The 144,179-nt window shown below is 42.9% G+C and overlaps 4 protein-coding genes across 4 annotated transcripts in view; 1 reads left to right on the forward strand and 3 right to left on the reverse strand.

Annotated features, from left to right (window-relative positions):
* LOC124791346 overlaps window positions 1–1,218 on the reverse strand; it is a 4,141-nt gene extending 2,923 nt beyond the window's left edge. Inside the window, exon 1 of the mRNA XM_047257853.1 lies at window positions 764–1,218. Within this exon, the coding sequence (XP_047113809.1) occupies window positions 764–1,166 (403 nt within the window). The 5' untranslated portion in view covers window positions 1,167–1,218. The remainder of the gene's footprint in view (window positions 1–763) is intronic.
* Window positions 1,219–31,829: 30,611 nt separating this feature from the next.
* Window positions 31,830–43,336, forward strand: LOC124791362 (translation initiation factor IF-2-like). Its single transcript, XM_047257854.1, has 2 exons — window positions 31,830–32,224; window positions 43,084–43,336. The coding sequence occupies exons 1-2, from the start codon at window positions 31,870–31,872 to the stop codon at window positions 43,206–43,208; spliced, it is 480 nt and encodes a 159-aa protein (XP_047113810.1). The 5' UTR covers window positions 31,830–31,869; the 3' UTR covers window positions 43,209–43,336.
* Window positions 43,337–59,263: 15,927 nt separating this feature from the next.
* Window positions 59,264–62,578, reverse strand: LOC124794449. The gene is made up of 2 exons (XM_047258096.1): window positions 62,181–62,578; window positions 59,264–59,581 (listed from the first exon to the last, which is right to left on the reverse strand). The coding sequence occupies exons 1-2, from the start codon at window positions 62,527–62,529 to the stop codon at window positions 59,397–59,399; spliced, it is 534 nt and encodes a 177-aa protein (XP_047114052.1). The 5' UTR covers window positions 62,530–62,578; the 3' UTR covers window positions 59,264–59,396.
* Window positions 62,579–98,556: 35,978 nt separating this feature from the next.
* Window positions 98,557–102,738, reverse strand: LOC124784943. Its single transcript, XM_047254140.1, has 2 exons — window positions 102,319–102,738; window positions 98,557–98,856 (listed from the first exon to the last, which is right to left on the reverse strand). Exons 1-2 carry the CDS (start codon window positions 102,686–102,688, stop codon window positions 98,690–98,692), a joined length of 537 nt encoding a protein of 178 aa, XP_047110096.1. The 5' UTR covers window positions 102,689–102,738; the 3' UTR covers window positions 98,557–98,689.
* Between the last annotated feature and the right edge of the window lie 41,441 nt (window positions 102,739–144,179).

The following is a 144,179-nucleotide window of genomic DNA, read 5'->3' on the forward strand; positions in this document are numbered from 1 at the left end:
TTGACCACTCTAACTTTTGCTATTACTTCTTCTGCACTTTAGAAAATATAGTATTAATCGGCATGTAATCCTTTCACACAAGAGTCCCTATGTTCACTAACATAAATATCATAGAAGTTGAAAAAACAATCATGGTAATCACATTTGAATCTGCAAATAGGCCAAAGGTTTACGGAACTCACATATTTGAATCGACAAGCACGTTACGTGCAAGAATGAGGTAGTAAATCAACAGCGGACTTCTTGGAGGAACCATTCCAGAATTTTCCTTCAGTGATTTAGGGTTAGCAGAGAAAACATAGCAGAGTCCCGGTGTTCCTACTTATGGGTCTTCCGAGTCATGTCTAGTGCCTCACGTTCTCGGTTCATCGGACGAAATCATGAGATACAGTTGATTTTGATCTGTCCGTCGGCATGAACTATTTGACCATTCTTTGCCGTTCCATAATACCAAGGTATGTTTCGGCATTTCTCATTGCCGCTTCATTCAGATATCCATCCACGACGTAAGAAACCAGCACCACTACAAGCAATCATTCAACACAGTAATCCCCGTAACTTGCATACATATCTAACAAATTTTCCACAGGTGGAAACAAATCAATGCTAAACTTCCTCCGCTAACCGCGACAGGAAAGGAAGATGCCGGAATTTGCCAGAATGGGCAGTGATGATTCAGATATTCATGTACGCGCCTTCTTGCCCTATGTCCGCCCTCTCTACCAGCACTATCCAATATACAGCTGTAACTGAGTCGACGTACCTTGTTCGGTGGTAGTGGCCTCCGTCTGGGCCTCGGTCGCGGTTGTCGACTGTTCTGTAGAATTGCTGCTCTCGCTGCTCGTTTCGACGACTGGCCCGATTCCAATAGGCAGCTCGCCTCCAAAGTCACCATCGTCGCCATCCACTGTCCCAGGAACGAATTCGGGGATACCCATCTCATCATCGTCACCACCCACTGGCCCAACAGAGAATTCGAGAATACCTATCTCTGGAGCACCATCGTCGCCATCCACTGTCCCTTGTAGGATTTCGGGGATACCTATCTCTTGAGCACCACCCTCTGGCCCAAAAAAGATTGCGGGAATACCCTGAGCAGCAGCGTAAGGAGCGTGTAGCACGAGCAGACACGCGCCGAACAGAACCATTACCAAGTTGCTGCTCATTGAAGTCGCGAGTCAGTCTCCGTGTACGTATATTGTGAAGACAACTGTGAAAGTCGACGAGTTGCACACTACCTTATATAGTAAGTAAAGTTTCCTAATAATAGATATTCCACCAAACTGAAGGTCACACTAATTAGCAGTACACTCGTTGAGGAAAACAAAAACCGGAGCAACTGCGATTGTCGTTTATCTGCTGCTATTGCAGCCGAGGCTAGTGACTCAACATTCTTACTAATACTTGTAACATAGCTTATTCGAAAGAATGAGTTAATTACGAATTACGGAAATTTGCACTGTTCCGTACAATATTTGCACGTAACTCCTCTGTTACAAAGCGTGATGAGCAGTTCAAAACGATATGAAACAGAACACATAACAAAATGAGATAAAGAGTACAAAATGGTATAATCCTCCATTTTGGTGCAAGTAACATTAAGATTTATAAATTATAGAGCGCAGCAATCACTCGTCGTTTTTTGTGAGCTTTTGTAGGTTCTAATAAAACCTACAAAAAAGGACGACTAATTGCTGCGCTCTACAATTTATAAATCACGTAACAGTCGCTGAGTGCACTCACTTTCCTAATGGAAGGTAACCTGATTAGATTAAGAGTTTCTTCGAGTGAATGCACCGATCATAGAAAGTTGTTTAAATCCATATTCATTTTGTTCCTAGCTGTATACATATTAGCCAAAACTTGGCTTCCTTATTCATTTTTAAACAACATCGGTATCGATTATTTAATTTGCTGACATGCACTAAATAATATCAGACTGAAATTTTTACATGGTGTGCTTTCTTAAAGACTATTTGTGGTAGAATTGATTGTTGTCGGTTTCTATGCCTATGTCCACATTTGAATGAATTAAGATCGAAATTGCTCGGTCGCAGAAAGTAATCATAAACATACATAACACTGCCGGAAAATGATAGTATTCAAAAAATTGTACATCTACATCTACATGGATATACTGCAAATCATATTTAAGTGCCTGGCAAAGGGTTCATCGAACCACCTTCGCAATATTTCTCTATTATTCCAATCTCGCACAGCGGCCGGAAAAACGAACCTATATCTTTCCGTGCAGGTTCTGATTTACCTTAGTTTATGATGACGATCGTTTCTCCCTATGTAAGTGGGCGTCAACAAAATATTTTCGCTTTCGGAGGAGAATACTGGTCATTGAAATTTCGGGAGAAGATTCCGCCGCAACGAAAAACGCTTTTGTTTTCAATGATGTATGCGATATCATTTCAGTGACACTCTCCCCCCTATTTCGCGACAATACAAAACGTGCTGCCCTTCTTAGAACTTTCCTTATGTAGTCCGTCAATCCTATCAGGTAAGAATCCCGCACCGCGCTTCAGTTTTGTAAAAGAGGACGGACAAGCGCACTGTCTCTAAGTGCCCTGCCAATGAAACGAAGACGCATTGGTTCAAATGCCTCTGAGCACTATGGGACTTAACTGCTGGGGTTATCAGTCTCCTATAACTTAGAACTACTTAAACCTAACTTACCTAAGGACATCAATCACATCCATGCCCGTGGCAACATTCGAGCCTGCGACCGCAGCGGTCGCGCGGTTTCAGACTGTAGCGCCTAGAACCGCTCGGCCATCCCGGCCGGCAAAGACGCATTCTTTGGTTAGCCTTCCCCACAACATTTTCTATGTGTTCTTTCCAATTTAAGTTGCTCCTAATTGTAATTCCTATGTATTTAGTTGAAATCGGCTTTTAGATTTGACTATATTATGGTATAATCAAAGTATAGTTGATTCCTTTTAACGCTCATGTGGACGACCTCACACTTTTCGTTAGTTACGTCAATTGCAAATTTTTGCATCACGCAGAAGCCGCTCGGAGTGGCCGCGCGGTTAGAGGCGCCGAGTCACGGACTGGGCGGCCCCTCCCGCCGGAGGTTCGAGGTTCGAGTCCTCCCTCGGCATGGGTGTTTGTTTTGTTCTTAGCATAAGTTAGTTTAAGTAGTGTGTGAGTCTAGGGACTGATGACCTCAGTAGTTTGGTCCCTTAAGAATTCACTCACATTTGAACATTTTCCAACACACAGACATCTTTTCTAAATCGTTTTCCAATTTGTTTTGATCTTGTGATGACTTCAGTAGTCGGTGAACGACAGCATAATCTAAATGTAAACAAAGTAAGACGGCTGCTCAGTCTCCTGAATCGTTATATATAAGCAACAGAAAATGCCTGTAAGAGAGTTGCAAGAAATGTAACAAGAAATTCCATTTCTGTCTCTCTCTCTCTCTCTCTCTCTCTCTCTCTCTCTCTCCCTCTCTTTTTCTCCGTGCTGGAACGTCTGTCTGTCTGTATGTCTGTCTCTCTCTCTCGTCTGAGTCGTCAGTCTTCTGATTGGATCCCCTGCCCCTCCCCCATCGAATTCCACTCCTCAGCCGACCTTTTCCTTTTCGTCTCAGTGAGGCATTTGCACCCTACGCCCCCTCAATTATTTGTTGGATATATTCTAATCTCTGACTTTCTCTACAAATTTTGCTCTCTACAGCTCCCTCTAGTACCACGAATGTTATTCCCTGACGACTTAACAGACGTCCTACCATCCTAACCCTTTTCCTTCCCAGTGTTTTCCCTATATTCTTTTTCTCGCATATTCTGCGCAGAACCTCCTCATTCATTGCCTCGTCAACCCACATGCTTTTCAACATTATTCTGTAACATCACATCTCAAACGCTTCGATTCTCTTCCGTTCCGGTGTTCCTATAGAATGCTGTGCTCCAGACGTACATTCTCAGAACTTCATTCCTCAAATGAAGACCTACGTTTTATACAGAAGGCCCTTATTGCCAGTGTTAGTCTGCTTTTTGTGTCCTGTGTTGTGGCCACATGTACACTACTGGCCATCAAAATTGCTACACCACAAAGATGACGTGCTACAGACGCGAAATTTAACCGATAGGAAGAAGATGCTGTGATATGCAAATGATTAGATTTTCAGAGCATTCACACAAGGTTGACGCCGGTGGCGACACCTACAATGTGCTGACATGAGGAAAGTTTCCAACCGATTAATCATACACAAACAGCAGTTGACCAGCGTTGCCTGGTGAAATGTTGCTGTGATGCCTCGTGTAAGGAGGAGAAATGCGTACCATCACGTTTCCGACTTCGATAAGGGTCAGATTGTAGCCTATCGCGATTGCGGTTTATCGTATCGCGACATTGCTGCTCGCATTGGTCGAGATCCAATGACTGTAAGCAGAATATGGAATCGGTGGGTTCAGGAGGGTAATACGGAACGCCGTGCTGGATCCCAACGGCATCGTATCACTAGCAGTCGAGATGACAGGCATCTTATCCGCATGGCTGTAACGGATCGTGCAGCCACGTCTCGATCCCTGAGTCAACAGATGGGGACGTTTGCAAGACAACAACCATCTGCACGAACAGTTAGACGACGTTAGCTGCAGCATGGACTATCAGCTCGGAGATCGTGGCTGCGGTTACACTTGACGCTGCATAACAGACAGGAGCGCCTGCGATGGTGTACTCAACGCCGAACCTGGGTGCACGATTGGCAAAACTTCATCTTTCGGATGAATTCAGATTCTGTTTACAGCATCATGATGGTCGCATGCTTGTTTGGCGACATCGCGGTGAACACACATTGGAAGCGTGTATTCGTCATCGCCATACTGGTGTATGACCTGGCGTGATGGTATGGGGTGCCATTGGTTACACGTCTCAGTCACCTCTTGTTCGCATTGACGGCACTTTGCCCCTTTGAACTGTCGACGTTACATTTTAGATGTGTTACGACCCGTGACTCTACCCTTCATTCGATACCTGCGAAACCCTACATTTCAGCAGGATTATGCACGACTGCATGTTGCAGGTCCTGTACGGACCTTTCTGGATACAGAAAACGTTCGACTGCTGCCCTGGCCAGCACATTCTCCAGATCTCTCACCAATTGAAAACGTCTGGTCAATGGTGGCCGAGCAACTGGCTCGCCATAATACGCCAATCACTACTCTTGATGAACTGTGGTATCGCGTTGAAGCTGCATGGGCAGCTGTACCTGTACGCGCCATGCAAGCTCTGTTTGACTCAATGCCCAGGCGTATCAAGGCCGTTATTACGGTAAGAGGTGGTTGTTCTGGGTACTGATTTCTCAGGATCTATGCACCCAAACTGCGTGAAAATGTAATCACATGTCAATTCTAGTATAATATATTTGTCCAATGAATACCTCTTTATCATCTGCATTTCTTCTTGGTGTAGCAATTTTAATGGCCAGTTGTGTAGTAAGCGTTTCTTCAAGCAGTGGAGAATGGCAAAACAGAGGCACGCCAGCGACCGAGGGATTACGAAGTAGGCCGGCACAGATAGCCTTCCTGACAGCAGCAGTCTACCAACAGACTGACGCAAGGACTCACACAGACCGAGCGAAGCCTGGAGAGTGCTGAGTAAGGGGAAGTCAGGCCAGCACCCTAAGTTACGCTGCAGTATACTGCGGGAGTAATAACAAAAAGCTACCACCGAGGGTAAAAAACGTCCTCCTGACGGATATAAATAGTGGGGCGCAGGCAGCAACAGACAGAAGCCATTAGAAAGCAGTTCGGATCTGAGGACGGACGTGGTCCGTGTCCGGATGTTGAATATTCGTAGGTGATGATTCCAGAAGTCTGTTCCAGCTCGCAGGAGTCATCCGTTCGCCGCCAGATGTCAACTTCAGCTCTGGAGGTTGGTCCGAGCTCGGTCAGCACCATGGCTGACTAACTACAGCGAGAACTTCCAGCAGGACCGGCCACAGCGCGGTCTTGGTCACAGGCGCCGCCGGGAACGGACGCCCGGACTTCATGGCAACCCGGCCCCAAGGTGTATGGTCCATCCATGACGGACATCGCGACTGACGGCTTCCCAGCCGCCGGTGCAGCAGGCGTCGGCAGCTGACCTCACGGCGACGAGTTCATCTCAGCCACAGGGCATCCTGGCTTCAGCAGAGCACTGGCGGCCTGAGGCTCCCGAGTGCGATCAGCAGCGCGCGTTGCGCGCATTGTCGGAGGATCTACACAGCAGCAGCCGGGCGGAGGGATCCGCAGGGCTGGGCAGCGACGACGAGCGAGAAATTGTAAAGAAAGTTCAATAAATAATTGTAAAACTCCACGCCGTCTCAGCCTTTGGCGAAGCCACTGTGTCTGATGCTCACAAGTGGTGCAGAAGTCGTAACACCTCCTTGCTCCCCCCGTCATTATTTTGCTGCCTAGGTACCAGAATCCCTTAACTTCGTCTACTTCGTGATCCCAAATTTGATGTTATGTTTCTCACTGTTATCATTTCTGCAGCTTCTCACTACTCTCGTCTGTTTTCGATTTATCTCAGCCCATGTTCTGTACTCCTTAGATTGTTGATTCCATCCAACATATCATGTAATTCTTCTTTGCTTTCACTGAGGGTAGCAATGTTGTTAGCGAATCGTATCATTGATATCCTTTCACCCCGAATTTTAATCCCGCTGTTGAAACTTCGTTTCATTTCCCTCATTGCTTTAAAGACGTGTAGATTGAATAGTAGCGATGAAAGACTACATTCCTTCTTTACGCCCTTTTTAATCCTAGCACTTTTAATCTTTGCCTTCCAGTCTTATTATTCCTTCTTGGTTGTTGTACATATTTATGCTACCTCTATTTCCCTACAGCTTACCAATATTGTCCTTAGAATTGTGAACAACATGCACCATTTTGCATTATCGAACGCTTTTCCAGGTCGACAAATCCTATGGACGTCTCCTGATTTTCTTTAGTATTGCTTTCACTATCAGCCGCATGTTGCAACTGCCACTCTGGTGTCTTTAGCTTTCCTAAAGCCAAACTGTTCGTCATCTAACAAATCCTCAGTTTTCTTTTCCATTCTTCTGTATATTATTTCTGTCAACAGCCTGAATGCATGAGGAATTCAGCTACTTGTGCGATAATTCTCATGCTTGTTAGCTTTTGCACCCTTCGGAATTGTGTGACTGACTTTTTTCGGAAGTCTGATGGTATGTCGCCAGTCTCATACCTTCTACACACCAGTGTGAATAGTGGTTTTGTTGCCACATCCCCCAATGGTCTCACAAATTCCTTTTGCCTTATTTGAGCTTAAATCGTCCAAAGCTCTTTTAAATCCTGATTCAAATACTGGATTCCCTATTTCTTCGCTGTCGTCAAACGTTCCTTCTTCTATAATGTCATCAGAAAAGTTTTCTCCCTTCAGTGTATGTTCTCCATCTGTCCTCTCTCTCTTCTGCGTTTACCGTTGAGCTCTTAATATTACCGACTTTGCTTTTAATTTCACTAAAGGTTGTTTTGCCTTCTCTATAAGTTGAGTCAGTTCTTCCGATAATCATTTCTTTTTCGATTCCTTCACATTTTTCATGCAGTTATTTTGCCTTAGCTTTTATGCACTTCTTATTTATTTCATTTCCAAGTGACTTGAATTTCTGTGTACCTGAATGCCCTTGTACATTTTTGTACTTACTTCTTTCGTCTGTCAACTGAAGAATATCTTCTGTTACCCATGGTTTCATCATAATTAATTTCTTTGTACCTACGATTTTCTTTCCAACTGAACTGCCCACTGAGCTATTCATTATCGCAGTATATATAGCTTTAGAGAAATTCACGTGTGTTTCTTCATTCCTTAGTAATTCCATGTCCCACTTCCTTTCTCTGTGATTTTTCCTGACTAGTCTCTTGAACTTCAGTCCACTTTTCATCATTACTAAATTTTTGAGTCTATATCTACTCCTGCGTAAGCGTTACAATACAGTATCTAATTTCGGAAAATTTCCTGACCATTATGTAACCTAACTGAAATCTTCCCTTATCTCGGCCTTTTCCAAGTATGTCTTCTCATCTTGTGTTTCTTGAACAAGGTATTCGCCTTCACTATCTGAAATTTACTGTAGAACTCAATTAGTCCTTCTGCTCTCTCATTCCTGCTACCAAGCACATATTCTTCCGCAACCATTTCTTCTTTTCCTTCCCTACAACTGCGTTCCATTCCCCCGTGACAACTACATTTTTATCTCCCTCTACCCGTTGAATATCCTTATATACTTTCTCTGTCTCTTCATCCTCGGCTTGCAACGTCGTCATGTATACCTGGACTGTTTTTCTCGGTGTTGGTTGGTCACCGAACTGTTCACGGTAACTCATTCTCTGTGTTACTTTCCTAATCATAAGCGATCTTATTCCTGTTATGCCATTCTCTGTTGCTGTTGACATTATGTTATACTCTTGGGCTCAGATTTTTTGATCTTCTTGTCATTTCACTTCACTAACCCGCAACTATATCCAGATTGAGACTTGGAATTTCCTCATCAGGGTTTCTAGCTTCCTTACTACGTTAGCACTTCTAACATTCCACACTCTGGCCCTTTCGTTAGTTAGTCTTTTTCTCATGATCACTTCCTCTCGGCAGTCCCCTCCCGGAGATCTGAAAGAAGGTCTAGTCCGGAATCTTTTGGTAATGGTGAGGTCAACATGACTCTTTTTCAATTATGGGCCAGATTACCTGTGGATACACATTATTTGTCTTTAATGCAGTCGTTTCCATCGCCTTCTGCATCCGTATGCCGTTGATTATTGCTGGATCTTTCGCCTTTGAGGGCAGTTTCCCAACCCCATGGGCAAGAGGCTGCCCTGGACCTCCATCCGCTCCTCCGCTCTCTTTGACAAGGCTGTAGACCGACTGAGGGTGACTTCCTATGTCGGAAATCGTCGGCCGCCAAAGATGGTGATTTTTATTCAGTAGTTAAACCAAGGCAAGGTTCAAACCTGGGACCAATGACGTTTTCATTACTGATCAAAGACTCTATCACTAGACCATGTGTTATACGGATACCTCTGAGCATAGTGCCTGTGTTGGAACTCGGAACAGTTTTCTGCTGGCTTCTAAGGCCGTGGTTCGAGATGTAGGCTGCTACTCCTAGTAGGTATCCGTTAGTGGATCATGGTATTTTAAACATTCTATAAATCCTAGAATTGATATTAAGTTCGCGGATTCGTCCACACCAGTGGCCAGCCCAGTTACTACCAGCACTGAGGCGGACCCCACAACCTCAGTCGGTTGGGGGGGGGGGGGGTTAGGGGGAGAGGGTGCGTCTTTGGATGTGGCAGGCTGCGAAAGACTTCACGGAGGGCCGCATGTACGGCCTCCCCGTTGATCTGACGAACACTTTCCAGGTGCTGTCTGTGGCTGGCGGTTCCCTCAACCAGATGAAGCTTCTGAGCTTTCAAGATCCTGGCAGTCACAGAGAATGGGACTGTCGATGGAAGCTCGAACGGTGCAAGCAACTGCAGGCCGTGCCTCACGTCAGTACCAATGTTGTGCCTCGCTATGAACTGAAGGAGACTCTCAATGATTTAGAGCGGCTATCTGAAGTGGTAAAGGCTGACAGTCATCCTTATGAGATTAAAGCAGAGCTCACTATTTTCAACACACTCGGCACTCCCGAATGTGAACCTCTGGTACACAGCAGAGTGGAGGCTCTGAATCAGATTCCGATACGGTTCTGTGACCATGTAAGCTCTAAATTCCTCGACTTGCGCCATATGGTCGTGGGGTTTCGCGTTCCGCTAACAGAAAGCAGTGATACTCAAATCGTTATAGTCGCTGAAACATGGTTAAAACAGGAGATAAGTTCAGCTGTAATTTTTGCAAAGAAACAAACGGCGTTCGGAAGGGACAGGCCAATTGCAGCTTCCGATGGCGTGTTTGTTGCTATTAGATGTAGTGTATATTGTAGCGAAACTGAAGTGGATAGTTAGCATGTTTAGATGTCATTCTTGACAACCGGAACGAATAATAATTGAATATTTTTACTGACCTCCCAACTCAGCTGATACAATTGTTGTAAGGTTCAAAGCAAACTTGAGTTTAATTTCAAGCGCGTATATGACTCATAATACTATACTTGTAGTTGGTGGTGACTTCAATTTACCCTCGATACGTTGGCAAAAATACCTCTTTAAATCCGGAGGTACACGTTAAACATGATCCGAAATTGTGCAAAACGCATTATCTGAAAATTATTTCGAGTAAGTAGTTGATGATCCCACTCGCATAGTAAACGGTTGTGAAAACACACTTATCCTCTTAGCAACAAATAATTCTGATCTAATAACGAGCATAAAATCGGCTCAGGGATTTGTGAAAGGGTTGTAGAAGCGAGACTGAGCACCGTAACTCCCAAACTCAGCAAAAATAAACGAAAAACGTATATATCCAAAAACCCAGATAATAATTCCATTGAGCGTTCCTAAGAGACAACTCAGCTCCTTCGAAGTTAACAATGTAAGTGTAGGCCAGATGTGGATTAAATGCAGAGAAATAGTATCGAAAACCATTGAGAGATTTATACCAAATAAATTAACAAAAGAGGGACTTGAAGATTTCATGTCATTACGTAAACAAAACTACTATGACGTTAACTTCAGATTTCTGAAATAAATTTTGGGCTCACAGATAAGCTTAAACAGTGCATTCATTCTTGGCATTAGCTTTATGCCTCACAAATCAGAGAGGGCCGCAGGAGACTGCCTAACGCTTGTCACTTCCTTAACAGAGCCGTAAGAAGGTGGATAAGACTGAAAGAAGTAAAGACATGTAAGTCACTATCTGAGGTACGCGGCTTCGCTCAAGGAGTTGATAAGAGATTGTCTGGTAGTTGGAATAAAAGGATACACTTTAAAGTGTAAGAGGTGGAAAAAAATTATTGAAAACGTATTCTAAATATTTACAATACTTGTTAAAATATAAGAGGGATTTTTTTTATTAAAAACATATTCTAACTAGGTATGGGGTTTGCCCAGAAAGTAATGCACCGAATTTTTTTTTCTTTAACAGTTCTTTATTGAACATAGTGAGAATTACTCGCACGAAGGAAAAGTATTTTATCTACACACCCCATTTTTTCACATAATCTTCATCCCGTTCTATGGGTTTCCTCCAGAGCGAAACATGGGCGTGTTATGTTCTGTCGGTACCAATCCTTGTCCTGGTGGCGGAGCCAGTGCTTCACTTTGTGAATCACCTCCTCATCGTCCTCAAAATCTCTTCCGCGAACCCTATCCTTTAATGGGCCAATCAAGTGGAAGTTCGAGGGGCTAGGTCAGGGCTGTAGTGTGGACGGGGTAGCACCGTCCAACCCTGTTTTGCTATGTGTTCAACAGTCGTCAGACGCCTTTGGGACCGAGAGTTATCGTGTTGCAGCATAACTTCTCCTGGGTTGTTGTGGCGCTGAAGTCACCAGAAGCGCATCTTGAGTCTTGTTAATGTGTTGGCATATGCTTCTGAATTAATGGTACCACCTCTTGGCGTCACATCAATGAGAATCACACCTTCACAGTCCCAGAATACGGTGATCAAGACTTTACCGGCGGAAGCAGTTGCTTTGAATTTTTTCTTCTGTGGGGAGTGGGAATGTCGCCATTCCATCGACTGGTGTTTTGTTTCGGGCTCAAAATGGTGAACCCAGGTTTTATCACGTGTCTCAAACAGAGACAAGAAGGCCTCCCTGTCAGCTTCAAAACGTTGCAACAAATCAAGACAAACGTTTTTTCTGTGCGATTTGTGATCCACCGTTAGACTCCACGGGACCCATCTTGCACACAGCTTTCAATATCCAAGAGTGCGGATAATTGCATCCACTCTTCCTTTGCTGATTCAATGATGCAGTGCCAATTGCCGACTGGTAATGCGTCTGTCCTCGCGAATGACAACATCAGCTCGCTGCAATACGTCAGGTGTGACAGCTCTGGATGGTCTCCCCGACTGCAGCAAATGGTGGAGCTCCGTCGAATTTCCTTCTGATGACCTCACCCTCCGTCCCCAGCAACTAACTGCACTTCTTTCGACAGCAGATGCTCCATAGACTTTGCATAAGCATTTGTGAATATTCCCCACAGTTTCTTTCTCTGCAGGGAGAAAGAAAGTCAATGACTGCACGTTGCTTGTAACGTACATCACCTACAGACGCCATTTTGAAACTGTCCTGCAGCTACGCTCTCAGTTGGAAGTGACGGAAACTTGGCGCGCTCACTCAGGAAACTTCAAATAATACATAAGTGACGTTTCGCATTCGTATCATCGTTTTCGGCTGAGAAAATGTGGTGCATTACTTTCTGGGCAATGCTCAAACAGTACTTGTTTATAAACAACAATTTTCATTTCTTTATCCAGGGTATATATGAACAAACTTTTCAAATTTCCTAGTCTAGAGCAAACTACGTATAGTTGACCGTGAGAGAAGCAGAAGTCTCTGAGGTCGATGTCGCAGTATTTTTAAGTTTGTCCTACCGTGTTGGTAATTGTAAAACCGTAGGCTAATTTTACTGGAAATTTGAGTCTTTTAAACTGAATTGGCTGTTCGGTACAGATCAGTGGTATGCTGGGGATAAATAGCGTGTGTACTTTCCTGTCATAAGTTCGGCTTCGATGATGTTATTAGACAGCTATTTGACTATCAGCCTTATTCCACTACATAGTTTTGGTGAGTAGAGAATTCTGAGGAGTATGATCGGAGATCCAATTTTGAGTCCAAGGCAGTCTGATGGCATTTCTGGTACTTGTACCGAGTTTAAAAATTCTGTAGGGAAGTTCACACTTTCTTCAATGCATACCATCGTGTCGATCGATTTGTATATTCTCTTTCACCGGGAATTTTCTTTTGAATATTAAAGTTGATATCGTCAACAATATTATTTTAGGTTGCCAAAATTTCTCATTCAAGTTGCCAGTCGGGATTGATATAGTTGTATGGACAAATATGATCAATGAGTTCGGTTTCAACAGTGACTACGTTGCAGAAATCACTGTTTGCTTAATGAGGGCAGTCGTCTGCACAGTGGGATATGTGCCTTCGCCTATCTGTAAATGTTGCAGAGCAAAATGTGCTGTTGTTTCCTATTTCAATAGTTTAACTCTCATATTCTTTGTTAGTCGCAGTATTTGCATGTGTGGCCAGAGGTGTGGTGTTTTAACGCATACACTAATTTCGTCTGCTGGTGTTGACCTGGAGATAACTGGAATTGTTTGTCGAAAATCTCCTGAGAGCATGAGTGGAACACCTCCCATCCCCTCAGAGTTTCCTCACAAGTCTTGTAATGTTGTGTCCACGGCTTCGAGTGATCTTTTTATACTCCGTTGCGCATTCGTCCCATAAGATAATTTTAACTTGCTTTAGAAGTTCACCCCGTCCGGATACTCTAAGTTTTTCATACCGGGTATTGTTCTTCTTCTATATTCAACGGTAGTTGCAGGGCGGAATGGGCAGTACGTCCTTCTTCCGTAAGTGTGGCAGCAATGCCGGCTGATGCCAGTCCAAGTGCGATGTGTGTTATAGCACGTATTTCCGCCAGCAATAGATTTCTTAGAAACAGTTTCCCGATGTCGCCTGATGCGTCCAAGTAAATAATTCAGTCAGTGTTGTTGTCGATCCCGTCCATGATAACGTCGTAAATTTCCTTTAGACTGTCATTGAGGTGTGGTTCGTTGTGAGCAATGTATTGAAGTAATTCGTTGATGTTGTAGCTTTTTTTCCTTTGTAATTTTGAAGTTTAGCACACTGATAGCATCTTTTCATGGTGCTTCCATCCCAAATTGTAGGAAGGTCTGGTTGTTTATTGCTAAACATTTATCTAATAGGTGAATGAGTGTTTCATTGAAGTTGTTGTCACTGAATTCGATGGTCAGTTCAGGATGAGCTTGTCGGTTTAGTACAGTATGTCATCACTCATACTCTGTTTGGAGTCCCATAGCTGTTTCGGATTCCATTCGTTACATGTTGATGGAATTACGGCGAATGAGTCTCTCATTTTCTCATCTGAAGCTGTAAATGAGGCCTCTTGTAGTTTTAACTTCCAGTGATTGTCGTTTTCCAGTAATGGTAAGCGTTGGCATGCTTCTCTGTACGTCTGGCGTAGGTAACCGTCAACATTCTTCAGATCTTTGAAACTTGTTGGCTCCGTATTTCGTGCAGCAACAACCGGAGATAGAAACATTCGGCGTAGTTCGGATGTACGGTGTATATTCGACCTAATGTGCCGTTTTCATGATTCCTGGATGATCTTCTACTGGAATTCCTTGGTTTCGTCGTTGAAAGGTTTTTCTTGTTGTATAATAGGTAGGGACGTCGACATATAGTAATGTTTTCGCGAATGCATCCGCTTGGCATAATGTTATGTTCTGAAGTGGTCCGCTTGCGATTTTCTGGTGGTGTGTTTTGTGATGTAATCTGTCTGCCCACTCGCCAAACGTATTGCTAGATGTTGTATAGTTGGTTACGTTGCGCGTATGGGGAAAACAGAAAATCGGGCACGCTGCTTCGTTACTGTTGTTGTATTTTCCCATTTGGCACATGAGGATCCTGTCTGTTTTGTTGTTCGCTGTCTTTGGCTATTTGAAATACTGTCTTTGTTACATACTCACAGAGATATTTGATGGATTTTACTAAATTGCAGTATTTATTTCTTATCTATTTCCATTCCGCCGAATTCTCGTATCCGTATTTGCTCTGAAACTACCGTTTTGGGGTGATCGTATTCTGTATTTGAGATAGTAATCATCTCCGGTTTGTGTGTCGTCCAATTATGGTTTTGGGTATTCCTTGGACATTTTCCATCACTTATAAGTGAGGAGTTGGGGTTTAATGCTCGGAATTTTCTGTGACTCATGTTTTTCATTACTGTGTAGTACAGTTGCGGATCATCTTGTGGATTGGGAAATTCAGCTTGGATGATTTTGTCGATATCTGTGGAATGAATTCTGCCGTGTAGGCATATGAGATTATGTGAATCAGGCAGTCCTCGTTTTTGCCATTCGATTGTGTACTCCAGATTGTAACAGTTCCAAACATGTGTCTTTTGTGATGACTTCAATAAATCTCATTTGCTTTTGTAGAAAAACTTGAGCTATTATCTCGTATCGGTGCATGGGGGCTTGTCCGTATCTTGCTCTTTGATTTCTAAACATGAAGAGTTGAATGTGAATGTTATGAAGAGGTAATTTCGTCCATATTTTCGTATGTAGGTCATAGCATCTGTTCGTGCCTGAGACTTGGACTTCTTACGTATGATGAGGGTAAGATTATCATTGTTCCAATGTCGTCAGAATTTCCGTTATTTATAGTGTGACTCGAAGGTGGATGTATCCTTCCGTGCGTAGTTTCTTCTGATTCAATCTTATGTAAAGCATCCGTTCCGCTTTCGTTTTTTGCATACATATCTACCAGGAATTGTTGGAATAAACGGTGAGGGTTGAGAATGTGAGTGTATGTTTCACTGTCTCTGATCATTAAGCGGTAAGCATAGAACTCCTTGGAAATGACTTTTCTGTTTGTTTCTGCGCCTGTTTCAGGTTGGATTTGTTTTACATTAAATGATATCCGTTTTCTCCGTGCAGAAATACTAATGGGTATTGGAGGGAGTCATATTATCGGCGTTTCTTTGCAATGCGTTGTACTCCTTCTCTTCTTCGTTGTACACTTATATCATGGCTTATGTTTTCATTGTCCATAATTCCGATGACGACTTCGTCTATCTGAAGTACATTAAATCGACGTAATGTTGTCCAGGTGGTCTTTGTCGGCTCGAATTATAACGTTGTAATTACCAGAAATCATTCGGTCTAATGCTCTTTTGATTATGTGAATCAGTTGATTGTATTTGTGAAGATGTTCTGTGAATTTTGACTACTTCTCGTCTCAATACACTGATATTTGTGCATCAATCAATTTTTGTTTTTTCATTACCGATGACATGTATTTGCATAAATTTATTGTCTTTATTATGTAGTGATACGTAATGATCCCATGTTGATAGATTTGACCTCAGATGGAAAAAAACAAAATCGATTTCATCTGCATTAGTGTTGAGCGAAGTGACACCGAAAGAAGTCATTTGGAAGCTTTGTACGCTTTTATATTTCAACGAAAGAGTTTTGATTCAGGAGATTCCCCAGTCATGTAATGAAAAAATTCCTGCAGGGTGTGCTTCCAGCGGTGGTAATCGAATTATTCCATAATGGAAGAGAATCCTGGTGTCTCTCTACTGTACTTTTTGCGTTTCAAAATTGACAGATGTTAGCCATTTTTCCGATTACGAAGTGTTTGTGTTTGTTACATTCTTTCGTTGTATCGTAGTGGAATGCTTCATTCGTTAGGCTGTATGTTAATGGACCTCGTCCGCGCTTCTTGTAGGGTGATATTTTCATGGCTGGCTTGAGTTCGCAGTCTTTTATTACAAGATTGTGTCGCTATTCTTGATTCTTCAGTCCATTCATTTCGTTGTTCTTCGGTTGTTCTGCTTCTCACTGTGCTCATTGTCATTCGTTGCGAACTTAAGCATCTTTCGCGCTCTTCATCTGTTTTGCTGTTCTTTTTGTTTTCACCGTTTTGCTTCAGAACTGGCAAGATCTCCTCCTCTTTTTCGTTTGGTCATTGTCTAAAATATGAATCAAATCAATTTTTAATTAGCAAATACACTAAGCACATTTTACACACTTTCACAATTTATATCCGATTTATATTCTGTCTCTGTATCACTGTTTGTTTTTATTTACTCACCGCACTACTTTTCCGGTACCTCCTTTCGTCGCTGATAAGAAAGTAACGTTCGAACTTACGACGGGTCTTACTTTATATATCCCTACCAATGGGTAGTCCAATCAGTGGCGAATTTCAGAACATACCAAAAAGGCTTCGAATGGTCTACAATGTTCCAGAACATTCCATAACATTCGAGAGTGTCCTGCAATGTTCACAATGATCCGGGATGTTCCGGAATGTTTCCGAACATTCTAGAATCTTCCCGAATGTTCTAAACTATCCCCGAACATTCCAGAACATCCCGGATCATGGTGGAACATTCGGGAATGTTGTGAAATGCTCTCGATTATTCTCGAACATTCTGGAATGTTCTCGAATACTCTCGGATTTTCTGGAATTTTCTAGAAATTTTTAGACGGCGAAACTTCCTAGCACTAATTTCTTCAAAAGCACGCCTGTCAGGTAAAAACGGGAACCTTTTTCATGGATGTGGGTTGGAGGGCTACCATACCATATAACTCGCTTGATTGTATCGGGACTCGTTTCTGACTTTTAGCGCCACTCACGTTGTACACAAATTTTTATGATATACATTGGTTAAGTCTACCGGGCAGCGCTGCAGTGCTTACTGCTTTCATTTTACTATAATGTCTAAATATCTAGGCGATACATGTATATTACTTTCACGAAAAAAAATATTCCCTTTATGATGCTCCTGTTTTCCATTCTAAATCCTCGACTTTTCTGTATCTTTTGCATGTGTGCATGTCATTACCGATTTGCACTGACAGCGCTGCAATGCCCATAGTGTCCATATGTAATAATTACGTAATTATGGAGCTAAATACTGTCATTATTTTCTGCCTGTTAGTCAATGCCGCCGCAACGGTACCTGTAGTATGTTAAGAACTGTACTTTTCTTGTTACTCTGTATTACTCTTTTTGTCTGTACGCCTTGATCGCTTTTGCTACCATTTATATTCGATTGAATGTATCGTTTTCTTTTTAATGCTTTTTATGAAATATATGTAGCTTGTACTTTAGTACTATACTAGGCCTCATCAACGCCATCTGGTGTTGAAACTTTGTATCTTAATATGGCAACCATCCATCTTCAATCAGTCCACCTGTGATTGTTACTACTATAACATGCAACTTTTGTATTTATGTGCAGCATGATGTTTCAGGTTATGTGTCTTCTAATGGCGTATATATTTTTTGTGTGACCGATTATCTCGGCTGCGTGTTATATATAGCTGTGGAACTTAACTTGTTTCCTACATCTGATGATGACAATGTCCGAAACGCTTAATATTTGAATAATGAAGTCAGCTTGCATCCCGCCAATAATTTTTTCCTCGGCGACTTATTCAGCATTTTGCAGACTGCCCAGTCTGAGGTGACGTAAGTCAAGGTATACCTTCTAATATCATGCCGGACCTCCTTCTTCCCGGCGTAGTACAGTAATTCAAAGTGTCGTGGACACAAGAAGTCGTTGGAAGTCGCCTGCAGAAATAATGAGCCACGCTTCCTCTATAGCCGCCCGTAATTGCGAAAGTGTTGCCAGTGCAGGATTTTACACGAACTGACCTCTCCATTATGTCCAACAACTGCTCGATAGGTTTCACGCCGGGCGACCTGGGTGACCAAATCACTCGCTCGAAACGTCCAGAATGTTCTTCAGAACAACCACGAACAAGTGTGGCCCGATGACACGGCGCATTGTCCACCATAAAAATATCGTCCTTGTTTGGAAAAATGAAGTCCATTAAGTGCTCCAAATGGTTTGAAAGAAGCCGAAGATAACCGAGGACCTAGTCTATTCCACGTACACACAGCCCACACCATTATGGAGCTACCACCAGTTTCCATAGTGCCTTGGGGACAAACTGGGTGCATGGCTTCGTGGGGTATGCACTACACTCGAATCCTCCCACCAGCTGTTACCAACTGAAATCGGGACTCGTCTAACCAGGCCAGTCGTCAACGTTCCAACCGACATGGTCACGATGACAGGAGAGGCGCTGCAGACGATGTCGTGCTGTTAACAAAGACACTAGCGTCGGTCGTCTGTTGTCATAGTTTATTAACGCCACATTTCGCCGCCCTGTCCTAAGGAATACGTTCGTACGTGTTCTAGATTGATTTCTGCGGTTATTTCACGCAATGTTGTTTGTCTGTTAGCACTGACAACTCTAAGGAAACGCAGTTGTCCTCTGTCGTTAAGTGAAGGTTGTCGACCTCTGTGCTGTCTATGGTGAGATGTAAAACCTGAAATTTGTTATTCTCGGCACACTCTTGGCACTGTGGATCACGGAATATTGAATTCACTAACGATTTCCGAAATGGAATGTCCTGTGCCTCTAGCTTCAACTACCTGCTGATAACAAACAGGCCCGAACTTTCCGACTCTGTAAGCGCGGAACAGGGAATCAGTGATCATAAGTCCGTTGCAACATCCCTGAATATGGAAGTAAATAGGAATATAAAAATAGGAAGGAAGGTTTATCTGTTTAGCAAGAATAATAGAAGGCAGATTTCAGACTACCTAACAGATCAAAACGGAATTTTTTTTTTCCGACACCGACAATGTTGAGTGTTTATGGAAAAAGTTCAAAGCAATTGTAAAATGAGTTTTAGACAGGTACGTGCCGAGTAAAACTGTGAGGGACGGGAAAAACCCACCGTGGTTCAACACCAAAGTTAGGAAATTACTGCGAAAGCAAAGAGAGCTTCACTGCAAATTTAAACGCAGCCAAAACCTCTCAGACAAACAGAAGCTAAACGATCAAAGTTAGCGTAAGGAGGGCTATGCGTGAAACGTTCAGTGAATTCGAAAGCAAAATTCTATGTACCGACTTGACAGATAATCCTAGGAAGTTCTGGTCTTACGTTAAATCAGTTAGTGGATCGAAACAGCATATACAGACACTCTGGGTTGATAATGGCATTGAAACAGAGGATGACACCCGTAAATCTGAAATATTAAACACCTTTTTCCAAAGCTGTTTCACAGAGGAAGACCGCACTGCAGTTCCTTCTCTAAATCCTCGCACGTACGAAAAAATGGCTGACATCAAAATAAGTGTCCAAGGAATAGAAAAGCAACTGAAATCACTCAACAGAGGAAAGTCCACTGGACCTGACGGGATACCAATTCGATTCTACACAGAGTCCGCGAAAGAACTTGCCCCCCTCCTAACAGCCATGTACCGCAAGTCTCTAGAGGAACGGAAGGTTCCAAATGATTGGAAAAGAGCACAGGTAGTCCCAGTCTTCAAGAAGGGTTGTCGAGCAGATGCGTAAAACTATAGACCTATATCTCTGACATCGATCTGTCGTAGAATTTTAGAACATGTTTTTAGCTCGCGTATCATGTCATTTCTGAAAACCCAGAATCTACTATGTAGGAATCAACATGGATTCCGGAAACAGCGATTGTGTGAGACCTAACTCGCTTTATTTGTTCATGAGAACCAGAAAATATTAGATACAGGCTCCCAGGTAGATGCCATTTTCCTTGACTTCCGGAAGGCGTTCGATACAGTTCCGCACTGTCGCCTTATAAACAAAGTAAGAGCCTACGGAATATCAGACCAGCTGTGTGGCTGGATTGAAGAGTTTTTAGCAAACGGAACACAGCATGTTGTTCTCAATGGAGAGACGTCTACAGATGTTAAAGTAACCTCTGGCGTGCCACAGGAGAGTGTTATAGGACCATTGCTTTTCACAATATATATAAATGACCTAGTAGATAGTGTCGGAAGCTCCATGCGGCTTTTCGCGGTTGATGCTGAAGTATACAGAGAAGTTGCAGCATTATAAAACTGCAGCGAAATGCGGGAAGATCTGCAGCGGATAGGCACTTGGTGCATGGAGTGGCAACTGACCCTTAACATAGACAAATGTAATGTAATGTATTGCGAATACATAGAAAGGAGGATCCTTTATTGTATGATTATATGACAGCGGAACAAACACTGGTAGCAGTTACTTCTGTAAAGTATCAGGGAGCATGCGTACGGAACGATTTGAAGTGGAATGATCATATAAAATTAATTGTTGGTAAGGCGGGTGCAAGGTTGAGATTCATTGCGAGAGTCCTTAGAAAATGTAGTCCATCAACAAAGGAGATGGCTTACAAAACACTCGATTGACCTATACTTGAGTATTGTTCATCAGTGTGGGATCCGTACCAGGTCGGGTTGACAGAGGAGATAGAGAAGATCCAAAGAAGAGCGGCGCGTTTCGTCGCAGGGTTATTTGGTAAGGGTGGTAGCGTTACGGAGGTGTTTAGCAAACTCAAGTGGCAGACTCTTCAAGAGAGGCGCTCTGCATCGCGGTGTAGCTTGCTGTCCAGGTTTCGAGAGGGTACGTTTCTGGATGAGGTATCGAATATATTGTTTCCCCCTAATTATACCTCCCGAGGAGATCACGAATGTAAAAGTAGAGAGATTCGAGCGCGCACGGAGGCTTTCCGACAGTCTTTCATCCCGCGAAAGGGAGGTAATGACAGTGGCACGTAGAGTGCCCTCCGCCACACACCGTTGGGTGGCTTGCGGAGTATAAATGTAGATGTAGACCATTCTGTGTTCCAAGACTGTTAATTCCCGTCGTGCGGCCATAATCAAATCTGAAACATTTTTACACGAATCATCTGAGTCTGAGTACAAATGACAGCTCCGCCAATGCACTAGTCTTTTATATCTTGCCGACTTTCGTGACTCATTGTATGTATAAGAATGAATACACAAGAGAAGAGCTAAAGGGAGTATTACAGAAAGGAACAGGAACTAAATGAAGAAGGCTGGAGATATACTACGAGAAGAATTTTTCAAAGTAATGAAATGATAAGTCGAAGTAAGATCCCTGGAGAAGACATTCAGTCAGATCTACTGATATCCTTCGGAGAAGCATCAATGTGTTCAAGATGAACGAGACAGAGGAAGTTCCCTCAGATTTCAAGAAATTCTGTATTGCACAAGAGCTAAACATTGTACAAATGTCACATATTGCATTTTGAAGAAAAACTCTTTAAGTTTTTTGTACAAACATTCGATACGTGCGACACACCGATTTCTTTGGACTCCCTATGAATGTCTCTCGTACGCGCTCCACATTCACTCCACTCGCACTGGGTCGACCGCTTCTCTTTGCCAGGCACAAGCAACCCGTCATAACGAATTTGTTGTGCCAGTGGTAAGTGGCCTTCCTTGTTGGTGGCTTCTTACCGTACTTGGTTCCAAACAACTGTAGCACACTTGTTTTTGTCGAGCTCCAACACACAGAAAGCTCGCTCCGCACCTGAACTCGCCATGTTTGCGACTAGCGCTGACTATCGGCAAATTAGCGAACTACGCTGTGGCGGTGTACATGAAAAAAAAAAAAAAAAAACTTTCAACGTTTCTCTTTAGAATGACGTATGTATGGTATCTGTACAATGTTTGGTTCCTGTACAACAAATAACTGAAAGTGTTCTCGTACTTTATGTACACCCTGTACATTATGATAGCACACCTGCCATGTCATTGTATTGCCTCGACATTCTTAAACATGTTGTATAGCTAATTTGACAGAGTAGTTTAATCACATTATGATGTAACTGTGCCTGCCTGGTTTTACGGATCTGAAGATGGCAATCATGTTGCCATAACTAGTAATCCAGTAATTGTGTTAACATAGCGATCTTGGTAAATACGTGTTCACAAGAAGACTGTAGCACAAATGCACAGACCTTCTCCTCTATCGAATGATCATGTCACGTAACACTAGTTTAAGAAATCATAATTACAAAATCTGACAAGAATTATTTGCAGAAGAATGTGAAAACTGGCAGAAGCCGACGTCGGGGAAGATCAGTTTGGATCCCGGAGAATTGTTGGAACATGTAGGCAGTACTGATCCTACGACTTATCTTAGAAGAAAGGTTAAAGATAGGGAAACCTAGGTTAATTAGAGAAAGCTTTTGACGTTGATGACTGGAATCCATTATTTGGAAATATGAAGGTAGCAGGAGTAAAATACAGGGAGCGGAAAGTTGTATACAGTTTTTACAGAAACCAGACGGCAGTTATAAGCGTCGATGGACGTAAAAGGTAAGCAGTGGTTCAGAAAGGAGGGAGAGAAGGTTGTAGCCTATCCACGATGTTAATCTGTACACTGAGCAAGGGTAAAGGAAATCAAGGAAAAATTGAAAAAGAAGTTCAAATTCGGGGAGAATAAATAAAAAGTTCGGATTTTTCCGACGACAAAGGACTTGGAAGAGTAGTTGAAAGAAATGGATAGTGTCTTGAAAGGACGATGTAAGACGAAAGTTAACAATAGTGAAACAAGGGTAATGGGAATTAGATGAGGGTATGCTGAGGGAATTGAACTAGGAAATGAGACGTTAGAAGTAGTAGATGAGTTTTGCTGTTTAGGCAGTAAAATAACTGATGATGGCCGGAGAACAGAGAATATAAAATGTAGACTGGCAACAGCAAGAAAGTATCCCTAAAGAAGAGAAATTTTGTTAACATCGGATATAAATTTAAGTGTTGGGAGATCTTTTATGAAGGCATTTTGTCTGGGGCTTACCCTTCTACGGAAATGAAGCGTGGACGAAAGAATAGTAATGGTGCTACAGAATAATGCTAAACTTTACATGGGTAGAGTTAGTTAGTTAGTTACATATAGGTCGCATAGCTAAAGAGCAAATACTAAATACAATTAAGGGGAAAAGAAATGTGCGGCATAACTTGACTAAGAGAAGGGATAATTGTTGGGACACATTCTGAGATATCACCGAATCACCACTTTAGTTTTGGACTGAATCAAGTAGTGGAGGAGGGTAGGGATCAACATCGTAGAGGGAGATCTGGGTATTACTACAGTAAGCAGTTTAAAATGCATTGAAGTTCCAGCAGTTACAGGAGATTAAGAGGCTTGTACAGGATAGAGCAGCGTGGGGACCTGCATCAAAGCAGTCTTCGGGCTGAAGACCGCAAAGTAATAACAACAAAAACGCACAACTTGTCCCAATAGCAGTACACTGGGAAGAGAGGAGAGGGTTATCACAAAAGATCATTCCTATAATCCGCAGCAAAATTATAAATATTTCAGTCTGTATGATTGTAGAATACTATATATATTCAGACAAATATGAATTGTAGGAGATTTTTACTGTATTCTGTCTTACTCTTTTAAAATGTTACATGTAATTTGTACAGTAGAGATGACAAAAATTTTAAGGTTCACGCCAAATAAGAAAAATTGAATGGTAAGATAGTATATACAACAGCATGTAGATAACTGTTTGGAAAACCCATGATGTTTCTCCACTACATCTTACTTTTCGTTCCAAAGGCGTCGTCGGCATAAGGTAAACGAGTGGTACGTCTTTTTGCTGCAGTTACTGGGTTAATTCGACAGAGTAGTCTTTTCACAGATTTCTGATAGTGAAGATTAAATTTTTTCCATTCTTCTTCAGCCTTCAAGAACTGCTGTACTTATGAATACATTTATGTCGCATGTAATCGAATATCTAGTTGATACCAAAGATGTTCACTGTTGTTCACGTTGGAGCATTTAACAGACTACAGCTGTGCTGAATAGTACTGTTGATATTTTTAAAAATATCGGGAATACCATACATCGACATTTAAAAAAATATCACGGGCTCTCGATGTATCGATTAAAGTGTCCACATATCGTTACGTCGTCAGAAAAAGTATCGACGTACCTGCCTATAAAAGTATCGGATCCACATTGTAAATACACTTCCGGTTTTAGACCTGTGTATTTAAGTATTAATTTATTACTAGATGTTCTGTAAATCACCAAGCTAGCAGCCTGCCTATCCCCGTTAGAGCATGGATTGAAAGGAAAACGATGGACGTTCACGCTTGGCGATAACCACGTTTCAATTGCATCCAAGCGGTACAATAAAAGGTGTCCGATGGGTCCATCTTTCGGTTTCGTTACATATCGATTTGTCCTGAACACTTCATGTCGACCTCCCTGTTTTTTCATTTCTGCAAACACCAGCGACCTAGCAGTTGTAGTGCCAAAACTGCGTGGTGAAGTTAAACGCTACAGTTTTTGTTGGTAGCGCCCAGCGTCGCTTACGTCAACATTTTCACTCATACATCTGCATCCACCGCAACGACCAATCTTGTCAATTAGATTTCTCTTCATCGGTTGCAGCAACTGTATTTGAAGAATGTCGATGTGAAGAAATAGCACACTAGTTGTGTTAAAAACTTTTTTTTTTCTTTTTAACGCAACTGTTATGCTGTTTCCTAAAATCGGATGTCCTGTTATTCCATTCACACCGCCACCCTCACTGCAACCGGTGTTCTTCTTTAGTGCCACACATACTTGCTTCACACAGTCCAAGAGAAAGATTGGACGTGATAAAAGGTAAAAAAGTCGTAAGACTTCTTCACACAGTGAAAGTAAATCTAGTCCTCCTATAATTTCAAAATAACAACTTCAAATATTTTCCGAAGATTGTGAAACAGATATAATATAAAATATCTGCACTCGATACGCCGTACTGATATCTGTATATGTGGTTGCATAATGTCACCGTTGTATATCGACACTTAATGAGAAGAGATATCGATATATCGCTGTTTATCGACAGCCCTAGTACTGCGTTTTTACCAGGATTCCTGTGTTTATAAATCCTTTTGCATGACCAGTCCAAATAATAGGTTGTGTTTTGTTACCTCTACCCATCTGCACATAAAATTGATCCACAGTCACATTATTATCCACCCCTGCATGTAGCTCTGAACTGTAACCCTTTCACCCAGAGCATTTCTGTTTAGATCAATGTACACGGCTACTCTTTCGGAAGAATCTTAGACTAACATTAATCTGAAGACCGTATTCTATTTGTTTGATATTATCCAGCTTTTGAAGGAAGATACAATTCCAAATTACTGTCATAGTGAGGGTAGTAAGTTAATGTCTAAAATGTTTTCTTCGATGCCATCTTTTGCTGTCAGTTAACGAGAACTTCCAGCTCTGATTACGAAATAAAAAAATTCTATTATACTATTTCCATTAATTTAACTGTCACCGAGATAAGGGTAAATAGCTGATGGCATTTCATTTTCTCCGGTTATAAGCCTAGTAATAGCGTCACCTTGAAGCAACGTTTCCACAAGATTTGTATTCGTCGTCCTCAGATTCGGCGACTTAGTAGAAAACAACGACGAAAGAATTTCTCGAAACATTGCTTTAAACGATGTTGCTACTTGACTGGCACCCACAGAAGATTTCGTAAGTGAAATTCGTAGAGAAACTACGAATTGTCATAAAGCTAAAAACCGGTCGCAAGGAACTCACCATGTCAACACATATCGCTCAGAGTGGCTGATCAGGTACCGTACATTTATAAAACTTTCTTCCACTGTTACAGACACCAATGGGTTGTTTCCACCAGTTTCATTGATATCATCCATTCGTTCTTCTGGGCCAACGACCTTCTGTAGCCTTTCAAAGCTTTCTTCTATGAATCGAGATGATCCAAACAGTGCCAGGGACGAAACGCCAGAACTTTTGCGTCCCTATAATCATATTCTATTCAAAGTGGCTCACTCCTCCATGTATAGTCGCAATGTCAGAAAACGTGTTGCCACTTCGCGCTTGCAGTTACGTACACCGACTGACGTTACAAAGAAGGCGACAGGGAGATTGTTCTGGTCCTTTTATTAACAGACCGCTTTCACATAATATTTCCAATGAATTTAAGTCTTCCATTAGACTTTCCTATTCATTTCGCTTGCTCCTCTTATTTCGTTGTTGTATTGCCTCTGGCTATTTAAACGACTGCAGAAATTATCCAGTAATCTCTTAGTCGGGTTGTTTCCATTGTTCATGGGCACTGTCTTACATTTATCACCATTTACATATTATCCAACTCGTTATGCATTTGCTAACAATCACTCAGTGACGCTCCTTTCTTGTATACAAGTGAGTCATCAAGATATAATCTCAAACAACTGATTACCTTCTCTGATAAATTATTTACCTACACTATGTGCTCAAAAGTATCCGGTCACCAGGCTAAAAATGACTTAAAGTTCGTGGCGCCCTCCATCGGTAATGCTGGAAGTCGTGTTGACCCACCCTTAGCCTTGATGACAGCTTCCACTCTCGCAGGGATACGTTCAATCATGTGCTGGAAGGTTTCTAGGGGAATGGCAGCCCATTCTCCACGGAGTGCGGCACTGAGGAGAGATATCGATGTCGGTAGGTGAGGCCTGGAACGAAGTCGGCGTTCCAAAAAATCCCAAAGGTGTTCTATAGGATTCAGGTCAGGGCTCTGTGCAGGCCAGTCCATTACAGGGATGTTATTGTGGTGTAACCACTCCGCCACAGGCCGTGCATTATGAACACGTGCTCCATCGTGTTGAAAGATGCAATCGCCGACCCTGAATTGCTCTTCAAGAGTGACAAGCAAGAAGGTGCTTAAAACAAAATGTGGGCCTGTGCTGTGATAATGGCACGCTAAGCCTTCTCCATGAAAAATACGTCCACACCATAACACACCACCTCCGAATTTTACTGTTGGCACTAAACACGATGGCAGATGACGTTCATCGGGTATTTGCCATACCCACACCCTGCCATCGGATCGCCACAATGTGTATTCTGTAATTCTTCACTCCATACAACGTTTTTCCACTGTTCAACCGTCCACTTTTTACGCTCCTTATACCAAGCGAAGCGTCGTTTGGCATTTACCGGCGTTATGTGTGGCTTATGAGCAGCCGCTCGACCTTGAAAACCAAGTTTTCTTACCTCCTGCCTAACTGTCGTAGTACTTGCAGTGGATCCTGATGCAGTTTGTAATTCCTGTGTGACGGTCTGGATAGATATCTGCCTGTTACACACTAGGACCCTCTTCAACTCTCGGCGGTTTCTGTCAGTCAAGAGACGAGGTCGGCCTGTACGCTTTTGTGCTGTACGTGTCCCTTCACGTTTCCACTTCCGTATCACATCGGAAACAGTGGACCTAGGGATGTTTAGGTGTGTGGCAATCTCGCGTACAGACGTATGACACAAGTGACACGCAATCACCTAACCACGTTCGAAGTCCATGAGTTCCGCGGAGCGCCGCATTCTGCTCTCTTACGATGTCTAATGACTACTGAGGTCGCTGATATGGAGTACCTGGCAGTAGGTGGCAGCGCAATGCACCTAATATGAGAAACGTATGTTTTTGGTGGTGTCCGGATACTTTCGATCACATAGTGCATATTGTGTTTGCCCGTGGTTCATTTATGAGTCAAAAAGATGCTTCAAATGGCTCTGAGCACTATGGGACTTAACTTCTGAGGTCATCAGTCCCCTAGAACCTATAACTACTTAAATCTAACTAACCTAAGGACATCACACAGATCCATACCCGAGGCAGGATTCGAACCGGCGACCGTAGCGGTCGCGCGGTTCCAGACTGTAGCGCCTAGAACCGCTCGGCCACCCCGCCGGCAATTATGAGTCGTTGGCAACCGTATTACCTTCGCTTCTCTTGAGCGTTCGCTAAATAGTCTAAAATTCTTTGTTGTCAGTTGGAGCAGATAGCCATGACAATCACGTGTTCTGTATTCTTTGACAGCACGTTCAGTACCAAAACCTTTTTTGGCACTCTTCTGTTCACCTGTGTTTGTTGTTTACCGGATAAAGAGAGGGAGAAAAGGGAGAAGCGTTTCATGAGAGGAGTGTTTCCTGAATCTGGGTTCACTGTTCGAGAGAAGCTGTTACTCTTCAGAGTCTCTAAATTTCCGAACTTAAGTTATGCTTCGGAACTTTGCAGGGTTCAGATGCTAGATGGTTCACTCTTTTCCAGTCACGTGGTTCTGTTCGCTGCCAGAGCTAGGAAAGAATCTGTCTCCACAGAACATTCAGTGACGGGGCACTGCGCTTTCTTCGCTCTCAGTACTTTCGGTAACTTATTGTACCACTTATTTAATTCACTATCTGATGAAAAGCATTCTCGCACCTCTATGTAATGCGAATCTGGCCATGAGATAAGACGAGAGGTGGACCTGACAGTATAAAGGGGGACTTCTAAAGCTGCACAAGTTGGTTGTTGGTGATGTGGGTATGAAGTGGAAACGCGAAGGAACAATCACAGCTAAAAAAATAATAAAAATAAAAATAAAAAATACTGTACTGACAGACAGGGACCGTCAAGCACTGCGATGAGTGATTGTAAAAAATAGCGTGAAATCAGAGGAAGGAATCATTCGGGAGTTATAACGTGGTACCAGTAGACCAACTAGCACAACGACCGTGCGTCGTGTGTTAAAAAAAATGGAGTACCATGGTCGAGAGTTCCCCATAAGCCACACCTGTCTGTAGTCAGTATTAGCCGAGGTGGAGTAAAGAGCGACGGCACTGGACAGTGCATAACTTTAAGGCAAGTGATTTGGGGCTATGAATCACGCTTTACCCTTTGACATTCTGATGGAAGAGTCTGGGTTTGGCGAATGCCTGGAGATAGTTACTTTCCGTCATGTGTAGTGCCAACAGTCAAATGTTGAGGGGGCGGTGTTACGATATTGGGGTGTCTTCCGTGGTGAGGGTGTTATTCCTTTACTGTGCTCTGAAGACGATGCTAAATTCAGAAAGATATGAACACATTTTATAACAATGTATACTGCGTACAGTAGAGGAACAATTCGAAGTCGATGACTGTGTCGGAATGAAAATTCACTCTTTCATAAGTGAGCAGCTGTGAGTCAATATGTTGTTAACGTGGCACAGCAATGCCTCTGCGACGTGGTTACCGTCGTCGCTGGCGGCGCAGTGTTCCTGTGTATCGCAACTTGAAGGCGATTGATATTGACTCGGCTGGGCAGTTTAATAAACAGCAATTTATTGGAGGTCCAAATGTTTTTCGTGGACTCCATCTGAACTTTACCTGTGATGTTCAAGCAGTGTTTGGAGGTAGTACCTGGTTAACACTTGCTGTTGTATGGGGCAATCAAGCAGATTATGGTGGAGGGGGGGGGGGGCCTTGAAGCATTTCCAGATGCTAACATTTTGGGTTGGAAGACATGGAGTATTGCAGAGACTACAGGACTGTTGGCTAAACAGCCTTATGGTGCTCTTGTTCCAAGCATGCCATTTGTTTTGACTACGAGAAGGAAATGTACCGGTCAGTTCAGAGTCCCGACCTGAGCCCTACAGAACGCCTTTAGGATGCGTCAGAACGTCCACTTCGCTTCAGACCCCATCGTCCAACAGTGCTGCCTTCTCCAGTTTTGGCTGTGGAGGAAGAATGGACTGCCATTCGTCCACAGACATTCAGACACCTCGTTTAAAGTGCCCCCAGCCCAGTTCCAACCGTCGACTGATAGATGTCCGGATACTTTCGGTCAGATAGTGCATCTTCAATCTCCTATGTTCCGTAGCAGTCAGACGGCGGCACGGTAGGAGTAGCTCTGAATGCTTTTTAAAATCATCTTTCCATACTAGTACTTCTTTTGTTCAGATAACAGTGTAATTCTTATGGGTTTGGAAGAACCGTTTTGATTCATTTCCAGATTTCGTATTAGGATCTCCAGAGATGCCTTTGTATAAGGCATAATCGTGGAAACTGTTATGGGCTTCACAAGTACCCATTCACCTAGACGAACAATTCGCAGTTACGTTTTCACTGTTCATTCTAGTTTGAATGGATATTGCACAATCTCTGCATTCACAAAATTATGTGTGTGTTAACAAGTAAACAAACCTCATTTTTTGTATATGGACATGTCCGAAAGAACAGACACCATATCGATATAAGTATATAGTTCTAGCAATACCGGCCATGACCTTCCTCTTCTGTGCGGATGCACACATATTACCCGAACTCTTACGGAACTTGGTAAGAATGTCTTCCACGAGTAATGAGTGTGTTGGGTAGGGACACTACGAATGTAGTGTATGGATATATAAGATCAGAATGTGGGTCTCGCGGGAGGCGTGCGCGAGATAGTCCCTGCAGTCGCGCTATAGTATGTGCGCTCGGTGGCTCAGATGGATAGCCGGCACGGCAGCTCAGTGTGTTCGGTCAGAGGGTTGCTCGCCCTCTGTAATAAAAAAAATTGAGTAAAGGAATCAACGATCAACTTCAGCGGATGTCTTGTGATGTCCGCCCAGATCAAACGCAACGAACAATACCGAAAAAAAAGAAAAAGATGGATAGATCGTCTGCCACGTAAGCAGGAGATCCCGGGTTCGAGTCCCGGTCGAGGCACACATTTTCACCTGTCCCCGTTGATATTTATCAACGCCTGTCAGCAGCTGAAGGTATTAATATATACTTCTAATTTCATTTTTTTCAGTCTCTCATTTCACTACTTGAATCCAATGAAGCCTGCCTAGATAGCCTATTCACTGTAACAAAATATTACGTTACATGGACCAACTTAGCCACAGAATGAATATGAGCAATATTAGCCCATCTATCTGGAAAAAACTTGCAAAAGTTCGTCATGTTTGGTGCTGAGTTGTTCTTTCGTTGATTATACGCTTTGCGGAGAAACGTCGCACTGGAAAGACGAAATGGAATTTAATTTAATTTAATAACCAAATAGTAAACACTGCCGCGAACATCTTCTACCAATTAGTGGACGGTATGTTGCCTCGTCAGACTGCACAGCCATACAAAACAATGTTCGAAAGATAAAAATTTGGCAAAAAATACGGAAATGATGCGTACTTGGAAGCGAGTAATAAACAACGATGACGAAATGCTTCTTATACTTTGACTGACGACAGTTGCACTCTGAAAGTATCACACAACTGACCTTATCACAAAATGACTTCTGAATAGTGTAATGGTTATATTTATCTGTGACGATGACTTTCGCGAAAAACTGCTTCTAACCTTGAACACAGAGCTGACTGTGACTCACATCAGGTGGTTGCTTTGTAAGAAAGAGCAATTCCCGTCAGCAGTGACAATACGAGATAGAGGAAAAAGCTTGCTTACCGCTTAGCTTAGGAATTTCTGCGTCACCGCCGAAGTTGTCCTCGTGATAACGTTGCTGATTGCAATGCCTTCCTTACTACAAAAGGAACTGGTGTTCCACTGGCCTTAGTTCTATAGGTTCCAGTAGCATCGGTCTCAACCAAATACTGCCGAGATGGCATACTTTTCAACTCTGATCGCAGGTGCCTGTCTGCTGATTTTATGCTCAACTAATGCTACTGCTCAAGAGAGACAGGACGCTGAAACAGAGACAACGACTATGACTGGTGACCAAGATCAGACATCACCATTCGAGGGCAGCATTCCAGGAAGGCCAATAGATTTTGGCGGTCTTCTGCCGGGCTTGCCTATATTTGGAGGCGGCTTTGGATCACTGAGACCTGTAGGTGGCGGCATGAGGCCATGGATGCCAATAGGCGGGTCAATGAACGGAGGCGGTGTTCTTCCAGGATGGCCAACAAGCGATACCACCAGCGGCGCAGATACTGCGGAAGCAGCGACAGCGTCAAGTATGTTTTCACATCAGCAGTTCTCTTCTCATTAAGTAATCTGCCATGGAAATTATTCTTAACAGACACTCTATTTTCGTCTCTCTTCTTCTTTACCGAGTTTACCACATATTCGTGTCCTCGCCGATTCCGCGGAGAACCTCATTCCTTATCTTATTAGTTCACTTAATTTTCAACATTCTTCTGTATCACCAATTCTCGAATGCTGCGATTTCCTTCAGTTTCGGTTTTCCCACAGTCCATGTTTTACTACCATACAATGCTGTACGCCAGACCAATTTTCTTAGAAATTTGTCGGGTGGAATGGCCGTGCGGTTCTAGGCGCTACAGTCTGGAACCGAGCGACCGCTACGGTGGCAGGTTCGAATCCTGCCTCGGGCATGGATGTGTGTGATGTCCTTAGGTTAGTTAGCTTCAATTAGTTCTAAGTTGTAGGCGACTGATGACCTCAGAAGTTAAGTCGCATAGTGCTCAGAGCCATTTTTTTCTTAGAAATTTCTTCCTCAAATTAAGGCCTACGTTTCATAGCAGCGGACTGCTCTTGGCCAAGAATGCCCTTTTTGCAGTGATAGTCTGCTTTTTGTGCCCGCCTTCTGTCATGGGTTATTTTGTTGCCTAGGTGGCAGAATTCCTCTACTTCGTGATCAACCAAATGTTTCTTCGATTTACTCTCAGTCCATTTTCTGTGCTCATTATGCTGTTCATTCCATTCGACAGATCGTCACTCTCACTGAGGATAGCTATGTCGTCAGCAAATCTTATCACTGACATCCTTTCGTCTTGAATATTAATTCCAGTCCTGAACATATCTTTTATTTCCTTTATTGTTTCTTCGGTGTAGAAATTGAATGATAGGGGTAAAGGAGGACATTCTGTCTTATACCCCTTTTAATCCGAACACTTCGTACTTCATCTTCCACTCTTATTATTTCCGCTTGTTTCTTGTATGGATTGCATATAATCAATCTTTACCTATTTTCCTCGGAATTTCGAACATGTTGTACTATTTTACAGTGTTGAATGCTATTTTCGGCTCGACAAATCCTATAAACGTGTCTTGATTTTTCTCCAATCTTGATCCATTACCGACCGCAACGTCAGAACTGCCTATCTGGTGTCTTTACCTTTTCTAAAGCCCAAATGATGGTCATCCAACAGATTTTCAAATTTATTTTCCATTCTTCTGTATTATCTTGGGTGTTAAGAAACTCCTTCAGCCATATTGAGCTCTTGAGCATTTTGAGTACCTTGTAGGTACGGTAATCACAGCTGAGAAGTTATGTTGGGTATTAATGAAACGCTTCAGCTGTATTTACTTCTTTATTGTTGGATCAGTGCCGGTTTCGTGACACTTATATTAGTCTTGTCAGCAAGATGGATGCTTGGGATGTTGACTGCGCTATAATTCTCGCATTTCTCGCTTCTTGCAGTTTTCGAAATGATGACGTTTTTACGAAAGTCAGATGGTATATCGTCAGTCTCGCGCATTCTACGTACAAACGTGAATAGTCGTTCTGTTGCCACGTCTCTTACTAATTTTAGATATTCCGATTGGATGTTACCTATCGCTTCTGTCTTATTTGATTTTAAGTCTTTCAAAGCTCTGTTAAATACTGATTCTAATACTGGATTCCCTGTCTTTTCCCTATCGACTGCTACTTCTTCATCTATCATGTCATCAGACATGTCCTCTCCCTCATATAGGACGTCAATGTACTCTTTCCAAGCATCAACTCGCTCCGCTGCATTTAACATAGGAATTCCCATTGCAGTCTTAATGTTACATCCTTTGGTTTTAATTGCACTGAAGGCTGTTTTGATTTCTGTATATACTGAGTCTGTCCTTTCTTTCTACGTAAATCTAAATGCAGGTTGTCGGGGGATGCTAAGTCAAGTAAACGAAAAATGATTGTTCCAACAATTCGTCCTTTAGCTCGGTCAATTTTCAGATTATGGAAGGACCTCCCCATGTCATGATGACAAATTATTTTTTTCTTTTGCAATCCATTTTTTTTTTCATTTAGTCTGTTCGCCAGTCAGTTTCATCCATGACCTCAGAAAACTTTGGCCATAATCTTTATGGCTGTTGTAGCGAACTCCGCGCTACTTTGGATCACGTCACAAGAATTTCATCCAGAACACTGACTGCTATTTCGTTTTGTCGTAAACTGGTGTGCCCACATTTCATCCATAGTAACAAATTGATGCATATATTTTTTTTCCTTTCTTCCCTGAGATTATATTCTACAAATAAGTGCACAACAGTCCCTCATCTTTGGTCTTCAAGTATGTGAAATATCAGTGGAAACTAGCAACAGATATAGTTAATCACAGTTATAACTCGTCGTGACTTTTGGCCCACCCTGTGTAACACAGAAACTCGTTTCTGCATTTGCTTCTGTTCAACGTTAAAGGCGTCATCCATCTTGCAGTAAGTGTTATTTATTTAATGTAGTACTCTTTTTCTTCCTATCTGTATACTATCAACTACGTATGTAAGGTCCGAGAATACTAATTATTAGTATCGCTTACTTAAGATTATAATGCTCAGATAGTATTAGGAACAGACAGTTGGTTAAAAGTGAACAGCAAATCTGAAACTGGTAGCGAATAACGACGCTATCTTACATTCTGAGTAGAAAATTGGTCGCAAGGATAGGTTAGTCGTCAATGGTGGTGGCTTATTTATGTACTAGAGAACTGGATAATGCCTAGCGAGGATAGCACGGATCAGAATGCGAATTAATCTGTGCTAAGGTAAGAATCAAAAGTCAGTTAAAAATAGGCAATCGGATGCTTTTATAAGTCACCTGCGCCAGGAGCTGTAGCGGGAGAGTGCTTCATAAAAAACTTGCAGAATCTCGTCAGTAAGTTCCCTGATCCCGCTGTTGTAATGGAGGTGGCTTCAACTTGCCAGGTATAGATTGGGAGAGTCATGCTATCAAAACTGGTGTCAGGGATTAATGTGCATTATTCTGAATATGTTGTTCGTTTCCCAGCAGATAACTTACTTATGAAGGTAGCGTCTGTGGCCTCCTAGCAAAACACACATCTGTTAACGAAGAAGATAGTATGAGCGATCTTTCGGCTGTGTGTAGCATACTATGATAACGGGTATTTCAAGAAATGTTAAGACAGGCAAGAAACTATTTTTTCTTAGCAAGTGTGAAAGGTGAGAAATTGAAGAGTATCTGAGTGATTAACGTGAAATATTCAGCATTGAGGGTGAAGATGTGGAGCACAAATGGAAAAAATTAAAAATCATGTTTCAAGCTTTAGACAAGTATTTTCCGCGCAAGATCTTAAGGGATAAGAAAAACTCACTGTGGCTTAATAGACGTGTCAGAAACTGCTATGTAAACAAAGACAGCTTCATCGCAGATTTAAGAGAAGTCAGTACCTAGTTAGAAACAAAAACTGAACGAAGTGCAAATGAACGTAAGGAGAGCGAAGCCGGCCGAAGTGGCCGAGCGGTTCTAGGCGCTACAGTCTGGAACCGCACGACCGCTGGGGTCGCAGGTTCAAATCCTGCCTCGGGCATGGATGTGTGTGATGTCCGTAGGTTAGTGAGGTTTAAGTAGTTCTAAGTTTTAGTCTCAGAAGTTAAGTCCCATAGCGCACAGAGCCATTTGAACCATTTTTGGAGAGCGATGAGAGAAGCGTTCCATGAGTCTGGAAGCAAAATTTTGTCAAAGGATCTTACTAAAAACCCTCAGTGGCTTTTGTCTTACGAAAAATCAGTAATCGGTTCGAAATAATCTATTCAGTTACTTGGTGACCATAATGCCAACGAAAAGGGAAATGACAGAAAGACGGAATTTCGTCTTCCGAAATGGTTTGACCGCGGAAAGTAGTAATTCGATCACTCCTTTCAATCGTCGTACAAACTTCGAAATGGCAGATTGGCGATAACTGATCATAGAAAAACGACTACGATCGATTTTTAGTGAAAAGGCATCAGGACTAAATGAGATACCCGGAAGATTTCACTGAGATTATACGAAAGAAGTTGCTCCTCTGCTTCCAGCAGTTTATCGTACGTCGTTGGAGCAAGAAAGGGTACCTAGCCACTGCAAAAACTGCGGGCAATTCCCATTTCTAAGAAGAATCGTAGTTATAGATCTGTTTCGTTGACGTTAATCTGTTGTAGAATTATGGAACATGTTCTGTGCTCACGTATGACGACGTTTTTTGGAAGACGAGGATCTCCTCTGTAAATACCAACATGGATTCCGCAAACAGAGGTCATGCGAAACAGTTCGCTCTGTTCTTCCACAGCGCTGTAATCGTCGCTACCAGGTTGATGCATTGTCCTCGACTTCAGGAAGGCATTTATCATCCTGCACTGCCGATTAGTGAAGAAAATACGACCTTACCGACTTTTGGACGTGATTTACGACTGGATTCAAGACTTCCTGACTCAACATGTCACTCTTAACGCCCCAAGATCGACAGATGTAATTTCGGGAGCACTACCAGGAAGTGTAATGAGACTGTTACTATTTACGGTGTATTTAAATGATCTAGAAGAATGCTTCGGAAGCTAAGGCTATTCACGGACGATGCGGTTATCTGCAAGAATGCAACAACGCCAGAAGACAGTAAAGATTTGCAGAAGGACCCACTGAGAATTGATTAGCGGGACGGGGACTGGCAGCTGGCCCTAAACTTAAATAAATGTAACATACTGCGCATACATAGGAATAGAAATCGACTACCGTATAGCTATACTATTAATGACAAATTGCAGGAAACAGTAACTATTGTAAGTATTGTAAACTATCTAGGAGTATCTACCCGGATCGGCCTTAAGTTGAATGACCACATAAAACAACTATTAAGAAAGGCAGATGAGAGACGGAGATTCATTGGGAAATCTTAAGGAAATGTAGCTCATCCACGAAAGTAATGGTTTACAAGGTGCTTGTTCGACCGATTCTTGTGTATTGTTTGTCAATCAGGCACCCTTACCAGGTAGGACTGATGGAGAAGTAGAGAAGATCCAACGAAGTCCGGCGCGTTTTGGCAGGGGATCGTCTAGTCCAGGCGAGAGCGTTGCAGATGTGCTCAACAAACTCCATTAGGAGATACTAAAAGAGAGACGTTTTGCATCACGGAGAGGTTTAGCGTTGAAATTTAGAGAGTACTGTCCAAAAAGATTCGGACAGCATATTACTTCCATGGCCATGACTCTAAAGCACTATGGGACTTAACCTCTGAGGTCATCCCTAGACTTAGAACTACTTAAACCTAACTAACCTAAGGACATCACACACGTCCATGTCCGAGGCAGGATTCGAACCTGCGACCGTAGCAGCAGCGCGGTTCCGGACTGAAGCGCCTAGAACCGTTAGGCTACAGAGATTGACGTATTACTTCCACCCACATACTTCTCGCTACATGACTACAAAGAGGAAAATTCGAGACATTACAATACAGAAATTTTTTGTTCCCACGAACCATTAGTGAATGGAACTGGGAAAGGAGGGTCAGTTAGTGGTACCAGAAGTGCCCTTCGACAGCCACAGTCAAGTGGCTTCCAGATTACTGATGTAGATGAACACATGGTCCGCTTTCGTCTGTGGTTGCTGGTTTGGGATGTTCTTTCACATGGATCACCTTCGAAAGAAGTATGACCACTCTTGATTCGAGCTTCCCATATCGTAACTGTTGAAAATGGTGCAGCAGGCTCTTTGGGACCTTGTATTCCGTTGTCAACTTTGGACGAGTTCCGAGGGAATGAGGCATCCACTAAAAAATATTTTATGATTGGAGGGTATTTTCCTTTATCAATTTAAATAAAACATACGTAACATAACTGTATCTGCAAAATTATTAAAAAATTCTCAACGTCCAAGTGACATAAGGCTTTGGTTTGGTTTCTGTACAAAATGTGTAGACATGTACTGTTTTTAGGCTTTTTCGGAAGTAGTGTCTTCGTCTTTAGTGGAAACTCCACAGTACTTCGACGAGCCAGTTCCTACATTTACCACGGCAAACTCCAACTCCACGCGCAAGAAATTATCTAAATTGTTCCAACGTAACACAAGAAAAACTTAATTTTTGTGAATGGTGTATCTACGCCTGCCCAAGAAATTTTCTGTAATACAGCATAATTACAAGCAACTAATTTAAGATACTTTCAGAATTACTAGATTCAGAAACTTTATCTGTTATAAGGAAACGGTAGTGAACTGTACTTATTTTTCACGAATATCGCGTTATAACTTTTTACGCATTTTTACGAAAGTAAAAAGGATGAACATCGTAATTACAACTTAGTGCTTCGCAATGCATGAAACAACAGATAACAATTTCCTTCATCTATCAATATATACAGTCTGTTGACTTGTAGTCTCTGATTCAGAGTTATACATATTTTAACTCTTACCTTTGTGTGATACATGAGGCGTAACAACATTACGTACATATCGTGACACTTTCTCCGTAACGCAAACCCAGACGGTATTGCTCTAGTATCAGCTTTGCAAATGTGTTGTCCTACTCATCATCATTTCATCCCCATCGACGCGCAAGTCGCCGAAGTGGCTTCAAATCGAAAGACTTGCACCAGGCGAGCGGTCTACCCGACGGGAGGCCCTCGTCACACGCCATTATTATTACCGGTCCACAAGTTGACCAATGTGGCGTCGACTGAAATAAGACTTGCACTCGGTGGCAGAAGTTCCCCGTATGGGGCTTCCCGGCCAACAATGCCAAATGCTCTTTTCATTTTTTCATTACTCCAAAGGTTTCACGACTGACATATAACAACGTTGCGCGCTTAAGTAGAGAGAAATGTATGATTAAACGATTGCAAAATTGTAGCTGGCAGCTACCATATCCATTAAATTTTGGGAGCATGCGTAAAGAATGACTTACAGCGAAACGATTACATAAAACTAGTCGCAGATAAGGATCCCCAGGAGACGTAGTTCGCCCACAATCCTAGTCGACCAGTACTTGAATATTGCTCGCCAATCTGGAATCAGTGCTAGATAGGATTGATGCAGGAAATAGAGAAGATCCAAAGAAGAGCGGCGTGTTTCATTACAGGCTCATTTTGTAAGTGCGGAAGCGTCAAGGAGATACTTGGCGAACGCCAGCGGTAGACACTGCAGAGGAGGCGTTCTGCATGATTGGATGGTTTATTATTAAAAGACAGTAGATTGCTGGAAGAGTCAGCCAACATAATACGTCTTCCTACGTACACCTCGCGAATGATGACTGAAGTAAAATCAGAGAGATTCGAGCTCATACAGAGGCTTTCCAACAATCGTTCTCGTCACGAACCACTCGTGACTGGAACAGTAATGAAGAGAAGTGACGGTGGTGCAAATAGTACGCCCCGCCACACTCCACAATGCGGCTTGATGAACACAGTTGTAAAAGCAGGTTTAGATCCCATTATCAAAAATAGCGAATACCAATTTTCGTCATGCATCACGATCAGGAACACAGAACAACACAAAGAATTAGTTATAGACCAAATTCTTCGTTTGTCAGACTCCACATAATAAGTCCTACGATTTGCTAGCTAGCTTGGTCAGACATAGATTCCGAAATTGGATACTGGATTTTAAGATGTACCCAGGAGCAGATGTAGAATCTGATCACAATTTAGTAATGATGAAGAGCAGACTGAACTTTAAGAAAATCGTACAGTAGAATAGGTGTGGAAGAAAATTGGTTACTGAAGTATTGGACAAGTATGAGACGCAATTGAAGCTCGGTAACGATGTAGATACTGCGGGAAGGAGTTCCAAGCTCGACAGTTCGGTTGAAGAGAAGTGAACATTCCTAATCAGACCAATCACGGGAATCGGAGAAACAAACATAGATACTAGGTAGGTGACTGAGAAGAAACCTTGGGTAACAGAAGAAATAAAAAATAGATGGACGAAAGATGGAAAACAATACAGGGATAGGAAAAGATCATACAGCAGTATAAATCGTTAAGGAATGAAATAGAAAGGAAGCACAGGGAGGCAAAGGCGAAATGGCTGCAGGAAAGATCTGAAGAAATAGTAAAAGAAATGATCATCGGAAGGACTGACTTAGCATGCAGAAAAGTCAAAAAAACCTCATGTGAACTTAAAATCAAGAACGGCACCGTTAAAAGAGAAATGAGAGCTCAACTGTTAAATGCAGAGGAGAGAGCAGATAGGTGGATAGCGTGCAAATAAAACCTGCATGAGGGCAAGGAATCAGAATTTAATAGAGCTTTTGAAGACTTACACTCAAAAAAGGCAGAATGGATAGATAGCAGATGACATTTCTAAAATCATGGGGGTAAGTGACAACCAAACCGCTTCATTCTGGAATCGCGAGACCGCTAAGGTCGCAGGTTCGAATCCTGCCTCGGGTAAGGGTGTGTGTGATGTCCTTAGGTTATTTAGGTTTAAGTAGTTCTAAGTTCTAGGGGACTGATAACCTCAGATGTTAAGTCCCATAGTGATCCGAGCCATTTGGCAACCAAACGACTATTGATGTTGGTGTATAGAAACTATGGGACTGGCGACGTACCGTCGGACTTCCGTAAAAATATCATCCATACAATTCCGAAGATAGCAATGGCAGGTAAATGCGAGAACTACCGCATAATCAGCTTAACAGCTCATGCATCCAAGCTGCTGACAAGGAGAATATACAGAAGGCTGTAAAACTGAAGATATACCAAATGTTTTGGCCTTAGGAAAGGTGAAGGCACCAGAGAAGCTGTTGTGACGATAAGTTCGATAATGGAAGCAGACTGGAGAAAAATAAAGACACGTTCTTAGGATTTGTAGACATGGAAAAATAGCCTTCGACAATGTTAAATAGTGCAAGATGCTCTAAATTCTGACAAAGATAGATGTAAAATACTGGAGAAGACGATAATATACAATGCGTACAAGAAGTAAGAGAGAAAAATAAGACTCCAAAATCAAGAAAGAAGGATAAGAGAGGGACAGTCCTTCACCCCTACTGTTGAATCTATACATCAAATAACCAATGACGGAAATAAAAGAAAGATTCAAGGTGGGATTGAAATTCAGGGTGAAAGGATTTCAATGATAAGATTCGCTGTTTGCTTTCCTAGCGTCGCCTAAGGTAAAGAAAAATTATAAGACATATTGAATGGAATGAACCGTCTAATGAGTACAGAATATGGACTGAAAGTAAACTGAAGAAAGACGATGGTAATGAGAAGTAGCACAAATGAGAATAGCGAGAAACTTAATATCAAAATTGGTAATCTCGAAGTAGACGAAATTAAGGAATTCTGCTATCATAGAAGCAAAATATCCCATGAACGGACGGAGCAAGGAGGATCTAAAATGCAGACTAGCAAAGAGAAGTGTCTAGTATCAAATGTAGATCTTAATTTGAGAAGGAAATTTCTGAGAATGAGCACTTGCATTACAGCATTATATGGTAGTGAATCTCGGACTGGCAGAAAATACCTGTTTTTCCGCAGAATCGGCGAAGGAAGGAATATGTGAAGATCACTGACAAAAAAAGGGGCAGGATGATGGGACATGGGTTAAAACATCAGGGAATAACCCCAGGACAGATAGTGGCTGTCAGGGATTTTTCGTTGATGGGAAAAATGGAAGAGGGTGCACTCATATGTGTGATGCCAATTGAGGAGCTGTTTAAGTGAGAGCGGCTAGAAAGTCTGGGAAGTTGACTGTGGTTTGCATAGGTGTGTGCTGATCTTATGCCTATCTATACCGCATCCGAATGATGACACTGGCAGACGATGACACGGCAGTCGGTCGGCATTGAAGGGGTCGAAAGGGCCTTGGCTTTTTTAGGTACGCCGAAGGACGGATGAGGCGGGTTTGCAGCAAAACAATTTGACGTTTAGTCATCATCGTTTGGAAACGTGTCAAAGTGAAGGCTATTAGAGATGTAACATTACCTGACATTTTATAGCATTACCTGACATTTTTCGGCGGAATGATTGAATGAGGCCTTGCAGTATAAACAATATCAGAATAACTGCAAGTGATATAGAACCTGAATCAGGATGTATGACTGGAGATGTGAACTTTGATCATACCGAATTCAGATTTATACATAAAACTTCCTGACAGACTTAAATTGTGCGCCTTTCCGGGACTCGGATCAGGAACATTGCCTTTCACGGGTAATATTCTTACCTTCTGAGCACCCAGGCACGACTGTGTCGGAGTCCGTACTCGCAGCCTTATTTCAGCAATAAGTGTCTCTTACACACCAAATTTTACAGAAGTGCTCCTCCATACCTCGTCGGGCTAGCACTCCTGGAAAAGTGGGTGTTGCTTAGAAACGACTTATTCACAGTCTACAGGATTGTTTCCAGAACGAATTCGCTCTACAGAAGTACGAAGGTTGTTAAGTCGTTCAAAACAGTGCCCATTTAGTCCCAGAGTAAAAGTTTCATTCTAGAAACAGTCCGCTAGTCTGTGGCGAAGACATTTCTGCACAGCATCCTTTGTGCTAGGAGTGCTGGTGCCGCAAGGTATGCAGATGAACTTCTGTGAAATTTGGAATGTAGGAGACAGATACTGCGGATGTAAAGCTGCGTGGGTGGGTCTTGAGTCGTTCTCGAGTTAGAGCTCACTGGTACAGCACTCACCCAAGAATGGCAAACGTCTCACCTTCATGTCCCGGTGCAGCATACAACTTTAATTTCTCAGAAAGGTTCAAAATATCGCACAGCCCGCTTCAGAGTGAAAACTTCACTCCGTATGAATATGCCTTGTACGTCATATATCTGCGCTACGGGACTTCCCTGTGTTTCACGATATAATCTTAGTGATCAGGAAGTTACTGCAGAGGGAAATGCATACGTCCTATAGTAAATTTACTTGTCCGTCAACTTGTTCCAGGCTCCCGAACAGGCGAAACTCGACATGCTGGCTCCAGACACAGGGAGAGCTCTCCGACAGCGGCCCGCGGCAGAGCAGCCAAAAGCCGGAAGTCCGTCAGGCGCGCCAGGGGGCGCAGAGGGTGAGCCACTGCACTGCATTGGGAGCAACTGGTCGAGCGAAATGGTCTGGAAGATGGCTCAGTGTAACCACGTTTACACTTTTGCTTACGATATTTAAATAAAGGATTGCGTACTTCTTTCAGCCATCTAAATTTGTTGAATGCACCCTTTATTGACTTCCAGGAAAATAGAACTTTCGTATTTGACAGATAAATTATACTCCATTCCATGTCAGGGGACCTTTTCGCAGTAATCCTTCATCACTTTCGTTCCCCATTTCCTAATGCTCGGTTCGGGGTCGTCGTCTCCAACTCTTCCTTCTTAGATCGTTTAAGAACATTCTTTCTCCAACAGCCCTCTTCGCCTAGGGTTCTTGTATTCTGAATAATGTGAAATCTTCTTTACCCTCACTGAAGAGCTAAAGAAACGTAACCTGCCTAATATCGTGTAGGGCCCCCGCGCACACGCAGAAGTGCCGTAACACGATGTGGCATGGACTCGACTTAAGTCTGAGGTAGTGCTATAGGGAAGTGACACCATGTATCCTGCAGGGCTGTTCATAAATCCTAAAGAGTACGAGGGGACGGAGATCACTTCTGAACAGCACGTTACAAGGCATCCCATATATGCTCAGTAAGGAACTTAGAAGAGTGTTCCTGGAGCCACTCTGTAACAGTTCTGGACGTGTGGGGTGTCACATTGTCCTACTGGAATTGCCCAAGTCTGTCGGAATGCACAATGGACATGAGTGGATGCTTACGTACGTGTCATCGATCAGAGTCGTATCTAGATGTATCAGGGGTCCCATACCACACCAACTGCACACGCCCCACGCCAGTAAAGAGTCTCCAATAGCTGACATGCAGCGTCCATGGATTCATGAGGTTGTCTCCATACCCGTACGCGTTCATTCGCTCGATACAATCTGAAACGAGACTCGTCCGACCGGACAACATGTTTTCAGTCATCAAGAGTCTAATGTCGGTGTTGACGGGCCCAAGCGAGGCGTAAAGTTTTGTGTCGTGCATTCATCAAGGGTACACGAGCAGGCTTTCGGCTGTTTTGATCATATAGGGAGCAGCATCTGAAATAAACAAAAACATTTTCATCTACAAGAGATTCTGGAAATATTTTCCCAATATCCTCATTCAAAAATCTGGCGATCGCAGACTGATTTACTTTTTCAAGTTCTTTGCAAGCCGCTAAATAAGAAGAATAAGGCTCTTCTTTTAAAGCACTAACAATTAAATTTGCAATGTAACGGCCACAAGTGTCTGTAGTTTCGTCCCAGGTAATGCTGTCCATGAGTTCATTGCGTATTTCTTCCAGAACATTTACGTAAATTGTCGGTATGTAATTTTTACGCAATGTTGATTCATCTGGTATATTTTGATTCAAGCAATATTTGTGAGGGAAGCCTTTGAGGGTAAGGTTTGTAAGTTTGTGAAGAAGAATATTGCTTGCAATGATAGCTGCACATAAATCGACGTTAAACCTACTTTTTTGGTTGCCTTTGGACAAATCCCTGCTATTGTAACTTGCTGTTGTCAGAAGTTGTTGTCGTGGTCTTTTCTTCTGTAGTCCTGCATTATGAAGACTTGTCTTGACATGCTGGTCTATTTGAAACTTTTTTGCACGAAACGTTTTTCTCGCAAACTCGACAATATAAAACAATTCGGTCATATTAAATGTTCCAGGATGGTCAGCTATGCACGAAACGACGTTTTCTTTTTCGGGCGGCAAGGCGCACAACATGTAGCACACTGCACGTCGTAAACTCGTTCAACTGTGTACTAGTAAATAGAAGGCTAAACTGAAACAGTGGACGTGCGGCTACAAGCTTGCGTAGTTTAATTTAATTGTTGCCGACGGGTTCGGTATGACAGCGGAGGGGATTTACCGGGGGCGCGGGCATCTAAATTATTTCATCTAAATCATCTAAATTCTTAAAATATTGTCAAAATAGAGCGAAAATGCGCATCTCCATTAGTTACAGTTAAAATATGCAATAACCGGTGAAAGACAGCCAAATATGTAAATGCATATGCAACATGCAAATGCATATAATCTAACCTCTAACCATTACCCTCGAAAGTAGTTTCGATTGCTGGTCCTCCTCCAGTTGGTACCGTCTGAATCAAGCCGTGATCTTCGTACGACACTCGTGGTGAGGAAAGCACAGTGATATCTTCCTCCTGAGCGACAGATCACCGTGCCTGTAAGACTACCAGACATGCGCCAATGATAAACGTTACCAGGATGCTGTTCATTGCTGTCAAGAGTCAGACTCAGTATACGTATCTCTGGAAGACAACTGTGATAGTGAAGACGAAGGAATGGCCACTCGGTTGTATAGGAAGTAAATGTTCCTGTTTAGAGAGGTAGTCATGAAGCTAAAACTGAGAATAATTAGCAGTTTCGTGTTTGTGGAAAGCACACATCTGCCCAGCTGCAACTGTCGTTTATCTACCGCTATTGCAGCCGAGTCTAGCGACTCACCTTCTTTTAATGAGAAAATGTAACCTGTTTGGTAGAACAGCTTTATTACGAACAACGGAAATTGGCACTGTACTAGACAGGTTTAAAAGCAAAATTTTTGTACGAAATTCCACTGTTATAAAACGGGATGAGCGGTATAAAATGATTTGAAATGATATGCAGAATACAAAATGAGGCATGCATTTCAAAACTTTACAACATTTAATTTTACTCTAGGTTAGGTTAATAGGTTCTTCATGTAGGTACTACAATCAGAAGCGTATTTAAATTAACGATCATTTTCCATCAAACTGCATGTGTTAACCAAAACTTGCGATTATAACTCATTTTTGAACAACGTTGTCTTTAATTATTCAAACTGTTGACGTGCACAAGATATGTTTGCACAAAATATTATCAGATCATAATGATTGCATAGTATGGTTTCCTGTAGGAGTGATGGCTGTTAATTCTGGAGCATCCGTGTACACTGGACAAGACTATTAGTTGTACAAATGTCTGTTAGGCTCTGTTGTTTATCTCCATGTGCATATTTAAATGAATTAAAATCGAAATCGCCCAACCGCGGTCGATAATCAAAGTCATAAACAGCCTCAGAGAAAAAAAATATTTTCGAAAAATTGTAGGAGCGTTGCAGCTCTTGTCTGTGATTAACCTTGTAAGAAATGTAACGAGGACCGCCATGTTTTTCTCTCTCTCCATTTTCATGTTGTTATTGTTTTATTTTAATCCTTTTGAAACATCGCTGTTTCATCTTCAGCATAAAGCACTAATATTGATGCGACGTATGGTCAGAATAGTATTCCGCTGTCCGCTAATGTCAGTGCCTTTAAACTCTCTGCATGTAATTAATAGTATAAATATATCTTAAAATCGTAATTCATCACTCTGTCTGGGATTCACATATAAAAAGATCAAAAGGTCACATTTACTCAGGATGTACGAGATCTGCAGTAATAGCACTTGGGAAGCAAGACATGACCGCATCTCCATCAGTAGGCACGAAGATAGCGGGGAATTTGAAACTGGAAGAAAAGACTAGCATCCTGAGTCCACATTACAGAGTACATCAAATGTATTCGCAGTTGCGAATGTTGGAATCTTTAGCTGTATAATGGAATGATGAAAATGAAAATTTGTAACTGACCGGGTCTCGAACGTAGATTTCCCGCTTCACGGCCAATGGAATCTTCCATATGTCGTCCTCACTGCGTCACAACCTGTACTTAAGAGCACACATTGTGTAATTCCCGCGCAGGGGACAACATTTTTAATTGAAAGTTGCTGCCTCCTATCGGCGGATAAATGCGATACTGCAGCACCCGTGTTGATTAGAAGAACGAATAAATCACTAAAAGGAACACGTGTTAATTTCCACATGAGAGGGTAACGTTTTATTTTAATTACGTACGTTTACGTTCCAGGTTACAAACCTTGCTCAGTATGACGACCATCTACATCCACGACAGCCAGAAACGCTGTAGAATACCATTCACAATTATTGTTCACAGATCTTTTCGAACGGTGGACTACGGAACGTTCTGCTTTCGTGACACAGCCTGTGCACTGCGTAAAACTGCACAATGCTTCCAGGATTCTCAGCCATGGCAACAGAAACTCATTCAACAGTTTATATCGCAATTTGCCGTCGCGCTCTCTCAGGCGGATTTCTTCGTAGCATAGCGCAATGCGCAGATGAGTCACATGTGGACGCAGACAGGCCCAGCGATGCCTCACACAGAGCATCCCAGAGTGTCCCTGAGAGCTACAACTCCAAAATTTTCTTGTTTTTCGGAAAGATCAATGTGTAGTTTTTGTTTATTTAAAATAGGCGAGGAATAAGGAAACGTAGTTGTAATGATATTTTAATCAATTTCTGTAATAATGCATCACATCACCAACAAGTTTAAACTTGCTACAATTAAGAGCAGTTTTGAGCCACACTGACTCATTTATTTTGCGATGATTCCTGGTCCTCACGATCAACGGCGTTGTAGACGTGAAAAACGATCTCCCCATGTCTCTGTTGTACACCTCACTAATCTGAAAGATCCGATAAGCAATAATTTCTCAACTATTGAGAGAGTCAAGGCCTTCTACAATGGTTACATTAGGACAACGTACTATAGTCCCAGTAACCCAGCCATTACAAATATTGATTGGCATCATTGTTATCAAAAGTAAAATTCATTATGCATCCACTGAGAGCGATGCAATGTCCCTTCGGAGATGGATACATGTCCGAACAAACACTGAATCGTGCTTCTGAACAATACAAACACTGCAATACCGTAGAGTAGAGGGTCGTTATAATCAATATTTCGCTAGATGATGGGCTGACCCCATGAAAAACGAGTGATCGTAGTACAATGAAACTTTGTGGAAACATTTCTAAGGACTTGTGGAAGAGAACTTTCGAATCATGTTCTTCAACACTGGTGCGGAAAGAGGACCTTTCCGTATTGCTTTAAAGAGACGATACTCGCGGAGGGCAACAGTACTGTTACTGTTGTTTTGATAAAAGAGCTTTACGAGTAAAGCCCTACTCACCTTGTTCATACCCATGTTGACTGCAATTGTAATGCACACTGCGTCTCAGTACCGTTACCGGCGCCTAACAGGATGTCATGACATTAACACTACCTACAATGCAAATCCTGCAGTACTCACCGTGAATATCATTCCTATAAAACCGGGTACCCATGTGATAAATCGTTTTTCGTCTACACTTGCTCAAGCAGCAAAACTTTAATTATACAGAGGTTACTAAATTCATGGGATTCCTCCTAAGAATTTGTAGGATCTCCTTTTTCCACCCTCAGTTCGTACCATCGGCTCTTATCAACTGAAATCGTGACTCAACTGACCTAGTTACGGTTTTGCAATTGTGTAGGGTCTAACTGAAATGATCATGAGCCGAGAAGAGGCGCTGCAGGCGGTGCGTTGTTAGCAAAGGCACGCGCGTTGGTTGTATGCTGGCGAAGCCCAATACGCCAGACTTCGCCGCACCTTCGAAACGGACGTATTGGTCGTACGTCCCACATTAATTTCTGCAATTTTTCAAGCAGTGTTGCTTGTCTATTAACACTGACAACTCTACGCATACATCACTGCTCCCGGTCGTTAAGTGTCGGCCCTCGGTCACTGCGTTGTCCGTGGTGAGAAGCAATGCCACACTGTGGTATCCTCGGCACAGTCTTCACACTGTGGATCTCGAAACACTGAACTCTCTATTGATTTACGAAATGGAATGTCGAAAGCGTCCATCATTATTTGGGAACATGGCTGTAAATGCTCTCCAAATAGACGAACATCCAGTCCATTTCATGTAAACGCAGCCTACAACACTGTGGAGACCCAAAGAGCTTGCACAGGTACGATTTGTCACCAGTAGGTTCGAACAACACGTAAGTGTTAACTGAGATGCTTCGGGAACTCGAATAGGAATCCCTTGAGGGAAGGCGATGTTCCTTTCGAGAAGCATTATTGAGAAAAGTTAGAGAAGTGGCATTTGAAGCTGACATCGTAATGATTCTACTGCCTCTAAGATACATTACGCCTAAGGACCACGAAGATAAGGTACGATAAATTAGGGCTCATACGGAGGCACACAGACAGTCGTTTCTCCCTCTCTCTATTTGCGAGTGGAACGGAAAAGGAAAAGACAAGTAGTGGCACAGAGTACCCCGGCCACGCACCGTACGGAGTATCTATGCACAGTCGTGGACAAAACGAGCGAGATCCCTCGCCTTTTCGTTATGCTGATCCGCAGAGCTTTAGAGTCTGCTACACAGCATAACAGGCAAGGTGACAAAGTGCTACCAACATTATGCACAGGCGTGAAATTGACAAACTATCTGAACTTTTAAATAATTACTATTAAAAACAGTCTTGATCACAATTTATTTTATAAGGTGACCGGTTTCGACCACTGCTGTGGTCATCTTCAGACCATTGAGTGGAAACCCCTTTCTGGAGAATCCAACAGAAAGGGGTTTCCACTCAATGGTCTGAAGATGACCACAGCAGTGGTCGAAACCGGTCACCTTATAAAATAAATTGTGATCAAGACTGTTTTTAATAGTAATTATTTACAATTTTATTGATCACTGCTGTTCCCATAATGCATTCAAAAGTAATATCTGAACTTTGTCAGACTGTTTTCAATCATGTGTAAGACTATATTAATTCTGATTAGTGTGTTAAACACAACACGTAAATATATGATATAAATGAAAGAAGAAACGCTAATTACTATGAGCTGTACTAATAAAAATGAAATTCAGCTTATCGAAATAAAATAACTGTTTTAGTATGACAAAGTACCCCATATCGTTACGAATTAGCAAAATATTATGTGCATTCGGCCGCGAAACTGTCTATGTTAACGTTCAGACCAGTCATACTGGATTACCGTTGCTGGCCTACCGTGAAAGTGTGCAAATTTAGCAATACGTGAAGATTCATAACGGAATTCAGTTAAATATCATTGAGTGCCACACTTAAGTCAATTCAATTATTGACAGAAGTGGAAAAAGTAGGCAGTAACCGGTATAAAATTTTACAAGTGTTTCATATGTACATCCACAGGCCGCCAGTACAGAATAAAGGTAGCAATAAAACGTAGTGGGGCGCGAGAATTTCTTAAAATTGCTTTACTGATCGTCTACCTACCTCCATCGAGATTAGAACCGAAAACAAACCAGACCGCCCTTGCAGTAGCAAACACATTTCACTACGCTAGCAGACAACTCAGGCAAACAGCCCTCTATTACTACCCCAGACATGAATAAGCCGGCAATTTCGCAAATAAAATGGGAAAATGATATGCAGTTTCTGTTGCGTAGAGCTTTGTGGACTCAAAAACATGAATTTTCTACCTTATTGTCACCGCTCATGTGACAATAATTCGGGATGTTTATGGAAATAACGAAATACTGTTATTAGCGAGTAAATTTAGTATGATAATTCTGCACCACTCCAGGAAATAAACGGCTACATGGCTGCCAAACGTATTCTACAATGTTTCGAATTCTGCATTACACTCGCCACAGCCAGAAAACGTTCATTAGCCGAAGTGTTTCTTTAGCTGGCTAGCAATGGAAATGCTCTCACTTCTAAAACACGGTGGCATTAATACTGGTATCTGAATTACCACGTGTATAGGCAAATGGATTTTATTTGCATTCATGTAAACGTGATTTGGATCGAAAGCTTACGTACGATTAATATGCTGATGTATCGACTCCAACTAGGACATTTCGAATAACGAGTAGGGGGAATTATTTATGTGGTTCTCATCTTCAGTAATGGTCGTAGCTATTTTAGTTGTTAGGATTTCGTCACCTAAATCGGTAAAAATGGAACCCTACTAGTTTCACTTTCTTGACCGTCTATCTGTCTACCCAAACCTTAAACCCTGTTTACCTCGAGTAGACATAATAAACGGAAATGTGTCGCACTTCCTGAGGTATGCGGTCCCTTGGTGGTGTAAAAAAGTGAGCTTCTTTCATTTATATCTTATATTTACGTGTTGTGTTTAACACACTAATCAGCATTACACATGACTGAAAGCAGTCTGACAAAGTTCGGATAGTTTTTCAATTTCACGCCTGTGCATAGTATGTTGGTAGCACTTCGTCGCCTTACCTGTTATAGTGCCCCTTTATATCTTGTGTATCCGATGCTACGGTCATGTGTATATCTGCACATCACTATCCCATGACTTCCGTCATCGCAGTGTATTTGCTATTTATACTACGACTATAATCAAATGGAACTGCGAAAGGCATATAGCTATATGGAAAAATGGTACATGGACCAAAAAAGGTAGTGTATTGCAGAACCCAGAGAAGGTGTTTATTCACAGTGGATGTGAGATCGCAGCAGCTGCTGGTGGTGGAGGCGATACGCTACCAGTTCAAAAAATTACGAGACCGATTTTATTCTTGGCGCATAAGCGACACCAGCGCAATAACTACGCTGACAACTGTAGACAACAAATGCTCATTCGACCAGCATATTTTGAGCTGACAGAGGTAAGTAGTGGAGGTACGAACGTAGTGTGTCAGTGTTGGCGTGTTACAGATCGCAATTACTCTCTAAATAAAGTGTTCAAGACGTTGTCCAGATTATTTTAAGGAAGAGAAAAATGTGTGTAAAGTTTGTCCTGCACACATTGACTCCTAAACAAAAGCAACGGTGCGTGGACGCCTGCCACGACATGATTGAAGTGCAAAAAAATATAAACAATTCTCTTCTGGAAAAAATATCTCGGATGGCGAGACCTAGTGCTATCAGTACGAATGTACCACAAAATGGAAAAGTCCAGAAACTCACATGAAGGGTCAACGCTTTGTTGGCAGGATCAACATTCAAGACAATATGACGCTCGAGTTCGACAGCATCCCAAAGAAGGCCTTTTCAGGCATTTTCACCAAGCGAGGACGTTGTTTCAAACCCTCATCCGGCTATCCTGATTTAGATTTTTCGTGATTTCCCCAAATCACTTCGGGAAAATGCTGGGATGGTTCCTTTGAAAGGGCACAGCCTACTTCCTTACCCATCTTTCCCTAACCCGATGGTGCCGGACCCCTCCCCTCAAATTAGGCATTTTCACTTGGTTCTATGAACGTTCTCCATGTTGTACTCAAGTGGGTGAGGTGGGGTGGAGGGGAAGGATGGGGGGAAGAGACTATTTAGAAGGTGGTAGTACAGACGAATTGCTATAAAACAGCCAGATTACATGTGTGCAATTTTTGTTAAGTACAGAGCTACAGCTGCTAGTATGTAACCTGAACAAACTTAAAGCAAAGGCAAAGGAAGACTTTCAAAGCTGATTTACAAAAATTCCACCGCCAACTTCACTACACTTCTGACTTCTCTTGACAAGACCACGTGTAGCTCTTCCGACGTCGTCTTTACGTTCTTTTATGAGGTCTGCACTACTCTCAATCCGAACGATCAAATCAGATTCGCATTTCAACCATCCCCACAGGCAAAAATCCAAAGGAGTAAGGTCCAGTGACCTTGGTGGCCACGAAACGCGCCCTTTGAGACCTGGTACCAAGGAAGGCAGGATTGGGTTGCTATTGTGGACGGGCCATAATTAGTTCATTTTTGTTCAATCAGGTACACTTTATTTGGAAACGACACCATATAAAAGGTGGCAATAAATTAATAAGTGTTCCACGGCTGAAGGCCTTAATGTCAACAGATTCAACTATTTCTCAGCTGAAGGCCCCAATAGCGATAATTTAAAAACTGTTTCACAGCTGAAGGCCTGAATAGCAATCTTTTAAGAACCCGTTAACTTCTTCAGTTTGAAATTACAGTTATTAAAATATTTTTTAAGAACAATCATCAAAATCTCATTGTTAGAATACAATTGTCTAATCAAAATTTTAAGACAAGGAACACTCGGGGCTGAAGCCCTTAATGACAACAAGTCAACTATTTCTCGGCTTAAGGCCATAATAATATTCACTTAAAAACTGTTTCACGGCTGAAGGCTTGAATAGCAATCTTTTAAGAACCAGTTACTTCTTCAACTTGCAATTACAGTTATTAAAATATTTTAGTTTTGAAAAAAAAAATCATCAACTATGATCAAACCAAGAAGGAGGGGTGGGGGGGGGGAAGGGGGGGGGGGGCTAACGTTGCTCCAAGGATCGACCTGGGAAGTCCCACGAAACTTTGCAAGCGATGAGACAGGCAGCGAAGAGTTGCATTCACTTCACGAGGTGGTAACTCAGACTAGTAGAAGTTTAAACTAAGACCAATAATCATTTGCCGAATGTACCTAACGTGCGATAACCAATGCAACGATGGAATAACACACCCAAGCCGGAACCGGTGGTCAGCACTATGTCTTCAGTCTCCGGTGTTTAGAGCATCCAGAAGCAGATAGGAACCACGATTACCAGAGTAGGAAAAAGAAAGACACCACCCGGCCCACAAATCAATGAAGCTGTCGAACTACACGCCTTAACGGACAGCAGCGGCAACGGGAGGAAAAGTACACTGCCGTAACATACACTAAGCTCCAGGGCAGGTAACTGGGGCGTTAGCGGCCACTAAGCAGGAAAAATATCACTGGTTGAACATCATAAATAATAACATATAGAATGCAACAATTAATAATAAGAAGTGGAGGAAGGCCAATTAGGTTCTCCTTTCCCAAACGCTTCATTTGCTGCTCTTCGTCTCGGCGACACTGCGAGCCGCTACACACAAGCAAATTGCGAGATCTCACAATGGTGAAGGATTCACTACTTGAATTAAGATCCACTCAACTTAAACTTCCTGGATCCAGTTGACAACCAGGTTGTGAACTTCGCGACTACAGCCCTTCCATCGGGCAGTAGATGCGTGCCGCCAGTGGTCTCGGCGTGTTTGCGCTGCGCGGACCTGGTTGCTCGTCCGTCCCCAACCGAACTGCCGACTCACATGACACGGAAAAACCACAACGTTGCCCCAAAGATAGTGCCACCGTTACTAGATATCGATAACCGCCGCTGCTGCCACTAGCGGACAGACAGCGCTTGCAAACGGAGTGGCGCCAATGAACACAAGAAGAAGACGACAACCGTAACTACACCAACTAAAGGATACCAACCTAGCAACGGCACCAATGCGAGTCACAGCACAGGTCGCACATATCCACCGATCAATCTTCCGCTGAATGTTAGGCTTAGATGTTGTCTCACCTGACGACTACAATGTGTAGAAGTCCCATCATGCTGGATGAACATACGCATTCTTGTAGCCAAAGGAATCCATTCCAGTAATGCTCATTTTCAAGTAAGTGTAGGTAAGGGGACGCTGTAAGACGATGCGGTAACACAACAGGCCCAATCAACTGATTGCGAGTCAAACCACACCACACACTTGCAGAGAACCTTTCTTGAAAATGTGTCTCCACAATGGCTTGTGGGTTTTCGTCAGACCACTGATGTGAAAAACGAGTGTTATTGATGCCGTCAAAAGTGAAAATGACTTCATCAGTGAAGAGCAAAAACGGGATTACCGTGCGATTTTCAAGTATCAATTGACAAAATTCCAATCATCTATCTCCTGCTCGAAGGTATTAAATGAGCTGTAATGATACGGTTGCAACCAGAGCATTTGTAATGTCCGCCATACTCTTTTATGTGGAACACCGACACGTGCAAAAAATTCTACGTGTGCTTGTTGAAGGGTTACGTTCTACAGACCGAATAATGCCTTCTTCTTCATCCACAATCTGTTCATTTACACGTCCAGATGCAATATGAATGCTGGGACTGTACCAGTGTCATGCAGTATATCGAACACACGAGTAAAATCTCTTGAATCTGTTTGCGGTTAGGAAATCGTATGTCTTACTCTCAACAAGCAGCAACAGCGTTTCCATTACAAAACCCATACGCAGATACCATATCAGCACATTCAGCATATGTAAATACCTGCGGCATGTTTACACGCTACGACACTGTGGACTAGGTCAATAAATCAGACTAAAAACTTCAACTTGAAGTAAAGCACAACTTCACAGCGTGAAGATTAACAGTCAACTACTGACATTCGATAAATACGCCCGTAAAAACACATAGCAACCGTTGTGCCAACACACGAAAGGAAAAAGCATTGAATTCAGCTGTACGCAATGAAAATTGTTCAGATGTTATATGACATTTTTATTGCAATTCGCGAATGCTGTCACCTTCTAAAATATTTACGATTCCTCCTGAAACACCATGTATTTTTTACTAATCCAGGCTCGAAACTTTTTGGACAGACGGGGGGAGGGGGGGGGAGGGGAGATACCTTCAAAAACATCACGAATACATCTGTCTTTCACTAGTGTGTAGGTAAAAGTGGGATTTTTGATATCCCTGCTATACGATACCTTTACTGCTATTCCACTTTTTGGCTTGAAATTTTGTAGCTGGACGTAATAATTGTAGACACTGGCTTGGAGTTTGCTAACACGTTTCCCTCAGGCCGTTTCAGAACAACTACCAGAATATTTGTACCACGCAGAGAGGATTTTAATTAATTTCATTTTCATTATAGGTTTTTCGTTTAGTTGCCCACTGCATAATTGTCTAACGTATCGAGTCTGAAAAGACAATGTAAAGTGCAGACAGTGCTGCAGTGCTGTAAGTAATTCAGCGAGTTCGGGTGGGTGTGCGAGCGCACTAGGCAGCCATCTTCCGAAAGAGCTTCGAAAGCATTTCGGTTGCAGTACGCTCAAGTGACGCTGTTTACGCCTCAGTCAAGCGAGCGGAGTACGGAGATTGGGTGTGTAGCAGAATTTTGCAAGCTCGTTAGTCATATACACTAACCTGAATACTAAACAAGCGTCTCGTACAGCCGGCAGCTGGTGGCCGAGCGGTTCTGGCGCTACAGTCTGGAACCGCGCGACCGCTACGGTCGCAGGTTCGAGTCCTGCCTCGGGCATGGATGTGTGTGTTGTCCTTAGGTTAGTTAGGTTTAAGTAGTTCTAAGTTCTAGGGGACTTATGACCTCAGCAGTTGAGTCCCATAGCGCTCAGGGCCATTTGAACCATTTGAACGTCTCGTACATCAGAGAAGAGACACCCCGGGTGATGGTTGTGTGAGTGAGGCGAAAGGGCGGCCGCTCTAGCTGGACAGTTCGCGGTGTGATAGCATCGCATCGCGGTGGCAGCACCATAAAATAGTCAACACATGCACTGCTTTTTAAATCTGGAAGAAGAGAAACTGTGAGCATCTGAAGCGTGGTGTTGCAAAGGATGCTAAGAATTAAGTGTGCAGATGTACTGTGGAATGGAATAGATGGCAAAACACGTCTTTAGAGCCGGCTGCGGTGGCCGAGCGGTTCTAGGCGCTATAGTCTGGAACCGCGCGACCGCTACGGTCGCAGGTTCGTATAGTGCCTCGGGCATGGATGTGTGTGGTGTCCTTAGGTTCGTTAGATTTAAGTAGTTCTAAGTTCTGCGGGACCCCACGAGGGTTGTGCCCGCCATGACAGTGAGAAGGGTGCACAGAAGTATGGTATTGAGATCTGTGGGGGCCTACAGAACATCTCCATTGGGGGCCCTATTACTCATAATGGGGCTCTGCCCTCTGTACATCAAAATAAGGGAACAAGCGGCTTGTTACTGAGCAAAAAAGGGGAATTATGGGGAAATTGTAGACATCATGGGTGCGAGGGTGGAGGACAAAAGGGAAATAAGGAAACGAGGGGAGGAACTTTGGCAGGGGTCTTGGGAGGTAGAAGAAACTGGACGTAGATTTTTCCAGTTCATACCAGATGTGACGGAGCGTTTGGACATGAAATACTTTGAGCCAACACGAGGACTGATCCATTTTCTCACTGGCCATGGACCCTATCCGACATACTTATGTCGATTTGGGAAGAGGGCTACACCCGCGAAAGACTGTGGCGTATCAGAGGGTACTCCCGAACATGTGGTTTACGAGTGCCTCCCTTCAATCATGTTGCGACTACATTTCGAGACAGACTTCCAAACCACGACACATATCAACTGCTTAGACGTGAGGACACTTTCCAACTGCTAAATACATTGGCCAACGAGGTATCATGGAAAGTTTTAACAGAGTACTTGAGGGACATGAACTAAATAACTGAGACACCCAACACTGATTGCGTTCAGAGCCCTATTCCCATACCGCCTGTGCGTGGACTGGCCGACTTTCCATCATAGTGGGAATCCGCCCGTGCAGGATTAGGGGGAGTGGGGGTCAATGCTACCGATAAGGACATGCACCGGATATGCCGTAGGATAAGTTAGTTTGCAGGACTTAGTTTAGGAAAATTATGGTAGGGAACTGCAGCGAATCAACATCGTGGGCTGCCCAGTGCCAGGGGCACGCTCTTCGGGTTTAGCTCGATGAGCAAGGCTATCAAAGTAGGTTTATATCTCACTGGCACACAAAAAAAAAATGAGCACTATGGGACTCAACATCTATGGTCATCAGTCACTGGCACACATGTGACGCTGTAGGTGATAGGAACTAGTTATAAGAAATAGATATAAGTCCTAGGTACTAATATTAAACGCCCATTGTATGTAATACTCATTGTAGCTCACGTGAAAACTGTAATTAGCTGCAACATAATTTCCAGTTGTATAATTATTATGACCCACTAATCAGATAAGGAAGTGGGTTAATACTGTATAATTATTATGGTTTGTGATAAAGTTCTAGGGGACTGATGACCTCAAAAGTTAAGTCCCGTAGTGCTCAGAGCCACGTCTGTAGAAGAGTCTCAAGACAAAGCGGGGGCTCTTAATGTGATCTTTTACGGTATCTGGAGTTTTCACAAACATGATATGTGCGGTAAGCTATGATGTCACGATCGACAAAGCTTTCCAGTCCTGATACATTGGGTACGCCTGTACCACCTCGTACAATTGCGACAGTTAGCCAACCATTACCATGGGAGAATGTATCATTCAGATCAATACTGAAGTTAAGTCTACATCCACAAAAGACAGCGGGTCCATCTAGTAGAGAGTGTGCAGCGACAGATTTTATAGTATTCTTCTTCTTGTCAGCAGCTGATGTTGTCATTTCAACGTCTTCAATTGTTTTATATATTGTCTGTCTTGCACGACGACGATATCTTCTGTATGGCATCTTGGCAGCGTTCAATGCAGTTGCCTGTGCAGCAGCAGCAGCGCGAATGATCCGCTCCGCGGGCAGCGCTCGCTTATATAGCCGCGCACTGGCGCGGCGCAAGATAAGAGACTTAGAATATTTCACAGTGCCAGCCGCGCGTTATCCCGTACGGGCGCACAAGCCTCACTAGGTGAGGTCATCAGTCCCCTAGAACTTAGAACTACTTAAACCAAACTAACGTAAGGGCATCACACACATTTATGCCCGACGCAGGCTTCGAACCTGCGACCTTAGCAGTCGCGCGGTTCCGGAATGAAACGCCTAGAGCCGCTCGGCCTCAAAACAAGAAATAATAGTCTAGTAAACATGTTCTCTAAAGCGCGTAGATTAAGTGCTGTGGGCACTCGTTCTGCAAAAGAAGTGAGTTGCATGGTAATGAAAACGAACAAATACTCCTAGATCTTAAGGCATGTGTATTAGAGCCCATGTTTACTAGCCTTTTGGCTTCGAATGATCGTTCCCCTCATATTTCTGAATATTGACGTTTCCTTCTAGTACATTCTGTACGCTTTCGTAGCGTGTCGCATGCCTACTAGAGAACATAATGGCGCTCATTCTCGTGATAAAAAAAGCCAAAGTTGAGGAAATGACGTCTGAGGACACTGAGAACGCTTTTAATATAACGAAAGAAGGCAGACATACTCTGAATCTGCGCACTGCTGACGAAATTAGTCTCGCAATAATTAGGTACTGGATTTGAAAGAGACCTGTAACAAAAGTCGAAACTGGTAATACGAATAAAACTGAAGAGTGACTCAACCTCTCTTCGTCTTCCTTCGTTACTGAAATCGAAGTGTTAATGTTCTCGTTCAATGCTCGAGTGGGGTAACTCATTTACAGTCTGTGGATATATATCTTGGTTGATATCTCTTTCAGGGGTACAAATTTATTAGAAATGTAGCGACACTGTTTCTTCCGTTGAACAAGATCTTTACTTCAAAATCACTTGGAGAAATAACCTGCCCAAATCAGGATACACAACACAAGTTAATCATTTATTAGTTGATAACATGGAGACGCAGAATCCAGGTTGAAGCTGTGATCACGCTTTGTGCACTGCTCTGCTTGCCTTCTTGGCAGCTGTTCTGGCTTTGGCAGCTGCCCTGGCATTGGCTATTGTCCTGGCTTTGGCTATTGTCCTGGCTTTAGCAGCTGTCCTGGCTTTGGCGTGAGATGCAGTCCTTGAGTTTGCAATGTGCCTCGAGTTGCCTTTGCCAACACGGGATTCTGAAAATGAGGTCAAAAATTTTTAATTTCTTTTACAATATTTATAATTTTTGGAGTGCAGTACTTAGTGGATATAAGGGTATAAACAAACTATATTCGTTGGCATGTTGCAACACTGCGATCTGTGATTGTTACTGTCTTAGTGAGAAACTGCCTCCAATTATAGCCGATAATGTATGTGACATGTTGGACTCACTTCATTTTAGAAGAAACAAACACAACAAGTAGTTTTTTAGAGTTCTAGTAGCACTTTACTTATTAGGTGCAGACGCGGCATATAGAGTCTCGTTTTTGAGGCTGTAGTACTTAATGTCCCAGAAAGACCACCTTCAACTGTGTACCAAACTCTCAATTCATGAACCGAAATACGAAGGATTCATATTCAACAGGTTTCGCTCAAGCGTACAGAGAAATGCTGTAACGACTCCTTGAAAAGTGTGTTGGCATTTCTTTTCTTGCTTCCTTCACCGTCTGAAACTATGCACAGTCTCTGATTCATTGAAGACTTTCCTAGTTCTTTGCAATACATTCGACTTCGAAAAACATTTCTGGTAGTGAACCAGTATGATAGCTGAACACGAGTTTTAATCATTAGCCTCAGTTCACAGCTTAAAAGCCCTGTTGGCTCTCATCACTCTTTTTAGTGGCTAAGCTCCATTAGTAATACTTGAACCGATATACAAAGAACTTACTCACCACAGCAATCTGTTCTGTATAGGGGAAGCCGTGCTGCAGGATATTGTGCAATGACGACATGACAAAAAATCTCTAGCTCAAAAGATAATGAGAACTAACATTAATAAGCTAAACTCAAGGGAAGCATAATTTAAGACTGAAGATGTTTTAAAATGAACATTTAAAATAATGCATGATTACAAGTTTTCGAAAGTAAACAAAAGACATTCTCGTAACGTTATTGCACTCTGCGGTTTTTATTTCTGTTCGTGATGCTTGAGATATGACTGCCGTCATGCATGTGTAAATCCATTTCTTCATAGTCATAATAATTTGGTTTACTATATTTATAGATGTCTGCAGAATCTAATACTTCCTCATACATTCCATTACAGATTTTATTGTGATTATTCTGGTGTTGCACTTTTGGTGTTTGCGACATACACTAGAAAGTATTCTTGTGCTCTGCGGCTGTTTAGTATTCATTGCCACCTCCGTAACCGAGGTCGCTTTAGTACGGAAGCGCTAGACCTGGAGGTACTCGGATCGAATCCCGTTACAGAGGAAAGTTTTCGAAACTGCTGTCTTTTCTGTAAGGGGACATAAGATGGCAGTATACACTTAGGTATAACCAGAAATACTTCAGTGTCTCTAGCTTGACATCTTACTAATAAAGCAAGATCTCAGCGTTTTATTCAGAGTTTGAGAAGCACAAATTCCAGATAGACTATCATTTCAGTTGGCACTGTTCCGCAGCGTGGACGATTTCATTTGCATTTGTGTAGACAGAAGTTGTTGAGTGTTGCACTAAGTATGAGTAAACGTGATCTGCACCGAGGTCATATGTGGAGTCTGAGAATAAGCCGTATACGAAAGGTATAACGAATGTTCTGTGCAAAGCAGTTGTAATGCGGTATTACAATCCCGTAAAATGTCTATACTTTGATCGCCGTGGTTGCTTCGACCACTCATACAAACTAGGTTTGTTCTTATTTAAGGCGTAATAAAACACTTAAAAAACTTAAGATCAATGTTTTTATTTGTGGGTGGTCAAAGTTTCATTGTGTTTTTGAAGTGAGAACCAACAGTGGAATGGTAGTGACAGTAGAGAAAGTAGAGGAAAGTCAGTGTATCCCCAGATCCATGCTAACTTTGACCACTCTAGTTTTTACTATTACTTCTTCTGCACTTAAGAAAATATTGTATTAATCGGCATGTAATCCTTTCATACAAGAGCCCCTATGTTCAGTAACATACGTATCACAGAAGTTAAAAACAGTCATGATAATGGCATTTGAATCTGCAAATTGGACAAAGTATACAGGTTTATGGTACTAATATATTTGAACCAACACGCACGTTGCGTGCAAGAATGACGGAAATGACTTGCGGACTCCTTGGCGGAACCATTCCCGAATTTTTCTTTAGTGATTTAGAGTTAGCAGAGAAAACATAGCAGAGCCCCGGTGTTCCTACTTATGGGTCTTCCGAGTCTTGACTGGTGCCTCTCGTTCTCGGTTCATCGGATGAAATCATGAGATACAGTTGATGTTGATCCGTCCGTCGGCTTGAACTATTTAACTTGGCATCCCATTCATTGCCATTCAATAATACCAGGGTAAGTTTCGGCATTTCTCACTGTCGCTTCATTCAGATATTCATCCACGACAGAAGAAACCAGCATCACTATGAACAAGCATTCTACACAATCATTCCCGTAACTTACATACACATATAACAAATTTTCCACCGGTGTAAGCAAATCAATGCCAAACCCCCTCCGCTAACCACCACAGGAAAGGAAGATGCCAGAATTTGCCATAATGGGCAGTGATGATTCAGCCATTGGTGTACGCGCCTTCTTTCCCTACGTCCGCCTTCTGCCAGCATTATCCAAAACACAGCTGTAACTGAGTCGACGTACCTTGTTCGGTGGTAGAGGCCTCCGCCTCGGCCTCTGTCACGGTTGTCGACTGTTCTGTAGAATTGCTGCTCTCGCTGCTCGTTTCGATGACTGGCCCGATTCCAATAGGCAGCTCGCCTCCAAAGTCACCATTGTCTGGATTGCCTATCTCCAGAGCACCATCGTCGCCATCCACTGTCTCTGGAAGGGATTCGGGGATGTCTATCTCTTGACCACCATCGTCACCACCCACTGGCCCAAAAGAGAATCCGGGAATACCTATCTCCTGGGCAGCAGCGTAAGGCGCATGTAGCACGAGCAAGCACGCGCCAAACAGAATTATTACCAATTTGCTGCTCATTGCTGTCATGGGCCAGTCTCCGTATACGTATATTGTGAAGACAACTGTGAAAGGCGACGAGTTGCACACTACCTTATATAGTAAGCAACGTTTCCTAATCAGTGATGTCCCACTAAGCTGAAGGTGACACTAATTAGCAGTACACAGGTTGAGGAAAACAAAAATCGGAGTAACTGCGATTGTCGTTTATCTGCTGCTATTACAGCCGAGGCTAGCGACTCAGCCTCCTTGTTAGTAGTGGTAATATAACTTATTTGAAAGAACGAGTTAATTACGAATTACGAAAATATCCACTGGTCCGTACAAGATTTGTGCAAAACTCCACTGTTACAAACCGTGTTGATCAGTTCAAAACGATCTGAAACAGGACATACAACAAAATTAGATAAAGAGTACAAAATGCTATAATCTTCCATTTTGGTGCAAGTAAGAGTTTCTTCGTGAATGCACCAATCTCAGTAAGTTGTTTAAATTCATGTTCATTTTCCACCAAGCTCTATACAGGGTGCGTCAAAAAATGTGTACACACTTTGAACTGTCATAGACAATTTATTTCCCGTTCTAAAAGGTTAAATATCTGTGAGAAAGTAATGTTATGTTTCTTCAACAGGTAGCAGCAGTGGCAAGGAAGTAACTGCAACATGGCAGACGTGCGTTTGAGCTTTGAAGCGCGGAAGCAGATAATTAAGTGGTAGTGGGAGTTTGAGAATGTAGCTGCGGTTCGAAGACGGTGGAGAATGAGTATGGTACAGGACCACCTTCACGGTTAACAATTACACGTCTACGAGACAAATTCAAAATTCATGGAACAGTGTGTGATGTGCATAAAGGTCGATCAGGGCGACCTCATTCAGGTACAAGTGATGATTCCACAACTGCGGTCTTGGAACTGTTTCAGCGTTCGCCTCAAAAATCTTCAAGGCAAGCGGCACGTGAGAGTAATGTAAGTGCTGGTAATGTGCTACGCATTCTGAAGAAAGGCAAGTTTCGTGTGCACATTCCAAGGCTGGTGCAACAGCTAAGTGACGACGATCCAGATCGAAGATTAGAATTTTGTGAATGGGTTAAGGAGATGGTGAGACGTGAAATTGCATTTATGGGTAGCATAATTTGGTCGGATGAAGCCCAATTCAAACTCAATGGAACTGTCAATAGGCACAATTGTGTATACTGGGCTGAAGATAATCCTCACATTACAGTTGAAAAGGCTGTGAATTTGCCTGGTGTATATGTGTGATGTGGTTTGTCTGCAAGGGGACTCATTGGGCCTTTCCGCTTTGAAGGTACTGTTACTGGAGAGCCGTACCTAACAATGCTTGCTGACATCATAGTCCCTGCCATTCGTGCATTATACGGTAATGGTGAGTTTTATTGCCAACAAGATGTCGTCCCGCCGCAGTATCACAGGGACGTACGAGCATACCTGGATCACAATGTCCCAGACCAGTGGATAGGACGCAGGGGACCAATCGAGTTTCCTGCACGCTCTCCAGACCTCACGCCGCTGGATTTCTTCTTCTGGGGCACAGTAAAAGATGAAGTGTACAAACGTAAACCATGTAACCTGGACATACTTTTGAATGAGATTCAGGCGGTGTGTGCAGAAATCTCATTGGACACTTTGGTACGATGTATGGAATCAGTGGTGACTGGTACTCAGAAATGTATTGAAGCTGAAGGCCACCAGTTTGAATATTTATCACATTTGAAAAGTACATTTCTTTTTCCAATCGTACTTTAAACTTTCCATTTTCAGAAATTTAACATTGTAGAATGGGAAATAAATTTTCTATGACCCTTCAAAGTGTGTATACATTTTTTGACGCACCCTATATATTAGCCAAAACTTGCCTCCCTTTTTCATTATTTAACAACGTCGATTACGACTATTTTATTTGCTGACATGAACAAAATATTAGTAGACTACAATGTTTATATGGTGTGCTTTTTTAAAGACTATTTGCGGAACAAGTGATTGTTGATGTAGGTTTTCTATGCCTATGACCACAATTAAATGAATTAAAATCGAAATTGCCCAATCGCGGTAGGTAATCATAAACACACAAAGCCCCGCCAGGAAATGATAGTATTCGAAAACCGTACATCTGCATCTACATCTACATCTACATGAATACTCTGAAAATCACATTTAAGTGCCTGGCAGAGTGTTCATCGAACCACCGTCACAACAATTCTCTATTATTCCGATGTTGTACAGCGTGTGAAAAAAACGAACACCTATACCTTTCCGTGCGAGCTCTGATTTCCCTTGTTTTATTATGATGATCGTTTCTCCCTATGTAGGACAGTGTCAACAAAATATTTTCGCATTCGGAGGAGGAAACTGATGGTTGGAATTTCGGGAGAAGGTTCCTCCGCAATGAAAACCGCCTTTGTTTTAATGATATATCCGATATCATAATACAAAACGTGATGCCCTTCTTAGAACTCTAGCGATGTACTCCGTCAACCCTGTCTGGTGAGGATCCCACACCGTGCAGTAGTGTTGTAAAAGAGGACCGACAAGCGTATTGTAGGCAGTCACCTTTAGTAGATTCTTTACATTTTCTAAGTGTCTTGCCAACAGAACGCGGACTCAGTCTTTGGTTAGCCTTCTTCTCAACATTTTCTGTGTTTCTACCAATTTAAGTTGCTTGTAATTGTAATTCCTACGCATTTAGTTGAATTTCGGCTTTTAGGGTTGACTGAATTATCATGTAATCGAACTAATTTCTTTTAGCACTCATGTGGAGACCTCACACTTTTGATTATTTAGGGTCAATTGCCAGTTTTTGCACCATACAGATATCTTTTCTAGATCGTTCTGAAATTTGTCTTGATCTTCAGATGACTTTACTAGTCGGTAAACGACAGCATCATCTAAACACAAACAACGTAAGACGGCTGCTAAGTCTGTCACCTAAATCGTTTACATGGATAAAGAACAGCAAAGAGCTGTAAGAGTGTTGCAGCTCCAATATGACACTAACCTTACATGAAATGTAATGAGAAATTCTGTTTCTCTCTCTCTCTTCCTCTGTGCTGGTATTGCCTCTCTCTCTCACTCTCGTTTCAGTCGTGGGTCTTCTGACTGGTTTGATGCGGCGCCCCGCGAATTCGTCTCCTAAGCCGACCCTATGTCCTCTCAATTATTTGCTTGATATATTCCAGTCTCAGTCTTTTTCTACCATTTTTACTCTCTAGAGCTCACTCTAGTACCATCAAACATTCTCAGAACTTTCTTCCTCAAATTAAGACTTATGTTTTATAAATGAGATTTTCACTCTGGAGCGGAGTGTGCGCTGATATGAAACTTCCTGACAGATTAAAACTGTGTGCCGGAAGTTTCTGTGAAGTTTGGAAGGTAGGAGACAAGGTACTGGCTGAAGTAAAGTTGTGAGGACGGGTCGTGAGTCGTGCTTGGGTAGCTCAGTTGGCAGTCTGCCTTCGCCAGTGACACAGTGCGGACCGTGTTGCCTGCCGGCCGCGCTGTGGGGCGCGCGCCTGTTTGTTTACGCCGGAGCAGCTTACCGTGTGCGGTGTTGTGAGTCTAGAACGAGATGGCACACTCGTACAGAAAAACGACTTTGAAGTTCAGTTTTGCGAACGACTATACACGACCAAAGGCACACGAGATTGAACGTTTCTTCAGAGAACAGGTAAAAATCGATCCACAGGAAATCGTGGGAATCAATTTATCGCTCGTTTCAAGCGTCGTCTATGTCAAGCTTGTTGACGAGGCTGCTTGCGAAAGACTTCTACAACGATCACCGAACGGGTATCGTTTCTGTCATGCCGACGGGAATGTTGGTGCGGTTACAGTCGGTCACGCGGGAACGGGGATCCGCACTATACGAGTCTTCGAACTTCCGTTTGAGGTACCGTCTGAACTTCTTACCGACGCCTTTCGACCATACGGTACAGTTCTATCCCATGTGGCCGAAAAATGGACGAGTTTTACCACGTACCCCGTTTTAAATGGGGTGAGACAAATACGGATAGAACTGCGCAAGCACGTCTCCTCTTATTTGTACATAGGAGGTTGTCGAGCGATTATAATCTATGATGGGCAACCTCGCACTTGCTCGGGGTGCGGGAAAGAAGGTCACGTCCGCTCGGAATGCCTCCAGCGACGTTTAGTGCAAACTCCACGGGATGACGTTCAGACGCCACAACAGACGACTGTCTTACCGTTGACCTTTGTGGAAGCCCTCAGAGGCGACGTGAGGGAGATTTCCGATGGGCACCAGCAGCTGCCCCCTATAGAGAACATGGACACTAACGGACTGGAACTCCGACCACCGGTTCCACCACAGTAGACACAGGACACCACACAAGAGATGCAGCTGACGGCCGCTCCAGGCTCATCCGTGGTGGCTGCCAGTGCTTCCACCGAGAGCGTGATAGGCCAGGCCCAAGACGGAGGTTACGCAACCCAAACAGCCGATTCGGAAGCAAGGCAACGGAAACAGCGTTCGCCGAAGAGTAGAAAGAAGCGTCGACTGACTTCTGCTGACGATAGCCATATTCCCGAGGGGACAGTGGATGACAACGACAGTATCGACCTGAGACCAGTGGATTCAACAGGTACCGAGATGACGATGCAGGAACTACACAGCGACGATAACTTGAACTCTACTTCTGGTGACCGGAAGGCGGAAGTGGAGATGTCAACTGTCCCACATGAGAGCGATGACAACGTTACCTCCCATCCTTCGACCAGTTCCGGAAATATGCTGGGGGACTGGGCGCAAGAAATGGACCAACAGGAACAGGATGAAAATACGAACGCGACGTTTGAGGATAGTCCTGGCCAGAGGCCGGGAGGGGTCGGGAAATGTTGACCAACTTAGTGTGTTGAGGAGCGCCGGGGGTGCAGATAGACGCTTAATGACACCGCCCTACAACTGATGAACACAAGCCAGGCGTACCGCATTGCCACGATAAACATTAATGGCATACGGACACCGCTTAAAATTCAAATGCTGAAAGTTATGTTACGCGCTGCGTACGTGGATATTGTTCTCCTACAAGAAGTGCGTTTCACATCGCCGCCAGAGTTCTACGGTTACGAGGCACATTATTCAGTGCACGATGAAAGTGGATGCGGTGTGGCGATTCTCACCAGGGAAGGAATAGGAGTGGAGGACGTCAGGTCTCTCCCTTCGGCACGTGGCATAACGATCACTGTCGACGGCGTTCGTTTCATTAATTTATACGCACCATCTGGCTCCACAAAACGAAGAGGAAGTGTGACTTTTTACACCGAAGAGATAGCACCGTTGTTCGCTGGACGCTTTGATAACTATATAGTGGGCGGCGACTTTAATTGTGTCGTCGACAAAAAGGACCAAGTACCTCATTATGTGCCATGCATGGAACTGCGTGCGTTGATTACCGAAATGGCGCTTCTGGATACCTGGGAACTGCAGCGTGGTGACAGACCGGGTTATACGTTTGTCACGGGACACTCGGCGAGTAGACTTGATAGAGTGTATGTGACACGAGCTCTACGGACGACGATACTGGATGCCGAAATCTGGCCAGCGGCTTTTACGGATCATATGGCGTACGTCTGTACGATTTCACTAACGCGTCAGAAGATATGGCGGAGTAAGGGTTACTGGAAAATGAATTGTGCACTTTTACGCGACACTGAATGTCACCGGTCGATAGAGGCGGCCTGGGAGACCTGCGTTCGCCGCCAACGAGCATACACCTCGGTTCTCCAGTGGTGGGTTAAATACGCAAAACCAACGTTACGGAGAACGTTGATACGATACGGGCAGGACAAATCGCAGTGGAACCGCACGACGGCTGATTTTTATTTTACAACCCTGAGGGAGCTGATGACCCAACAACCATCGCCGGAAAGGCACACTGCCATGCGCTGGATAAAAGCCAAGTTATTACAGCTGACGAGACTAAGAATGGAAGGTATAATGATCCGGGCGAGATTGGCGGACACAGTTGCTGCCGAAACCCCCTCCATGCACCACGTGGTACGTGAACGCCAACGACGACGCAGGACATTGATCAGGGAACTAATCTCTGAAACTGGCCAGCAACTTGTGCACCAGCGTGATATTGCGCATGTGTTTACCGATTATTTCCGCCAGTTGTATGGACCTGTACATGTGAACCACGAGACACTACATGATGTCATCTCGGAAATGCCAGATAGAGGACCACCACTGGATGCAGAGACTTTCATCACAGCGATAACAGAGGACGAGCTGACAGACGCAATTGCCAGGGGGGCTCCGAACAAGTCCCCAGGACAGGACGGCTTCCCAATTGAATTTTACCGCGCCTTTGCATACCTCATGGGACGGACCTGGATTCAGATGTAAAACGAACTCCTGTTACCGCAGACTGAGATACCTGCCGGATTCACGGAGGGTATCATCATCCCAATACCCAAACCACGCGGTGGCAGAAATCCAGGAGATTATAGACCACTCACTCTCTTGAACTGCGACTATAAGATTTTCGCGCGCATCCTTGGGGCTCGCCTGCGGTCTTCACTTTCTGATAGACTTCTCATAGGTCAAACTTGCCTCGGCGGTAAGAGTAACGTACATACGGCGCTCGGTGACTACCGAGATATCAACGCATTAGCAGCGGCATGCCGAGTGCGTAGGGCACTCGTCGCTATTGACTTCGATCATGCGTTCGACAGAGTGGATCATACCTTTTTGCATGCGGTGATGGGCAGATTGGGAATCCCACAGGCCTTCATCCTAGTGATCATGCGACTGTTACACGGCGTACGATCAAAGGTCTCGGTGAATGGACGGGGCACTGACTACATTGTTATTTCAAGGTCAGTTCGTCAAGGTTGCCCCCTTTCGATATTTTTGTATGCAATGGCCTTGGAACCCTGTCTATATGGTCTCCGAAGACGGTTGGAGGGAGTGCCGTTGCCACAACTGACCTTTCATTGCCGCGCTTATGCTGACGATGTGATGCTGGTGGCACGGACAGGCGAAGAAGTACGTACGGCGTTGGGATGGATACAGCGATACGGGATGGCGGCAGGAAGCGTGCTTAATCTACAAAAATCACGCTGCATGAATGTCGGTCGAGGATTACAACCGGGGGAGGAAGGCCCGCTCATCTTAGTTAAGACCATAAAATGCCTAGGTATTACGTTCCACACGGATGTGCAGCGGACAGCAGCGGATAACTACCGATGCATATTGAAGCTGATGCGGACAATGGTGCTGTTACAGAAATTAAGAGCGTTGGATATGATTCAGAGGGTGACCTATGTTAACGTATACCTAGCACCGAGACTCACTCACGTAGCGCATGTCCTGCCTTTAACGCGCACAATGGCATCACGGGTACAAGCAACTTTCGGAACCTACGTGAGTGTGGGACACCTGTTTAAGATCCGATACACAACGCTTACGCTACCACCTGGAGAGGGTGGACTTTGTCTAGTGAACGTATATGAAAAGGCACGGGCGTTATTCGTCAGTACGGTTTTCCGACAGTGGCGCGGTCAATTTCGCAATATCTCGGGTGCGTTGGCCGATGTACTAGCGCCCACTTCAGTGCTGCCCCCAGTCAATGTGGGCCATATTTCACCGAAGCTGTCACATTTCAGTCTTTTTTTTTTTTTTTTTTGGAGCTTAGCTATGTCAGAGATTCCTTCCCAACAACACGACTACCGACGACGCGAGACGTATACCAACTCTTACTGCGCCGGTGCCCCAGGAATACCCTGGAAAAGAAGTACCCAGACAAGAACTGGCTACAGATATGGCGCGTTATACGGTACGTTTACCTCCCAACGTCGGTACGCTCAACATGGTATGTGGTGATAAATAGGAAGTTCGCAACGAATCAACGGCGGCACGCGATTCATTTGGCAGACACTCCACTATGTTTAGGCTGCGCAACAGTGGACACTGATGAACATCGTTTGGCATGTAGTGGGACGGCTCCAGTGTGGCACTTGGCACAACAGATATTGGCGTTCCTGTTACACTCCGCCCCTCACACAATTTCATCAGACACACTTTTTTCCCCCAAGTGGCCGAGTGGTTCTAGGCGCTTCAATCTGGAACCACGCGACCGCTACAGTCGCAGGTTCGAATCCTGCCTCGGGTATGGATGTGTGTGATGACCTTAGGTTAGTTAGGTTTAAATAGTTCTAAGTTCTAGGAGACTGATGACCTCAGATGTTAAGTCCCATAGTGATCAGAACCATTTGAAAAAAATGGTTCAAATGGCTCTGAGCACTATGGGACTTAACATCTATGGTCATCAGTCCCCTAGAACTTAGAACTACTTAAACCTAACTAACCTAAGGACATCACACACATCCATGCCCGAGGCAGGATTCGAACCTGCGACCGTAGCGGTCGCGCGGTTCCAGACTGTAGCGCCTTTAACCGCTTGGCCACAGCGGCCGGCTAAAAGTACTTTACCTTGTAGTGAAAATGAAGCACACAGTTCTTGTAAGTTAGTATGGCTAGATGTCATTCTCGACAACCTGAATAATTGGATCTTTTTACTGACCTCCCACCTCAGGTGACTGAATTGCCGAATGGTTCAAAGCAAACGAGTTTAATTTCAATCCCGTACCGGACTCATACAATTATACGTGTAGTTGGTGGTGTCTTCAATTTATCCTCAATATAAATTATTTCGAGTAAGTAGTTGATGAGCCCACTCGAATAGTAAACGGTTGTGAAAACACACTTGACCTCTTAGCAAAAATAGTTCTGAGCTAATAACGAGCATCAAATCGGGTACAGGGGTTAGTGAAAGGGCTGTAGAAGCGAGACTGAATACCGTAACTCCCAAACTCAGCAAAAATAAGAGAAAAAATGTATATTAAAATATCCAGATGACCATTCCTTTGGGCGTCCTGAGAGGCAATCTCCGCTCCTTGGAAATTAACAACGCAAATGTAGACCAGATGTAGCTGGGATTTAGAGTAAAAGTAACGACAGCAATTCAGAGATTTATATCAAATAAATTAACAAAAAACGGAGCTGACACCAATGATACACAAAACAGGTCAGAACACAGTTGCAGAAACAACGAAAAAACCATGCCAAATTTAAACGAACTCGAGATACCCAAAGCTGACTGATAACATTACAAGACAGTAAATGACAGCGTCATCTGCAGACAATCTAAGACTTGCTATTCAGATTGTCTCCTATGTCGTTAATAGAAGGCCTACAACACTTCCTTGGGGAACACCTGTTATTACTTCTGTTTTGCTCTTTGACTTTGCGTCTATTACTACGACCTGTGAACCTTCTGACAGGAAATCACGAATCCAGTGGTGATATTCCATAGGCACACAGTTTCGTTAGAAGACGCTTATGAGGAACGGTGTCGAGAATAGACAGAGTCTTAGAAAGACGACCTCCTAAGAAGATGAAGCAGATGGTACGACCTGTTAAGGGAAGTCCCAGTCTGGGATTTATAACATTCGTTATGGGCGCGGTAGCAGTTACATCGTTCATTTCATTCGCACCGTTTCCGACGGTTGTGCAGAACATCAGCGGTACATTAACAGTCGATAAATGGAGATACATGCAGTGGCTGAGCACAGCCTCACACACAAACATAAAATACTTTTTGATGAAGCAAAAGTTTTGTCCAAAGCTCCAATATACTGGGATTCTGTGCATAAAGGGGCTGCAGAAATAAGAGTGTGCGACAGGAACTTTAAGACAGCGGATATAATCCTAGCGGTGCACGAAAGCGAACTCTCGATACAGAGAAGGGGCAGAGATATTCGACGCAATGTTTACACTACTACGGGAGCAGTGGTGCCACCAGCGTAGACATTGACACCATCTGCGACAGTATTACGCAATTACTGGCCAATCAGAAGGCGTCTATGGGCTATATAAGGCCACCATAGCAGCTGTTTTGACAGTCAGTGTTTCCTGACGAAGACGATGGAGGTAATCGTCGAAAGCTTGAGGTTTTACCTTGAACTGACGCGGCAAGAAGTCCACCAATGTTTTATACATCTCAAATAATTATTGCTGTATTCAGCTTCAAATATACGGTTTTATTGAATATTGGAACATTAGTTGAAGGCATGTGTACTTCTTTTTCTCTGCACTTCAGTTGTCACCTCCTTCAGCTGATGAGATTTTTCTGTTGTACAACACTTTAATGAAACATTAAAAACACTTGTCGAAGGAAGTAGCCCAAAAAGGATAACATTCAAACACCAAATGTCTACACACAGTTAACAAGTTTAATGTTTATTGTGCTTATAGAGAAAATATGTGTAGGCCCAGCCATGAGTCAAGTTTTCCAGGCCAGAAATCGCTTGTACTGAAGAATGCGGTCACTCCTAGAGTGCCCACTTTGCTTTTCTACCTGCTTTCTTCAGAGCCGTCCTGGCTTTAGCAGCTATTCTGACTTTGGAATGAGAATACGTCCTAGAACTTCCCCTGTGCCTTCAATTACCTTTGCCTGCATCGGACTCTGAAAATGAATTAGTTTGCAAAAATTACAATTTGACAACTGCGGTAAAGGACGCAAAGAAAGGAACGAGCAGTATAATTTAAAGGTAGCAATTATAGAGTTAGCGCTTGTTAGTATGGTACTGGCTGCCTCCAGTGCATAATTTAAGAGACAAAGCTACACATATTGCGAATTATATGGTAGTTGTGTCGTGTTTTGCGACTGTAACGATGTCTTATTTGTATCAGAGGTTTTTCACTTTATTTGAAGCACCTTCTCTGGTCATTGTAATAATTGTGACTTTCCTTAAAAACACAAACAGAGGAACAACAAAAGGATATGCGATGAATGCAAGGTGCACGAGATGACTATGGAAACATACGGAGTTTCACAGTTCCTGTTACAGGCGTCTAGTTGTAGAGCGGACATTGGCCGATAATGTTTTGACAGGGAACCCATGTCTGAAAATGTACCGTTTCTATGAGAGATAAGTTTGCAGATCGGATCGCTTTCACATCTCTGTCTTCACGATACGCACGCAGCGGAAACAATAAGTTTTTACTAGTGTTGTCTGCTAGAGCCCGTGGCCTGGACAATGTTTAGAGTACTCGCCACCGGCTTCTCTTCTACGTGACGAAATACGTAGCCTTCTCTTCAAAGACGAGATTGCGGCGCGTCCGTGGATCACTACAGGCAACCATCTTAGCTGCAAACGTACCTGTTTCTCGCAGTAGTCGGACGATAATGGTGTGTGATGTCATGATACAACAGGGACTGATGATGGCGCCCTTTACTCAGTTTGTGTGCCTACCATAATGATGGAGATTAGAGAGCGATCCGATCTTCAAACGTATTTTATACCCGAGCCGTATGTTTTCGAATAGGGATTGCGTATCCAAATTTTATCGAAAGAACTTATAAACCTTTAACAGGAACTATGAAATAGGCCGTATAAAAAATACGTACGAGCAAATATTGTGTGTCAGTGTAGTGCAGCGTGTTAAAAATCGAAGAGATTTTTGTAGAAAAACGCATGGAGATAACGCAGTGCCAAACAACGTAAGTAGTAACGGCGGTTTCAAATTTTAGAACTGTCTGTGATCTAGCTAACCCGAACTGTAAGGAAAGCTGCATTTCTTACATTGATCTCTGAAAATACTTTATATAAAGCGAAAAGATTCTGGCACAAATAAGACTTCATTACATTCGCAAAATACGGAATAGCTCACACTTTACTTGTAAAACTGCGAAAGAGCGTGAGAGGCCTCAAGAACAAAAAGACAACACGGAAACATAGCAAATAAAACAAAATTTCAAATTCTAGAAGTCAACAAAGGATGTTTGTCTATTGTAGACGTAGTTTGCGTTTCCTACTTTTCACCGTGACACTAAACTTTCGACTATGCGAGCTAACATCCCAAAGACGTTCGGGCTCACATGCGGTTCCTCATCGTCGAAATGTCTTGGCTCAAACTCGTTTGGGGGTTTAACCGCACGTGTCGCATTACACGCCCTAAATCAGACACTTGTGACCCTTTAATTAAATTGTCTGGCTGATGGCAAGTTTTCGAATTACGAAGTTAACATAACATATAATAACAGTAATAACAATATCGGGAACTAAATTAACGACCCATAAATGATATAGGCCACATAGTTGCTATTTTGTTAGAATAATGTTTATTCAGAAAGCAAACTAATAGCGAAAGTGGTCGTATTTAGAGTTACTGTTACACTCGAGCGCGTATCCATTTGACACAGTTCGATCATTCACAATTTCATCACGAATTACAAGTTCGATACTCCACTTCGTTACCCATGCGAAATTTTAGATCATTTTCACGTTCTAATAAAGTAACAATAATATCCATTACATAATAAACGTTAATTTCTTTCACATAAAACCAATACGATTTCCATCTTAACTTCGAATGTCACGGCCAGTAGCCTCCCACCGATGTGCTTTCTGATAAATAAATAAAGAACAAAAGTAACTATTATGCACTAAACTTTACAACAAATATTTTATTACCTAATGATTCAATAAGGTGTCATGCTGTCGTCGTTCAATGTGTTTATTGTGGAGGAAATGATGATCTGTTGCTTAACTGAAAATACTGATAATTTAAATTTACTGTATCTTTTAAATAAATAAAGTTACAGAGTTGATATACACAACGTTATCCATTTTAATGATGCGCTTCTATATGAAATGTCGATCGTTATGATCGACCAAAGCGTTCAGATTTTAGCATTCAGGTCTTTGTTAAAAAACTCGTTAATTTCACTTTAAGAGTAAATTGTTCAAATGGCTCTAAGCACTATGGGACTTAACATCTGAGGTCATCAGTACCCTAGACTGAAGCGCCTAGAACCGCTCGGTCACAGCGGCCGACTTATCAGTAAATCCTAAACTATTATAGATATGATCAATATTCAAGCACTGTTGGGATCACCATGAAAATTTATGGAGAGATGGCAAATTAAAATTACTGTGGCTTCATTCCCTTGATTACTACAGAATTAAATAGTTTTCATGAATGTTTCCTTTTATGGCCGATCTTAGGTCCGCCATATTTAACGCTGCTACGTCTCCTTGGCCACAAAATGCTTCTACTGGTTTTCCCTATGACGTAGGTTCTCGCCTGTCTCACTCGCACACTACAGTGCTTCGGCCTCAATAGACAATAGACGCCTGTGAATTTCCCCATCTCATGGTAAATCTGCGCCCTTCGTGGCACACGGTCCTCGACGACAATTAGTTTCATATTTATTGTAGGCCGACTCTTTCGGCCACATATTTAAAGGAGAGCGCAATGCTCGTTAACTCACAACTAGCATCACTTACGTTTCTCTCGGCAACTTCACGACCACGTGAATTTGGTTTCTCATATCAGTGAGTGGCTATAAAGTCTGAAATTTCACTGTGTGTTTGTTAATAATTAGCAGTACGTGGTTTCTCATATCTGTGGGTGGCTATAAAGTCTAAAATTCCACTGTGCGTTTGTTAATCATTTTATATACGTGATGATTGTAGGTGTTATATTGCTGCTGTTTCCCATTCAAACTATAACGTAGTCTAATGCTTTGTGGCGTCTTAGTATTGTATGAACGCCACTCTAACCGAAGGTGACGTATCTAGCTGGGAACTGAACTCGGCGGTAGACGGTTGGAATAAAAGCTATCGAGGAAATTATTGTTGTTGCTGTTGTGGTCTTCAGTCCTGAGACTGGTTTGATGCAGCTCTCCATGCTACTCTATCTTGTGCAAGCTTCTTCATCTACCAGTACCTACTGCAGCCTACATCCTTCTGAATCTGCTTAGTGTATTCATCTCTTGGTCTCCCTCTACGATTTTTACCCTCCACGCTGCCCTCCAATACTAAATTGGTGATCCCTTGATGCCTCAGAACGTGTCCTACCAACCGATCCCTTCTTCTAGTCAAGTTGTGCCACAAACTCCACTTCTCACAATCCTATTCAATACCTCCTCATTAGTTATGTGATATACCCATCTAATCTTTAGTATTCTTCTGTAGCACCAAATTTCGAAAGCTTCTATTCTCTTCTTGTCCAAACTGTTTATCGTCCATGTTTCACTTCCATACATGTCTACACTGCATACAAATACTTTCAGAAACGACTTCCTGACACTTAAATCTATACTCGATGTTACCAAATTTCTCTTCTTCAGAAACGCTTTCCTTGCCATTGCCAGTCTACATTTTATATCCTCTCTACTTCGATCATCATCACTTATTTTGCTCCCCAAATAGCAAAACTCCTTTACAACTTTAAGTGTCTCATTTCCTAATCTGATTCCCTCAGCATCACCCGACTTAATTCGACTACATTCCATTATCCTCGTTTTGCTTTTGTTGATGTATCTTATACCCCCCTTTCAAGACACTGTCCATTCCGTTCAACTGTTCTTCCAAGTCCCTTGCTGTCCCTGACAGAATTACAATGTCATTGGCGAACCTCAAAGTTTTTATTTTATTTTAATACCTACTCCGAATTTTTCTTTTGTTTCCTTTACTGCCTGCTCAATATACAGATTGAATAACATCGAGGAGAGGCTACAACCCTGTCTCACTCCCTTCCCAACCACTGCTTCCCTTTCATGTCCCTCGACTCTTATAACTGCCATCTGGTTTCTGTACAAATTGTAAATAGCCTTTCGCTCCCTGTATTTTACCCCGGCCACCTTCAGAATTTGAAAGAGAGTGTTCCAGTCAACATTGTCAAAAGCTTTTTCCAAGTCTACAAATGCTAGAAACGTAGATTCGCCTTTTCTTAGTCTAGCTTCTAAGATAAGTCGTAGGGTCAGTATTGCCTCACGTGCTCCCATATTTCTACGAAATCCAAACTGATCTTCCCCGAGGTCGGCTTCTACCAGTTTTTCCATTCGTCTGTAAGAATTCGTGCTAGTATTTTGCAGCTGTGAGTTATTAAACTGATAGCTCTGTAATTTTCACATCTGTCAACGCCTGCTTTCTTTGGCAATGGAATTATTACATTCTTCTTGAAGTCTGAGGGTATTTCGCCTGTCTCATACATTTTGCTCACCAGATGGTAGAGTTAAGTCAGGACTGGATCTCCCAAGGCTGTCAGTAGTTCTAATGGAATGTTGTCTACTCCGGGGGCCTTGTTTCGACGCAGGTCTTTCAGTGCTCTGTCAAACTCTTCACGCAGTATCGTATCTCCCATTTCATCTTCATCTACATTCTCTTCCATTTCTATAATACTGTCCTCAAGATCATCGCCCTTGTGTAGACCCTCTATATACTCCTTCCACCTTTCTGCTTTCCCTTCTTTGCTTAGAACTGGGTTTCCATCTGAGCTCTTGATATTCATACAAGTGGTTCTCCTTTCTCCAAATGTCTCTTTAATTTTCCTGTAGGCAGTGTCTATCTTACCCCTCGTGAGATAAGCCTCTACATCCTTACATTTGTTCTCTAGCCATGCCTGCTTAGCCATTTTGCACTTCCTGTCGATCTCATTTTTGAGACTTTTGTATTCTTTTTTGCCTGCTTCATTTACTGCAATTTTATATTTTCTCCTTTCATCAATTAAATTCAGTATTTCTTCTGTCACTCAAGGATTTCTACTAGCCCTCGTCTTTTTACCTATTTGATCCTCTGCTGCCTTCACTACTTCATCCCTCAAAGCTACCCATTCTTCTTCTACTGTATTTCTTTCCCCCATTCTTGTCAATTGTTCTCTTATGCTCTCCCTGAAGCTCTGTACAGCCTCTGGTTCTTTCAGTTTATTCAGGTCCCATCTCCTTAAATTCCCACCTTTTTGCAGTTTCATCAGTTTTAATCTACAGTTCACAACCAATAGATTGCGGTCAGAGTTCACATCTGCTCCTGGAAACGTCCTACAATTTAAAACCTGGTTCCTAAATCTCTGTCTTACCATTATATAATCTATCTGAAACCTATCAGTAACTCCAGGCTTCTTCCATGTATACAACCGCAAATTATTATAACCAGTATATTCTCATAATGGGAAAGAATATGTTGACTTACAGTTTCTTATCATCATAAAATGAACGGAAGCAAGAATTTATCGTTTTATTCTCTGCTTGAGAAGCACAGACTGAGAAATTCATTTCGACGGTCGGTGGTCTGCCTTGTGCTCAAATTCATTTGTATTTCAGTCGACCGAGGTTAGTGAACGTTATAATTAAATCTTTCATAGTTAAAGTTTATTCAGCACATATTTGAAAAATAGAGGGCAAAAAGTGTCTTCCTGTATGATAAATAACACACTTTCACAATCAGAAAAATTATAAGCTGGCCAATTGTGAAAATCGGTGAAGTGCAACTCTTTCATTGTTAAAGTTTATTCAGCACATATTTGAAAAATAGAGGCCAAAAAGTGTCTTCCTGTATGATAAATAATACACTTTCACAATCAGAAAAATTTTAAGCTGGCCAATTGTGAAAATCGGTGAAGTGCAACGCATGCGTCCCACAAACCTAACCAGATGAGGGTTTTCATGTAAACCTAGGATTTTCGGAGTTTAATTTTTGGGTGGCAATTTTTGGTAAAGAATAACAATTCAGTATCCAATAAATTTATTCTTCTGGCAATGAAAAACAGGAAGTACCACACAGAAATTTTGAACATTACATTTGAAGATAGCTTACACAAATACACATCTATGTTCTCTACATTCTATTCAGCAGAATTATTGAAGTGTGTACTAATGTTTGAAAGCAATGTCTGTGATGTAAAAGAAAACACAATTAGTTACATCAGACGTACTTGGAATGGAGAAGATGGTGATTTGACCCGTTTTTCGTGAAATAGGCCACTATAAACATGTGGCGCCCGATTTTATCGCTCACTCTTCTATGCAGGGTGAACGTTAATAATGGCGCCAAACTGCAGGGACGTATCCCTGCCCGGAAATGGAGGAACAAAGGTCCTATGAACATGTGTCCGCAAAAGCATAGTTGCCAGATAGATGGCGCTGACGGATGACAGTTCTCCTGACCTTGTGCCGTGTGCTCCTTGTGCGTTGCCGGCCGTTGTGGCCGAGCGGTTCTAGGCGCTACAGTCTGGAACCAGGTGACCGCTACGGTTGCAGGTTAGAATCCTGCCTCGGGCATGGATGTGTGTGATGTCCTTAGGTTAGTTAGGTTTAAGTAGTTCTAAGTTCTAGGGGACTGATGACCTCAGATGTTAAGTCCCATAGTGCTCAGAGCCATTTGAACCTTGTGTGTTCCGGGCTGTGTAATTTATGCAGTGTACTGTAAGCAGGAGAATGGTCTGGTTTCCACGTTGGGAACAAGCCGAGACGTTGTTTGTGTATGAGCAAGCAGATGGAAACGGTCGAGAGGCAGCAGGGCTAAACCAAAACTAGTACCCTCACAGACACCAACCACATCACACAACATTTCAATCCCTTTTTGGGCGTTTGTGTGATCATGAGTCCTTTCAGACAGACGAAGCAGTCTTTAGTAGAACTGACATGATAAATCTGCATAATCGTCATCTATGGGCCACAGACAATCCTCGAGGAATGATAAAGATGTCTCATCATCGTCGGTTCAGCATCAACGTGTCAGCAGGGATTCTTGGAGGCCGCATACTTGGACCGGTTATTAATCCACAATCCGCGCGGATTAGCCGCGCGGTTTGAGGCGCCGTGTCACGGATTGCGCGGCCCATCCCGCCGGAGGTTCGGTTATTCCTCGGGCATGCGTGTGTGTGTTTTGTTCTTAGTATAAGTTAGATTAAGTTAGTTCAAGTAGTGTGTAAGTCTATTGACCGACGACATCAGCAGTTTTGTCCCTTAGGAATTTACACACGATTGAGCATTTATTCCACAACGACTAGACGCAGGAACGTACCTGGACGTCCTGCGGAATATCCTGCCTGAGCTGCTTGAGAATGTACCTTTGGCAATAGGACGGATTATGTGGTTTCTTCTTGATGGAGCGCCGCCCCACTTCCGCATTGCAGTTCATCGACATCTAAACATAATCTTCCCCAGACGGATAGGACGCGGAGGCCCTGTAGCTTGGCCTGCTAGATTACCGAGCTTAAGCCCATAGCCTTTTGCCTCTGGTGCATCTGAAAAGCGCCGTGTGTGCTGAACCGGATCCTCATGTGCAGAATCTTCAACAGCGTGTTCATCACGCCAGTGACGCTGTTCGGGGGGAGGGCGGAATATGAGGAGTGCTGCAGTAGATTGTGTGACGCGTACACGTGTGCATTGCATCCAGTGAAGGCCACTGTTGTGACGTGGATGCGATGCAACTTTGTACTGTGTTCTGGGACGATTTACTGTCGTTACACGCGCACCGGCCGTGAGTGAACACATTTTCACAGGATCTCTTTTCCTCTATTTGCAGTCAGCAATCCCACCCTGCAGTTTTTCGTTTTTATTCATGATCACCGTGTCTATGCACCGCACGGCCCACAGTATTTTTCTCCAAGTTCCGAAAGCATTCGTTACGTGCTAACACAAATCAGATATGGGCTGTAGATGTTCCAACGCTGAAATCTGCGTACCGTACCACTTTAGTGAGACATGTGCATCTAACTGACGGCGGAAAGGTTAGCTGTAATGGTAAATGGGTCCCACCTAGAGCGTGACGATAAGGGGGGTGCTTAAGATTACCATGGCAGCACTGAGAAAAACAGTTGAGGAGCGATGTAAGGTAATAGACAGGTGCAGGCAACATGGCTCAGTATTTCTGCACTGGACTTCCAACACGTTGTTGAGTTCATTCCACGTCTAACTGCTGGACTACGTAGGGAAAAAGGAGATCCTACAAGTTCCTAGGTGGAATGCAATGAATTTAGTCACCTCAGTATAATTACAGTTTCGCTGCTTGAGCCAGTGTAGACGAAAACTATTTATGATACGAGTACCCGGTTTTATAGGAATGCTATTCACACTGGGTACTGTAGGATTTGCGTAGAGTTAGTGTCACGACTTGCCGGTGGTAACGGTACTGAGACGCATGGTTGAAACACAAGCATGAGTGTGCATTACAGTTGCGGAAAGTCAGTAAGGATCTGGACGAGGGGAGCAAGGCTTTACTCGTAAAGCTGTTTTATCCAAACAACAGCAACAGTACTGTTGCCCTCCCCGAGTATCGTATCATTAAAGGAGTACGGTGAGGTCCTCTTTCCGCACCGGTGTTGAAGAAAGTGATTAGGAAGTTCGAATCAACTGGCGGTATGCGAATTGCACCTGGGAGAGGCCGACGTCAAACTGCGCCACGAACTATTGAAGAAGTTGCTGTTATCATGGCTGAGAATACTGGACGCATTGTGCAGTTTTACGCAGTGCACGAACTATGTCACGAAAGCAGTACATTCCGTGGTCCACCGTTCGAAAAGTGCAGCGAATAATAATTGTGAATGGTATTCTACTGCGTTTGGAGCTGTCTGGTTGTACGGGGTCGTCATACTGAGCTAGTTTGGTAACACGGAACGTAAATGTACGCAATTATAATAAAACGTTACCCTCTTAATGTGGAACACAACATTTGTTTCTTTCTGTGGTTTATTCATTTTTTTTCTCTTCCACATAACCTTTTAAATGTTGCCACAAAGTTTCATTGTCCTACGATAACTCGTTTCTCATGAGGTAACTCATAAATGTAATTAATAGTAATTATAATTGCCCTCAACTGTACGATAATGGAGTGCTTGTATTGTTCAGAAGTACGATTCGGTGTTCTTTCGGATGTATAAACCTCCGAGGGGACGTTCCATCGTTCGTCTTAGCAACACAGGAACTGAAGTATCGTATGTATCCGCCGGAACCAAGCACCGACTTTCAATTAAAGATGTTCTCCCCTGTACGGGAATTACACAATGTGTGCGCGTGAGTACCGATTGCGACACAGAAACGACGACGTATATAATTCTCCGTCTGGCCTTGAAGCGTGCTCGGATAACCTAATGGTAGGACGACCGCTCACGATAAGTGGGATATCTAGGTCCGAAAGCCGCTCTGGAACAAATTTTCAGTGTCTTCATTCCATTATATAATTGAAGGTTTCCATATTCGCAACAGAGAATACATTTGATGTACTCTGTACTTAGGCTCATGGTGCAACATCTTTCTTCCAGTTTGGAATTCCCCATTCTTTTCGTGTCTTCTTATGGAGATTCGTTCATGTCTTGTGTTCCAAGTGCTGTTAGTGCATGCTGAGTACAATGTGTTCCTTTTATGTTTTTATATTTCAATACCAGGCAGACTGCTGAATTACCACTTTAAGATATATTTACACTATTAATTATTTCTAGAATGTTTCAAGACATTGACATTAGCGGCCAGTGAATACCATTCTGACCATACGTCGCATCCCTAGTGGTGCTTTATGCAGAAGATGAAACAGCGGTGTTTCGGAAGGATTAAAATAAAACAATAACAACGAGGAAAAAGAGAGAGAGAAGAAAATGACATTTCTCGTTAAATTTCTTGCAAGATTATCAAAGATTGGAGCTTCAATGCTCTTATAATTTTTTGAAAATATTTTTTTCCAAGGCTGTTTTCGACTATGATTATTTACCGCGTATGGCCGATTTCGATTTTAATTCGTATAAATACGGACATGAACATAAACAACAAACATCAGCAGTCATTTGTACGACTAATAGTCTTGTCCCGTGTACGCAGATGCTCCAGAAACCATGCTATATTATCATTATGATCCGACAATCTTTTGTGCAAAAATATTTTGTACAATTCGAATAATCAAAGAATTTTTTTGGAAATTTGTTGTAAGATCTTATGAGAAAAAAAAACTGCAGAGGTCATCGGTCCCTACGCTTACACACTACGTAATCTAACTTAAACTAACTTACGATAAGGGCGAAACACACACCCATGCCCGAGGTAGGACTCGAACCTCCGACGGGGGAATCCGCGCGGTCGATGACAAGACACCCCTGACCGTTCGGCTACACCGCGCGGCAATATTCAAAGACGACGTTGTCTAAAAATGAATGATAATCGCACCTTTTGGCTAACATATACTGCTTCGTGAAAAATTGTTGTTAATTTAAATAAACCTCATATTATGGTACCTACATGAAGATCCCATTAACCTAGCTGCAGCAAAATTAAATGTTGTAACATTTTGAAAAGCTTGTATCATTTTGTATTCTGTATATTATTTCATATCATTTTATCACGTTCATTCCATTTCATAACAGTGGAGTTTCGAACAAATATTTTGTTTTTAAACCTCTCAAGTACAGCCCCAATTTCCGTCGTCTGTAATGAAGTTGTTCTACTAAATAAGTTCAAATGGCTCTGAGCACTATGGGACTTAACTTCTGTGGTAATCAGTACCCTAGAACTTAAAACTACTTAAACATAACTAATCTAAAGACATCACACACATCCATGCCCAAGGCAGGATTCGAACCTGCGACCTTTGTGGTAGCGCGGTTCCAGACTGTAGCGCCTTGAACCGCTCAGTCACTCCGGCCGGCAATAAGTTTCATTTCCATCATTCGGAAAAGAGTCGAGTCGTTAGTCTAGGCTGTAATAGCAGTAGATAAACGACAATCGCAGCTAGGCAGATATGTGCTTTCCTCAAACACGTACTGCTAACTATTCCAATTATTCTCAGTCTTAACCCTCGCTGTGCATATCAGCAGTGTCTGAGGCCTCGCGTTATTGTGTTACGTAAAGGAGGCGGATTACCACTCATTCCTCCCACCAATGCAAGTTATGTAAGATGTCTAGCTCAATCTTAATGATACTGTGATGTACAGCATGGTATTGGTTTGTGTAGGTATGTAAGAAGAGACAATACTGAAGGTCAACACATAACCTGCCCCTTTCGGGTAGCAGAAGATAATGGACTCGTACTCGGGTGAATCTGCATTGAGACCCGCATGTGGGTATTCTTAATTATGTTTCCCGTTAATTTCTGTTGCCGCATATGGGTATTGTTAATTGTTTTCAGTTATTTTCTGTCGCAGGATTTTGTGCACGAACTGACCTCTCGACTATGTCACATTTCGGGCGATCTGGGCTGCCAAATCATTCCCTCGAACTTTTCAGAAAGTTCTTCGAACCAATAGCGAACAATTGTGGCCCATTGAAATGTCGCATTGTAACCCGTAAAAATTCCATCATCGTTTGGGAACATGAAGTCCATGAATGGTTGTAAATGCTCTCCAGGTACCCAAACATCCAGTGGACTCAGTCCATTCTATGTGACCGCAGCCTATACCACTATGTAGCCCCAAATAGATAGCATAGGTAAGATTTGTTACCTGTAGGTTCGAACCACACATAAGGTTACGGAGATACTTCAGGAACTCAAATGGGAATCCCTGGAGGGAAGGTGACATTCCTTTCGAGAAGCACTATTGAGAAAATTTAGAGAACTGGTGTCTGAAGCTGACTGCCGATGATACTACTGCCGCCAACACACATTGCAATTAAGGACCACGAAGATGAGATATGAGAAATTAGGGCTCATGCAGGGACATGGTAAGTGGACCCGTATTCAGGAGGTAACGTCTTTGATTGGTTATCGAAACGTTCTCGGTCCCAGTTCGAATCCCGCCACTGCTTAAATTTTGATCTGTATTGGTGGCTGGAGACTTATTGCATAAGAAGTCACCCACATTTCGTCAAAGGCGGAGGAACGGACTGAGGATCGGAGCACAATCTTGTCCTAGAGGTGGGAAATTGCCCCAAAACGAGGAAGAAACAGCAATGATCAACAGCATGAGGATGCAGAAGGCAATGGAATCCACTGCATTAAAAATACGTAACCTGTACCCTCAGGACATGTGACCTGTAATTGAAAAAGTGTCATGATGATCTCTCCATTGGCAAAAAATTCCGCAATAGTCCCCAATTCGGATCTCTGGAAAGGGACTGCCAAGGTTAAGGTGACCATGACATGAAGATTAAATATTCAACGAAAGGATAACGTTCCACAAGTCAGTGCGTGGAATGTCAGAAGCTTAAACGTGGTAGGGTAGCTATAAAACCTGTAATGGGAATTTCAAAGGCCCAGTCTAAACGTAGTAGCGGTCAGTGAAGTGAAATGGAAATAAGACAAGGGTTTCTGGGTAGTATAGGATAACATCAACGTCAGCAGAAAATGGTACAACGGGAGTAGGATTCGTTAATAATAGGAAGGAAGGGCAGAGAGTGCGTAACTGTGAACAGTTCAGTGGTAAGGTTTTTCTTATCGGAATCGACAGCAAACCAACACCGACAACGATAGTTCAGGTATCCATGCCGAAGTGGCAACTGGAGATGAAGAGATAGAGAAAGTATATGAGGATATTGAAAGGGTAATACAATGCGTGAAGGAAGAAGAAAATTTTATAGTCATGGGGGACTGTAATGCAGTTGTTGGGGAAGGAGTAGAAGAAGAGGTTGCAGGAAAATAGGAGCTTGGGACAAAGGATAAGAGAATCATAAGTGCAGGAGGTACACCCGGGTGATACGAGAAGATTTCAATTAGATTAGATCAAGGTTAGACAGCGACTCCGAAATCAGTACCCAGGAGCAGATATAGGCTCATATCACAATAATGATGAAGAGTGGGCTGATGTTTAAGACATTAGTCAGAAAGAATCAACAAGGAAGGAAGTTGGATAGAGAAGTACTAAGGAATGACGGAATACGCTTGAAGTTCGATAAAGCTATAGATACAGCAGTAAGGAATTGCTCAGTAAGCTGTACAGTTGTTGAGGAATGGAAGTCTCTAAAAGGGCGGTCACCGAAGTTGGGAAGAAAAACATAGGATCCAAAAAGGTAACTGCGAAAGAACCATGGGTAACAGAAGAAATACTTCAATTGATCGATGGAAGGAGGAAGTACAAAAATGTTCCGGAAAACTCAGGAATACAGAAATACAACGCGCTGAGAATGAAATAAATAGGAAGTGCAGGATAGCCAAGGCGAAATGGCTACATGAAAAATGTGAAGAAATCGAAAACGAAATGATTGTCAGAAGGATAGACTCAGCATACAAGAAAGTCAAACAACCTTAGGTGAAAATAAAAGCAAGGGTGGGAATATTAATTCCACTATTAATTGCAGAGGAGAGAGCGGATAGGTGGAAGGAATACATTGAAAGCCTCCATGAGGAGGGAGATTTGTCTGAAGTTATAGAAGAAGAAACAGGAGTCGATTTAGAAGAGACAGGGGATCCATATTAGAATTAGAATTTTAAAAGAGCATTGGAGGACATAAGATCAAATAAGGCTGAAGGGACAGATAAAATTCCATCAGAATTTCAAAAATCATTGGGGGAAATGGCAACAAAACGAGTGTTCACGTTGGTATGTAGAATGTATGAGTCTGGGGGCATACTACCTGACTTCCCAAAAATATCATCCACACAATTCCAAAGACTGCAAAGCTAATAAGTGCGAGAATTATCGCACAATCAGCTTAACAGCTCATGCATCCAAATTGCTGACAAGAATAATATACGGAATAGAAAAGAAATCTGAGGATATGCTAGATGACGATCAGTAATATCTTTAGAAAAGATAAGCCAAGAGGGAGATAATTCTGTCATTGCGGTTGATAATGGAAGCTAAGCTAAAGAAAAATCAGGACACGTTCATAGGATTTACCGACCTAGAAAAAGCGTTCAAAAATGTAAAACGGTGCAAAACGTTGGAAATACTGAGAAAAATAGGGGTAAACTATGGCGACAGACGGGTAGTATACATTATGTACAAGAGCCAAGAGGGAATAATAAGAGTGGACAACCAAGAACGAAATGCTGGGATTTAAAAGGGTATAAGACAGGGATGTAGTCTGTCGCCCCTAATGTTCAATCTGTACAGGGAAGAACCAGTGGTATAAGTAAAAGAAAGGTTCAAAAGTGGAATTAAAAATCGATGTGAAAGGATATAAACGATACGATACGCTAATGACATTGCTCTCCTGACTGGAAGTGAAGAAGAATTACATGATCTGCTGAATGGAATTAACACTCTCATGAGTTCAAAATATTGATTAAGAGAAAATCGAAGAAAGACGAAAGTAATGGGAAGCAGCAGAAATGAGAACAGCGAGAGACTTAACATCAGGATTGATGGTCACGAAGTAGATGAAATTATGGAATTCTGCTACCTAGGCAGTAAAGTAACCAATGATGAACGGAGTAAGAAGGAGATCAAAAGCAGACTAGCAATGGCAAAAGAAGCATTCCTGGCCAAGAGAAGTGTACTAGTATCTAATATCGGCCTTACTTTGAGAAAGAAATTTCTGTTAATGTATACCTTGAATACAGATGTGTATGGTAGTGAAACATGGCCTGTGAGAAAACGGGAACAGAAGAGAATCGATGCGTTTGAGATGTGGTGCTACAGACAAATGCTGAAAATTAGATGGGCTGATAAGGTAAGGAATGAAGATGTCCTGCACAGAATCGGAGGGAAAAACAATATGTGGAAAACACTGGTTAAGAGAACTGACAGGATGGTAGGACATTTGTTAAGACATAAAGGAATGATTTTCGTAGTACTAGAGGGAGCTGTAGAGGGAAAAAACTGTAGAGGAAGACAGAGATTCGAATACATCCAGTAAATAATTGAGGACGTAGGTTGCAAGTGCTACTCTAAGATGAAGAGGTTGGCGCAGGAGAAGAAGTCGTGGCAGGCAGTGTCAAATCAGTCAGAAGACTGATGACTCAAAAAAAATGCGGGGGAAGGGGAGGGGAGGGGGAGGCTGTGCGGCCACAGTCACTTCGGAAAACTTTTCACGTGAATCATCTGAGTACAAATGACAGCTCCGCCGATACACTGTCCCTTTATATCTTGTGTACGAGATACTGCCGCCATGTGTATATCTGCACATCGCTGTCCCATGGCTTTCGTCATCGCAGTGTATTTGCTATTTGTACTACGACTGCAATGAAATGGAAGTGCGAAGGACATATAGTTAAATGAAAAAATCGTACATGGACCAAGAAAGAAAGGTAATGTACGGCAGAATCCAGAGAAAGCATTTATTCACAGTGGATGTGAGATCGCAGCAGCTGCTGGTGGTAGTCACGATACACTATCAGTTCAAAAAATTCCGAGACCGATTTTATTGGTTCAAATGGCTCTAAGCACTATGGGACTTAAGTTCTAAGGTCTTCAGTCCCCTAGAACTTATAACTACTTAAACCTAACTAACCTAAGGCCATCACACACATCCATGCCCGAGGCAGGATTCGAAACTGCGACCGTAGCGCTCGTGCGGTTCCAGACTGTAGCGCTTAGAACCGCTCGGCCACCCAGGCCGGCACCGCTTTTATTCCTGGCGTATAAGCGACACCAGCAAAATAACTGCCGTGACAGCTCTAAGCAACAAATGTGCATTCGCCCAGCATGTTGTGAGCAGACAGTGGTAAGTAGGGGACGTACGAACGTAGTGTGTCAACGTTGTTTTGTCACAGATCGCAATTGAGCTCTATCTCCAAATATATTGTTGAAGACGTAGTCCAGATTACTTTAAGGAAGACAAAAACGTGTGTAAAGTTTGTCCTGCACACACTGACTTATAAACTAAAGCAACACGGTGCGTGAACGTCTGCCACGACTTGAGTAATATGCAAAAACTGCAAACAATTCTTTTCTAGATAAAATCATGTCGGGTGACGCGACTATCTGTTCTCAATACGAACGTACAACAAAATGGCAAGGTCTATAAATTCATGTGAATGGTCAACGCTTTGATGACATAAGGACAATGTGACGCTCGAACTGAACAACATCTCAAAAAACCTCTTTTCAGGCATTTTCACCGAGCGAGGCGGAGCGCATCCTGTCATCCTGATTTAGGTTTTCCGTGATTTCCTCAAATCGTTTCAGGGAATTTCTGGGATGGTTCCTTTGAAAGGTCATGGCCGACTTCCTTCCCGAACCTTCGCTAACTCGATGGGACCAATGACCTTGTTGAGACTATGTAGAATGGATGGGAGGGTTGAGGGAACGAGACTATGTAGAACAGCTTAAGCATTAAAATCGCCGTCTTAAGTTTTCTCTACAGGGTGTTTCAGGAGGAACAGTAAATGTTTTAGGAGGTATTAGTATAGACAAATTGCAATAAATATGTCTTTGACCAATTTTTATTGAATACAGAGATACAGCTACTAGTATGTAACCCAAACAAACCTAAAGCAAAGGCAAATGAAGTCGTTTCCAGTTACTTACAAAAAATTCCAATACCAACTTCAATACAGTTTTGACTTCTCTTGATAACACCGCGTGTAGCTCTTCTGAGGTCGTCTTTGTGTTCTTTAATGAGGGCTGCACTACTCATAAGCAGAACGATCAAATCGGCTCTTGTGGCTACTTTATCTTTGTAGATGTCGCCTATCAACTACCCCCAGAGGCGAAAATCCAAAGGGGTAAAGCTGGGGGACTTTGGTGACCAGGAAATGTGCTCATGGCTACCGCTCCATCCACTGGCGATTGTTAGGCTTAGACAGTGTGTCACCTAAGGGCTGCAACGCACAGGAGCCCCGCCATGCTGGATGAATATACTCATTCTAGTAGCCAAAGGAATCTATTCCAATAATGCTCATTTTCAAGAAAGTGTAGATAACGGGGTCCTGTAAGATCATGCAGTGACTCAACAAACCCAATCAACTGATTATCTGTCAAACCAGACCCCCACATTTACAGAGAAGCTTCCTTGAAAATGTATCTCCACAACGGTATGTGAGCTTTCTTCAGACCACTGATGTGAATTACGAGAGTTATTGATGCCGTCACGAATGAAAGTGGCATCATCAGTGAAGAGTAAAAATGGGTTTTCCTGCCGATTTTCAAGTATTCAATCGTCCATCTTCACGTTCTGCTCGAAGGTACTGAATGAGCTGCAAATGATATGGATGAAACGCGTGCTTACGTAAGGTGCGCCATTTTCTTTATATGTGGAACAGCGATACGTGCAGAAATTCTACCTGTGCTTGTTGAAGGACTACGTTCTACCGACTGAATGTCCTCTACTTCAGCCACAGCCTGTTAATTTACACGTTCAGATGCATTACGACGGCTGGGACTGTACCAGTGTCACGCAGTGTATTGAACTCACGGGTATACACGCTTGAATCTGGTAATCTGCGGTTAGGAAATCGTATACCGTATTCTCTACAAGCAGCAACAGCGTTTCCATCACAAAAGCCATACACAAATACCATACCAGCACGATCAGCACATGTAAATACGTGCGGCATGTTTATGCTCTACAGTACACTGGACTTTGCCAAAAAATCATAACGAAAACTACAACGTAAATTAAAGCACAACTTCGCAACGTGAACATTAACATTCTACTGCTGACATTCATAAATACGCCCATAGTAACCCATAGCAACCGGAGTACCAGGAAACGAAACGAAAATGTATCTCTGTTCTCAACAAAAATTGGGCGCACAATATATGGGATTGAACTACAATTCGTCTAAGCTGCCACCACGTAAAACGTCACTAATTAATTTTGTCTTTTACTAGTGTGTAGGCAGAAGAGGGATTTTTGATACACCTGCTATATGCAGTACGGTCAAGTGACGCTGTTAACACCCAAGTTAAGCGGGCAGAGTACGGGGATTGGTTGTGTAACTGGATTTTGCAAGGTCATCAGTCATAAACACTAGGCTGAATACTAAAATAGCGTCCCGTACATCAGAGAAGAGACACAACGGGTGATGGTTGAGTGAGTGAGGCGAAAGCGCGGGAGCTCTAGGTAGACAGTTCCTGGTGTGAGAGTCGATGACTGCTGTGGCAGCGTCGCAATTGCAGTACCATCAAATATTCCATACATGCACTGCTTTTTAAATCCAGAAGAAGAGCACCTGTGAGCAGCTGAAGTGTGTGTTTAACAAAGAATTAAGAGGTCAGATATAGTATGAAAAGGAATAGGTGACGAAACACGTCTGTAGAAGAGTTTCGACAGGACGTGAGAGCTGTTAATGTGATCTTTTACGGTATCTGAAGTAGTAAACCTGACGCTAGAAGGAGCAGTCGGTGCGAAAAGTGCAAATGCTAGAACAAGACTTCACTATCTAAAACATCTTATGGTTGACGTTCGGTGTAATACACTGCCTGACTAAAAAAGCAAAGCCCGCAGAAAACCGTCAATGTAGCATACAGACACACATACATACATTAATCCTTGTTCCATAGATCATGAATACGACATTTGGTAATGATGTGGAACGTGTCATTTTAACAAAAGTTTTCTTTACATAAAATAAATAATTAATTTTTTTACAGTTATTACTTCATATCTAAGAATTCATCTATTGAGTAGAAGGAGCTGTCATTCAGAAATTCTTTTAATTTGCTTTTTAATGTTGATTGGCTATCTGACAGACTTTTAATTCTATTTGAGAAATGACCAAAGATTTCTGTGGCAGCATAATTCATCCCTTTCTGTGCCGAAGCGAGATTTAATCCAGAATAGTGTAGAGCATTCTTTCTTCTAGTGTTGTAGCTATGCAGTTCGTTGCTATTTTTGAATTGGGATGGGTTATTAATGACAAATTGCATGAGTGAATATATGTATTGCGAAGGTACTGTGAATATCCCGAGTTCTTTAAATAAATATCTGCAATGCCTTCTTGGCTGGGCTCCAGCTATTATTCTGATTACACGCTTTTGTGGAATGAATACTTCCTCTCTTAATGACGAATTGTCCCAAAATATGATGTCAAATTTGGAATAACCCTAATAGCATAAGTAGCTGAACGTAACTGTTTCAGCAGATCATCGATGTGTTTCTTCCAATTCAATTTCTCATCAATGTACACACACACCCATAAATTTTGAGTATTCTGCCCTAGCAATGGACTACTATTCATAGTCTACATTTATCAATGGTGTTATGCCATTTACTGTACAGAATTGTATAAACTGTGTTTTCTCAATATTATTGAGGGTCCATTTGTAGAGAGCTACTTAATAATTTTCTGAAAGACATTATTTACAATTTCTTCAGCTTAATCTTGCTTGTTGAGTGTGATTACTATACTTGTATCATCAGCAAAAATAACTAGCTTTGCATCTTCATGAATATAGAGTGGCAAGTCGTTAATATATATTAAGAACAATAAGGGACCCAAGACTGAATCCTGTGGGACACCATTCTTGATACTTCCCCAGTTAGAGGACTCTGCTGATTTTTGCACACTATCTGTACTGTTAATTTCAGCCTTCTACATTCTTCCAGTTAAGTATGAATTAAACCATTTGTTCACTGTCCCACTCATACCACAATACTTAATGTTATCTAGAAGAATTTCATGATTCAGACAGTCAAAAGCCTTTGAGAGATTACAGAATATCCCAATGGGTGTATTTCGGTTATTCAGTGCATTTAATATTTGATCAGTGCAAGCAATATAACATTTTCTGTTGAAAAGCCTTTCTGAAAACCAAACTGACATTTTGTTAGGACTTCATTTTTATAAATATTTGATGCTACTCTTGAATACATTATTTTTCAAGAATTTTTGATAAAGCTGTCAGAAGTGAGATTGGGTGGTAGTTGTTAGCATCAGAGCTCTCCTCTTTTTTATGCAATGGTTTAACAATAGTGTATTTAAGTCTATCTGGAAAAATGCCCTGTACAGTGAGCTACTACATATGTGGCTGAGAATCCTATTTATTTGTTGGGGACAAGCTTTTAGTACTCTGTTGGAAATGTCATCAGTTTCATGTGAGCTTTTACTGTATTATTTCCCTAATTTCAGAAGGGTAGGTGGGTTGAATTTCAATTTTATCAAATTACAAAGGTACTGCCTGTTCCATATACTGCCTTGCGTTTTCTAATGCTAGCTCGATGCTATTTTCTCTACAACACTTACAAAATCAATACTGTAAATGTTTTGTACTTTTGACTTCTTGTTAAAGAACTTTTCATTGTGTTTGATAGAAATACAGTCTTCCTATGCTCTTGGTTGCCCTGTTTCCCTTTTAAAAATTTTCCAAATATACATTTCCATTTTCTGTTTATAAGATATTTTTATCCCTTTAGTAAGCCATGGCTTTTTAGATGGATTCTTACAATTATTTTTCATTGTTTTCTTAGGGAAACTGTTTTCAAATATACTCACAAAGGTATCATGAAATAGGTTAAATTTTAAATTATCATCATGTTCCCTGTACACCTCATCCCAGTCTAACTGTTGCAAGCCTTCACTAAAATTTTGAATTGTTAAATCGTTAATTGAATGCACTATTTTGGAGGACTGTTTTGCAATACTGTATGGAGCTATACCATATACTGTAAGTAATTGTGCACCATGTTCAGACAGACCATTCTTAATAGGAAAAGTTTTTATTTGGTTAAATTTACCTCAGTGTATGACAACATTATCTATCAGTGTGCTGCTTTCCTGTTCCACCAGAGTAGGAAAATCAATTACTGATGTCATATTGAAAGAACCAAGTAATACTTCAACGTCAAGCTTTCTATCGGACTCTTTCAGAAAATCTACATTGAAACAACCACAAACAATAATTATCTTTCCTCTGTCTGACAGATAGCACAACAAAGAATCCAATTTTTCAAAAATAGTTGAAAATTTCCCAATGAGGACCTATACACGGCTACAATTATAAGGTTGCCATTATTTAGTGTAAGCTCACACACACACATGCTTCTATATGTTGTTCTATCCAAAATTTTATAGTTTCCAAATTTTTCACACTATGAAAGACTTTTAACACATTTGGAAACTCCTCCTCTCTCCATAGTATCTCTACTTACATGTCCACCTACATTTACGATTTCCATACCTGTGACTATATGATGTACAGACAGGCATAGTACATCTATTCCACCCTCAGTTTCTAAATCTTCTAAACAAACAAGAAGCTGATCTACTTTGTTTTTTAATCCACCTGACCACGTTCGAAGTCCGTGAGTTCAGTGGAGCGCCCCATTCTGCTCTCTCACAATTTCTAATGACTACTGAGGTCGTTGATATGGAGCACCTGGCAGTAGGTAGCAGCACAATGCATCTAATACGAAAAACGTATGGTTTTGGGGATGTCCGGATACTTTTGATCACATAGTGTTTGTGTAACAAAAACAACCTAAATTTTTCACTTAATATGCACCTAAAGAAATGTATTAAATTTGTATGTAAACCTACGTCTAAAGTACGCGGAAACCGGCCCTTATTTCATGTTTTAGTTTAGTTTTTTTTTTTCAAGAAATACTTTGAAACAAGTGAAACCTTCAATAGATAATATAAAACAGACTACAATTAACGTCGTTACGATTACTTATATTCAAGAGCTTAAAATTCAAGTGTGTGCGATCTGCGCCAGTGCTGCCGTAGCTTCGTAATTGTGCACACCATCAGCTAGAATGTGGAATTGCAATTCTCTGTGACACGGGACGGCAACCAGACTGCTTCCGTGTTGTTCGTGTTTGATGTTGTTACGAGGCCTGATAGCGTATATAAAGAGCATGAAGAGCGTCACATATTGAGTGATCACTGTGTAGGGGAGGACGCTCAATCCTATGAGATTATCAGAGGTTAACGACCCTAATTATGAGTCTGCATTTAGCCGACAGGTCAAAATGTGCAACATGCAGATTTTTGAGGTGACAGTGGCCCGGTATTGGGGTGGGTGGGAACGTGATGACATTCATACTTGTCGTCAAAGGAATCAGTTTCTTTTCTTGGCGGATGATCTAATAGTGCAATATTCAGATGCTTCTTTAACCATTTTTATATGGCAACGGTCCAGTGTTGGACTGCATGGGAAGGTGAGGATGTCAAGCTTCCAGCCGACCAAGTGTGACCAGCGGATGGCAATCCCCGCATTGTGCTCCAAGCACGTTGTAACGCCTCCACATCTGCACCTGCTGTCCGAAAACCTTCAAGTAATTGACTCCCTTCAACATTCTGCGTCACCTCGCACCACGTGTTGCAGACTAGCAGCACCTCGATGCGGAAATTTCCGACCCATGTCGTTAACATCAGAAAGCAAAGGAAAGTATGGACTTCTGATCAGTAACGTCGCATTCTATTTAGCGATGGATCGCGGTTTTGCATTACCCCGGATGATTCACAGAACACTGACGGTACAATAGTACGTAACGGACATCGTGCGTTCTTATGTGTCACCTCTCATACGGAAGTATTGTTGTGCAATTTTCCAACACGGCAATGACACCCTTCTCAGCTGAATTATTGTCTGCTATGTCAAACTGGTAAGTGGACTCTCACTGCCCAGACCTTCACAATTTTAACTCGTTTTTGTAATCACTACAATAACTTCACATAGTCTGTCAACCGTTAAGTTTCGTTGCGTCTCTTCCCACATTCTGTGTGATTCAGTCATTTTCTCAGGTAAAAGTTACAAAGATGTGAACAGATTTGTGCATTGTAAGATGAAATAGGAGGCTGCATCAAACAAGTCGAAAGGCTGATGAGTAAAAATTTATTAGTTAAACAGGCATCGTATGGATCTAAGTTGAGTAAATGGTTTACGGAGATGGCTACTGGAGTTGTAAATATACAGGATTTATATCTGTTCAAGACCGAGAACAGTCTATTGAATAACTTTACATCACAATTTACTTCATTTGCAGACTAATCATTTAGCTTTTTAGTTGGTTAGTACCTCACAAGTACATGTAGCGCAAGCGAGCCATAGATTTTTGCTTTCCCCTGGGCAGCACGTCAGGTATTGAAGTGTGGTCACATGGATGGACTGTTACACGCAGAGGACAAACACCTATTACACTGAAGTGGGCACACATATTAAGATACCAGTTATCACAATATCTTTACGTATGTCCCTAATATCCTTTGTATTCGCTCCTAACACTAGAGGACAGTTGTCTATATCAATCGGTTGATCCGAAAAAAACATTAATGAACCACGAAATCAACAGAATTAGTGCTGTATCGGATAGTAAGCGTTAGTGGCGACACTGGGCACAATATACCGACACACGACTTCGTATATCTGCGAAATATTGACCGATGCTTTACGCTTCTGGCCGTATACATTTCGGCCATCTTCTGAGTCAGATGGCTCGCAGCAGGTGGAGCACTTTCTTATGTTTCTATAAACAAGAGAGCAGCGTCTCTTTGTCTTGACCACAGAATACACAACGATAGAAATGTTGCTCTGAGACAAGGAAACTTGTATAAAGTGTATCAGTGGTTAGATGCTCGATATGTGTCCACATACAGATGCATTAATGGCAGCTGCTCTTTAGCTACGTCTTTTTAGCTGACCAAAGAAGTCGCCGGATTCCATGCTTTCTTCATAGTGAAACCGTCAATGGTATTACTTAAATCCCTCGCAGAACAAATTTTCACTGAATCCTCAACAAACAATGTCTGCATATCATTCGCTCTAACGACTCCTTTTTGGAATCACTTACCGCTCTAGTATGCTCATTTAACAATATCGATCACATTTTCATCTTCCCTGCAAAGTTCTGAGTTCTTTCCAGAACAGCTCCAGGCTGGCTAATGATATTACTTACCTTCCTGCCATTCGTGACTCAACCAAGGAACACTGCATAAAAGCAAGTATCGTTCACCCTCATAGGCAGCCCAATTAATTTTTTAGGATGCAATAATCAAACTTCAGTTTTGACTGCGCCTTTCACTGACAATGCCTTGAATGAAAAGGGGTCCGCAGCTCGTGGTCGTGCGGTAGCGTTCTCGCTTCCCGCGCCCGGGTTCCCGGGTTCGATTTCCGGCGGGGTCAGGGATTTTCTCTGCCTCGTGATGACGGGGTGTTGTGTGATGTCCTTAGGTTAGTTAGGTTTAAGTAGCTCTAAGTTCTAGGGGACTGATGACCACAGATGTTAAGTCCCATAGTGCTCAGAGCCATTTGAACCAATGAAAAGGGAAAAATGTAAGGGCCATCTACTCTACAGATGTGTGATGAGTGATGCGGTACAGAACATTTTCACCAACATGAACACCTTTACTGGCTTTTATTTGGACCACAGATTACTGTCTAATTTGCGTTACAGAATGGACAAATGTTATATATACTTGCATACTCCTAGATGAAGAATAAGCACCCCACAGCTGTTCCTGTATCAAACAGCAGATAACACCTGCTTTCAATAGTTGCTAATTTTGGGATGTAATGAACAGTCAATAAGACACTCCATAATTAATAATAATACATTCAGTCAATAAGGCACCTCTCGTTCAGTTTATTTCCTTCATCATCACTCGCAGTATGTGTCGCCGATAAATCAGCTGGAGAGATTTTTGAAATTCGCTTCACATGGAATTGGTAGTGATATCATAATCCTTGTTATAGATAGTGCGGGATGTGCTAGGAGTCATATGACTGGAATGATTATTCGAAGCAAAAAAGTCCAGTAAACGTGGGCTCTAAAGTGCATACCGTAAGAGTTACGAGCACTTATTCATTGTCGGTACTATGAAACAAATCTTTTTTGCTCATGTGCTTCGATTTCCTTATTTCCATTGGAGGTAGTATAGAACAAAACTAGGAATAACTGTTTAGTAAACATGTTGTCTGAAACGCTTACATTAAGAGCTGTGGGTACTCGTTCAGAAGAAGAGATGAGTTTCATATTAACGAAGCCGAACGAGTACTCCTAGATCTTAAGATATCTGTTGTAGAGCCCGTGTTTACTAGATTATCGCTTCTAATGATCGTTCCCCGCATATTCCTGGATATTGACATATCCACCTAGGACATCCTGTATACTATAGAGAACATAATGGCGCTTGTTCTCATGATAACAGAAGGCTACAGTTGAAGACTTGACGTCTGAGGGCACTGAGAACGCTTTTAATATAACGAAGGAAGCTAGACATACTCTGAATCTGTGCACTGCTGATGAAATTGGACTCGCAGTAATTAGGTACTGGATTTGAAAGTGGCCTGTAACAAAAGTCGAAACCTGGAATCCAAATAAAACTAAAAAGAGCCTCAACCTGTCTTCGTGTTCCTCCGTTACTGAAATCGAAGTGTTGATGTTTCCGTTCAGCGCTAGTTTTGGGTAATTCATTTACAAGTTGTGGATATGTATCTTGGTTGATATCTCTTTCAGGGGTACAAATTTATAATAAATGTGGCGACACTGTTTCTTCCGTTGAACAAGATTTTTACTTCAAAAGCAGTTGGTGAAATTAGTTGCCCAAATCAGCATACACAACACAAGTTAATCATTTATTAGTTGCTTTCATGGAGTCGCAGAATCCAGGTTAAAGTTGTGATCACGCCTTGTGCACTGCTCTGCCTGCCTTCTTGGCAGCTGTTCTGGCTTTGGCAGCTGTCCTGGCTTTGGCTATTGCCCTGGCTTTAGCAGCTGTCCTGGCTTTGGCGTGAGATGCAGTCCTTGAGTTTGCGATGTGCCTCGAATTGCCTTTGCCCACACGGGATTCTGAAAATGAGGTCCAAAACATTAAATTTTTTGCAATATTTATACTCTTCAGGGTGTACACTTATATGATACTATGATAGGAAAAGATATATTCGTCTACATGTTGCAACAATGTGATCTGTGATTGTTACTGCCTTTGTGAGGTACTGCCTCCTTTTATAGCCTATAATGTCTGTGACACGTTGGACTGTGACTCAATTTTAGACCTAACAAACATAACAAGTAGTTTTTTAGAGTTCTAGGAGCTCTTATCTTTTGTTAGTAGGTGCAAACGCAGCCTTTAGTGTCTCGGTTTTGAGGCTGCAGTACCTAGTGTCAAAGTTCTTACAGACAGACCACCTTCAACAGTGTACCAGACTCTCAATAAATGAACCGAAATAGGAGGTGCAGTGGTCAAGGAACTGCATTCATATTCTACATGTGATGCATTCAGACTGTGTTATGGGATCCAGATTGGGTCATTTTTGGTTTCACTCATACTTTACAGAGAAATGCTGTGACGATTCCTTGAAAAGACTGCGAGCAGCTCTTTCCTTCTTCCTTGACAGTCTGAAAAAGGCTTTCCTAGTCCTTTTCAGTACTTTCGACATCGAAAAACGTTTGTGGCAGTGAACCAGTATGATATAGGAACACATTAGCCTCAGTTCATAGCTTAAAAGCCCTGTTGGTTCTCATCATTCTTTGTAGTGGCTAAGATCCATGGTTAGTACTTGAACTAGTATGCGAAGTACTTATTCACCATAGCAATCTGTTCTGTGTAGGGGAAGCTGTGCTGCAGAATATTGTGCAATGACGGCAGGACAAAAAACCCTACTCTTACGGTTCTGCTCAAAAGATAATAAGAACTAACAATAATGAGTTAAACTCGAGGGAAGCGTAATTTAAGACTGACGATGTTTTAAAATGAACAAGATTACAAGTTTTCAAACAGTAAATAAAAGACATTCTCGTAATGTTATTGTACTCTGTGGTTTTTATTTCTGTTTGTGATACTTGAGGTACGACTGCCGTCATGGTCATGTAAATCCATTTTTCAGACTCATAATAATTTGGTTTACTATATTTGTGAAAGTCTGCAGAATCTAAAATTTCCTCATACGTTCCCTTGCAGATTTTATTGTGATAGTTTTGGTGTTGCAGTATTGGGTTCGCGACACACAATGGAACCCATTCTTGTGCTCTGCGGCTGTTAGTATTCGCTGCCACCTCTGTGACCGTGATAACTTTAGTACGGAAGCGCTGGACCTGGAGGTAGTCGGATCGAATCCCGTTACAAAGGAATTTTTTCGAAACTACTGTTTTTTCTGTAAGGGGAAATAGGATGGGAGCATACAGTCAGGGATAACCAGGAAGACGTCAGGGTCCATCTTACCAGTAAAGCAAGATCTCAGCGTTTTGTTCAGACTTTGAGACGCACAAATTTGACAAAGACGTTCATTTCAGTTGGGACTCTTCTGCAACGTGGACAAATTCATTTGTATATGAGGAGATGGAAGTTGAGCCTTGCACTAAGTATGAGTAAACTTGATGTGAACCCAGATCATATGTCAGGTTTGAGAATAGGCAGTATACAAAAGGTATCACGAATGTTCTATGCAAAGCAGTTCTAATACGGTATAACAATCCCGTAAACAGTCTATACTTTGATCGCTGTGGTTATTTTGATCACTCATACACCAAAAGTATTACAATTATCTCCTGGCTGTCAGTTCGGGTGTTCAGTATATCGTGTTTTGTGGTAAAATCCCATCACTACACGCCAGATGGCACCATGTAGAGCCGAATTTCTTGCGCAATAGTTGGCGAACCTATTGCGACTTATAACTGGATAGGAAAAAGAATGTTAAAATCTGGCTGTGCAGAATCCACCGATATCATTTAATTGCAAAGCTATCGGTGTTTTCAACTATATAATGTAGGTTACTGGATTAATTCTGAAAGTAGAGCACTGATTTCCTTTTCGTTCATTTGCACATATCTGCCCGCATATTACGAATTCTGTGGTTATGTGCATCACTTCCCTGTTTATGGGTTATTTTGACCAATGGTCATTGTTGCCACTGCATTACATACATACAATTTATTAAACAGAATTGCCGCCAATTACATTATGAGACTAAGGAATACAAACATTAACCATTAGTATTAAGACGAAGGCTCATCTGTAACTGTTAATGTGCCTACAACTAAGAAAAATACAAGTCAGTCATATACTGCCCAAATTTCAATGTATTGTGGTTCAGGCTGTGATTCAGGTACAGCATGTAATGTCGAATATCCCCAGAAACAAGCAGAAAATTCGTTTTGCCACATGTGTCAGATAATGACTCGATATATGAAGAACTGGTGAACTTAGTTCTAATTGCAATTTTGAAATAAGGATTTACGTTTAAGAGAGATGAAACTGAAGGTATCATACTCAACTAAATTTGAAGCTATGAGTCTGATCCTCCTACCTAATACCTTTCGTTATATTTATAATTTTGCTTACGGATCACGGTGTTGGATTTATGTACTGTACTGGGTTTGTTCCTGTTGGAGGCTTAATAAAGAACTTTAACAACTTTAGATCAATGTCTTTATTTGAGGGTTGTCAAAGTTGCATTGTATTTTTGAAGTGAGGATCATCAGTGAAATTGTAGTAAACAGTAGTGAAAGTAGAGGACGGTCAATGTACCCCCAGATCCACGCTAACTTTGGTCACTCTAACTTTTACTATTACTTCTTCTGCACTTCAGAAAATATTGTATTAATCGGCATGTAATACTTTCATACGAGGGCCCCTATGTTCAGTAACATAAATATCACAGAAGTTAAAAAACAATCATTTGAATCTGCAAATTGGCCAAAGAGTACCCGGTTTACGGTACTCAAATATTTGAACCAACATGCACGTTGCGTGCAAGAATGAGGACGGAAATCAATTGCGGACTTCTTGGAGGAACCATTCCAGAATTTTTCTTTAGCGATTTAGGGTTAGCAGAGAAAACATAGCAGAGTCCCGGTGTTCCTACTTATGGGTCTTCCGAGTCTTAACTAGTCCTCTCGTTCTCGGTTCATCGGATGAAATCATGAGATACAGTTGATGTTGATCCGTCCGTCGGCATGAACTATTTAACTTGGCATCCCGTTCATTACCATTCCATAATACCAAGGTATGTTTCGGCATCTCTCCTGTCGCTTCATTCAGACATCCATCCACGACGGAAGAAACCAGCATCACTATGAACAAGCATTCAACACAGTCATCCTCGTAACTTAAACACACATCTAACAAATTTACCACAGGTGTAAGCAAATCAATGCCAAACCTCCCCCGCTAGCCACCACAGGAAAGGAAGATGTCAGAATCTTTCAGAATGGACAGAAAAAAGTCAGCCATTCGTGTACGCGCCTTCTAGCCCTTCGTCCGCTTTCTCTGCCAGCACTATCCAACATACAGCTGTAACTGAGTCGACGTACCTTGTTCGGTGGTAGAGGCCTCCATCTGGGGCTCGGTCGCGGTTGTCGACTGTTCTGTAGAATTGCTGCTCTCGCTGCTCGTTTCGACGACTGGCCCGATTCCAATAGGCAGCTCGCCTCCAAAGTCACCATCGTCGCCATCTACTGTCCCAGGAACGAATTCGGGGATACCCATCTCACCATCGTCACCACCCACTGACCCAAAAGAGAATTCGGGAATATCTATCTCTTGAGCACCATCGTCACCACCCACTGGCCCAAAAGAGAATCCGGGAATACCTATCTCCTGGGCAGCAGCGTAAGGTGCATGTAGCACGAGCAAGCACGCGCCAAACAGAATTATTACCAATTTGCTGCTCATTGCTGCCATGGGCCAGTCTCCGTATACGTATATTGTGAAGACAACTGTGAAAGTCGACGAGTTGCACACTACCTTATATAGTAAGTAAAGTTTCCTGATAAAAGATATTCCACCAAACTGAAGGTCACACTAATTAGCAGTACGCTCGTTGAGGAAAACAAAAATCGGAGCAACTGCGATTGTCGTTTATCTGCTGCTATTACAGCCGAGGTTAGCGACTCAGCATTTTTACTAATACTGGTAATACAACTTATTCGAAGAACACGTTAATTACGAACTACGAAAATTTACACTGTCTGTGCAATATTTGCTCGCAACTCCACTGTTACAAAGCGTGATGAGCAGTTCAAAACGACATGAAACAGGACACACAACAAAATGAGGTAAAGGGTACAAAATGGTATAATCTTCCATTTCGACGCAAGTAAGATTAAGATTTATAAATTATAGAGCGCAGCAGTCAGTCGTCCTGCTGCGCTCTATAATTTATAAATCACATAACAGTCGCTGAGTGCACCTACTTGCCTAATGGATGGTAACTTGATTAGATTAAGAGTTTCTTCGGGTGAACGCACCGATCATAGAAAGTTGTTTAAATTCATATTCATTTTGCACCTAGCTGTATACATATTAGCCAAACTTGGCTTCCTTATTCATTTTTGAACAACGTCGATTTCGATTATTTTATTTGCTGACGTTCACTGAATAATATCAGACTGAAATTTTTACGTGGTGTGCTTTTTTAAAGACTATGTGTGGTACAAGTGATTGTTGATGTAGGTTTTTATGTCTTAGTCCACATTTAAATGAATTAAAATTGAAATTGCGCTGTCGTGGAAAGTAATCATAAACATACATAACCCTGCCGGAAAATGATAGTATTCAAAAAATTGTATATCTACATTTACATGGATATTCTGCAAATCATATTTCAGTGTCTAGCAGAGGGTTCATATAACCACCTTCACAATATTTCTCTATTATTCCAATCCCGCACAGCGGCCGGAAAAACGAACCTATATCTTTCCGTGCGGGTTCTGATTTTCCTTATTTTATTATGACGATCATTTCTCCCTATGTAAGTGGGCGTCAACAAAATATTTTTGCATTCGGAGGAGAAAACTGGTCATTGAAATTTCGGTAGAAGATTCCGCCGCAACGAAAAACGCCTTTGTTTTAATGATGTATGCGATATCATTTCAGTGAGACTCTCTCCCCTATTTCGTGATAATTCAAAACGTGCTGCCCTTCTTAGAAATTTCCTGATGTACTCCGTCAATCCTATCTGGTAAGAATCCCGCACCGCGCTGCAGTTTTGTAAAAGAGGACGGACAAGCGCAGTGTAGGCAGTCTCTAAGTGCCCTGCACATAAAACGAAGACGCATTGGTTCAAATAGCTCTGAGCACTAAGGGAATTAACTGCTGAGATCATCAGTCCCCTATAACTTAGAACTACTTAAACCTAACTAACCTAAGGACATCACTCATATCCATGGCCCGAGGCAACATTCGAACCTGCTACCGTAGCGGTCGCGCGGTTCCAGACTGTAGCGCCTAGAACCGCTCGGCCATCCCGGCCGGCAAAGACGCATTCTTTAGTTAGCCTCCCCCAAAACATTTTCTATGTGTTCTTTACAATTTAAGTTGCTCCTAATTGTAATTCCTATGTATTTAGTTGAAATCGGCTTTTAGATTTCACTGTATTATCGTATAATGGTTCAAATGGCTCTGAGCACTATGGGACTCAACTGCTGTGGTCATAAGTCCCCTAGAACTTAGAACTACGTAAACCTAACTAACCTAAGGACATCACACACATCCATGCCCGAGGCAGGATTCGAACCTGCGACCGTAGTGGTCGTGCGGTTCCAGACTGTAGCGCCTTTAACCGCTCGGCCACTCCGGCCGGTTATTATCGTATAACCGAAGTGCAGTTGATTCCTTTTAACGCTCATGTGGACGACCTCACACTTTTCGTTAGTTACCGTCAATTGCCAATTTTTGCATCACACAGAAGCCGCTCGGAGTGGCCGCGCGGTTAGAGGCGCCGAGTCACGGACTGCGCGGCCCCTCCCGCCGGAGGTTCGAGTTCGACTCCTCCCACGGCATGGCTGTTTGTTTTGTTCTTAGCATAAGTTAGTTTAAGTAGTGTGTAAGTCTAGGGACTGATGACCTCAGAAGTTTGGTCCCTTAAGAATTCACTCACATTTTAACATTTTGCAACACACAGACATCTTTTCTAAATCTGTCTGTGTCTGGATGTCTGGCTGTCTCTCTCTCTCTCTCTCTCTCTCTCTCTCTCTCTCTCTCTCTCTCTCGTCTCAGTCGTTAGTCTTCTGACTGGTTTCATGGTCCTCTGCCCCTCCCCCCTCGAATTCCACTCCACAGCCGACCTTTTCATCTCAGTGTGGCATTTGCACCCTACGTCCCCTCAGTTATTTGCTGGATATATTCCAATCTCGGTCTTTCTCTGCAATTTTTGCTCTCTACAGCTCCCTCTAGAACCACGAAAGTTATTCCCTGACGTCATAACAGACGTCCTACCACCCTATTCCTTTTCCTTCCTAGTGTTTTCCCTATATTCTTTTCCTCGCAGATTCTGCGCAGAACCTCCTCATTCATTGCCTCGTCAACTCACATGCTTTTCAACTTTATTCTGTAGCATCACATCTTAAACGCTTCGATTCTCTTCAGTTCCGGTATTCCCATACAATGCTGTGGTCCAGACATACAGTCTCAGAACTTTCTTCCTCAAATTAAGACCTAGGTTTCATACTAGAAGGCTCTTTTTGCCAGTGTTAGTCTGCGTTCTGTGTCCTTCTTGCTCTGCCCGTCATGAGTTATTTTACTGCCTAGGTACCAGATTATCTTCACTTCGTCTACTTCGCGATCCCCAATCCTGATGTTAAGTTTCTCGCACCTTCTCACTACTCTCGTCTGTTTTCGATTTACTCTCAATCCATGTTCCGTACTCTTTAGATTGTTCATTTCATTCAACATATCATGTAATTCTTCTTTACTTTCACTGAGGGTAGCAATGTTGTTAGCGAATCATATCATTGATATCCTTTCACCCCGAATTTTAATCCCGCTGTTGAAACTTCGTTTCATTTCCCTCATTGCTTTAAAGATGTACAGATTGAACAATAAGGGTGAAAGACTACACACCTTCTTTACGCCTTTTTTAATCCTAGCGCTTTGATCTTTGCCTTCCAGTCTTATTATTCCTTCTTGGTTGTTGCACATCTTTATACTACCTCTCTTTTCCTACAGCTTACCGTTATTGTCTTTAGAATTGTGAACAACTTGCACCATTTTACAGTGTCGAACGCCTTTCCAGGTCGACAAGTCCAATGCACATCTCCTGATTTTTCTTTAGTCTTGCTTTCACTATCAACCGTATGTTGCAACTGCCACTCTGGTGCCTTTACCTTTCCTAAAGCCAAATTGATCGCCATCTAACAATTCCTCAGTTTTCTTTTCCATTGGTCTAAGGCGCTACAGTCATAGACTGTGCGGCTGGTCCCGGCGGAGGTTCGAGTCCTCCCTCGGGCATGGGTGTGTGTGTTTGCTCTTAGGATAATTTAGGTTATGTAGTATGTTAGCTTAGGGACTGATGACCTTAGCAGTTAAGTCCTATACTATTTCAGACACTCTTTTCCATTCTTCTGTTTATTATTTCTGTTAACAACCTGGATGCATGAGCAGTTAAGCTACTTGTGCGATAATTCTCATGCTTGTTAGCTTTTACAACCTTCGGAATTGTGTATCTGACTTTTTTTCGGAAGTCTGACGATATGTCGCCAGTCTCATAACTTCTACACACCAGTGTGAATAGTGGTTTTGAAGCCACATCCCCCAATGGTCTCACAAATGCCTTATTAGATCTTAAATCGTCCAAAGCTCTTTTAAATTCTGATTCAAATACTGGATTCCCTATTTATTCCCTGTCGTCAAACTTTCTTCTTCTATAATGTCATCAGACAAGTTTTCTCCCTTGTAAAAGCCTTCAGTGTATTCTCTCTGTCTGTCCTCTCTCTCTTCTGCGTTTAACTGCCGAATTACCGTTGAGCTCTTCATATCACCGACTTTGCTTTTAATTTCACAAAATTTTGTTTTGCCTTCTCTGTATATCCAGTCCGTTCTTCCGATAATCATTTCTTTTTCGATTCCTTCACATTTTTCATGCAGTTATTTTGCCCTAGCTTCTATGCATTTCTTATTTATTTCGTTCCCAAGTGACTTGAATTTCTGTATACCAGAATTTCTCTGTACATTTTTGTACTTCCTTCTTTCGTCTGTCAACTGAAGAATATCTTCTGTTATCCATTGTTCCATCATAGTTACCTTCTTTGTACCTACAATTTTCTTTCCAACTGAACTGCCCACTGAGCTATTCATTATCGCAGTATCTATAGCCTTAGAGAACTTCACGCGTGTTTCTTCATTTCTTAGTACTTCAATATTCCACTTCCTTTCTCTCTGATTTTTCTTGACTAGTCTCTCGATCTTCAGTCTACTCTTCATCATTATTAAATTGTTATCAGAGTCTATAACTGCTCCTGCGCAAGCGTTTCAATACAGTATGCAATTTCTGATCTCTGCCTGACAATGATGTAATCTAACTGAAATCTTACCTTATCTCGGCCTTTTCCAAGTCCGCCTTCTGCTCTTGTGGTTCTTGAACACAGTATTCACCTTCACTATCAGAAATTTACTGCAGAACTCAATTAGTCTTTCTGCTCTCTCATTCCTGTTACCAAGCACATATTCTTCCGCAACTATTTCTTCTTTTCCTTTCCCTACAACTGCGTTCCATTCCCCCGTGACAACTACATTTTTATTTCCCTCTACCCGTTGAATATCCTTATGTACTTTCTCTGTCTCTTCATCCTCGGCTTCCAACGTCGTCATGTATACCTGGACTGTTTTTCTCGGTGTTGGTTGGTCACCGAACTGTTCACGGTAACTCATTCTCTGTCTTACTTTCCTAATCATAACCAATACTAATCCCGTTACGCCATTCTCTGATGCTGTTGATATTATACTCCTGGGCTCGGATTTTCTTATCTTCTTTCCATTTCACTTCACTAATCCCAACTATACGTAGATTAAGACTTGGAATTTCCTCTTTAGAATTTCTAGCTTCCTTACCACATTATTACTTCCGACATTCCACATTCCGACTCGTCAAACGTGCCCTTCTGTTAGTTACTCAATCTTTTTCTCATTCTGACCTCCTCTTGGCAGATCTGAATGAAGGTTAGTCCGGAATCTTTTGGCAATGTGGTCAACATGACTCTTTTTCATTTATGGGCCAGATTACCTGTGGATACACATTATTTATCTTTAATGCAGTCGTTTCCATCGCCTTCTGCATCCGCATGCCTTTGATCATTGCTGATTCTTTCACCTTTGAAGGCAGTTTCCCAACCCCAAGGGCAAGAGGGTGCCCTGAACCTCCATCCGCTCCTCCGCTCTCTTTGACAGGGCTGTAGACAGGCTGAGGGTGACTCCTTATACCGGAAGTCGTCGGTCACCAAAGCTGGAGATTTTTATTCAGTAGTTAAACCGCGGCGAGGTTCAAACCTGGGACCAATGACGTTTGGACCATGTGCTATACGGATACGGATACCTATGAGCATAGCGCCTGTGTTGGATCTCGGAACAGATTTCTGCTGGCCTCTAAGACCGTATTTCGAAATGTAGGCTGCTACTCCTATTAGGTATCCGTGAGTGGATCATAGTATTTTCAACATTCTATAAATCCTAGAATTGATATTGAGTTCACCGATTCGTCCTCACCAGCGGGCAGCCCAGTTACTGCTCGCACTGAGGTGGACCCCTCAACTATAGTCTGTGGGGGGCGGGGGGGGGGGGGGGGGTGAGGGGGCGTCTTTGTATGTGGCAGGCTGTGAAAGACTTCACAGAGGGCCGAATGTACGGCCTCCCCGTTAATCTGACGAACACTTCCCAGGTGCTGTCTGTGGCTGGCGGTTCCCTCAACCAGATGTAGTCATTTGTCGTGTTTCAGATGAAGCTTCTGAGCCTTCAAGATCCTGGCAGTCACAGAGGATGGGACTGTCGATGGAAGCTCGAACGGTGCAACCAACTGCAGGCGGTTTCTCACGTCAGTACGAGTGTTGTGTCTCGCTATGAACAGAAAGGGATTCTCAATGATTTAGAGCGGCTGTCTGAAGTGGTAAAGGCCGGCAGTCATCCTTATGAGATGAAAGCAGAGCTCACCATTTGGAACACACTCGACAGACCCGAATGAGAACCTCTGGTACACACTTGAGTGGAGGCTCTGAATCAGATGCTGATACGGTTCTGTGACCATGTAAGCTCTAAATTCCTCGACTTGCGCCATATGGTGGTAGGGCTTTGCGTTCCGCTAATAGAAAGCACTGATGCTAATCACTGAAAGATAGTTAAATCGAAGATAAGTTCAGCTGAAATTTTTGCAAAGAACCTAACGGTGTTCGGAAAGGACAGGCTAATTACATCTTCCGATGGCGTGTTTGTTGCTATTAGAAATAGTGTATCTTCTAGTGAAACTTAAGTAGATAGTTCTTGTAAGTTAGCATGGTTAGATGTCATTCTTGACAACCGGAATAAAATAATAATTGGGTCTTATTACTGACCTCCCAATTCAGCTGATACAATTTATGTAAGGTTCAAAGCAAACTTGAGTTTAATTTCAAGCACGTATCTGACTCATACAATTATGCTTGTAGTTGATGATGACTTCAATTTACCCTCGACATGTTGGCAAAAATACGTCTTTAAATCCGGAGGTACACGTTAAACATGATCCGAAATTATGCAAAACGCATTATATGAAAATTATTTCGTGTAAGTAGTTGATGAGCCCACTGGAATAGTAAACGGTTGTAAAAACACACTTGTCCTCTTAGCAAAAAATAATTCTGACCTAATAACGACCATCAAATCGAGTACGGGGATTAGTGAAAGGGTTGTAGAAGCGAGACTGAGAACCGTAACTCCAAAACTCAGCAAAAATAAACGAAAAACATATATATTCGAAAACCCAGATAATAATTCCGTCGAGCGTTCCTGAGAGACAATCTCAGCTCCTTCGAAGCTAAAATGTAAGTGTCGACGAGATGTGGCTTGAATTCAGAGAACTATTATCGAAAGCAATTGAGAGATTAACACCAAATAAATTGACAAAAGACGGACCTGATACTCAATGGTACACAAAACAGGTCAGAACACTGTTCCAGAAACAACGAAAAAAGCATGCCAAATTTAAACAAACTAGAGATATCAGAAACTGGCGATCTTTACAGAAGTTCGAAGTTTAGCGCGGACTTCAATGCGAGATGCTTATAATAGTTTATACACGAAACATCGTCTCGAAACCTGGCAGAAAATATAAGAGAGACTCTGGTCGTAAGTAAAATAAGCTAGCAGCAAGACAACGCGCGACAGCAATGGAAATACTATCAATGACAGCGCTGCTCTTGCAGAGAGGCTAAACACAGGTTTCCGAAATTCCTTTACCAAAGAAGTTTAAGTAAATTATCCAGAATAAGAACCAAGAACAGTTGCCAACACTAGTAATTTGTAAATAAATATCCTCGGAGTAGTGAAGCATCTTAATTATTAGTAAAAGCAGGTCTTCCGTTCCAAATTCTATACAAGATATAAGCTGATGTAAAAAAAATGTGTGTGAAATCTTATGTGTTTTAACTGCTAAGGTCATCAGTCCCTAAGCTTACACACTACTTAACCTAAATTATCCTAAGGACAAACACACACACCCATGCCCAAGGGAGGACCCGAGCCTCCGCCGGGACAAGGCGCACAGGTATGCTGATGTAATAGCTCCGTAATTAACAATCATATAGAACGGCTCACTCGACGATGGATCCTTACTAAAAGACTGGAAAGTTACAGAGGTCATACCAATATTCAGGAAAGGTAATAGGAGTAATCCGCTAATTTACAGGCCCGTATCATTAACGTCGATAGGCAGCAGGATTTTGGAGCTTATATTACGTTCGATCATTATGAATTACCTCGAAGAGAACGGTCTATTGACGCATAGTCAAGACGGATTCAGAAAACATCATTCTCGTGAAACCCAACCAGCTTTTTACTAACAGGAAGTGTTGAGCGCTATCGACAGAACTTATTATGAAATTGTGTTCTTACAGAATATCATCTCAGCTAAGTGACTGGATTAGTCATTTGTTGTGAGAGAGGTCGTAGTTCGTAGGAACTGACGGAAAGTCATCGACTAAAACAGAAGTGATTTCTGGCGGTTGCCAAGGCAGGGTTATAGGCCCACCGCTGCTCCTTGCTATATAAGCGATGTAGAAGACAATATGAGCATCCTTCTTAGGTTGTTTGCCGACGATGCTGCCGTTTATCGTCCAGTAGTCATTAGAAGATCAAAACCAATTGAAAAACATTTTATATATCTCCATCACGCTAAAAATGGCGTTTGACCCTAAGTGTGAAGTCATCCGCGTGAGTGCTAAAAGGAATCCATTAAACTTCGGTTACGCGATAAATAAATAAAATCCAAAGGCTCTAAATTCTACGAAATACCCAGGTACTACAATTACGAACAACTTAAATTGGTAAGAACATGAAAAACGTTGCGGGGAAGATGAACCAAAGACTGATTTTTAGTGGCAGATCGCTTGGAAGATGCAACTGATCTGCTATGGACTGCCTGCACTACCCTTGTCCGTGCTCTTTGGGAGTACCTCAGCGTGGTGTGGGTCGCTTCCCAGATAGGATTAACGGAGCACACTGAGAAAGTATAAAGAAGGGCAACACGCTTTGTATTATAGAGAAATTGGGGAGAGAGTTTCACGGACATGAAACAGGAGTGGAAATCATTAAAGCAAAGGTGTATTTCTTTGCAAGCGTGATCCTCTCATGAAATTTCAGTCACCAACTTTCTCCTGTGAAAGAGAAAATATTTTGTTGATGCCGATCTACACGGGGAGAAACGATCATCATAATAAAATAAGAGAAATCAGAGTTCACACGGATGGATACAGGTGTATTTTTCTTCGCGCGCTGTTCGAGAGTGGAATATAGAGAACAAGTGTAAATGTGGTTCTAGGAATCCTTCTGCCACGCACTTAAGTATGATTTGCCGAGTAGCCATGTACATGTAGATGTAGAAAGGCTGTGAGGGGGCTAAAAATCCACAAAGAAGGCGTTCCACTGCGTGCTAGCACTAATACAATATATATTCTCCAGCCTTGAGGCTAGCGAAATATCTAATCAAGTTACTTAAGCCAATAGCTGTTCGCTCTCAATATCGTATGAGTATGAGAAACTCAGATGTTCGTGGACATTATGGCCAGTTTGGATGTAGTCGCTTTGTTCAAATAAGTCGCAGAGGAAGATACAATAAAGTTATTAGAGGACTAGTTCCCTCCCGATCCTTTAAAATTGTTTCCTTCATTTTGATGATGACTTCCTTCTTGTTTAGTGGTAAATTTATGAAACGAATCACGGTTTTCAACTGCCTCTTTGCAGTGGCTAATTTCTTTATAGAGCATTTCGATGAACACGTGTTACATTCAACTCCACTTCGTCCATCTCGCTTTTTCCGCTGTGTTGAAGACACTTTATGATCTGGCCACATGGGATCAAAGCTCTTCACTTGTTCACTGATCAAATGAATAGTATGCACCCTAATGTGAGAATTACAAATTGCTATTGACAGTTGGTTCTGTTTGAGAGGAAAGAATGTAGAGCGGTAATACGAGGGTCGTGGGGTCGACTTCTTATACGGGAACTTTTTTTTATATATTTACAAATTTTACGTTACTTACACTACAAAATAATGCTCAGTATATTGTAGTTATTAATTTTGCTAATGAAGGATGAAAACAGTCAACCCATTGCACAAATATCATTGTGTTGACTTGGTTTCGATACTAAATAAGCGTATTGCCATCAGAATAAGTGACTGTTACCTATAAGATTATTTTAAGAAACATAGGAGAATAGAAACGAAATAAGATGTTTGTTGTTGTTGTTGTAGTCTTCAGTCCTGAGACTGGTTTGATGCAGCTCTCCATGCTGCTCTATCCTGTGCAAGCTTTTTCATCTCCCAGTACCTACTGCAACCTACATCCCTCTGAATCTGCTTAGTATATTCATTTCTTGGTCTCCCTCTACGATTTTTACCCTCCACGCTGCCCTCCAATACTAAATTGGTGATCCCTTGATGCCTCAGAACATGTCCTACCAACCGATCCCTTCCTCTGGTCAAGTTGTGCCACAAACTTCTCTTCCCCCCAATCCTATTCAATACTTCCTCATTAGTTATGTGATCTACCCATCTAATCTTCAGCATTCTTCTGTAGCACCACATTTCGAAAGCTTCTATTCTCTTCTTGTCCAAACTATTTATCGTCCATGTTTCACTTCCATACATGGCTACACTCCATACAAATACTTTCAGAAATGACTTCCTGACACTTAAATCTATACTCGATGTTAACAAATTTCTCTTCTTCAGAAACGCTTTCCTTACCATTGCCAGTCTACATTTTATATCCTCTCTACTTCGACCATCATCAGTTATTTTGCTCCCCAAATAGCAAAACTCCGTTACTACTTTAAGTGTCTCATTTCCTAATCTAATTCCCTCAGCATCACCCGACTTAATTAGACTACATTCCATTATCCTCGTTTTGCTTTTGTTGATGTTCATCTTATATCCTCCTTTCAAGACACTGTCCATTCCATTCAACTGCTCTTCCAAGTCCTTTGCTGTCTCTGACAGAATTACAATGTCATCGGCGAACCTCAAAGTTTTTATTTCTTCTCCATGAATTTTAATACCTACTGCGAATTTTTCTTTTGTTTCCTTTACTGCTTGCTCAATATACAGATTGAACAACATCGAGGATAGGCTACAACCCTGTCTTACTCCCTTCCCAACTACTGCTTCCCTTTCATGTCCCTCGACTCTTATAACTGCCATCTGGTTTCTGTACAAATTGTAAATAGCCTTTCGCTCCCTGTATTTACCCCTGCCACCTTTAGAATTTGAAAGAGAGTATTCCAGTCAACATTGTCAAAAGCTTTCTCTAAGTCTATAAATGCTAGAAACGTAGGTTTGCCTTTCCTTAATCTTTCTTCTAAGATAAGTCGTAAGGTCAGTATTGCCTCACGTGTTCCAGTGTTTCTGCGGAAACATAAGATGTTTAAGTAGTATTAAAAGTACTAAAAACATAAAAAGAATTACTTACATAGGTCAGATTGCATGAAGAGTTAGCGACTTGCTATGCTCGTAGTTTTAATGTTGGGTTCACGTGATAACTTTCACTTACTTATCTTGATCACTTCAGCTTCAGTTTATATGAGCTGAAGTGCTCAAGATAAGAAAGCGAAAGTTATCACCTTTGAATTACGCGCGAACGAGTGATCGCAGATTTTAAATTGAGATTTAGATTTTTCTGCAAACAGTTATTAATGGAAAAGGCAACTTGAATCCACGTCTTTCTTCCCAGCAAACGACGAATTCTATAGTAAAAGGAAGACCAGAAGAGCCATGAGTACCGGCTATACAGAACATTTATTAGGAAGCAAGAGTACTAATGTCCATAATTCTTACCTCGCAGAAAATTTGCCAATCACAAACCACAAACCGAAGGGTCTCGATCAAAATTTTATTCTTCATAAAGAAAAGGAAGGTTATGGGCTTGAAGAACTGAAAATTTTTAAGTATATTTCTGTAAATGATGGTGTTATTCTCAATGAACAGCTGCAGTTGCGAAATAAGAATTTCTTTAACGGCTTCAAACTACTACTCGCAGCTTTCTGATATACTCTTTTTCTTTGGGTGAAGATCTCCACACACAGTTCTCAAACATCACTTTCCTCCTCCTTTAAGTGTTTTTGTCGTTTAGCATGGCTGTCATTCTGAGTGTGTTAATCCTGTTCATTTTGAGCACTTCACTGGCATCTACACTGGATAGGTATCGTTTACAACTACTGTTTAATTTTACAGCATTCTCCTGTATATTTCATTTATTACCTATCTATATACTTCTATTATTAAGACTGGTTTCTTGTTATAATTATTATCATTTATTTTCTGGCGCTCTACGCCATTCGCGCTCCGTAGTTAGCACACACTGCGCTGTTTCCCCGTAGAGGCGTAATCAATTGACAAACCTTTCAGTCTGATGTCAGACCTAGCGAATCACTGTGCTTGTGGCTTCAGTGTTGGTTTACAGTATAACTTTGATTTATTTGACTTGAGTGCTTAATCTCATCTGTTTTCATTGTCTCTCCAAGTGATATGTATCTACGAAAGTAATTCAATTTCTGTTCTTAGTGCTTCTAGTGATAATACTTAGTCTATTATTTGGTTTTTATTCTCCTATGTTGATTAAAAAAAATCTATGTAACAGCAACTTATTCTGATGAAGATACCCTTAGTTAGCAACGAAACCATATCAAGCAATGATTTTTGGGAAACCGGTTGGCTATTTTTATCATTCATGAAAAAAATTAATAAACACGATATATTGAACATTATTTCACTTCATATGTAGTATAAGTAAAATAAACGTTGATAATACAGAAACAATAAAGTTTCCGCATAGGCACTCGACCCAGCGACCCTCGGATTATCGCCGTGTACTCTTTCCTCTCAAACAGAGCCACCTAGCACTGGTAATTTTCCTTCCCTCTCCGTCTCATCGGTGAACTTGATATTAGGCCACATACTATCCATTTGATCAACGAAGAGCTGTAGAGCTTTGATCTCGTGTGGCCAGATTATAAATGTGTCGCCAAAGTAGCGAAAGAAGCGAGGTGGATGAAGAGGAGTAAAATTTAACGTGAGATCACCGAAATGTACCGTAAAGAAATTAGTCACTGCAAGAGGAAAATTGAGAACCTATGGCTTACGGATACCTACTAGGAGTAGCGGCCTATGTATCGAAACATGACAGTAGCGGCCAGCAGAAAACTGTTCGGAACTTCAGAGAGTGGAAGAGATAGAGAGGGAAATGGCATTTCAAGTTACTTTTCTTGCGAGATTTGTCTAATACTGAAGTTGCAATCACTCTTACAATTTTTTGAAAACTATCATTTTGCGGCAGGGATTTTTTTATGATTACTAAACGCAGCTGGGCAGTTTGGATTTTAATTCGTTAAAATGTTGAAATCGGCATAAACGATTTGCACGACAAATAGTCTTGTCTCATACAGGCAAACGCGCCAGAATTAACAGCCGTCACGCCTTTAGCAAAGCACACGTTATAATCGTTACGGTCTGCTAATAATTTGTGCAGGTCAGCAAATAAAACAATCGAAAACGACGTTGTTAATAAATGAGTGAGGAAGGCAAATTTTGTCCAACATTTGGAGATTGGTGCATTATTTGTACTATACCTATAACGAAAACTAAACTGCATTTTGAAGCACATACAGCTAAAGAAAAAAATAGAAGGTGGGCCAAGAAACATAATGCAAGGTGAAATCCAAAGAACGCATTTATTCAACAGTGAATTTCATACGGCAGCAGATGCTGCTGCTGGTCATGATATTTTCAAGAACGTCACCAATTAATATCGTCTTTTATTACGAGTAGCTGTAAGATTTTTTTTATACCCGTTATACGCAGTCACTTTTGGATTGAAAATTCTGTAGCTGGATATAATAAACGCAGTGCACCAGCTAGCAGTCTGCCGTCGCAGATCCCTCAGTCCACTTGAGAATAACGGCCAAAACATTTCTTGTTCTGCAGAGAGGCTTTTCATAAATTTGAGTTAGTTTTATAATTTTTCCTTCGTGTTGCTGCTTACTGTTAGTATCTATCGCAAAGTAAAGTTTTTACCATGTTATTGAGTCTCAAAAGGAAATTCAATGTGCACATGATTCGGCTGCGCGTCAACGAATTAAACGAGTTAGGTTGGTGTACGAGCACACAAGCCATCTCTCTCGTAGTTGTGTACTCGAAAGAGCGTCGGAAGCGATTCTGTTGCAGTACCGTCGAGTGACGCTTTTTACGCGTGAGTTAACCGAGAAGTGTAAGAGGTTTGGGCATGTAGACTTAATCAAAGACGTCAGCAGAGACATATATATACCGCACTGACTTTCAAAGAAATTTCGCGCAGCCCTAAGCAAGGCATGTCCTGGGCAATGATTGAGCGAGTCAGGCGAAAGCGAGGGTGCACTAGCTAGCTAGCTCTTCTGCTGAAAGAGGGCAGACGACTGTAGTCGCAGCGCCGCGCCAGCAATGCTATCCGGTGCTCCATTCGCACACTACTTTAGGAACACGGAGGAAGAGAAACCGTTAATACTTGAAATGTGGTGTTAACGAAGAATGTTAAATATATAGTCGGCAGATCGAGTACAAAATGAAGAAGTACGGAAAGGAACAGATGGGAGAAAAAGCCTACAGACGAGCCTTACCAGAAGACAGTAGCCATTAAGTGTGATCTGTGACGCTTTTTGCGGCAGTTAACCTGGCGCTGAAGGAGCCGTAAATAGGACAGTGGAAATGGCAGATGCACACTAGACTATGCAATACATGATGATAAGATCTGCTCGGGTTGCCAGCCGAGTTCATCTTCGCCTGAAGATGGAAAGTAAGAAACTTGCTGAAACGTTGCTGGAGAACAACACACTGACTCAGCTGTCAACCCGAGAAGCTTTTATCATCGAAATTCGCCGAGAAATCCTGCATTCTCATATATGCAAAACATATTATAAGAGATGTTGAGAGTAAAACATTGACAAAAATAGTGAAGCACTCAGAAGACATTGTCGGTGTCACCACAACTTTCTGATAGTACATACCGTCTGCGTTTGGGTATATGAATAAAAACGGCTACCGTATTGTGTTAGTGTTGTTCGTGTGTAGTGGCGCTGCGGGGGTTGGAAGAGTGTATGTGGGGCGCGAACAGCGTCAGATGATGAGTAACACTATTAAGGACAGGAACTCTTGTGAGACAGCGTTATCAGCACATGACGGAGTTTGAAAGTGTTAGTGTTCCCGTTGCGGGTCTCCATTTAGCCGGTTGTCGATTTGTGGGCCGTGCAGATGTGACCGTGGCCCGATGTTAAACTCAATGGATACATGAATGGCAGCGTTAACCGTCGCCAACTTTGTGATTGACGACGTCTGACCACCACGAAGGAAGGTCGTCTTTATGTGCCGCAAAAACGTGGCAGCAGCAGCCAGTCTAGTGAATTACCACACCATGTATTGACGCCGCTGACACCACAGAACAAAGGACGGCGTTCCGAGTGATTCCGCGACCGGGAACCATAAAGTGCTGGCGAATGACGTAACATTGGGTTAACCGATGCATCACTGTTGTGCTGATAATTGTGGGCGACCGTAGTGGCGTTCTGGGGATAGCTGGCATTCTTCCAATGTTTTGGAGAGGCACAGCGGTGTTGCTGCAGGTGTCATGGTGTGGAGATTCATCTGATTTGACTTCAAATCACGGCTGGTAATGATTTAGGAAACTCTGATGTCGCAACGGTACGTCACGCACGTCTGAAGCGACGGTGTCGTAGTGCCGTCTTTCAACTGGGAAATAGCACTGCACACATAGCAAGTGTCTCTAGGTACTGTCTTCATGATGCAGAGGTACTCTCATGGCCAGTAAGATACGCTCTGTTTCCTATAGTACATGTGTGGGACCAGATAGGACGTTAACTCTCCCTCACAGCCAGTATAAGGGATGCCAAAGACGTGTTGCAACAGCTGTAGACCATTTTGCTTCAGGAGAGTATACAACCGTTTCATGACACTTTTCACATCGGAATGAGTGGATGCATTCAGGTAAGAGAGGGTGGAAAGTGGTATCAATAACTGGACACACGCTTCCAAGTTCTTTTCAAATTTGACTCCGTTTTGTAATCATGCAATCACTGTAATCACACAGCTTCTCAACTCGTGAACTTACACTTTGTGTCTTCCTCCTCTTCTGGGTGTTTCAGTTTTTATTGTCGGGCAATGCTATTACGTAGAGGTGAAAAGACTTGAACAATACAGGAAAACAGAATGAAACTAATAGAAAGGCTGTTCGTAGGTTGAACAAGCATTGTGCCGGGCTCGCATGAGTAAATGATTTGTGGAAATTGCTACCAGAGTTATGAATATACAGGGTGATTCAAAAAGAATACCACAACTTTAGGAATTTAAAACTCTGCAACGACAAAAGGCAGAGCTAAGCACTATCTGTCGGCGAATTAAGGGAGCTATAATGTTTCATTTAGTTGTACATTTGTTCGCCATTTCAGCCAATAAAGTTTTTGGTCCCTTTTTCTTCGAAGGTGCTACTGTAACTGGACTACAGTATCTGGAGATGTTAGAGAATTGGCTGTTCCCTCAGCTCGAACAAGAAGCACAATAATTCATATTTCAGCAGGATGGAGCGCCATCACATTGGCACTTATCTGTCCGTAACTACCTGAACGTCAACTACCCGAGGCGATGGATCGGCAGCCAGGCAGCCCGTGACAGAGCACGTCATCACTGGCCTCCAAGAAGCCCTGATCTTACCCCCTGCGATTTTTTCTTATGGGGGTATGTTAAGGATATGGTGTTTCGGCCACCTCTCCCAGCCACCATTGATGATTTGAAACGAGAAATAACAGCAGCTATCCAGACTGTTACGCCTGATATGCTACAGAGAGTGTGGAACGAGTTGAAGTATCGGGTTGATATTGCTCATGTGTCTGGAGGGGGCCATATTGAACATCTCTGAACTTGTTTTTGAGTGAAAAAACACCTTTTTAAATACTCTTTGTAATGATGTATAACAGAAGGTTATATTATGTTTCTTTCATTAAATACACATTTTTAAAGTTGTGGTATTCTTTTTGAATCACCCTGTATAATAGCTTCGAAAGTTAGAGCCCGCCCATGTAGCTGACCGGACGGCAGGGCTGTCTACTTTGCTGGCGACCCAGGTTCGATTCTCCAGGGATTTTTCCTTAGTGGGAGGACTGGAACGGGGTGCACTCAGCCTCGTGATGCTAGGCAGCTGAGAAGCTACATCTACAACTACTTCTACATGATTACTCTGCAATTCACATTTAAGTGTTTGGCAGAGGGTTCATCGAACCACAATCTTACTATCTCTCTACCATTCCACTCCTGAACAGCGCGTGGGAAAAACGAACACCTAAACCTTTCTGTTCGAGCTCTGATTTCTCTTATTTTACTTTGATGATCATTCCTACCTATGTAGGTTGGGCTCAACAAAGTATTATCGCATTCGGAAGAGAAAGTTGGTGACTGAAATTTCGTAAATAGATCTCGCCGTGACGAAAAACGTCTTTGCTTTAATGACTTCCATCCCAACTCGCGTATCATATCTGCCACACTCTCTCCCCTATTACGTGATAATACAAAACGAGCTGCCCTTTTTTGTACCCTTTCGATGTTCTCCCTCAATCCCACCTGGTAAGGGTCCCACACCGCGCAGCAATATTCTAACAGAGGACGAACGAGTGTAGTGTAAGCTGTCTCTTTAGTGGATTTGTTGCATCTTCTAAGTGTCCTGCCAATGAAACGCAACCTTTGGCCCGCCTTCCCCACAATAATATCTATATGGTCTTTCCAACTGAAGTTGTTCGTAATTTTTACACCCAGGTACTTAGTTGAATTGACAGCCTTGAAAATTGTACTATTTATCGAGTAATCTAATTCCAACGGATTTCTTTTGGAACTCATGTGGATCACCTCACACTTTTCGTTATTTAGCGTCAACTGCCACCTGCCACACCATACAGCAATCATTTCTAAATCGCTTTGCAACTGATACTGGTCTTCGGATGACCTTACGAGACGGTAAAGTACAGCATCATCTGCGAACAACCTAAGAGAACTGCTCAGATTGTCACCCAGGTCATTTATATAGATCAGGAACAGCAGAGGTTCCAGGACGCTTCCCTGGGGAAGCATGAGGAGTAGAAGCACCAAGTTTGTTAATTCGACAACGGTTGGGAGGTGTGTGCCGACCCCACGTCCCTCCACATCGGTGTGGTCGGTGGCTGAGGATGACACGGCGGACAGAACGACGGTGCTACACAACTACGCAAAACCTAGTTTTGGAAAACGATCGCATATATCATTTAGCCGACTCAGAAGAGGAGGTACCAGTGTCACCGTTATGCACAGTATCATGATATGCATCTTCATTCTTTCGTGACATATCTAATTATCCTTTACACTCAAATAACTTCAATTGCTTCAGCTGACATTTCGGCCGTGTACCTTTCAAACATATACCCAAGTGAGATGGCATAGCACAGTATAATACATACAGTCGTAACACTGATGTGAGAGTTGCGTTTCAACTCACGTTCTCGCTACTGCGCTCCGCATAGCCGTGATTTGTTTACGTTTCGCCAACGAGTGTGGTGCTCGTACTCTTCGTGTTCTTACTAGTATGTTTCAAGAAGAACGGTCTACATGCAGTGTACCGCACGCCGGACTGTGTGTGTTTTCTTCGACAAACGTTCGCGGTGGTAGTTCACCGTAAAACTGCCGATCGTCTTGACATGGGACAAGTCTTAAAGTCGGGAGTAGAAATCTGCCATCCGTTACCACCTATGTTCTCCAACCATGGTGAGATCCACCAGGGTGAATTATCACTCCCAGATACACAACTTCTCCTTCATCACCAACAACAGCAGGAGCTAAAACGTCAAACTGAACAGCAGCTTCCTACTATCATCAACAACTGCATTTTCAGCAGCCGCAACTAGCTCAACAGCAGCAGTTTCAACTATTTCAGCTACAACAATAGCAATTCCAGCAATATCATAGCTATCAACAACAGTTGCATCACGATAGTCAGCAAGTTAGCATCCCAGGGCTTGAAGCCAATGCACCTGCAAGTCAGCAACAGGGAAGTGATTGCCTCTAGTAAAGGAATGTGTGTTGATTCAGATCATGTCCCAGACTGCGATATGTATCAGTTATCGGATTCAGATCCCGCTATTAGTAATGACACAGTGCAGACGAACTCAGAACGTTCTCCGAGTTAACCGCTGAGTTCCGCTGCAGCGGTCGTACGGCCAAGTGTCAACACTTGGCACAGTCGATCAGATGCAAGTTCTTATATTGTCTTTGTGGAGAGCTTAGATAAAAACGCTGGCATACTCCACCCTTTGTCGGTCGGTAAATTATTATTCTTCTATAACACTCACCACAAATATAATATTGTTGATATTAGTCCGTCAGGCAGAAACAGAGTTAAGATAGAACAGAAACTGTTGCGGCTGCCAACGCTTTGATAGAAACCCTATTCTCAAAAAATGTATGTTTTCCTGCTCCACGCGTATGGCATTACTCATGATGTTGACGTCAGCCTGACGGACAAGGAGATCGTTGACGTAACGGAGAGCATATATCCTGACGCAAGTATCAAATGATACACTAAGGAACATCATTCACATCCAAAACAAATGGTGCCGATTCCAGTCTGTCTCGTGCTGTTTCGCTCCCAAATTCTGCCCTCAAAAGTTGCTATTCAGCGGACGCGTTGTCCAATGGAACTGTAAGCCGCTCCAGTCACTCAGTGTAGAAATTGCTGGCGTTTTCATCATCGGGCAAGCTGAGACAATGCTCGGTGCAGCGCTTGACATTCGCTTCCGACACTTGCGAAGGACGCATCTTGTTTCTGCTGTGTGGCTCGTGGCTTACACACTGTCGTGTAGCGTAAAGCCTAAGCGCTGCTTGCGAGACGTGAAATGGTCACGCTGGGTACAAGTGTGGTGGTCCACACCCAGCAGACTCCTGTACGGCGTCGTTTCCGACATGTTTAAATTGTTCTGGTCCGCACCCAGTGAAGGACCGTTCATGCGCGGCCTTTCTCCATCAGTAAGGGCACCAACGTGCAAAAGCCTACACCGCGTCGGGGAGGGTGATTGATAGCTCGCAACTCTTAAACTCCGCTGCTCTCCGACAGTCTCCTAGTCCCCAAAATCCCCTGGATTTCCCACCTCCACCTCCAAGGCATTCCCCGGAACCAATAGTCGCTCTACAAGGTTATTCTGCTCGACTAACGCCACCGCCAGTGTCTCCCCAGTTGGGCTGTGTCCGTCATGATGCAGGGTATCGTCAACATGTCTTCCAATCGGCAGACAGATCGGGTGCCATCTCTGGCTCGAGAGGGATATCGAGAGGGCATGCTCCTAGGTCATTCTGGCGACAGGGATTCTCAGACATTCGTCACGAATATTCTCTCTCTCATCATCTCCCCCAAGTCTCGCTACCACCCTACCAATCTCCTCCTCAGTACAGTGGACAACCGCCGCCACTCTGTAATGACAACGAATATGTCATCGAAAAGATCATCTCGTTTATCATGCAGCTCTTGGAAATATTCGGAGACACAGCATCCTGGAACCTTACAGATACAGCCTCTACGACAAATAGCAACCTCCTAGCAGCCTTGCGGGTTTTAGGATTCTCAAATGAAATCCACGATCTGCGACTGCCACTAAAGCAGTCCTTCACCATGAACTTTGGACGCTGAAGATAGCAGGGGCTGTCATTTCAGAGAGGTGTTTTCAACCGCGTTCTGTTATCTGCTTTCGAGAATACCAGGTTTATCGCCAGGACAGAGAAGATGGACGAGAAGGTATCTCCCTGTTCTTTATTAATAAGGTTCCATGAGACTATCGACAACATTCAAGCGATAGCGGCCAGGCCCTCTGCTCCAACCGGTCGCCCAACCATCGTTGCTGTTCACAGCTGGCCAAGGACAGTTATTCCCCTTGAAGAGTGGTGTAAGAAATGTGTCAGACTCTCCATTATATAAAACAATATATTCAACTTAACACCTTTCTTTGCATTGTGAAAGCACTCAGATATCGATAGTAACAATCTGAGTGCGAAACATGGGAGCGCAATTCTAAGCATTGTTGTGAGACGAGGTCTGCCTACGAGAGTGTCGGTGGAGAGCTCGGAGACAGAAGACGCGTCACGCTGCCCTCAAGTCGGTGATGGCAGATCTTACCACACTCAAGGCCTGATTTCGTTTATATAGCCAGGAGAGATTTAGATGGCTTAACTACGCTTGAAGATGGAATTCCAGGCGAAATTCGGAAGCATAGCGCGAAAGCAATTGCAGGGTTAGGCTCGTGATTGGTAGTCCGAATTTGCAATAATCCCATGTTTTGCTTGTCAGTGAAAGAAACCTCCTTATCCTCCAAATAATAATAATTATTCTCAAATCAAAATGGTTCAAATGGCTCTGAGCACTATGGGACTTAACATCTATGGCCATCAGTCCCCTAGAACTTAGAACTAACTAAACCTAACTAACCTAATGACATCACACAACACGCAGTCATCACGAGGCAGAGAAAATCCCTGACCCCGCCGGGAATCGAACCCGGGAACCCGTGCGCGGGAAGCGCGAAGGCTACCGCACGACCACGAGCTGCGCACAATTATTATCCACATCTAAATAATATGCTGTGGTTACTAAATGCTAATGTAACTTTGACATGGAAATAATTTGTTAATCTGGCACTCAGCCGTTATTGACACATACGTCATTTGTCCTGTCATTATTAATACCTGTTCATGATGATTGTGAAGTTTTAAATAGACTTAATTAATGAAACCCCTTCTCAAAACTTATTTAGTAGTTCACAGGGCCCAACCAAATTCCCTTTTATTAAATTCATTCTTAGTAACAATAAGCTTTAGCCGCTGCTGCTGCGCATTGCTGTAAACCACATGGAAAACGGTAGTTATCTAAAGAGGTGAGTGTAAAACGTAGGGCCAAAATAGAGACATTGACACACCATAATATGTCACGTACTCTATTCCAGTAAATTCCGTTGCACAAGTCAGATTCTGTATCACTTCTAAAATTCTTGTTTAAAAACGCAATCAGATTGTTACAGGTTCATTTGTTAATATAGTTTTTCATATTCAAATACGCAGTCAGATAGCGTATCCAAATGTTAGTTTTAAGTTTTTCTTGTAACGATCTGTTTAGGGCTTAAATGACAGTGGAACTGACACTCACACAACACGCTCACAGTGTTATGCAGGTTAGATTCCGTTTACTGATAGCTCAGGTTACTTATCGAGTCCAGTTTCACGGACGAACATAGGCAATATTGGCTGTAGCTACGTTACATATCTGTTGCATGTACGCTACAGTGGTGCGCACTGATTCAACAGTTGGAACCTCCATTCTTATTTTGTGGAGATTCTAACGCGCACAACAGACTGTGGAGCTGTGACTTAATGATAGATTGGGTGACGGGATCCTTGAGATCTCGAGCCGGCCGAAGTGGCCGTGCGGTTCTAGGCGCTGCAGTCTGGAACCGCGAGACCGCTACGGCCGCAGGTTCGAATCCTGCCTCGGGCATGGATGTGTGTGATGTCCTTAGGTTAGTTAGATTTAACTAGTTCTAAGTTCTAGGGGACTAATGACCACAGAAGTTGAGTCCCATAGTGCTTAGAGCCATTTGAACCATTTGAGATCTCGAGGAGTTCTATCTTATCCTCCTCAATAATGGATTCCCTACGTTACTTCCAGTACTTGGAAGGAGACCCTCAGTCGTCGTTTCTTACACGGACTACTCTTCCCTGTCTTATGGGGTTTAATCACTACGCTCTTCTCATATCGGCTTTCACTGCAACGCCTATCACGGCCTATAGGCCATCTCGTAAACAGAAAGTTATGCAGGCAGATTGGTCACGGTATGGCGCACTATCGGATGCCCAATTATGGCCATTCCCAATCTTGGCGTCCCCGCAAACAAGGTACATTATGTTTAGGAACAAGTTACATTAGGATTGTAGCGGCATCGCATTCTATTCCACAGAAAATGATCATGACTGGCACCAGCCGATCCTGGTGCGGCCCAGAATGTTCACCTCAGGTGGCGCAACAGAAGCTGGTTTGCAGTCGGCCTAAACGGCCTACAGCGCGGGAGAACTATGTTGCCTACAAAAGGACGGATGCATCCTCTAAGCGCTTTCTTAAGGCCTGCAAGAAAGAACACTGGATGCAGTTCTGCAAACAGCTGTCTGTGAACATTTCTGTTGGACGTGTTTGGTCGACAGTAAACTCGCTCGAACGGAAACCCGTACCTCCCAAGCGGTTGCAGACCTGGATAGACGAGTTGTCGCCATTACCACGCCTCCAACTGCCATGTCAGAACCCATCGATCTGCCGGAGACAGGTGCTGCTGCCGACGTACGACACGGTTTAATCACGCCGTTCTCTCTCTTCGAACTCGGCAGGTCGGTGACGTCCTCATCAGACGCATCATCCGGCTGTGACAAGATCCTCTACTCAATGGTTCTAAATTTTTCTGACGATCCAAAATGTGTTCTTGTAAACGTGTGTGGTGACATCTGGAGGGGTGGGAACGTTCCCGACGACTGGAAGGTTCAGATATTGGTGCCCATAATAAAGCCTGGGAAAGACCCTGGTCGAGAGACATCGTCCTGCTTGTATAAGACATTCGAACGTCTCACTTGCAATGGACTTTGAAAACACTATAGGTTATTTAATAGCCTTATTTCTTGGCTTTTTGAGGATGTACGAACTTATCAACAAATTGCAACTGCTACATCTCCCGGTAATGATTTTACTGATTATATAGTTTGGTTGCCGTACCGTGTATATCCGCGATCAGGACAATGTATTCTACCTACCCCGCACAATGCCTCGTGGTTTCCTGCAGGGTACTGTACTGAGTCCCTTACTATACGTCCTGTATGTTGCCAATCTAGAGACTTTTTTCAGCCCCATCATGGAAGTTCTTCAGTATGCGGATGACGTCTGCCTATATGCTCACTCGTTGCGCTTTTGGATGACACACCTATGGCTTACCGACGCATGTGCAATGGTGGCCGCACGGGAGTCCAAAAATTGGCTCACTTTGTCACTTGACAAATCAATTGTTTTGATATTCACGAGGGGCAAAGGCTCAATAACTCCTCATCCGAACTTCAGGTTGGCCCGTGTAGATTTCCTGTACGGTCAGATGCAAAGCTCCTTGGTGTCTACTTCGACAGCAAACTCACGTGAATATTACATGTAGCGCACCTCATCGACAATTTGTATAAGACTGTGAATATTTAACGTATGCTTCCCCGAGTATGGTGGGGTGTCAAACCGATTGTACTATTGACTCTGTATAAGGATTTGCTCTGTATAAGGTTTTACTCCGTTCTGTCTCAGACAATGGTAGCATTGTCTACGGCACTGCAACGCAATCAACTTTGCACCAGCTCGATGTCATCCATTATAAAGTGCCTTGCCCACGGAGCTATGAAATCAAGCCCACCAATGTCCCTTTTCTCGAAGCATCCGTAATGCCTTTGTCTATAAGACGCCATATGTTGTCTGATATTTTTCTCCTCAGTCGATCTTCGATACCTCATTCTGCATCTCTTAAAGGCGGCGGTTCAATTCTGGGGACTCACACAGGCACCTCATAGACGACAAATGAACAGAAATGGCGCCATCGCTTTCCACTCCCCGTGCAGGACACAAAACTTCACTGTTTTCGTTTTCTATTAAGTCTTTTCGTCACTGCTGCCCCAGTGTCATACCTGCTCTCCGATTTCCAAAGACTGTTACTCGTGACCTGGAGCATTTCCTTGATATACTTTACAACGGCCGCAGTACGCTCACGTTTATAAGTGCGGTTCTAAACCTGAGGCGTGTGTGGCATGCGCCTTCTTTAGCCCTTGCAGTGGCGCCTACCATATGTTTGCGCTTCCACCTGAATCTTCTATTTACATGGTGGAGTTACTGGCCGTCAGGGAAGTCATAGATTTTTGTACCTAGACACTGAAGTTCGTCCTGGTACATACGGACTCTAAAGTGTGTTCCAGAAATTGCAACACTCCACGTTTGACAGACCAACAGATATGTTCTGGACGCGTAAGAGACCATCGGAACTTTAACATTTCCGTTAAACTACTTTGGATTAAAGATTAAATGACATCATGTCATTCTCCGTAGTGAAACTGTGGACCGCCTTGCCACGAGGAGCACTACAGAAGGACAGTTATGCCCAATGACGATCCCTTGTACAGATCTCACATCGACGATACGGAAGGCTGCATATCACACTTGGAACTGCGTATGGCATGTCTCCAGCGTTCTAAGGGCGGCCACCTCGCGACCATATGACCCACGTCGGTTCTCGACCATGCTTCGCCATGGTGCAGCTTCGTAGACGTGATTTCCATCATTCGCATCAGTCAGGGACACGGGTGTCACGCCTCGCATTTAAAAACATCAAAAAAGTTTTGCATCACCCCGGTTCCCAAAACTCCTGAAGATAGATGTTGATTGTGGATATTGTATCACAGACACAATCCCTTAGACTGTTCAGAGTGTGTCACTAAAGATGTAAGCAACCACGCATGAGCAGCGACTATTAGGCGGAAGGGGTCCGACAGCCGATCAGTTCCAGTCATTCCACCAGAAAGGAGGTACACAGCTCTTGTTGTCTGTAGTTAAACTATGCCTAGACGGTCAGTACCGCGGTTTGATCGCGTCTGCATAGTTACTTTGTGCCAGGAAGGGCTCTCAACAAGGTGAGTATCCAAGCGTCTCGGACTGAACCAAAGCGATGTTTTTCGGACAGGGAGAAGATACAGAGAGATAGGAACCATCGACAACATGCATCGCTCAGGTTGCCCAAGGGCTACTATTGTAGGGGATGACAGCTACATACTGATTATGGCTCGGAGGAACGCTGACAGCGATGCCACCATGTTGAATAATGCTTTTCGTGCAGCCACAGGATCTCATGTTACGACTCAAACTGTGCGCAATAGGCTGCATGATACGCAACTTCACTTCCGACGTCCATGGCAAGGCCCATCTTTGCCACCACCACACCACGCAGCGCGATACAGATGGGCCCAACAACATGCCGAATGGACCTTCAGGATTGGCATCACGTTCTCTTCAACGATGAGTGTCGCATATGCGGTCAACCAGGCAATCGTCGGAGACGTGTTTGGAAGCAACCCGGTCAGGTTGAAAGCCTTAGACACGCTGTCCATTGAATGCAGCAAGGTGGAGGTTTCCTGTTGTTTTGGGGTGGCATCATGTGGGGCCGACGTACGCCGCTGGTGGTCATGGAAGGCGCCGTAACGGCTGTAGGATACGTGAATGCCTTACTCTGACCGATAGTGCAGCCAAATCGGCAGCATATTGGCGAGGCATTCGTCTTCATGGACGACAATTCGCGCCCCCGCCGCGCACATCTTGTGAATGACTTCCTTTAGGATAACGACATCTCTTGACTAGAGTGGCCAGTATGTTCTCCGGACGCGAACCCTATCGAAAATGCCTGGGATAGATTGAAAAGGCCTGTTTATGGACGACGTGACCCACCAACCACTCTGAGGGATCAATGCCGAATCGCCGTTGAGGAGTGGGACAATCTGGACCAGCAGTGCCTTGATGAACGTGTGTATACTATGCCACGACGAATACAGGCATGCATCAGTGCAAGAGGACGTGCTAGTGGGTATTAGAGGTACCGGTGTGTACAGCAATCTGGACCAGCACCTGTGAAGGTCTCGCTGTATGGTGGTACAATGTGCAATGTGTGGTTTTCATGAGCAATAAAAGGTGCGGAAATGATGTTTATGTTGATCTCTATTCCAATTTTCTGTACTGGTTCCGGAACTCTCGGTATCGAGGTGATGCAAAACATTTTTTGATGTGTATGTATCGGTTGAAGATTATGAGCTCTAGACAATGCGAAAAGGACTCAACGGCAGTAGCGGATGTTAACCACATCATATTGGCATGTTCCAAGTACACGACTGCACAATCAGTCTTATAAAAGAAATTTGTCGCGAGATGTTACCCCCTCCCCAGTTGTGTTCCTATTTTACACCAACGTTTTGATAAATGTAACTTTCTTAGAGAGTATTTGAAAGCCTCCGACATCCAAATTTAATTTATGAGTTGCCGAGAATTTTATTTTCACGTGGCATCAGCCTGTTTCGTAATCGGATGTGTAATTTTGTGTTTTAATTTGCGTACAGACCTCTATGAGCAGTGTCGGCTTGGTCCATGCTTTTACCACTTTGCCTACTGGCGCGATCCGTCTCGTCTAGTCGCCTGCGAGTAGAGCGTTTGGTTGTGGTTCCTTGGAGAGGGTTGTTGACCACAGTCGGTCGCAGTCAGTGAGACAGAGGGAGACAAGAGTCGTATGTGACGGACAGTGAGCGGTTCACGGAGTTTACGGGCGCACGATTGTCTAATTGGCCGGTGGTCGACAGTACTTGATCCTAATATCGACACAGCCGGCTTATCTGGATTACGTAGGCATGGTTGCTGATGGAGGTGTTGGAGTGCTCTTAATTTTCTGGTACCGTCTGTTCTGTCCTTTGTGGATGAGGTACTCGTTGCTAGATTGACATATGTGCTCCGGTGTTGAAGTTGCTTTTGCTGAATTGCCTGTGGTTCTCAGTCACTGTGTCTCAGGCATTAAATATACTTTCTTGTGTCTTTGTTTGAAATTATTTGAGTGCCATATTTGGTGTATTTTAAAATTTGTTTTAATTGAAAGTTGTTCAATGTCTGCTTATCTCGTCATTCGGGACTTAAATTAATTGTCATATGCTCTAGGCCGCCACGTGTATTAGTGAACACTTAGGTAGAAATTTAGTCTTATTCGTATTGGAAGTCGTTGCTTCCCTGACTGATGTAACGACTATAAAATTGCCTACGGCAGTGGTATGCAAACTCCAGTGGTCCAGTGAATCTCGGCTCATTTGTGTAATTAAGTTCCATAACTCTGATGAGATTTTGCGCCTTTCAATAAATAAATAAATAAATACATTATTGTTCTAAATACAGTTACTATTGTAGTTGTTCGATATGTTAGCCCTCAAGATTTGCTTGTTACCTTTTAAAGTCACTTAATGTGTAAGAGTTGTAAGTAGGCTGTTTAGGTTTTTATGTTGGTAAAGCCACGTAAAGCTCTGTATGAAAATCACTGGCTGTGCTGTGTGCAGTCTGTGGCTGGTTGGCATTGTCGGAATATTGGCTATTGTAGTGTTGGGCAGTTGGATGTGAACAGCGTGTATCGTTGCGCAGTTGCAGGTGAGCCGCCAGAAGTGGTGGATGTGGGAAGAGAGATGGCAGAGTTTTCACAGCGGACGATCTGGACGTGTGTCCGTCAGAAAAACGAAATTTGTAAGACTGGATGTCTTTTGAACACTATTGAGGTAAATACATGCTTGTTCTCTATCAAAATCTTTCGTTTGCTAAATATGCCTACCAGTAGTTAGTGCCTTCAGTAGTTAGAATCCTTTATTTAGCTGGCGGTACTGGCGCTCGCTGTATTGCAGTAGTTCGAGTAACGAAAATTTTTGTAAGGTAAGTGATTCATGAAAGGTATAGGTAATTGTTAGTCACGGCCATTCTTTTGTAGGGGTTATTGAAAGTCAGATCGCGTTGCGCTAAAAATATTGTCAGTTTAGTGATGATCAGAATAAGTAAAGAAAGAAATGTCTGAGTACGCTCAGCATCGCTCAGTAAGAGGTTTACCAGCACAGTCATTTATAAATTTTTCTAAGGGGAGGTTTCAGAATAGCCCAGTGATTTTTTGATTATTACATTATCTTGTTGTTATATTTTATTGTAAGATCAACCAGTTAATCCTCTTAGTAATTCTTATTTAATATTCTTGTTGTAATACGTAAGGTTTGCTTGTGGCTTGGGGTCACGCTGAGATTGAGTTTCTTGTCTTCGTTTGAGCATTTTCTACGATTATTATGCATGAATTATGTCTGCTTTTCGTAGTGTTTGGATGCGCTGCCCAGGATCATCCGGCGTAGCCTGTCCGCGTCGGCTGTGTACTGGTGTAAGGACGGCGCGCCGCTTCCCGTCTCACTAGCTTCTGACACGTTGCGGCCACCTGGCTACGGCATGCCTCATCAGCTGAGTTTCTATCTCGCAGCAGTCGGGCATTAATTTAACCAGAAGTGGCCGTTATTCTAAGCCACCTTAAGCAGACCGGGCCCGCCATACATGCCCCTTCCATGTTATCCCGGTTTGAAATTTGGTTTTAACGTAATAGTTTCAATAACGGTGTAATGGTCAGTTTGCTAATGGCGTTTTATTGTTTTTCCACGACAGTATCTTCATTATGCCCAAGGGGCTTCTCCGAGTGAACATTGGACATTTGTGTTAAGAATTGTTCTTGAGCTCGTTGTTCAAAATATTAGTACTTAACGGGCCTCAGCTAGTCTGATATCAGGCTTGTGTAATTTCATGTTACTACAATTTTGTAAATTATATTCCTTAATGTCAAGCACCCCGTTTGACCAGCCAAAGGGTGGAATTGTAATCTGTAGTATCATTGTCATTGTTTCCCCAGCGCTAAGCGCTCGTTTGAGTCATATTTGATTGTAGTATTTGCTTGTTAGTCCCTCCTAAATTGGTGCATTTTATTCGTTTAAATTAATCCCATCAGTTGGTTTAACTGAAGAAACTTTGGAGTAACTGCCTGCATCATTTGTATTTTATTAGTGTTTGGGTGCCGGCCGGGGTGGCCGAGCGGTTCTAGCCGCTACAGTCTGGAACCGGTCGACCGCTACGGTCGCAGGTTCGAATCCTGCCTCGGGCATGGATGTGTGCGATGTCCTTAGGTTAGTTAGGTTTAAGTAGTTCTAAGTTCTAGGGGACTGATGACCTCAGAAGTTAAGTCCCATAGTGCTCAGAGCCATTTGAACCATTTTTTTTTAGTGTTTGGGTATTTGTGCAATAAAAGTTGTTGAACTCTTGCGAGGCGTGGGCTGAGGCGGCGGAAGCCGCGAAGCCTCCAATTCTGCTAGAAAACAACCAGCGGCAGAAACCCGAGGACGGCACAAATGGATCTGGTTCTTGTGTCACTTGCCGGCCGCGGTGGTCTCGCGGTTCTAGGCGCTCAGTCCGGAACCGCGCGACTGCTACGGTCGCAGGTTCGAATCCTGCCTTGGGCATGGATGTGTGCGATGTCCTTAGGTTAGTTAGGTTTAAGTAAATCTAAGTTCTAGGGGACTGATGAGCGCAGATGTTAAGTCCCATAGTGCTCAGAGCCATTTGAACCATCTTGTGTCACTTGACAGTGCCGGAGGGACCAGAAAAGACAAATAAGGCGCGGCCAAGCAGGAGAAGAATTCGCCCCTTCTCCTAGCGCTGCCTGCCAGAGAAAACGCCATAGAACACCAAATCATGCGGCGCCAAGCCAGAACGAGTCGAAGAGCAGGAGCGAGCTACGATAGGTGCAGTATCTGCAGGAGCGACCGATGGGCGTGGCCATGCAGCAATTCCGCTGGAGAACGGGTGCCGCGCAGCTGGGAGCGATATGAAGCAAGGAAAGTCCATAGCATGCGCTGGCGAGAGTGCGTGGCTCGCAACTTGCTCATCTGCGGCTTAAACGTACGCACAAAGTGTTCAGCCTCACCGTTCGAATGGGAGTGGAACGGGGATGAGGTCAGATGGAGAATGCTATTAGCAACACAGGACGTTTCAAACTCGGAGGACACAAATTGGGGGCCATTGTCGGAGACAATAACTTCAGGAAGGTCCTCAATAAAAAAAAAAAAAACACCAAAGCCTGAATAGTAGTGCCAGATGTAGTAGAAGACATAGGTACAACAAAGGAAAGTTGCTGTACGCATCAATGACTATCAACCAGCGGCTGTCCCAGAAAGGACCTGCAAAATCAATATGGATGCGCTGCCAAGGCACAGTAGGAGTCGGCCACGCAAAGAAGCGCTGTTGGGGAGCAGATTGATGCTCTGTGCAAGAGCCACAGTTATCAAGCAAATTCTCAATTTGTTTGTCAATGCCGACCCACGTGCAGTGACGACGCGCTAATTGCTTCGTTCGCACTATACCCCAATGACCAGCGTCCTGTAAACGGAGGATTTCCGACTGCAACGTACGAGGTAGAGCCACATGAGACTGATCATTGTCAGTTCGTAAGAAGATAAAACCGTGGTGTACAGACAAATTGTGACGTTGCGCAAACTAACGTCGAACAAGTGGATCACGAAACTGCTTAGCAGATTGAAGCCATTGAGTATGAATATACTGCGAAAGAATCACATCCATGCCGGAGGTAGAACTCGAACCTCCGACGGGGGGGAGCCGCTTTTATTCAAAGACAGTAATTACACTGAAGTCACCACGATTTATGGTGGACATTACAAAAGGCGGGACATAGTCCATAATAATGTGTATGACCACCACGGACGGCGTTGCGTGCTGTGCAAGACGTTCCTGCGCTCGCCACAATTTTGGTAAGGAGTTCTTGTGGTAGGGTCTCTCATTCCTTCACCGGTGCGGTTGACAACTGCTGGCTGGTCCTTGGTGCATGCGAGCGTGTTGCAATACGTGTCCCCGACACATCCCACACATGCTCGATGGGATTTAAATCGCGGAGGATGGGGGAGGGGGGGGGGGGGGGGAACGAGCAGGCCGAATATCCTCACGCTCCTCGTGCCTTGTTCGATGTGGCCGCGAGATGTCAGCCATAAAAATGAAGTAAGAGCGGAATGTACCCCTGAAAAGACCGACATGGGGAAGGAGAGCAGTACCACAGTAACGTTGACCGGTAATCGTATCGTGTTCAAAGATTTGGATGTCAGTACGCCCACACCATAATATATGGATCATCAAAACGATCACGTTCGACGATGTCCCTGGGTGTGTCAAAATGTATGATGAAACCTTCAGCTGTCATTTATTTTGCTCAATTTGCTGTTAGTTTCGGTCAGTGACCAGTGTCAAGCTTAGCCTAAAACGAATAAATCAAATCATTAAAGATTACACAGTTCATAGAGAAATATGAAGTTCTTGCCGTTTAATAACTGTATAACTTGTACTGTACCACTAATTCTGAATCTGTAAGCTTTATTACAGAAACTATAGTTAACGCAAAATGGATGTAGCAGTGGATTTCTTTCTGAATATATATATATATATATATATATATATATATATATATATATATAACTAATTGCAATTACGATGTTAATATTGTAAATTGATAGGTAATAACCGAGGGAACTTTATTTAAATGACGAAATGGTAGTCACTGTTCCGTTGTTTATCTTTGCGAGTAGAGAGTCTGCCGCACTGAGAGCAGAGAGAAAACACAGCAGCCTGAGTCATGAAAGAGTGCGGAAGTGTTTTGTTGGACGTTCCCGCAGACGCGGTGTGTAGCTATGATCACGCAAGTGTAGGCGCGCCTGATTCATTAATCCGCGAGTATTGAAAACACGGTAGGAGTGAGCAGGCGGAGGAAAGTTTCAGTTCTGACTACTGCCTGTGCCATCGGTGGTTCTGGAGACCACTCGTGGTTCTCAACCACCAGCAGCAACAGTAGCAGCTTCGGCATTGTCGTTGGCTAAATTCTTCGTCTGCACAGCTACAACATCGTAAGGCTGTTAAGCGACAAAGTATAACTAATATTACAGAGGCATTACCCAGTGGTATCCCTTTCACAATTTTCGATTAACTTTCATGAATAATAACCTTCAATAGTTAAAACTCGCAGGGCACCTGTGTTTTCCTCAGACATTATTATTAAGCAGCGTCCTTTACCTTTCCACGCAATCACCGAGTGTATGAAAATTGATTGACTACTTACAGTCAGTTTTGTTTGTTTCCTAATGACCAGTTTCAGTCCAAATCATGCTGCCTCAGCAATTGTTCATTCTTGTTTTTCTTAACAGCGGCTTAACTAATTCACAATTTTGAGCATTATCTTCAATCTCTTCAAGGAACCTAGAATTTCGCTGGAAAACTAACAACTAAAGATACACCACAAATTAAGAGTGTGCAATTGAACTGTGAATTTACTGTCAAAATCTTGTCTTAAAGACATTACTTTATGTACTAGCGATTCATCCAGAACATTAACACATTTAATCACACTAGGTGAGTTTGGAAGTAGTTGCCAGGGAGTAACTGATGAAAATGAAATTACCTTTAACAAATGGTAATTTTATTCATAAAAGCCTTTTAAAAACAGATTTAAAATTTATAAGCAGACAAGCACCCTCGAAATATCAAGTTACAATTTTATTTACAGGCAGAAAGAACAATACTGACAGTATGAGCCTTCGGGCTGAGAAGCTTGCCGCTCCCTTTCAACACGGCCGTAGTCACGACCGCTGGCAACAACCTCTGAAAGACTACACTGGTGCAATCTGCAACACACCAGATTACTTTAAACTAAAAATTTTAACAACTAATACAAACATATTAACTATGCACCCCGTAAGAGTGATGGAAATGGTACAAACACTCACACTAAGAAATTACTTGCCACCGAAAGTGCAATTTGTTTTTAACAGGACTCTTACGGTGGAAGGGTGGCAACCTTAAAAAATGATTATTTAAATAAAACCCATGAAATTCAGACTTACATAAAACGTACAACATGCTCTACATTACACATATACCGCCTCGCAAGATGATAGGCAAGATAAAAACATATTTCAGGAATTCGGCCTTTGCACCTTAGTTCTATAAATTCGTTAACACCGAATCCGACAAACATGACAGAGGCAGCTATTAACGTATGGCAGATTGACAGGGGAATTACTGAACAACCCAAACCGCAGATTGCTATAATCCTCCACAACTCCACAAGGGAAAAACGGCCGGCCGGTGTGGCCGTGCGGTTCTAAGCGCGTCAGTTTGAAACTGCGTGACCGCTACGGTCGCAGGTTCGAATCCTGCCTCGGGCATGGATGTGTGTGATGTCCTTAGGTTAGCTAGGTTTAAGTAGTTCTAAGTTATAGGGGACTAATGACCTCAGTAGTTAAGTCCCATAGTGCTCAGAGCCATTTGAACCATTTTAAGGGAAAAACGGACCACCCAATTCACAAATAACCACCTTCCCGCGGGTGGGCAAACACCCGACAAACATGACAGAGGCAGCTATTAACGTATTGCAGATTGACAGGGGAATTACTGAACAACCCGCACCGCAGATTGCTCTAATCCTCCACAACTCCACAAGGAAAAAACGGACCACCCAATTCACAAATAACAACCTTTCCGCGGGTGGGGAAACGGAGAAGAATGGTGGGACGACCCCAAAACACAGCAGGTGGTGACCTCACCAAGAAATCAAGTAAAATTTAACAAGTAAATGAAACAACATATCTCCAATCACTTAACTTCTAATAAACTGCGATTTCTGGCGAAGACCTGGCGCATCACCCCCAACGCTCTCCCGAACCGTCCGCTGCCAGCCGCTTCAATGGACGCAGGAAGGCGCGCCGATCTCCCGTCTCACGGCGTCGCAGCTCGCCCCGACCAGTCCGATGTCGTGGTTTCACTCGTGTTTTTTTTTATTTATTTTATTTGGCCTTTGAGTGTATACTCAATTTAGCCATCGGCAACACATAGTGACAATGTACACATAATTGAATAAACAAATACAGAAATGCATAATATGAAGAACAAAAAGCTTAACTGTTACAGTTTTGTACATAATGTTTTAAAAAATTGAATTGAATTGAATTGGAAAATAATTAAAAGTGTCTTGGTTTACAATACACACCAATTCTGAAATATCTTCATCAGCAAGACATATTTATAATTTACGTACACCGTTAAAACCTACAGATTGTAACCAGTACTCTTGATGAAGTTAACTATCACTTTATATAGACGAACGTCTTTAGTACACAAAAGAGAAGAAGCTGATTGAGGAAGATGGTAGCCCATACTCAGCAATGTCTTCAGAAAGACCAACCGTTCACGGTCAAATTTGGGGCACATAAATAAGATGTGGTTGACATCAGCTTCCGACTCAGGATCACACTCACATGCTGGTGAATTGTAAACGTTGATCCGATGTAGATGTTGTGGGAAAGAGGCATGATTGAAGCGGAGTCGTATGATGGTAGAAATCGTGGATCGGTCCAGATGTGTCCTCATGAACCACGGCTGTGAAGGAATCCGAGGTTGTAGCACTGCGTAATAACCGCCTTTTGTCTGTTGAGAAACGTTCCACATTTCCTGCCATTGTTGTCTTGCGTGCTCCTTGACTTCAGGTAAGTAGTCTATATAAGGAAGGTGCAGATCCAGGACGGTGCCTAAGGTTGCCGCTTGTTTGGCTAATGCATCAACTTCATCATTATAGAGGATACCAGAGTGGGAAGGTACCCACAACAAATGGATCGTCCGGCCCGTGCGTGTGCTGCGAATATATTCAGATATCACATCCAAGATATAACTGTTGGTTGTTTTGTTCCATCGACTGTACTGAATGTTTTTAAGAAAGCTTTGCGAGTCAGATACTATCAATATCTTCGGGAAGGAAGTGCTAGAGACAAACTTAAATGCTTCCAAAACTGCCACTGTCTACGCCGTAAAAATAGAAGTGCTCGCAGGCAGTTTGAAGGTTTTGCGGATCTGGATCTGAGGGCAGAAAAAAGCGCATCCTGTACACTCTTCCTGCGGAATTTTGGAGCCATCGGTATATACACAGAGAAAACCCGACCATTGTGCTTGAACCAGACGATTGAAGCCAACGTTGACATTAGTACTGTCCAGCCAGGTCGTACTTAAATAATGGACTGGGATCTGGGAGCAGAGCGTTTGAAGATCATATTCAAAAATAGATAGATGCGCTGAACGCCGTATAGAATGTATGACAGTTGACCAAGTGTCAAAGCTGGCACAAACGGCTGGCACTTTATTCCTTCTGTGGGATGCAATCCACAGTCGATAAATGCAGTCTCTACTTTGATAGGCGGAACTGTCCATAATGGCCATGCCTTGAATGTAGAATTTGTCCGATAACATTTGGCGCCTAATGCTCAAGGGCATCTCCCCTGCTTCTATTAAAGGGGCGTTGGTGGGCGTCGATCGCATGGCTCCAAGACAGGTACGAATGGCTCTATATTGAAGAGTATCTAATTTGGAGAGATGAATCCTTGACGGAGTGTGGTAGAATTGACAGCCATAGTCTAATCGAGATCGAATTATCCCTCGGGTCATGGTGAGTAAATCACTTTGGTGCGCTCCCCACCAGACACGAGTGAGTGATCTGATTACGTTTAAACCTTCTTCACACTTGGTGACGGTGGATCGGATGTGGGGCGCCCAGTTTAACCGAGAGTCAAAAATCATCTCCAGAAATCGAACGTGAGATTTTATTTGGAAGGTGTACTTGCCACAGGTAATGTGATCTTTAGGGCGAGCTGTCGTCGACTTGGGAACGACTGCTGATGTCTCAGCCGAGATCTCCAGCCCATGGATGGAGAGCCAGTCATCGATGTGTGCGATGGTTGTGGTTAATGCCGTTTTGGCCTGAAGATATGAAACAGCAGTAGAATAAACACATATATCATCAGCATACTGTAGGATTTTTGTGGGGGGAGTAAGTATGCGTTCTAGGTCGTGCGTATATAGAGTATACAGGAGAGGACTTAAATCTGCACCTTGCGGCAAGCCCTGGGAGACATAAAAAGGTCCGATCACGGTTCCTTTGAAACGGACGTAGATCGTTTTTTGAGTAATCAGGGTACTGATACCGTAGATCATCCGTGAAGGAATTCCGAATCCTGCCAGCTTGTCCAAGAGTATCGGTATTTGTACGTGATCATATGCACCCTTAACGTCAAGAAAAGCTGCCACTACTGTCTCTTTCGTTTGAAAGGCTGGCGTGATATCCATATTAAGCAAAAACAGGTTATCCATGGTCCCTTTGCCTTTTCTGAAACCGTATTGACTCCGAGGCAGCAAATTACTTTTTTCAAGCCACCATTCTAGTCTCCTTTTGACCATTCGTTTCAGTGTTTTTGCAATACACGACGACAAGGTTCAAATGGCTCTGAGCACTATGGGACTCAACATCTGTGGTCATCAGTCCCCTAGAACTACTTAAACCTAACTAACCTAAGGACATCACAAACATCCATGCCCGAGGCAGGATTCGAACCTGCGACCGTAGCAGTCGCGCGGTTCCGGACTGAGCGCCTAGAACCGCTAGACCACCGCGGCCGGCACGACGACAAGGCAATAGGTCTATAATTAGTACCGACATTTGGATCTTTACCACTTTTGAGAATTGTAATTATTACTTGCGTCTTCCATGTTGATATGAGGTCTTTCTTCATCCAGTACTGATTAAAAATGTTCAAGAGAAAGTCTTTTGCTTCTATAGGCAGGTATGCAAGCATATAGTAGTGTATATGATCAATGCCAGGGCAACTGTCGCTCGATAGTTTAATAGCTTCGTTGAGTTCTTCTTTAGAGAAAGGACGAAGGAGAACATGATAGCGGTCTTCTTCAGCAGGGAACCGATGGTTTAAAAATGGCACCATGAGAGGAGCGATCGTATCTATGAGATCCTCTAACCAGGCCGTGGTAGCAGGAGGGGAAGAAGACAGTCTTCTTGTTCTAAAAACTTTTATTTTATGCCAGATGCTTGCCATACTGGTTTCATTATTTAGGGACAGGCAGAATTGTTTCCAACTGTCCTTCTTGGTTTTCTTCAGGAATTTGTTAACTCGTGCATTCACTTTTTGCACAGCCAAGAAGTTGTCCAATGAAGGATTCTGACGATAGGTTTTCAAGGCGAGTCGTCGCTTCGCAACTTCCCGAGTGCATTCAGATTTCCACCAAGGAGGAGAACGGTGCTTCATTACTGTAAACTCTTTTTTCTTAGGGATGCTGATGCCAGCTGCTAAGTTCATAGCATTGAGTAAAACTGGGTATGCATCTTCGTCCCGTAAGTCACGTCTCGTATTTGCGAGTGCCCGCCGAACCGTTTCCTTACAAGAGGCCCAATTGGCTTCCTTGATTTTCCACGTACTATTAGAGTAACAGATGTGCGTAGTATCGACGTTGATGTTAATGTGAAACTCTATTGGGAGATGATCGGATCCCATTGAATCCTTTTTAACGCACCAATTAAATATTTCAGTAAAGCAGGGGGTGCAAAGAGTTACATCAACTGCTGAGGGTCTACGGAGAGGTGAAGTTATCATAGTAGGAGAGCCATCATTGAGTATCACTAGGTTATTATCTTCGATAACGCTTATCAAGGTCCTGCCGTTCCTGTCTGTCACGTCTCCTCGCCACGCTACATGGTGGGCATTCACGTCTCCAGCTACGACAAAGGCAGGACGAAGCTGACTTATTAATTATCTCCAGTCATCTTCCACGATACTGTGGTGGGGAGCGTTATACAACGAGACAACTGTAAAGGTTTTGTGGGCAGTTCGAATCTCCACAGCAACTAATTCAAGGTTGGTGACAGGTACGTGTAACAGTTTTTACCAGTATAGCTACGCCGCCCCACCCATCGAGACGGTCTTCCCTTACTATAGAATAATTTTGAAAGCGAACAGTTCGTTCGAATTTGAACCAAGTTTCACATAACAGAACGATATCAGGCTGACTTACGAACAGTTCTCGTTGCAAGCTTTCTCTATTAGAATCAGCCGATCTCGCATTCCACTGCAATACTTTTAAAGCCGCCATAATTTAGGGAGAGAGAGATTGAAATATGCCAGTAACGAGGTGCCGGATATCGGTATTGTTCATAGCACTATTTTGTCTCATGTTTTGCATGACAATATCAATCACATTTATTATCTTATCTATAAGTTCAGCATGACCTTGGGGCTGTCGTTGATTCGGCGCTTGTGGGGTTGCTAATCTGTGAGCAGCAGGCTGGTATGGATTTTGGCTGACAGGAGTGAATGACTGTTGCATGGGATATAACAGGCTGCGGTACTGAGACCACTCACGAACGTTACTTTGGTTGTTTACTTGCGCCTGCCGCCGGGGAGGCCGGTACGCGACGTGTGTCTGCTGGGGCACAGTTGCACACGGAGTTGCGTCCCCACTTCCGCGTTGTTGACTCTGCATGCTTGCGGCGGGCAGCGGCGGGAAGAGTTGTAGGTTTCGAAAGTCCGGAGAGCTCAAATTTGTTGGAGCAGGAATGATCGGAGCCGGCAAGTGATGTTGTTGAACCCCGGTGACGGATGCATAGGTTGGCATACGAGCAATAGACAGCGCATCCCTGAAGTCAATGTTGTTGAACGTAGCTAATTCTTGAGCTCGTCGCCGTATATGGTATTCCGGGCAGGAACGGTCCGTGGATGCGTGTTGTCCCCCGCAATGAGCGCAAATACTGATAGGTGAGACACAGGATTCAACATTATGTGGACCACTACATTTAATGCATCTCATCTGTGATCGACATTGTTTGCTGATGTGCCCGTAACGAAGACAATTAAAGCACCGCCTGACAGTTGGTACGTAAAGGTCTACGGGACATCTTGTTCCGTGAATAGACACCGCTTCCGGTAAGGTTTGAGAGTTGAAGGTTAACAAACAGGTCTGCAGTTTAACAATTTGGTCTTTACCATATCTCTTCGTAAACCTCCGAACGCCTACAACAGGGAAGGGAGATTGTACGACTTCCAAAATCTCCGCTTCTTCAAGGTTGGTGTCTACTTTCCTGATTACTCCCAGCTTATGGACAACAAAGGAAGGAATGTAAGCTTCTATATTTTTTGACTTTAATACCTCATTGGTAATTAGGAAATTAGCCTTGTCTGCGGTTTTCAGTTCCACCTTAACTTTTGTTTTTCCTGCTGAAGAGATGTTAAGTATAGAATTCTTCACGTCTGGCAAGGAAATATGCAACAATTTCCCTAGTGCCATAGGGTGCAAGCGGCCTAAGTTTTTGTCCAAATATTCCATGTAAACTACGAATGGTCCCCTATCTGTACGTTTGTAGAAGTTGAGAGACCTCGGAGTAGGTGCAGGTCCCACAGGAGGGGTGTTAGTTGCAGCATGTTGGTTAGGAGTGAGCCCAGAAGCAGTTGTACAGGGGGGTCAGCTACATTTGAAACGTCAGTTACAGGTAAGACTTGATTAGCGTCTGCTATGAAGGTTCTGGAATTTCTTAAATCCAGACTGACCTCACTTTGTCGCTTGTTTCTCGTAGCGGAGAAGCTGGAGGAATCCTGTTCCGATAAATCCATATGCTCTTCTGTCGGCTGTATTCCAGAATCTCCCCGAACAACTGCTAACGAGTGGCTGATCACAGCCGTCGTATTGTCCAATGTAGTTCCTGGAGGAGCTGGTAAGGGTGCCGCATCTGGATGTAGCCGCTGGGCAGGTGTTTGTTGTTGATGTTGTCCCATAGGGGCGTCGAAGTCACCACCTCCTTCTCCATACAACCAACCATACATGGCGGGGCTTGCCGTCACCGATAGTAATGTCAGGTGCTAATGTGCCTAACAGAAAACCGTACCAAACGAAAGCTGTTACGCGAGTGCACTAGTAGTAAACACAAGCGTCACACGGAAGAGCGACCGCGTAACACGTCTTAACACTTCCGCGTCTGCAAGCGAACTGTTCACTCCTGTTTCTCTCGTGTCAACCGCGAAGCCAGTACCCCTTTCTACACGGCGCGGCCCACTGGAATCAAGTGGGGACCTCACATGCGCCGACGCTCAAGGCGGACAAGTCATCTTGTGTCTCAGTGCGCGACCGACCAACCGACCGATCAAATCACCAATGACCATTGCCCGAGCAACTCGAGCAGACTGGCGGCGTAACACGCAGGCTCAGATGCAGTAACTCAGCCCTGACCGGGCGACCACTAGCTGAGTTCTGTTACTGGCGGAGTGGCAAGACTCTAATTTTCTGGCTTAAAGTTTGATCCAAACGACAGACATACTCGCACTCCGACGACAGACAGACACTAACTGCCGCACAAATGCAAACGAGAGACAGACCAGCAACTGGTGACGCGAGACTGACCTAGCCTCACCCCGACTGACCAGCTGCCGAGCTGATAGCGCCCCTTAATGCACGTGAACAGGCAACCTCTCCGCTCTCCCACCAGAGGGAGACACCAAAGCTGCGATTGCCACAGCGGCGCCACCGCCAGAAACGGAGGGCGACTGCTTCACATAACGCGCTGCGGTGCGCTTTTCAAAACCAAATCTTTTACCACGGCTCAGCAATTTCATTCATTTTTATTTAGCTTAGTAAGTGACTTCTGCTGGCTTAAAAAGTACCTTATTGTTCTTATGTTAAAAGTAATTTCTGTTGTGGCGTAGCAAGACAGCCACGCCACGGAAGTAGCCGAAAGGCACGCGCTTAGTTCACGCAGGCAAGAGATAGGTCTGTAACAGGATACGTAATGAATGCTATAAAGAAAAGTACGAGGCTTCTGGAATACTTAACTTTAATCCATCCTTGGTACATCGCTATTGACGATATAAGTGAGACTCTTTAGATACATGCTATGTAAGGCTAATGGCGCCTTGCTAGGTCGTAGCCATTGACTTAGCTGAAGGCTATTCTAACTATCTGTTCTGCAAATGAGCGAGGCTTCGACAGTGTGCATCGCTAGCTACGTCGTCCGTACAACTGGGGCGAGTGCTAGTCCGTATCTCGAGACCTGCCTTGTGGTGGCGCTCGGTCTGCGATCACACAGTGGCGACACG

Source organism: Schistocerca piceifrons, chromosome 1, assembly GCF_021461385.2.
Source record: "Schistocerca piceifrons isolate TAMUIC-IGC-003096 chromosome 1, iqSchPice1.1, whole genome shotgun sequence".
Taxonomy (NCBI): Eukaryota; Metazoa; Arthropoda; class Insecta; order Orthoptera; family Acrididae; genus Schistocerca; species Schistocerca piceifrons.

What these genes read in the sequence shown, in the direction of transcription:
- LOC124794449 (XM_047258096.1), bottom strand. Translation starts at nt 62,529, where the DNA reads ATGACAGCAATGAGCAGCAAATTGGTAATAATTCTGTTTGGCGCGTGC. An exon ending in GGCCTCTACCACCGAACAAG is followed by an intron (nt 59,582 to 62,180) that starts GTACGTCGACTC and finishes CCTCATTTTCAG; the next exon opens with AATCCCGTGTTGGCAAAGGC.
- LOC124791362 (XM_047257854.1), top strand. Translation starts at nt 31,870, where the DNA reads ATGGCATACTTTTCAACTCTGATCGCAGGTGCCTGTCTGCTGATTTTA. An exon ending in GGAAGCAGCGACAGCGTCAA is followed by an intron (nt 32,225 to 43,083) that starts GTATGTTTTCAC and finishes AACTTGTTCCAG; the next exon opens with GCTCCCGAACAGGCGAAACT.
- LOC124784943 (XM_047254140.1), bottom strand. Translation starts at nt 102,688, where the DNA reads ATGGCAGCAATGAGCAGCAAATTGGTAATAATTCTGTTTGGCGCGTGC. An exon ending in GGCCTCTACCACCGAACAAG is followed by an intron (nt 98,857 to 102,318) that starts GTACGTCGACTC and finishes CCTCATTTTCAG; the next exon opens with AATCCCGTGTGGGCAAAGGC.